The 142898-nt window shown below is 37.4% G+C and overlaps 10 protein-coding genes across 12 annotated transcripts; 6 read left to right on the top strand and 4 right to left on the bottom strand.

The window, feature by feature from the left end:
* Positions 1-47453: 47453 nt before the first annotated feature.
* atms (RNA polymerase II-associated factor 1-like protein antimeros) lies at positions 47454-56848 on the top strand. Its single transcript, XM_019042444.2, has 8 exons — positions 47454-47669; positions 49288-49380; positions 50366-50554; positions 51487-51622; positions 52726-52869; positions 53321-53424; positions 54042-54284; positions 55341-56848. Exons 1-8 carry the CDS (start codon positions 47605-47607, stop codon positions 56227-56229), a joined length of 1863 nt encoding a protein of 620 aa, XP_018897989.1. The 5' UTR covers positions 47454-47604; the 3' UTR covers positions 56230-56848.
* Positions 56849-57289: 441 nt separating this feature from the next.
* Positions 57290-68744, bottom strand: LOC109031110 (prenylcysteine oxidase 1). The gene is made up of 5 exons (XM_019042446.2): positions 68604-68744; positions 67641-67850; positions 61045-61225; positions 60269-60477; positions 57290-60061 (listed from the first exon to the last, which is right to left on the bottom strand). Exons 1-5 carry the CDS (start codon positions 68671-68673, stop codon positions 59280-59282), a joined length of 1452 nt encoding a protein of 483 aa, XP_018897991.1. The 5' UTR covers positions 68674-68744; the 3' UTR covers positions 57290-59279.
* A 129-nt stretch (positions 68745-68873) lies between these two features.
* On the top strand, positions 68874-72209 carry LOC109031111 (mitochondrial inner membrane protease subunit 2). Its single transcript, XM_072298073.1, has 3 exons — positions 68874-69705; positions 70920-71010; positions 72184-72209. Exon 1 carries the CDS (start codon positions 69014-69016, stop codon positions 69626-69628), a length of 615 nt encoding a protein of 204 aa, XP_072154174.1. The 5' UTR covers positions 68874-69013; the 3' UTR covers positions 69629-69705; positions 70920-71010; positions 72184-72209.
* Dtd (D-aminoacyl-tRNA deacylase) lies at positions 69629-72967 on the top strand. 2 transcript variants are annotated; one of them, XM_019042448.2, is made up of 4 exons: positions 69629-69925; positions 70920-71010; positions 72184-72419; positions 72690-72967. In XM_019042448.2, the coding sequence occupies exons 1-4, from the start codon at positions 69883-69885 to the stop codon at positions 72797-72799; spliced, it is 480 nt and encodes a 159-aa protein (XP_018897993.1). In that variant the 5' UTR covers positions 69629-69882; the 3' UTR covers positions 72800-72967. The 2 variants fall into 2 exon arrangements, with proteins under 2 accessions (XP_018897993.1, XP_018897994.1); XM_019042449.2 differs by lacking the exons at positions 72184-72419; positions 72690-72967 and having other exon boundaries at positions 70920-71014.
* A 3440-nt stretch (positions 72968-76407) lies between these two features.
* Positions 76408-81552, top strand: LOC109031171 (Corepressor of Pangolin). 2 transcript variants are annotated; one of them, XM_019042533.2, is made up of 3 exons: positions 76408-76743; positions 77887-78110; positions 79887-81552. In XM_019042533.2, the coding sequence occupies exons 1-3, from the start codon at positions 76605-76607 to the stop codon at positions 80334-80336; spliced, it is 813 nt and encodes a 270-aa protein (XP_018898078.1). In that variant the 5' UTR covers positions 76408-76604; the 3' UTR covers positions 80337-81552. The 2 variants fall into 2 exon arrangements, with proteins under 2 accessions (XP_018898078.1, XP_072154172.1); XM_072298071.1 differs by having other exon boundaries at positions 76607-76747.
* Positions 81553-83889: 2337 nt separating this feature from the next.
* On the top strand, positions 83890-90578 carry Tbp (TATA binding protein). The gene is made up of 6 exons (XM_019042487.2): positions 83890-84500; positions 85064-85170; positions 86251-86494; positions 87474-87577; positions 88565-88659; positions 90000-90578. The coding sequence occupies exons 1-6, from the start codon at positions 84258-84260 to the stop codon at positions 90071-90073; spliced, it is 867 nt and encodes a 288-aa protein (XP_018898032.1). The 5' UTR covers positions 83890-84257; the 3' UTR covers positions 90074-90578.
* A 2072-nt stretch (positions 90579-92650) lies between these two features.
* On the bottom strand, positions 92651-117304 carry LOC109031139 (cilia- and flagella-associated protein 44). The gene is made up of 29 exons (XM_019042486.2): positions 116702-117304; positions 116336-116498; positions 115740-115888; positions 115145-115308; positions 114175-114305; positions 113254-113404; positions 112465-112658; positions 111195-111437; positions 109770-109898; positions 109124-109321; positions 108250-108391; positions 107257-107446; positions 106504-106768; positions 105780-105946; positions 103393-103611; positions 102953-103060; positions 102748-102780; positions 102033-102213; positions 101372-101560; positions 100489-100686; positions 99294-99526; positions 98710-98953; positions 97455-97632; positions 96859-97033; positions 96311-96449; positions 95632-95828; positions 95125-95350; positions 94623-94757; positions 92651-93437 (listed from the first exon to the last, which is right to left on the bottom strand). Exons 1-29 carry the CDS (start codon positions 116842-116844, stop codon positions 92721-92723), a joined length of 5601 nt encoding a protein of 1866 aa, XP_018898031.2. The 5' UTR covers positions 116845-117304; the 3' UTR covers positions 92651-92720.
* Positions 117305-117450: 146 nt separating this feature from the next.
* Positions 117451-127287, bottom strand: LOC109031132 (uncharacterized). The gene is made up of 7 exons (XM_019042476.2): positions 127110-127287; positions 125860-125977; positions 124664-124870; positions 121681-124174; positions 121191-121344; positions 120336-120658; positions 117451-119260 (listed from the first exon to the last, which is right to left on the bottom strand). The coding sequence occupies exons 2-7, from the start codon at positions 125953-125955 to the stop codon at positions 118995-118997; spliced, it is 3540 nt and encodes a 1179-aa protein (XP_018898021.2). The 5' UTR covers positions 125956-125977; positions 127110-127287; the 3' UTR covers positions 117451-118994.
* A 2008-nt stretch (positions 127288-129295) lies between these two features.
* On the top strand, positions 129296-133991 carry Ubc7 (ubiquitin conjugating enzyme 7). Its single transcript, XM_019042477.2, has 5 exons — positions 129296-129472; positions 130243-130324; positions 130765-130883; positions 132150-132290; positions 132943-133991. The coding sequence occupies exons 1-5, from the start codon at positions 129430-129432 to the stop codon at positions 133059-133061; spliced, it is 504 nt and encodes a 167-aa protein (XP_018898022.1). The 5' UTR covers positions 129296-129429; the 3' UTR covers positions 133062-133991.
* Positions 133992-134589: 598 nt separating this feature from the next.
* Rpt6 (26S proteasome regulatory subunit Rpt6) lies at positions 134590-142520 on the bottom strand. The gene is made up of 8 exons (XM_019042519.2): positions 142362-142520; positions 141421-141568; positions 140496-140719; positions 139013-139205; positions 138284-138416; positions 137693-137846; positions 135775-135984; positions 134590-134935 (listed from the first exon to the last, which is right to left on the bottom strand). Exons 1-8 carry the CDS (start codon positions 142377-142379, stop codon positions 134795-134797), a joined length of 1221 nt encoding a protein of 406 aa, XP_018898064.1. The 5' UTR covers positions 142380-142520; the 3' UTR covers positions 134590-134794.
* Positions 142521-142898: the final 378 nt, after the last annotated feature.

The following is a 142898-nucleotide window of genomic DNA, read 5'->3' as shown; positions in this document are numbered from 1 at the left end:
TTTGCAGCCTCGCTAAACGACTTATCAACCAGAGATTTTTTAGGAAGCGGACCTCCAAAGAGCTTTCAAAATTAAAAGTATACAACAAGTGATAATGCCATGTATTCGCCATATCAAAGCCCAATACACATTTATACACCGGCTACGTAAATCTGCTAAGTTACAAAACATGAATCGACAGTTGTCGGATTGTACATCAATGACAAAATGTGTCTAGGCCCTCATTCTTGACTACAACTACTGCCCCCAGAGCCGCTCTCCGACGCCAATGCGTTGGAGCTTCCTGCTTGTTTTTTTCTGAATCCGATTCTTCTTTATAGCTACATTTAAAAAAATTGCAAAATTTGCCGCCCCCTAAATTTGCCGCCATGGGCCACCCCCTTAATCCGGCCCTGTCGAGGTAAAGCAACCGAAGTTTTCGAACGTGGACACTAAACTTCAATTCACGCAACCTAAGTCCAGAGTCTTCTTCACCGAAGTTTACGAGTCTTGGTATGATTAGCATGAGCTTCCGTCACCTGAGCCCTCCAAATTCGTTTCTCACGACCGAAAACAACGGTTTCTTTTATTAAAACTTCGGTGTTCCATTCGAGCCGATTTATATTTTTCTCCGTTACACATGTTGCAACTTGCAGTATTCGTAGGCGATTTGCATGCAGCTTACGCGATGTCTCGATTAATCGCAAATACGCTCATTGGCATGATGAATTTTTCATCGGTAATGGTCGTTAAGAGGACGGTCTCGGCTTGGAACGCCTTCACTTTTCGTGATACCTCATGCTTGTCACGCAGCTAGTTTAGTTGCCTTCCCGAGCCAAACCTAACCAAGATCACAGATTTTGCTACAAGCTCTCAGCCTGAGCAGCCAGGTGCTGTCATACATGAATCAGTTGTTTTCAAAAGGGAACAGGTCCATTCCGCGATGAGTCTTAGTTTGCATGTCCTTTTATGCAAGCCAAGGCTCATGCAAAAATGGACTTTTTCTCTTTTGAAAACAACTGATTCAAATTTACTTTTATGGAGGAAAAAAACATCCATTAAATTTCAAGGTAAGATAATCAGTGCTCTCTTCTGTCCTTCATTTTTTAATTTTATGTTTTTTTTTCTATTGAACACTAGAGGCCTACTTATTTCATAGCGACTGCTAATTGCCTGCGACATATACTTAAATTTACTTTCAATGGCCAATTAATTTGACCTGTGATGCTTTCATTTTCCTCATTTGTGAGATTTTTTTTCTTTGACATTCTTGAGAGGAAAATTAGGAAATCCATCGGCACTGTCAATTTGAGCCTGTCTATTTAGCTTTACTAAGTTATGCAAAAGACGGATTTTATACTTATCTTAATGATTTACTTTAAGTACTCTGTTCAGCAGTTTAGAGACACATTTGGATTGCATTTTGCAAGTATGAACCAAGAGCATTCCAACGTTGCTAAGATGGTGCAACTGTATTTACCTTGCAAATCTATACTATAAGCTCCAAGACCTCCTAATTTTGCGAAACTGGTAACGCTTAGTTCCAGCGTTCTACCGGGCCGATTTTCATGATTTTTGCGGCTATCGACGGGCAATTGTCTCTAGATAAGCCAACTCTTTTCGGATTTTCAAAATATGGTCCAGGTTTTTTTATATTACGTGGTAAAGTTGCGAATTCTCCCATTTAAACAATGTAAATTTATACTTTTTGTCATAGTTCGTTTGAGCGTTCTACCGGGCCGATTTCCATGGTTTTTGCGTAAATCGACAGGTAATAGGCCCTAGATGAGCCCGCTGTAATCAGATTTTGGAAAAAGGACCCAGGTTTTTTTAAAATCACGTTATAAAAGTGAGTGAGTTTACAGAATGCTCCGGTACTGCTACCGCTATGCGCGGGAGGATGCGCAGTGGTCGAGGAGGTTGCGCAGTAGCTGTGTAGCCTGCGCATCAGCTCTACACTTATCTACACAAGATTCGTTCTAACGATCTCACGTAGAGCGGTGGCCGAATCGTCTAAGTCGTCTGATGCGTCCACTTTGATCTCGGTGTGGGTTCGATCCCCGACTCATAGATGCTTAATTAATACCTGACTATCAATGTTCATTGTTTTACTGCAATATTTCATCAAGCAGTCATTCCAAAACGCGTCCTTTTAATTTTAAAGTAATTTTAAGTAAAGTTTAAAATTAAAGTATACCTCATATCGTAATTTTTTAGGGGAAAAATAAAACTAACACTGATAGGAGGGTAAAAATAGGGCCGCGAAGCGGCCCATCGATGGCGCGGAGCGCCTTCAGGGGGTTGGGCCGCGTAGCGGCCAGGGGGCGTAGCCCCCTAGTATAAACTAATCATCTTAAACAAGTTTTATCTTTACTCTATATAAACTATAAATCCAGATGAAAATTACCTTTGTAAAAGTTTTTTGCACGACTTCAGCAATTTTTCGGCAAAGAATGTAACGGCACAATCCTAGCAACACGGGAATGCTCTTGTTTCCTTTTAGCAAAATGCAATCCATTCGATGGTCGACTTTTGGTTTCATCAATGATACGTTTTTATTATTTGTTTCTGGCGTTTAACTACTATTACCATCGCAGTATGTCACCCTCCTCAGTCAGCTATTACCTATCAGAGTATCCAGTGCTGCCGTGCTAAGGAAAAACGCCGTATGAGCTTTCAGACGTTGCCAAGTTTCCTTCGATAAAAACCGAAATTACTGGTATTTTTCCTCCAAATTTCCAACCTCCTGATTTTCGAGTTGTCTATACTCTTTCTATACAGGTACTCCATATTTTCTCCGAATCGTTGAATCTAGAAACCAAGGATATTCTCGTACTCAGTTTTCCTGGTAGTATCATTTTAAAAATGAAATTTACACAATTTCAAACACCTGCAAATTCTCTATTTGCATGATTGGTTTTCTCCAAAAAATTTGAAGAGGATGCTGAAGATGGTCAATTTGCCAACAAGGTCAGGTTAGGTTTCCCAATGAACGCTCCCTCTCTTGTACCAAGTTGCAGCGCTCATATTGCGATCCGTTCGACCACCGAGTCGCCCGGGTCCGGCAAGCTCCAAGCTCCACTTTCACTGCAATCCTTTACATTCGTACGGCTTTACTCAGAATCCACCAGGAAACTAATAAACCAGCCTCAGATTTATTGAACGCCGCGAAAGTATTTATAGAAGTTTTAACGCTCGCGCATTCGTATAAATTATCCGGCCGGAGTGACAAAAAATGGGAATTCCTTTTACTTGCCTGCCCGGGGCCCGGCGGGATACTGGATGTGTCCAGTTCTCTGCCACCGGCTTGCATTGTGCAATAATTCTTCATATCATAATCTCGCCTCGCGCTTCAACAGCCGCGTTGCCGCACTCCCCTACACTGAAAAAAATTCTCGGCGTTTTTACCAAGGTCCGTTGGTACTTTTACTATCTCAATTTTTTTACCAATTATTGGTAATTTTACCAAGATAGACGGGTAAGCTTGCCTAAAAACCGGTATTTTTACTGTTTTTTTTTAGGTAAGAATACCACTTTTATTGGTGATCAATTCCCGGTAACTTTGTCATTTTATCTCGGTAATTATACCACAGTCGATCAAAAATATTGGCGTTTTTACCAAGGTCCAGTAAAATTACCGAGAAAGTTCAATAATTTTACCGAGATTCTCGGTAAAATTACCAATTCCATAAATGGTAATTTTACCAAGAAAAAACTGGGATCAAATAGAACCCTAAATTCTTGGTAATTTTACCATTTTCTTAGTAAATACACCGAGATTTTTTTTTCAGTGTATGTTTCGTCGCAAGGTCTCAACCAGAGCCAAGAGACCCTCCACTAGTATCTTGGCCATGGTGGAAGCTTTTACTTTCGGGACTTCAGCATTCTACTGTTGACTTACCTACACGGTTAATGTTCAACAACGTGTTGGGCAGTTTCGTTTTGCAAACAAGCCGAAAATGGCCGAAGTTTGGGAAACTTGTTTGGCTGATGACGTCTCCCGAAGCTCATCATCCACCTTGTAGGTGGTCAACAGCCGAAATTAGGGTGATGGCTGTTGCTCCCTTATAATTTTCCATAAGGAATTGTTGAATCCCCGAAAGTAAAAGCTTCCACCTGTCGCCAAGAGGCCAGTGGAGGGTCTCTCGTCTCTGGTCTCAACGTAAAATCGCCGTTTGCGCCTCCAAAACCTTGCCAGATGGCTTAGTGGAATCGATTGTTTTAAGAAGAAAAAAATCGTTGTCTGAAAGTATGGAGGTAACCGAGCTTTCATATTTTTCTCGATGTTTTTTTAACCATAAGCCCTGTTTCGAAAATTCCAAAAATTAGAAATGAGACCAATTACGGACTCTGATGACGTAGCTAGGTGGAGAAAAGGCGTTTGCTGATTGGCTGAACCAGCCTCAGACAACTCCTTGCTACGCCATTCGACCGTCGGCTTTTTATTAGCTTTTTCGTCTCCTAAAAGTGTTCTTTTGAACTTCCTGATGAACATTTTAGCTCCATCACGATATTTTACGTAAGTAAAATATACTCAAACCCAGCTTAATTTCCTTGTCAGCACTTCATTCCTTATGCTGAACAGGAATTTTCTCGAAAACTCGTTTATTCTTTTTCCGTGCAATTATGCTCGAAGTTAAAAGTCTTTTTCATTTACACTGTGATCAAGAGAGCTTTAAAGAAGCCTTGAACACACAGCATCAAAAGAAGAGCAATTTTCGCAAACCTTAAGTAAAATTCAGTAGTATAACTCTGGGAATGGACCTTTACGCGGAATGACAATGATTTGGCGCTACAAAAATTAAAAAATATTAAAGAAAATATGTCGATGGTTTATCTTGAGCTAGATTTGAATCTATATTAAGTTTGTCAAAATCATGATTTTTTTTTTTTGTATTTTGTATTTTGTAGCGGCGAATCGTATAATTTAGTTGCTTGTAAGAATCTATTTCTAGGATTATGATGCTGAACTTTACTAGAGGTTTGCAAAAATTGTTAATTTTATGATGCTAACAACAAGGATTCTTTAAAACTCCTTGATCATAATCTATACCAAATGAATCATTGAGATTGAACACACACCAACTCGGTGACTCGAAAATGCTCAATTTTCATTAAAGACAATCAATTTTAATAAAGATCATTGCAGCTAGGGCTCTGTTCAAACTCGGACCTTAAAAGTGTCCTTAAGTACTTGCCTTTCGACACCAAAAATATTTTTCTTAGACTTCTTTCTACACTTACTGTGCAGTTTTGTGTGGGTCTTGATTCTTTTAATTTTTCAAGTTGGTGTGTTTTCATTCTCACCAATTCAAATGTGATCTCAGGAAAGGCACGTCTGTAAGGAACGACTACGGCACCTGATGCGTATCTTATCGTTTCAATGAAAAATATCCATGATTATCCTATGAAACAGCATTCTTCCTTGAAGGGGAATTTAGCAACAATTTCGTGCTCCTGTGGCGTTCGGTCGAGGTAGGGTCTTGAGCTCTCGATGTCTCGGAGTAAATAGGTATCTTGGGCGAAGTGGCAACACTGCGCACAATTTCACGCGCGCGACCCGACCTTGACCCTCATGCACAACTCTTTCAAAAATGACACACTTATTCTTGGCGTCACCGATTGACCATTTTTCGGGTGCAACTCAAAATATAATCTCGCGGAGGAACTAGGCCAAAGCCCCTGGACTAACGATGCACTCGCTAACGGGGTCAATTTATCGCACAGTGGGAGGACCGGAAGTCAATGATACGTTTTTATTATTTGTTTCTGGCGTTTAACTACTATTACCATCGCAGTATGTCACCATCCTCAGTCAGCCATTATCAGAGTATCCAGTACTGCCGTGCTAAGGAAAAACGCCGTATGAGCCTTCAGATGTTGCCAAGTGGGTTGCATTTTGCAAAAAGGAACCACTAGCATTGCAATGTTGCTAAGATTGTGCAACTTCTTTTGTCTTGGAGGAAAAACCCGATTATCCATTAATAGTTTCTATTTTACTCGCTAAAAACTGTAAATTTAAGACAAAAATTACCATCTAAATTTCATAGTTTTTCACGATTTCCGCAATTTTATTGCAAAAGATGAAGTTGCACAATCTTAGCATCATTGCAATGCTAGTGGTTCCTTTTTGCAAAATGCAATCCAAGTTTCCTTCGATAAAAACCGAAATTACTGGTATTTTTCCCCCAAAATTTTCAGACAATTTTGTTCGCAATTGAATCTAAAATGTCTGAAAATTTCAAGCAAAATGTGCACGAATGCCATCAAAAATACATATTTTATGAGGGAAATTCGGCAACTCTTAAATGTTCATATGGTTTTCTTCCTTAGCACGGCAGAGCAATCAGTACCTACGCAGGAAGATCATTGAATTGTCTTTCTTTTGCGAGTTTTAGGTCTTCTTGAAAAGATTTGTTTCGAGTCTAGCATCGCTATAAATCGAGATGCCTCTTTCTGCAGTTTCATCGTTGAAATGGATCCTCTGGTGTCAGTTTATTCTTCAAGTCAGGGATCATTAATTGACCAGGATTCCGTTTCTGATTGATGGAAAAATATGACATCAGCGGGTTGATTTTTGAATCGTTATGGATAACCCTGATCGATAACTCCCTATCATAATAATGATATTTATCGATCAAGGTCATTCGATAACGATTCAACAATCGACCCGCAGAGAGTTTTGTCGTGTCAGTGCCACTAACTCATTAAATCGATCATTTTTCAAAAGGGTTCACCTATACAATTTTGACAAATTGAGTTTTTTACGGGAATCTACTTACTCTTGACGGATAAGCAAATCAGCAGAGCCTCACCATTTACGACTGTTTTTGCTGGTGTTCTGGTGTGAAATAGTTGCTTCAAGCGCCGTGGCACGCTGCGGTGCGGCAGGCGGGCAGCCAGCGCAAAACGCGCATTGGCGCCTACAAACTTGACAGGGATACTTCACGCGTTGCGCAATACGTGAAGTATCCCTGTTAGGTTTGTAGGCGCCAGTGCGTCGCTGATCCGCTTTGTGTTAGGCTCTAATGTTTAATCTGGCGGAGTCAGCGTTATTCAACTCATGGTTTTGAAATGTTTGCACATCCTGTATGGACTATTCTCGTTTTAATTGATGAAAAAAAATATGTATTAAAGGAAAATATAACGTGTGTTTTGTAAATATTAAGGTGGTTCCGTATCAAACTTAATGATTTCCAAAGCACACGAATTTCTACACAATTTCTTATAGCCTTTCATAATCGATGGGCAACAGCCAGGCGATAAAGTGTAAAGCCCGGCTATAGGAACTATAGCCCGGCTGCATAATTTTTTATCACTTCGTATAGCCCGACCGTATGATTTTCTCCGCATTCTATAGCCAGCTACCTATATGATTTTCTGTAGCCTTCTTTAGCCAGCTATAAGAATTCCTATGGTATTTTGAAACGCAGCTCTTATCGCCAATTTTTACCAGGGTACATTTGGCCGTATTTCTGCCGAACGGAACAACGCGAATTCAGGCATGAGCCCTGAGACCCATAAGAATACATTCATAACCGGGCTCACGTCGTAATGCTCATGGCTCCGTTTGACAGAAATACGCTCAATTAATGACATTTTTTTGATCCATAGCACCGGCTATTCCATGACGCACATACGTAAAGTACTACCAAAAAATGTTGAGCATCAACACATTTAAAAAAATAATAATTTCTATTCACTTCCTTAAGGAGGATTCGAATATAACTCAGGGTGGGCTGGTCGATACCGCTAAACTTCCCCTTATAAATCGACCAAGTCATCGCTTTTTGAAGAAACACTGGAAATTACGTCACCCTAACATTCTCGTATACCGAGCGTTTATTTAAATCAAAGGAGCAGCTCGCACGAATAAAAAATCGAGTGCATTTCATTCGAATGATAAATTTGTTTATTTGACACATTTCTGAAATGAACAGCTTACTCGAGAGATTTCCGCTGTAAAGCAATTAATTTCTCCTCCCCTTTCCTCCTTCGCTCGACCCTGCGAGCCCTATTCAAGTGAGCGAATACTGAGAATATGACGTCACTAATTGAAGCAACTTAACGTCAGCCGTTCGAATTATTAAAGATGCGGTTGTCACTGGAGGCGTCCTCATATGTCCGCTTGGAGCCGGTGCACAAAATAAATGAGAACCGTTCATTTTTTTTAGGTGACGGAAAAAACCACGCTCTACACATCACTGGCCGATATTAACGGTGTTGCCGTTATCATGATTTGTAATATTTTATGTGTTGACCACCGGTCGCCTTGAGCAAAGGGAATAGAATCGTCAAAGATCATTACAGATCTTTACGGAGCGTTGAGGCTTGTTACAGGGCCGAATTTTCCCATACTTGCCGCCCATGGGCCGCCTGTATTTTGCCGCCCCTTCTCATTCGTTTTGAAACATCAATAAAAACCATCTAATGCCAGCGGGGGAAGGGTGAATAAGACGCGTTTACTGGTGTTGAACACATTTTTTGGGAAAGCCCTGTCAACACTTCTAGCAAAAGTTCACGGAACTTGGCGCGAAAGTTAAGTTTCATAAACCTATCTCTGTGTGGGCAAGGCCTTCCATTCATAAGAAATGAACGGAAAAAAATGAAAGAACAAACATAAATGTGGATTAATGATTTTAACTTCCGCCGCCGCGCCTCGCAGACCTCACTGTGTTTGGCGCAATGCGTGAAGTATTCACGCAGTCTTGTGGGCGCTATGCGTTTCACGCTGACCGCACTGTGTTTGGCGCAATGCGTGAGGTATTCATGCATTCTTGTAGGCGCTATGCGTTTCACGCTGTCCGCAATGACCGCACTGTGTTTGATGCAATGCGTGAAGTATTCGTGCAGTCTTGTAGGCGCTAATATGTGTTACATGAAGACCGCCGCGCCGAGGGCTTCTCCTTTTCATCTGAAGTCCTCGTCATCATTTCTCTCTAAGTCGCGCCCGTTCCAGGCCAAATTGCGTGTTTGGTTTCTCTCTTAACTCAACTAATTGAAGGTGCTGTCTCTTGTATCACTGAAAGACAACAAAATTAAAAATTACTACACTCTCAGGAAATGGAGAGATTTTGTCGCCTTTTCTCGTTGGTAATTTTTTTTTTCTAAATCCGATTTTTTTTATACCTACATTGACAAAAATTGCAAAATTTGCCGCCCCGTATAGATTTGCCGCCATGGGCCGCGGCCCATGTGGCCCCCTTAATCCGGCCCTGTTGACCACCGGTCGTCTTGAGCAAAGAAAATAGAATCGTCAAAGATCATTACAGATCTTTACGGAGTATTAAGGCTTGTTAGGGAGCGTTCAGGATCGTTATACGTATCGATACAGAACGTTACGGATCGTTACAAATCACTGAAAATGTATTTAAGCTATTTTCACAACACCATGCATAGATGAACCCATGTGATGACGTCTTATTGGTGAAAAATTTTTGAGTCCGAACTTTTGGATCAACGGGGAAAATGGCCAAGTCCAGATATACCTCAAATAACGTCATCAACGGCTGTTATCTGTCGCTGAAATCTATTTCCGTAAAAAATTGCACTTGTGCGCCTTGTCATCTTGCCCCCCAGTTATAATTAATGTTGAAAAAAGTCGTTTCACATTTGGCTCTTATTGTGTGAGGTGTGTAATTGATGCTCTGATGATGATTACCTGGTTGAATAGCCCTCAGCATAACTTACAAATTTTCATAGCTTTGGTTCGTTTAATCAATTCACACATTGTTTGAATTGAATTCAACAGGACGGACAGACCATCGGAATATTTCAGAGCGTTTTTACGATTGAATGGTTGAGAAATCATCGGTCACTGAAACTTGACTTCATTTGACTGAAGTGAAAAATTTACAAGAACGTTAGCGGGCTGATTATTGAAATTGATAGACAAAGCTATAGACAATGAAGACATGAAGGATATGGTGGGATCCTATTTGTAGAAGAGGATGGTTGCAATGGACGAAGGAGGTAAGAAATAGACTAACTAACGGTAACCGACAAGAGACCCAACTGTTAGTCCATTTTCTCCCTTAGTCTGCACACTGGAAAAATAAACACATTGGATCTAGAGTCCAGACTCCAGACTCTTGAAAACATTGACAAGAAAAAATACTCTTGATTTAATCGGATTTTTGCTTGAATCAAAACGGAATCCGCTTAAATTAAGAGGCTTGGTTCTTGATTTAAGCTACATTCTGATTGAATCAAGAGTATTTTTTCTTGTCGATGTTTTTAAGAGTCTGGACTCTAGATCAAATGTTTTTTTTCCAGTCTAAGAAATACCTGCTGCAACCAACAGGATCGCTCCATACTCCCTATGCCATCTTTGTCTATCAATTTCAATAATCAGTCCGCTGGACTGAAGTGACTATATTCAACCGCATTGTTCCTCGCCTTTTTTCCTACGTTTGCACATTTTGATGTTTTTTTCATCTACTGCATTTCCTTATCCACAAGCTTGCTTGCATCCGTGATCGTAATATTTTCTATAGATGGATAAATAAATAAATAAATCCTGGTAAAAATACCCACGGTTGATACCCTACTTGGAGGCGGGGAATGGGTGCCCGGTCCCGAGCATCATTATCTGAGAGATAATTCTTTCCGTGTCAATAATAGTTGGCCCAGAATAGAACGATTTTAATACAGACAAATAAAGGGGGAAAGCGCATCCTTTCCCTATGGTTCTGCATAGAGGCGTCTGGCATCTCCTTTCTCGGAAATTAACCGTTCGCACTGCTGTTTTGATATGATAAAATTGACCAGTGGTCAGTGATGCGACGCAAATCGAGCAGTCCCTTATCAATGCGCAATTAAAAAGAGGATGAGGACATTTGACCTCTCTTTCACGCGCGAATCAAAGGCGTAAATTGCTGTTGCCGTTGCCTAATATTTTTCAAAGGAGGGAAAGGAAAGATTTATAGTCGGAAAAAGCGCATAGGAGGCTGCAGGTTCTTTCTCCTCTTAACGTAAGCTCTGGTGTACTGCCGTGCTAAGGAAGAACGCCGTATGAACATTCGAGAGTTGCCAAATTTCCTCCGATAAAACATGTATATTTGACTACATTCATGCACATTTTTCTTTGAAATTTTCATATGATTTAGATAAAATTGCGCACGAAATTGTCTGAAAATGTTGGAAAATAATATTCACAATTTTCCCAGTAAATTCGGTTTTTATTGGAAGAAACTTGGCAACGTCTGAAGGCTCATACTGCGTTCTTCCTTAGCACGGCAGTGTAGTTGGTTGGTTTTAACTAAGCGACAATTAAATCGGAGTTTTTACCTTGTTACCCGCAGAATTTATCAAGTAACTAGTCTTGTTGAAGTAGTCATGAAGTTGGTGAGAAGGACTGGACTTCGGCTCATAAAGCATTTTAAAGTTTTTTGGTTCATGGTAATCAAAATTTCCGGCTGTGGAAACCTAGCTTCGGTTTAATAGATCGAAGCTGTTAATAAAAATTCAATTCTTTGCTGAGAAAAACTTCGGTCACCTGAATCGGGGTGTCGCTCAGATTCGGGAGAATTTAAAGAAACGAAGCCCACTTAAGTCTCACCTGTCTTCGGCTGTGTTGCTCACGTATACTGCCGTGCTAAGGAAAACGCCGTATGAACCTTCAGACGTTGCCAAATTCCCTCCAATATAAACCGAATTTACTATGAAAATTGTGAAATTTTCCCCCAAAATGTTCAAACGATTTTTTACGCAAATTAATCTAAAATATCTCCAATTTCAAGGAAAAATATGCATAAATCTCGTCAAAAATACATGTTTTGTCGAAGGGGATGTGGCAACTCTCGAATGTTCATACGGCGCTTTTCCTTAGCACGGCAGTATGGCCCTTCTGCCCTTGAAGTACCACTACAAATAAGGCAAACGGAAACAAACACAATATGGGAATAAAAATATGGACAGGGAAAGGACACGCGTCGACGACGGCGCCGGGATACAACTATTCGTGCTTGATGGTTGTCCGAGTTGCATGTGCAAAATTGAAGGCGCGATGGCGCGAGGCGTGAACTCGGAATGCTCCGCTCTATGCTGCCAAAGTGTCGCTTGGATTCGGGAGAAAAGATAAAAGAAAACTGGGCCCAATTACATATCTGGGGTTTGCTTTTGATTCTACGTAAACTTCAATTTCCTGAATAGAAAACTTCGGAGTGCTGTGGAAGCAGGGATTTTTCTCTCCTGTGCCCATTGAAATATCACCGTGTCTATTGGGTCACTATACACCTTGTTTATTTTATTAATATTCTGAAAGTACTAGATGAGTAGATAATGAGGGTGATTTTTCCGCATTTTTATGGAGCCAAAATTGCGGAGAAAACTGCTTCTGAAAAATCCAATTATTGCAAGACATTTCAAACGCACCCAAATGGCGGGAAACTAACGGTGGTGATGTACTGCGGTAGTCAAATCGCAATCTTCTCTCATTTCCCACTGACGTGTGTTGAAATAAAACGTCTTTCTTTGTGAAATTATTGCTTGTTTTATATAAAGATAACATAAATGAGATTCGATTCTTTAATTCTAAAGATATAATTTCGACTTTAGTATTGTTCTCACATACGAGGAGTGGATAGACATTTGACGGATGTCGTAGAAACCTGTGCAGTGTGCTCGCTTCTGGTTAGTGCCACATGACATGATTCGGTTCGGCGCGAAACCGGGGCGTTTTGAATTTACGGAGAAATTGAGCGATTTGAACTGCGTATTTCTCGGTTATTGAGTTACTTTTTTGCGTTTTCAATGTGCGCACCGTGTGCTACGCGTCAAGTACCCTCAGATAAATGTATTCGCAAGTCAAAATTTGTCCATAGTTTATCACTAGTGACCAATGCCGCATAAAGTTGCGAATTTCGAGGCAAGTTTTGCAAGATGGCAGCACGAACTATTAACAAACAGAGAGGGAGAGGGATAGATCGGAGCGGAGAACATTCCCACAACACCTAAGCTCATCGGCACAGGTCGCATCAAGCAAATCCGTCCAGCGGGCGAGCCGAAGCCGAGTACGCAAACGCTTTGATTTAGTGAAGCTCTTAAAACAAAAAGGCACCGGGGAACTGTTCGGAGGAGGATTGATGGGGTAAAAGGCACAAGCGGGGAGGAGAGGGGGCGGGGAGGGGGGGAAGGGGGGTCGAAGAGATAAAGGATAGCACATGGCCTGAGATGCGGTTTCATTAAGCTAGTAGTTGCATTAAAACGTTGAATCCCGCAAAACTTGCGAATGTTTCGTCGAGTCGGAATGCGGATTATTCCGAGGAAAAATGCCGAACAAACATTCGAATGTTGCCAAATTCCCCGCAACAGAGCGTCTATTATCGGGTACATCCATGAATATTCTCACTTCACATTTTTGGACACTGTTGATCAAACTGCGAACAAAATCCTGTATATGATTGAAAGAAAAATTATTCCCGGTTTCTTGGAAAATTCGTTTTTTATTAGAGGAAATCCGGCAACGCCCGAAGACTCATACTGCGTTCTTCTCTAGGAAGGCAGCATGGGTATAAGTGAATAAAGAATAGAGTCGGTGATATAATGTGAGCTTGGTATTTGTCATTAATTTCTCTTAATGCGTTTGTAACTCGACCCATCCCAACAGTAGCGTGTCGCGACTTGCGATGCATCGATTGACGTGCCCTTTGAACGAGTGGAAAGGGATCGATTATCGCGGAGCGTACCTAAATAATCGATTCTTTACCATAAGCTCACACGGAGAAATATCGAAAGCCGATGATTCATGCTTCGCCTTTGCTTCCCAACGTCGCCAACACTGCCGCGCTGAGGAAGAACGCCGTAAGAACATTCGAGAGTTGCCAAACTTACTTCGACAAAATGTTTATTCTTGAGGAAAGTTATTGATATTTTTTCTTTAAATTTTCAAAAGCTTTAGGTGAAATTGTGAAAAAAATTATTAGAAAAATTAGGAGGAAATTGTTCATAAGTTTACCAGAAAATTAGCTTTTTATGAAAGGAAATTTGGCAACGCCTGAGGGTCCATACGGCGTTTTTCCTTAGCACGGCAGAACACCTGCCAACATTCAGCCTTCGCAAAGCTCAACAGTTCGTTATTTTTTTCTTCTATTCCCCCCTCTTCCAACCCTTCTTGCACGGTTCTTCGCTAAAAACAACGAGTCTGCGTTGGGGACTAAATCGACGCTAGGAGTTTCTTCGGCATGAGGGAGGTTTGGACGTATTTCTATCGAACAGAACTATGTGCATTGTGACGTGAGCCCTGTTATGCACATACCCTTATGAATCTCAGGGCTCATGTCTTTATGCACATAGTTCCGTTTGGCAGAAATACGTCCGTTTGTCCTTCCTCATCCTCTTTCTCATCGGAGTCTCGGGCTTCTGAAGAACTTATGGTACCCCGACGTTGCGGGTTCGTGAGGGAACCCGGACATTCCCGACGTCACCGATCACGGGGGGTTTTTCGAGGCGCAGGGGGCAGGGGTACGCGCGGTATGCGGGGCGGGATATAAATTACGAATCGAGGGTCAAAGTTTTCAATGAATTTCCAGCGAACATCTCTCACTTGTCGCGAGCTTCGGAGTTCGTGTCCCGGGTCCCCGGTGTTCGCTGTCCGGCGACCCATTGTCAGCCTCCGAACATACCAGGAAACTTGAACATCGAGCAAGCAAAGATCGCGGTATTTTACGGCGAATAAGCGGGATTCCGACCAATATTTTAAATTCACATCTAGGAAAACGCGGGTCGTTGCCCGTCGCCGGCCGAGGACACTGCTCGCATCTACTGGGACTCGAACAAACGACGCGTCAATGCAAAAGGAGTCCGCCTACACAGGGAGACTTCAGTGAGAACGGGTGCATCGAATCGCAGAAAAAAAAGAGCACGGGGTTGTTGGACTTTTCCAATTTATTGGGTGATAGGTCAAAATGTCCAAAAAAAAATGTCCAACAAGCAAGAATGTCCAGAGTTGAGAATGTCCCTATTTTACAAATGTCCAAGTATCTGAAATGTCCAATACTGGTTCTTTGGCCAAACACAAAAATGCCCAAAAGTCCATTTATTTTTGTTTCTAGATATTCTTCATTCTTGATCACTTTCCTCATTATTCTCGTCTTCGGGCTCGTTGGAAACTCGAATGTAATAGGCAATGCCCCTTAGGTACCGTGGAATGTCATCTTCATCTTTGAATTCTTGATAGCGTTGGATGCGCTGTAGGATTCTCTCCTGATTTCTTTTCGACTTCTTTGAAATTTTTTGTTTGATCCGCGTATGACCCAAGTCGGTTTATTTTTTTGGCTTTTCAATAGCCTTGGGTTCGCCATCACAAAAATCACAATAAAATCACCAACTTTTTTAGTTTTCACCAATTAGTTTAGTTTAGAATCATAAAAAAATCACAAATTGTAAAATTTTGCCCCTGTAATTGGTTTTACCGCATTTTTTAACAAACGAAAATTTTACAAAAGCCAAAAAGTTTCACAACTGAGGTTAGTTCAAGAAAAAAAGATTCTCAAATCTTCCCCGTCGTCTCCATGGATTCGAATTTATTTAGTATTCAAGCCGACAATGTCGCCACCTTCTAATTTTTTTGCAAAGGGAATGGACTTTTGGGCATTTTTGTCTTTGGCCAAAAAAACAGTATTGGACATTTAAGATACTTGGACATTTTTACAATATGGACATTCTCAACTCTGGACATTCTTGCTTGTTGGACATTTTTTTTTGGACATTTTGACCTATCACCATTTATTGTGGTAGTAATGGTAGTAGTAACCTAATAAATTAGATTACTGTTACACATGTTGCATTACCACCCCAACTTGAGTTGCGGTACTACCAACAGGGCCGAATTTACCTACTTGCCGCTCATGGGCCGCCTGTATTTTGCCGCCCCTTCTCATTCGTTTAAAACATCAATAAAACCATCAAGTGAACGTGCCGGAGGTAGCGGGGTGCATAAAACGCGTTTAGTCGTGTTAGACACATTTTTTGGGAAAGCCCTGTCAACACTACTAGCAAAAGGTCACGGAACTTTGCGCGAAAGTTAAGTCCCGTAAACCTCTCTCTTTGTGGACAAGGCCTTCCATTTATAAGCATTGAACGAAAAAATTAAGAAAGAACAAACATAAATGTGGTTTAATAATTTTAACTTCCGCCGCCGCTCCGCGCTGACCGCACTGTATTTGGCGCAATGCGGGAAGTATTCCTACAGTCTTGTAGGCGCTATGCGTTTCACGCCGACCGCTGCTAACCGCACTGTGTAACGCAATGCGTGAAGTATTCATGCAATCTTGTAGGCGTTAATATATGTTACATGCCGACCTCTGCGCCGAGGGCTTCTCCTTTTCATCTCAAGTCCTCGTCATCATTCCTCTCTGCGCTGAGCTCCAGGCCAAATTGCGTGTTTAGTCCCTCTCTTAACTCGACTAATTAAAGATGCTGTCTCTTGTATCACCAAAAAGCAACAAAATTAGAAATTACTAGACTCTCAGGAAAGAGAGATTTTGTCCCCTTTTCTCATTGATAATTTTTTTTTCTGAATCCCGTTTTTTATACCTACATTTAAAAAATAATTGCAAAATTTGCCGCCCCCTAAATTTACCGCCATGGGCCGCGGCCCATGTGGCCACCCCCTTAATCCGGCCCTGACTACCAACACTACGAATCGGCTGAAAATGTCCATATCATCCAACAAAGGGTAGTACCACAATTTTAGGAGATAACCCCTTTTCGTGATGTTAGGATTGAAGTGTAAAAGCTGGTATAGGACTAACTTTCTATCGAGGGTTACCATTATAGGAAGGCCCGGCGCCGATGAAAAATTATGACCCAGTCTCATGGGATGGGATAGTCCCCGAAATTTGCACACTGGAAAAAAAAACACATTGGATGTAGAGTCCAGACTCTTAAAAACATCGACAAGAAAAAAAATACTCTTGATTCAATCAGATGTAAGCTTAAATCAAGAACCCAGCCTTTACTTTTCGCGCAAAGTTCCGTGAAGTTTTGCTAGTGTTGACAGGGCTTTCACAAAAAATGTGCCCAACACGAGTAAACGCGTCTTATGCACCCCTCCTCCTCCGGCACGTTCACTTTATGGTTTGTATCGATGTTTCAAAACGAATGAGAAGGGGCGGCAAAATACAGGCTGCCCATGGCAAGTAGGTAAATCCGGCCCTGCTAACGAGGGCAAACAATTCTCGGGCTAAACGCGGACGTATAATTTTCCTTAATTTGAAGGGTAAGGGCAGAAGAATCCTATGTGTCTAAATAGTCTTGTATACTCGAACATTTTCTTATGCTCGCAATGGGATGCGGATAGTGAAAATCGGAAAACACGCACATCGGCATTTATTTTTGTAGGTAGATTACTTGTCGCATTCAATTGTTTCTAAAGAAAACTAATGAACATTATTTCTGGGAAATCTTCTTCGATTTTTCTTTGTCAGCCCTGTTCGGGTTATTGAACAGGATTTCTGGCCTTTTGAATGATTTTTGTTGAGTTTGATTGAAAACTTTCGGATTTTCAAGGATCGAACGGGAAACTCCCTCCAGTGTCCCAAAGAATAAGTTAAAAGAACAAATCGTGCCATGAATATATCACCGTTAAGTGCTGCGATTGGCCCAAGTTAGAGTCCCTTTATACTGAGAGTCAAGACAACACCCCTCATGGAGTCACAAACGGGAATAAAGATTACAGAAATTGAACGTTTTTCGTAATCCTTGATCGGCCCATTCTCAAATTCCTTTCTCCGTTCCTTCTCTCATTCCGTTTGTTCCTTGCCGAACCCGTAATTCCCTGGTCCATTCCAGATTATAATCTTTGCAATCGGTGAAAATGTAATCTTTATTCCCGTTTGTGATTGTGACACAGTGAAGGCCTAAAATACGGGAACCAATCAGAAATGGATTCACATTGTCTTGACTCTCAGTATAAAGGGACTCTAGCCCAAGCCATCGAATAAGCCAATCACATCACCTGACCTCAATATATTGATGGCACCGTGAGTGACACTAATTGATGGAAAACGAGGCAATTTTTCAATTTGAGGAACACCCTCAAAATTTCGATTTCCTCAACAGCGGTACCGGGTGTGAACATGAGAAATAAGTAAACTTCCCGGATGACCAGTAAATTGACTTGGACTCGCGTGGCGTGATTTGCGCGATACATCGATTGATCGGCCATTTAAACCTAATGGAAAAGGATCAATTAACAGGGTGTTTGCAACGAACACCTTAACAATCGATTCTTTACCATATTTTCAAATTTGGAAATATCGGTAATCGACCATTCACGCCTCGCCACTTCTCGGACTGGTTGTGAATAGTGACGACCTCACTGAATTTCCTATACCGGACGCTCTGACCTCCAACCTCCCGCCACAGCCTACCTTTGTCACAACATTTATCAACCTTACTGAATTTTGAATGAAAACGCACTAAAAATCGGAAGAGAGGAATGTGGAGGAAGGAGAGGGCGAAAAGGGAAGTGAGGTAGAGAAAGATGATGAAGGGGGAGGAAAATAACATGATGAAAAAGAGGAAGAAAGAGAAGAAGAGAAAGAAAAACAACGACAAGATATAGAGAAAGGCAAAGAAAAAGGAAGGGACTTGAGGAAAAAGACGAAAGGAAAGAATAAAAGGGAGGAGGGGAGGAAGTATGATAACAAGCAAGAGAAGAACAGGGAAATGAAAAAGAAGAAGAAGAGTGGGAGTTATAAGAGGACAACAAAAGGAATAAGAAGTGAAGGAGAAGAGAAGGCCTTATATGAAGAGAACAAAAGGAATAAGAGGTGAAGGAGAAGAGGAAGTCAGCAGTCTGAAGGAGTCAGTAGGAGAAGGGGAACAGCTGGAACGGCAATCAAAAACACACACAAAAATCGACAAGATAAAGAAGAAGAAGGGTATGGGAAAAGGATGCGAGAGGAGGAAGGAAAGTAGGAAGAAGGAAGAGCAGAGGAAGAAGAAAACAGAAGGATAGGAAATGTATATTTTTCTTCGTCACTCTCCTCTCCTTCGTCTTAGTATTTTTCTTCTCCCCTCTCGTATTTTCCCTTCTTCCTTCTCCTCATCTTCATCCTCGAACCCGACTCCGTGAGACAACGGATACAACGTCGATTAAAATTCCAATCGTGCAACAGGGCACAGCGAAGCGGACATTAAAGACGTCATGCCGCTGCGCGGCCACCACCACGACCGCGCCGCGCGCCACGAAGTCTGATGGAAACGGAATGGAAGACGCTGACTCAAAGACGATCGGGACTCGAGCATGGTTTGGCCCCCCATCCCTGATTCCCTGCTCAGTGCTCGCCAGACATGTTTCGAATAGTTCCTCACGTGAAACATGTAATTTCTGCTCCCGCTCATGTAAAGTGGAAAAATGCTACCGCCACCCAACCACCGCTCTCCTTTCCTCTCCGCCCCTCCTCCCTCGTGGCCCACCATTACCAGTGCCGCTCCGCCCACTGCCTTCCTCCCGACCAATCCGGCGCCGAGTTTTCTTCTTTTTCGTGTCTTTTCCTCGCCCTGGGAATCACACCGAGGGGGCCTCCGCGCCGGACGGCTGTCCAAACGCGGAATTCAATTTCCTCCCGTGGCTAACGAGACGCTGAAAGTAAAATAACCAGTTTTAGCTCGGGTCGGAAGGTCACTACGCCTATCGATGCATCGGATATTTTGAAGGCCCGCCAACTTATGAGCGTCAGCGCCGCTGTAAAATGGGGTCCGTGGTTATGTCCCAACTCGCGTGACCTGTGACAGCGCGCGCTGCCTCGAATAATTGCCAATTTTTTTAATGTTGGCGCTCTTTTCATTTTTTACCTCCAAAGAAGATAAAACTCTTTTCGAGGGGGAGGAGGGGTTAAGGGGCGCAGCGACCCTAAAAGTGGCCAAAATTAATGTTTCTAGAGACAAAAATTATTTTTGGACGGCACCATTAGATTCAGCGTTGAAAAAAATATACATAGATAATGCATCTCGCGGTTTTTCGCTATGGTTCATAGTTTTAAAAATAATAGGGACTGAATGGATCGTGGGTGGGCGCGCGGGGGAGTGGGGGTTGGCCCCCTGGGAAAGCGTTTTCGGAAAAAAAAGTTATACCATAGAAACGTCTTTTTTTTATCCAAAGAATCGACTCCTTCATCATTCGTACTTACTCCTGGGACACCCTGTGTACTCAGAGTTTTTCGGCATTGTAAGTGCCCTTCCTCTAATAGGCGGTCGCGATTAAAGACTATTTTTCGTAGCATGGATTGACTGTCATCAAAAATTTCCGAGCTCCTGATGAGTGAGCACAGTTTGTTTGTATTTCCACCACAAGATCGACCCAGCGTAAACTAATAGTCGTTCAATTGAGCCGCACTGAGACCTGCAGGCGTCGCGCGTCGTCAGACGTGAATCAGCGTCGGACGAAATGCGTGGTACAGAATTTGGATAGACTTCAGTGAAAATTCGTAGGCAACAGGACGTGTACGCATGCTATTTGATACAGAACCAATACACGTATTCAGCTTTTTGCGTGTTGACAAACAACCGGTCTCATTTGATTAATCGAAGGAGCGATGACGGTCTGGCGCCAGTAGTAACCGAAGACAAATTATACCGAAGTGATGATAGTTTTTGGAAAAAATTGAGATATTCATGCGCTTTCAAGTCAAACTAGTCTTAATGCACATCCTCTCTATTCTAATAAAATCATTTTTAAGACGCTCGATGGACGGGGTGGGGAAGGGGAGTAAGACGCTCGATGGGCAGGAGTGAGGAAGGGGAGTTCAAAGGTCATAGAGTTTTAATAGAGTTGGTCTTTACTTTCAGAGGCCTTCGTTTAGTCATGGACAGCTTATATGTGGCCCTCCAAAAAAGGGAATCAAAATTGTGAGTACGAAGAAAGTCATTGAGAATATTGTTTGGCGGAAAATTTTTCTCCGAAATATCGTTTTGTTTTTCAATTAAAATTATTTGCTCATGAGGCCGGCCACTTAAGGCCGGCTCTTTTCAAATACTTCATCATTGATTCGGTTTTTTTTCCATGAACTAACTCTGTTGGTGCTCCGATTTGATATTGCTGAGGCAATCAGGACTTCAGTTATGTATAAGACATATTTTCTGCAAGCTTTGAGTTCCGCCGCATCAGGCCCTGAATGTATCGTAAGTAGATTACATTCATGGCTAAACTTTTTTCTAACTGAAAAAATTTAAATATGTTGAGATGCGCTCTCGATTTTTTCCTGGAGTGACCATTAAACGACTTCGCCGCATTTGTCGTACGTACTGAGCTAATCAGACAAGCTAAAGGCTGCGACCCCCATTTTAGGATGACAGCGTTATGGTATATATTCAAAAAGTCAAAGCGTTATTTGGAAAATTGACACTGTCGTGATAAAAATCAGTAACAGTTTACTTCATCGGCACAATAGGCAACGCTTGAATTAAGTTACGGTGGAAGAGAAATAAGCAAACTGCCCTTAGTTAGTGCCAAATGAGACAAACTATCATTTCAACTCCGGGATGCAACTATTCGGGCTCTATGGATGTCCGGGTTGCGTACGCACGGAAGTGTAGGCGTTTTGACCGTCCAGGCACTCACTACTTCAGCCGCGGTGCGGCGCTAACGGCGGGCTTTACCGCGAAGATCCAAAAAGTCAGAGCACTTTTATTTCTCGTTCATACTACATATCGACGGTGAAACTACCAAACCACGTATCTCGTTTGCGGTGTTTAAAAATCTACGCTCACATTTTATTTTTTTGAAGTAGACCAAATCAATATTATTCCTTGAAATTGTCACGGAATTTTCTCCGCACAAAGAGGAAAAATCACAGAATTTTTCAAGACTGGATGTTAAGTAGTTTTTCGTTTAAAAAATGAAGTATGACAGGAAGTCTGCGACGTCGCAAACCGAGATACGTGGTTTGGTAGTTTCACCGTCGATATAGATATTTCCTAGGCACGAATGGTTGCATACAGGCGTAGAAATTAAGTATCTTTGGTGCGTCAGTTTTGATGTCGAGATGTGCTGTATAAATTTTTATTATTATAATATTATTTCACTTATACGCCTTAACTTACTTCCAGCTTTGCCTGTTGTGCCGATGAAGTGAACCATTAATAATATCCATCGCGACACTGTTAATTTTCCAATAAATGCATTATTTGGATTGCATTTTGCAAAAAGGAACCACTAACATTGCAATGTTGCTAAGATTGTGCAACTTATTTTGTCATGGAGGAAAAACCCGATTATCCATTCATAGTTTCTATTTTACTCGCTAAAAACTGTAAATTTAAGACAAAAATCACCATCTAAATTTCATAGTTTTTCAGGATTTCCGCAATTTTATTGCAAAAGATGAAGTTGCACAATCTTAGCATCATTGCAATGCTAGTGGTTCCTTTTTGCAAAATGCAATCCATTTGTTATCCACACACTTGACAGCCTTGTCCTTGCGAGCAACCATGCAGATTCCTCAGTACCACTTTTTTAGCGCGACGGCGATTGCGATACGAGGTGGATTGAAACGGAGGAAAAAATAGAACGAAATTCAAGCGACGGACGCTAAAAACTAGTTAAAGTGCGCTGGGAGCGAATTGCGAACGTAAACTCACAATCAGTCCAATTGGACTAGTGGCGTGGCCTGAATGATCGATTATTGATATTTCTCCATTTGAAGTTAGCGTAAAGAATCGATTCTGAAGGTGTTCGCTGCGAACACCCTGCCTATCGATACTTTTCCATAGGTTTAAATGACAGATCTATCGATATATCACAAAGCACACCACGCCACTGAATTGGACCCAGTCCGATCGCCGGAGCCGGACCTGGCCCTGGCGGGATTCTTTCAGTTGGTCTAAGGTACGGTTCCACTTGCAGCGCGCGACGCCAAGTTGCCCGCGCCAAGTCAACCACGCGACACAGTCAGGGATGCAAAGTGACTTTTGCCGAGAAACCCTGGTAAAAATTGGCAGTAGAATCTGTGTTCCAAAATACCATAGACCTACAGCCGGCTGTAAGATTTCCAATAGCCTCTATAGCCGGCAACACAATTTCTTATAGCCTTTTATAGCCGATGGCGATTAAGCAACAGCCTGGCGATAAAGTGTATGCTAAACGTTACTAATTACGGATTCAAGGACTCAGTGAGTTTTTGGACTACCGCTCTCTTTTTGGGCCGTAGTATCTTGCTTTATTTTGGGAGGAAAGCTCCGTACTTTTGAAGGATGCCTGCCATTCCTAATATGTTGGAGCGCCTTCAATTTCGTATGATACTGTGCAATACCTCTGGTGTGAAATAGTTGCTTCAAGCGTCATGGTACGCTGCGGCGCGGCGCGGCTGGCGGGCAGCCAGCGCGAAACGCGCATTGGCGCCTACAAACCTAACACGGATACTTCACGCATTGCGCTATGCGTGAGGTATCCCTGTTAGGTTTGTAGGCGCCAGTGCACCGCCACTCCGCTTTGTGTTAGGCTCTAGTATTTAATCTCGTGGATTCAGCGTTTTTCAACTCATGACTTTGAAATGTTTGCACACTCTGTATGGATTTTTAATTGATGAAAAAAAATATATAGTAAAGGAAAATATAATGTGCGTTCTGTAAATATCAAGGTGATTTCGTACAAACTGAAGGATTTACAAAGCACACGAATTTCTACACAATTTCTAATAGCCTTTTATAGCCGATGGCGAAAAAGCAACAGTCAGGCGATAAAGTGTAAAGCCCGGCGATAGGAACTATAGCCCGGCTGTATAATTTTTTATCGCTTCGTGTAGCCCGGCCGTATGATTTTTTCCTCTTTCTACAGCCAGCTATATGATTTTATATAAATGCATGAAATGAAAGGCTCGAAGAACAAGGCGCATAAGAGCAGTTTTCGCTATTTCGAGAAATATGTGCTTGAAGTTTCGAAATTTTACAGATCCTTAGGGCGGAAAGAAAGTTCAAACTGACTTTTCGATGCTTAAAAATTGAGATTTTGGAGCGAATCTTTCACAGAAAATGCACTAGGACTAGTTTTACTTGAGATCCAAATCATGAGCATCTCCATTTTTTCAAAAACTGCACTTATGCAGTCTTATGCTGCACTTATGCTGCACTTATGCTGCACTTATACCAAGCCCCTCAAATGTTGGATCTCTGAATAGCGGGCCGATTTTTGAAATTTTGTGCGTATAGCAGGCCGACAAAGACGACACAGGTTAAATGGCGCAGCGTGATCGGTCGGCTATGTCTTATCTCTACTTTGTCGTTCCTATTTCAGGTGGACGCATTCGCGGCAAGCTGAAGGCACCTCTTAAGTTTCCGACAGCGTGTCGTCCATTCCACCTTGCAAAGGCACGACGAAGCAAGGCCGACAAGACATGGCCGACCAATCACGCTCCGCCATTTATCCTATGTCACATATGCCCACCCGACAAACACAAAATTTCAATAATCGGCCCGCAGAGCCGTCTGATCTTAAGCACATGAGAGGGTACAGCCGTGGCGGTCGGGTATCATGGAAACACTAAAAAATGGCGGTGGCCCTAGGTGGTTAGGTGGGAGCTGGTGAGAGGAGGTTGTTACTAACCTTTGGCGTATATCACCTTTTCCACTTTTACAGAACTTGCCCTAGTGAGGGCTCAAAAAGAGGACTGTTGAAATTCCACGTTTATAGCGCTCCATAAACTTTGATTGACAAACGATGTTCTGAACCTGCTGACTGATATCGAGCAGAAAAAGTTTGCCTTCAATTTTACCGCATAGGCAATAAAAATACCGAGGAGCACGAAAAGTGGTCTAATCGAAAAGCCACAAATATCTTGGATCCCGCCCCATAAACTTCAATCGAGTCAATGAGGAATGTTGACAGATGTCATCAACTTGAGGGCTGCCCTCAATTTTGCCGTATCCACCTTGCTGACCGTAAAAAATCCCTCGTGTCCAGAAAGAACTTAATGCGTTCCTGTAAAACTCGGTCAAACTTGATGTTCCTATACTACTGTGCTAAGGAAGAACGCTGTATGAGCCTTCAGACGTTGTCAAATTGCCTCCGATAAAAACCGAATTTACTGGGAAAATTGTGAATATTTTCCCCCAAAATTTTCAAACGATTTTTTACGCAAATTAATCTAAAATATCAAACAATTTCAAGGAACAATATGCATAAATTTTGTCAAAAATACATGTTTTGTAGAAGGGGATTTGGCAACTCTCGAATGCTCATACGGCGTTCCTCCGGCAGTATTGTGCTAAAGGAAGAACGCCGTATGAACATTCGAGAGTTGCCAAATTTTCCTAGATTAAATGTTTATTTTTGCGGAACGTTATGAATATTTTTCCTTAAAATTTTCAGGAACTTTAGGTTGAATTGCGTGCGAAATTATTTGAAAAATTGGAAGGAAAACTTTCACAAGTTTTCCAGGAAATTCGATTTTTATCACCGGATATTTGGCGACGCCTGAAGGTTCATACGGCGTTTATCCTTAGCACGGCAGTACAGCAAGTGCAACCATCGAGTGGTGGAACAGTAACCTCTGCGATCAGAGAATCTGGCGACGTGGAGCCGCGGGCGAGCGTTACCCGTCTCTCTCGCTCCAATAAAGAAATCAATTAATCGAGATCACTCCGACAAATAAGTCAAGTATGATCAACAATCGCATTCCTAATGCAAATATTACACGTTTCCATTCGTATCGGGCATCGATACAGATGCCGAACCCGTTCTGGACGCGGCTCGGCGCTCGCTCGCTCGCCCTCATGTCGGTCGCGATACTCGGGCGTTCGGTCCCTCGGCGGAGGCAGAGGCAGACAGACTACAGTTACAGTCTTAATTTAACGTGGCTGTTAATTACGAATATTTATGAGACTTGTGTAATTACAGTTATTTCGCGACGAGCGACAATGTAGACGACGAAGGGGGAGTCCAGCAGCGCATGCTGATTCTTTATCGCCGTGACCCTGTCGGCCGTGGCGCGTCGGCAAGCTGTCTGCCTTATGAGCTACTTACTCCTATCGGCTCTTTCTCATCGCTCGGGTCCTCGCTCCTGGCTCCTCCAACAGGAAGCGCCCGCCGTCCTCCGTGAATTCTTAATTCGGCACAGGGTGTTCCCCAATTGTTTCGAGAGCGTAACCGCTTACAAATGTGCTCACTCTTACTCGCACTAGAGTACCTAAATAGGGAGAGGATGGACAACTCGGAGTATGTAGCTCTTAGGGCCCAAAAGGGTAGGTAACCTTTGAGAACGAAAAATTTCACTGTCGATTTTTAGACTCCAATATCAAACGAAAATGGACATGAAAATGCATTCTCCCGAAAAATGAGTAAGTTTATGCAAAAACCAAGTCAAATACGTGCTTTACCAACGACAGTTCCCAACAATTGTGCATGTAAATCACTCTGGATAATTTGAATTCATAGATTGCCTATCTTTTTGGGGTCTAAGAGCTCCATCACCTAGCCTCAAAATTTTCGACAAGTCCATACTCATCCCTATATAGGTACTCTAGGTTTCAGCAGTACGGTCATATCAGCTAGCTCCATTTGATCTAAACAGTTAGTGCTCAGCACTATATCGTTTTTCCCGTGGAGGATATGAGAGATAAGTGAACTCCGTGACATTAGTCGCGATGAGATTGGACAGGCAACTAAAGTAACATCGTGACAAAGCGTAGAGTATCACAAAAAATGAAGGCGCATTCAAGCCGAGCTCATACTTTTGAAGACCATAATCCTTAAAAATTGCATTATGCCGATGCGCATTATTGCGATTTATTGAAACAACATGTGAACCGCTTGCAAATTGCCGGCGATTGCTAATTGCCTGCGATATATACATAGAGTACACTAGAGTAGATTTGCACGTGAGAAACTAGTCAATATTACGAGGGATATTCGTTATGCATCGGGGGTGATTTGGCTGACTTCTAGAGGGAGCAGTTATGAAGTTGAACGGCGCAAAGACGGGGGACGGGGATGGAGGATGGTTTGGTCGTCGGTCGGTTTACGCGGTCCGGTGGCTGCCTCTAGATGAGTGCCCCGCTCCCGCATGCGGGCCCCGATCCCATACGGCCATGTGCTTATCGTCATCTGAGTTATTACAATAAAGCTGGCTAATTGATCTGGAGTGACCCTTGAGCCTAATTAATCTATCGTTCCGTCTCATTTCTCGCCTCTTCCCTACCTCGCGTCTCCCGCACCTACGTGCGCTCCCTCAAGTGTCCAACTCCTTCAGACTTGAACTCTTGCGCAGCAAAGAGAATTACAGTCGAGCCTCGATACCTTGAGCGAATTTTTTTAGAGACTCGATACTACTTTTCTGCCATGCTATGAAGCAGGGCCGGATTCACCTACTTGCCGCCCATGGGCCGCCTATATTTTGCCGCCCCCTTCTAATTCGCTTTGAAACTCGATAAAGACCATCAAATGAACGTGCCAGCGGGGAAGGGGTGCATAAGACGCATTTACTCATGTTGAACACATTTTTTGGGAAAGCCCTGTCAACACTGCTAGCAAAAGTTCACGTTTGCGCGAAAGTTAAGTTCCGTAAACCTATCTCTATGTGGACAAGGCCTTCCATTCATAAGAAATGAACGAAAAAATTATGAAAGAAGAAACATAAATGTGGATTAATGATTTTAACTTCCGCCGCGACGCCGCGCCGCGCAGACCGCACCGTGTTGGACGCAACGCGTGAAGTATTCACGCAGTTTTGTAGGCGCTATGCGTTTCACGCTGACCGCACTGTGTCTAGCGCAATGCGTAAAGTATTCATGCATTCTTGTAGGCGCTATCCGTTTCACGCTGACCGCAATGACCGCACCGTGTTTAATGCAATGCGTGAAGTATTCGTGCAGTCTTGTAGGCGCTTATATGTTACATGCTGATCGCCGCGCCGAGGGCTTCTCCTTTTCATCTCAAGTCCTCGTTATCATTTCTCTCTAAGTTGCACCGTTCTAGGCCAAATTGCGTGTTTGGTCTCTCTCTTAACTCGATTTATTGAAGGTGCTGTCTCTTGTATCACTAAGAGACGACAAAATTAGAAATTACTATACTCTCAGGAAATGAGAGATTTTGTCGCCTTTTCTCGTGTGTAATTTTGTTTTTATAAATCCAATTTTTTTATACCTACACTTTAAAAAATTGCAAATTTTTGCCGCCTCTTAGATTTGCCGCCATGGGCCGCGGCCCAAGTGGCCACCCCCTTAATCCGGCCCTGGCTTGAAGGTCCATACGGCGTTTTTCCTTAGCACGGCAGTTTTGTGCCCGAACCTCCGAGCCGTCATTTTATTCGAGTTCGGAACTTCCGATTCGGTGACTAACGAATCGCAACGTTGGTGCGAGATTGTGGTACCATCTCGCGAGTTGGTTCTGAAAAGGTTCGACCTATCGAAAACCAACGGATCTGATCGGTCAAATCTGGTAACAATGGTGTCCACTGGTGTGGGTGATTGATGAGACAAACCGGGACAGAATTTACCAAAGAGGTTCGGAACTTTAAATAAAATTCGCATCTTGAAAACCTCGACAGTTAAGAAGAAAACTCGCGCTCGCGCTCTCCCCCATAAAAGAGTCAAAACTGCAATAACTGGAGACTATATTTTATCTCAGGAACTCAAATTAGAACACCTTAACAGGGAAGCGACCACTGGGTCTCATGGAGACTTTGTTGATGGAAATGTGAAGGCTCTTTTTTCTGTGGACAATTACTTTCAACTGAATTTCATCTGAATTTTTGCTCGACTAATTGCTTATCATCAACCATCATTAGGTGAAAACCAGAGTTGAACTCCGAGTTTAACTTCTGTCCCACTCGATTTATATCACTTGATTGTTGGTGCGGGGTCTCTAAAATATACTGTCTCTCTGGGAATGACTAGAGTCCCTTCATACTAAAGACAATGCGAATCCATTTCTGATTGGTCCCCGCGTTTGAGGCCTTCACAGTGTCTCAAACAGGAATAAGGATTACATTTTTACCAATTGGAAAATATTATGTACTGGAATGGACCGGTGAGTTGGGGGTACGGCAAATAGCAATTGGAATGAGACAGAGAACGGAGACAGGAATTCGGGAATGAGTTGATCCAATTGAAAAAACTAGAGTCCCTATATTGAGAGAGTACGACCACTGGTGTTACCACCTCTGATTGGCTCAGCCATCTTAGGCTGAATGGAGCCCTTAGGCTTGGGACCTAAAAATGGCGGACGCCATAAATTAAGGTAATGCAAAATGACTTAAAATGTAGTTTTTTTACTTATCGTAACGAGAAATTTACCCAAATGCACTATTGCGACTTCTTTACATATTTTTAAGGCTAATCAATCGTGTGCAATTTTTGAGAAAAATTATCTTAGATGTAGTAAGGTTGGCAGCAAGTACGGTTGGTGAAAGCCGTCAAAAGTTGGCAATGACCCCCCTCCCACCCACAAAAACCAAAACAAAGCACCGCCATTTTTGGGCCCTAAACCTCTCCATGGGGCCCAGTGGCCATACTCTCTCAATATAGGTACTCCAGAAAAAACGTCCGATTTGTGTAAATTTTATTCCCGTTTGTGACATCCATAAGCCACGTTGTCTCAACTCTTTGGAATGCCATGGTTTAAAAGGATATTTCAATAAACCTTTCCACGGCCGATTGGGCCCTGACGACAATATTTTGAACGAAAGTGAGAATCCCCTTACCTCCAGGTCGGAGGCGAGTATAAAAATCGAGAAATTATTTAGGTGGGAGGGCCTGAGAGTACGGTGCAGTGGCGTGGCGTGCTTTGCGATATATCGATTGATACGCCAATCAAACCTATGAAAAAAATCGATTATCAGGGTGTTCGCAGCGTACACCTTAGTAATCGATTCTTTACCATAGCTTCAAATGGCGAGATATCGATTATCGATCATTTACGCCACGCCACTGGCACGGTGGCGGAGCGGGAGCGCCTTGTCTCATCCCGACTCCATCTCGATGAGCTCGAAATTCCGATCGGAGTGATACAAAACAACCGGAGTGCATTCCAGGATATTGTTCCAGGCCGCTCCATGATCCATCTCGGGGCCAATTAGTAAATGGCATTCCTGAAGGGCCTCACGTAAAGGAGGAGGAGGGGGGCAGCGGCCGAGGGTGTATTCTGTATTGAAACATCCTCCGCCACCCAAACTGCACGTTGACAACCGTGAAAGTACCGCTATTGTTTTCTAAAGTGCAAACACATGCTCCCCGAACCAGGTATGCTCAGCGCCACAAAAAACAAACGACCCGCGCCGGCCCCCTTGTTGCATGTTCTCGTTCACACGTAGAACATGCTCGTTCGATCACGATCGGGAAGCGGAGGGATGACGGGAAGGACGGGAACTCGTTAGCTCTGAAACCCATGGTCGACAGGGGAAGCCACGGCTCATTATTGACTGCCGTTTGCGTTATTATTAACAGCCGTCTCTGAAAAATGTGAGGAGGTAGCGATGACACTCGGTATGGCATCGGATCGGTAAAAAAGTGGGATCAGGGGCTGGAGCTCTGCGGGAACCACTAATGAATGACTCAGAGCAAACTTGAACGGAAGTGATTTCGTGGGATGGGTCACTGATGAGGTTAAATGAGTCAGCCCACGTTGAAGCCGTGTCCAAAAAGTCAACTTAATGAAAAACCTTTAAAGCTTAAAATTATATTTATTTCTATTTCGAAATATAGATTATTCAGCTTATTTCCATTTGTAATTGTACATGTAAAATTTAAAGCATTGATTTTTTTTAATGTAGAGGAACATTCATTTTTATCATAAATACACAAGATTTACGAAATATCTCTAAAACCGATGGAGACTCAATTGTAGATAACAAAAGTCAGATTTAACACGACTACAATATCATTTTGTAGGTATACATCTCCTTTTTCTTCAACATTTTATGGAAAAAAAAGAAAAAAGAAAAGGAAAAAAAACTAGTATGCAGTCACAGACTACGATTCAAATGATGCTGACAAGTAAAATTTCTTATAAGACAATGTTTACTTTTCCGATTTATTCATTCTATTTGTGCTTTACGTAAGCAGTATAGGAACCTTCATTACCAATGATATTCAAGGAGCAAGGTGCTTGCGAAAAAAATATTGCTCAAAAACATTGCTACTTCAGTAAAATTTATACTGCATGGTAAAGAATGAAATACTAAATCAACTCATAGATTGGAAGCAATATGGGAGGTGGATTATGAGAATGACTGACTCAGAACCTAGTTGGTTCAGAACGAATAGAACAATACATTTTAGAGGACCCTAAAAAACGTATCATAAATTCTACAATAAGTCTTTTGAATAATCGCGAAGTGATACTATTGGGTATAATCTAACTCGCGATAACATTCACCATAAGTATTGCCAATTCCAATATAATTCTGGTATATGCTAACAAAGAGTCAATTATTGGTTACCATACTGACTCATATTACTGTACCAAAATCGACCATTTTTCATGCTTATAGTTAGATAATACAATCAAATATAATTTGGTAGTTCTCGAAGTTTCGAGGTCAATGCTATTTTTCGTTCAATGATAATTAATGATCGGCTTGTTGAACATATAATTCACCTAATGATGAATGAGGAATGTCAAAGCGAGTAAACTGCAAGGTAACTTTTTGCAAACTGGGTTTGGTTTGCTAAATTAAGTGCACAAACCCTCGGCTGTCATTCATAACCAAGAACGTGAAACTTGCATCATAAGGATATATGATAGCAGTGTGGTGTCTCTAAAACATTTTGTCTCCGGTTTCGACATAAATAATGGTTCTAATATGAATCATTTTTGACACAATTCCTAAGAAGATAATCCTAGACAAATATTACTTTCCGTCATTTTAACCATCCTCGGTCTTCGATCTCAAGTCATTTTTAGAGGCCCATCAAACGTGCTCTCATTTGTTGAAAAGAAAATATTATAAGCGCAACATTGAAATATTTATTTTTCAAACTATGTAATTTTTCAGGTTTATACATGCTCTGAAAGCAAAATTATTTCCTTCGTGGCCTCTTCTCCCTCAGGACTTCTATCTAATTCTAAGAATATTTAACATCAATAGAAACCGGAGTCAACATTATCATATGCTCGATATTTAAAACGCCTTCATTTGAGAAACACAGCAAAAAGTTGTACAATATCCCATGCGAGATGGCATCAGATCCTGGAGACTTTAACGCAAGTACAACAAAATAGAGTAACGAACAATGACAATATGATGACGCTTTGCACGCAGTACGTAAATTTTAGTATGACCAAGCTACCTTTCCTTCAGAATTTCTTTTGAAACTTCTTCCATTCTTTTTCTTTTCTTTTTCTTTTGATTTTTCATAAACTTTTGCTGTTTATAAGGGGACTCCTTGCTGGAGTCAAGTTAGGACTTGCCACGTTTGTATCGTTTGCTCATTGAAATTTACGCTATTAAGAAGAAAGAAACTATCAAGAAGGGTTTTGGCACTAAAACCGACCCATTTTCTTTTCATCGATCTGTCCATCTGTTTTTCAATAATGGTTATGACAATGAAGTACCACAAAAAAATTGTTTTTATACGTATATATGTATTTAAATCATATCTAAAAATTGTTCATTTTTTTGCCACTAAATTTCATATTCTTCATTAATTTGTAACATACATTATTTAAATATATTAGAAAGTGTAATGTATGTGATCGTCCACGGGAAAAGATTTCTCAGTTCACATTGAAAAAATTCTATGCGCGGCATTTTGTCAAAGAGAGCCGAAAATCAAAAATACAACTTGGAACTCTCCTCCGCATCTCGGAAAACAAGTTGTACAAGATTTTGTAAACAGAAACTCATTATTTCTGATTCATTATAGAATCAACATAAGTGTCATTCGTTTCCCAGTGCAGGTAAGGTATTTTAACAAACAGCCAGATATAATAATTCCGTATTGGAAAATGCAGTTCAGTCCATTTTCGATATGCTTCAGATGCCCTTTAATCCGACGATATGGAACTTCCAAAAGTTAATTGAATTGTTGTCACAGTTAGGTATTTTGTTCCTTGAAGATGTTTCTCCTTCATTCAACAGGATGCTGATTGCTTTTATTTTTTATGTTTTTGGAAAACATTAAGGAGCACAAAGAAATTACAATTTGGTCTATGGTTCCTAAAAATTTGCAGCATTTTAACGTGTGTCATGGCTTAGTGCGTTGATCCGTATTGATTGGTGGGTTTCTTTCCTCTGCGCTGCAACAATCCCCTTGGCTCATCTGCGTCCTCATCCTCGTCTCCCCATTCAGGAAAATCTTGGGGAATGGCTCTCCGAACCAGTGGTCCCTATAATAATTTCAAGACGGATTGAGCATGGAATGCTGCATAATGCATAACCTCCACCCAGAGTTTAAATTATCCCTGATGCCCCCGTGTTACCGAAGAGAGCTGTAAGCCTAGTAGAGTCCGAACAGTTATTATTGTACGAATCCTTCGTTGAAATGTCAATAATCCTCAGAAGGGGGCTCTTGGGAATTGTTCGAGTGATTACAAAATCGACGAAATTAGATTCGAAAAATTAAATTAGGCATTTTGCATTTCAGGTGAAGCAGCAGTCGCACACTGAAAAAAATGTATGTACTCACGCTTCATAAATTATGGGTCGAGGCCACATACAGATTGTGAGAAATTTTATGCCGATCTATGAATAGAGGTAGAGTCCATTTCAGTTTGCACAAATATTGCATACGAAGAGTATGTACTCTGAGTCTATATCGTATGGACCCAGCGTCTATACCGTATGGACCCAATGTCTATATCGTATGAACGGTGAGTTCATGCACATGCTTTTGCATACACGACATGTTTGCAGCAAATCTATGCTCTAATTGCGGAAGCCAGACCGTATGTGTGAGCAGTTTATACCTTAGATTTCCAAGCAGTATGGACTCTCACTACATAACCATATTTTTCAGTGTGCGTGCTGTGCCCTGCATCCTTACCTGGGTACGTTACCTACGTTTATGATACATGACGAACAAATAAGGTGCAGAGATCAGCAAAAGAAGGAGCCATTTTACAAGAGATTACAGAAAATCCAGTCCTCTCGCGGAGAATGCGGACTTACCACTGTTTTGTGTGGAATGGCGTTGATTATACTTCATTATACTACTTTCTCAAAACTCTTGGTTTTTTTCAGATGAAACGATTTTGCTCTTAAGCTGAATCAATTTGTTCCCTTAAAGTAGATAAGTCGAATTTTGAAAGAATAACTGAATTTCAAAAATTTGGTTCTTCGTGCTCTCCTTGGTAACACGGCGGATTGGGTTTCTTGCGACCTTTTGCCAGAGCGAAAAAATGAGTTGTCTTTAATGGAAAATTGATCAGAAATCTCAATGAGCACATCAGAAGGTCTAACAATTTACTCGGTAATTTCACGATCTGCGTGAGGAATTTGCACTTTTTTGAGCTTTCAACTTAACGTAACTAAGCTTAACTTTAAACTTTGCCGAATTTTTGTTAAAAGAAACTAGGTATGTGACAATGAAGGAGATCAAAAGGAACTGTGTAGCACGCCAACCCACGCACATAGTCTCTTTTGATTTAATTTATTGCCCCAAATTTCTTTTTGGCATGGGTAAATATGTTCGATAAAAATACTGTGACCAAGACATAATTTGATACTTAGATAGGTTTTGAAACACGCTCAAATTTCCGTCAATTTCCGATCAAAGAGATACCAAAAATTGCGGTCGAGAGTTATCTAGATTGATGGGTAAAATTAATTAAAACAGCGTGTTGATTGAAAAATAAGCATGAAATAAGCACGGTTGTGCGGAAAGCAGATGGGATGAGACCCACAGTTCCATCGTCTACCATCATATTTATGCAGGCGGCAAAAAATTGATGGTGGATGGCAGGGCCGGATTTACCTACTTGCCGCCCATGGGCCGCTAGTATTTTGCCGCCCCCTTCTCATTCGTTTTGATGACAATGAAAACCATCAAATGAACGTGCCAGCGGGGGAGGGGTGCATAAGACGCGTTTACTGGTGTTGAACACATTTTTTGGGAGAGCCCTGTCAACACTACTAGCAAAAGTTCACGGAACTTTGCGCGAAAGTTAAGTTTTGTAAACCTATCTCTGTGTGGACAAGACCTTCCATTCATAAGAAATGAACGAAAAAATTATGAAAGAAGAAACATAAATGTGGAATAATGATTTTAACTTCCGCCGCCGCGTCTCGCAGACCGCACTGTGTTTTGATGCAATGCGTGAAGTATTCACGCAGTCTTGTAGGCGCTATGCGTCTCACGCTGATCGCACTGTGTTTGCCGCAATGCGTGAGGTATTCATGCATTCTTGTAGGCGCTATTCGTTTCACGCTGGACGCAATGACCGCACTGTGTGTTTGATGCAATGCGTGAAGTATTCGTGCAGTCTTGTAAGCGCTAATATGTGTTAAGCTACGGAACCTTAGGCGCGTCTGTCCGCGGCGTCCTGGACGCCGGCGGAAAATGCTGCTACCGAGTCGAGGGCGAGAAGACGCTCACATTTTGGAGCACGGCACCTTAGGAGCGGAATTCGTGGATTTTTTCCGCTCTGTCCGCTGTCAATTTCTCGAATTTTCGTTGATCGAACAGTATGCTTTGAGCCGCGAAAATGGCCGGACGCGTTCTCTTTTAGGAGGGTGTGGATTCGATCGACAAGAATCGACCGAAAAATAAAAACGTGAATCGATCGACACCGATTCGATGGACAAATTATTAAAAAACCGGTGTCGATTCGATCGACATGAATCGATCGGAAAAAAACGTGAATCGATCGTCGAGAAATGATTGACAATTAATTTAAAAAAACCAGTATCAAGTCAATCGACATGAATCGATCGAAAAACCAAAACGTGAACCGATCGACGTAATTCGATCGACTCCCAGCTTGGTCGATCGATTCACGGGTTTGTCGATCAACTCACAGGTTTTTCGATCGACACATAGGTTTGTCGATTGATTCACATGGTTTGTCGATAGACTCATAGGTTTGTCGATCGATTTACGGCGTTTGTCGATCGATTCATGGCTCTTGTCGATCGATTCACGGAATTGTCGATCGATTCACGGAATTGTCGATCGATTCACGGAATTGTCGATCGATTCACGGAATTATTGTCGATCGATTCACGGCTTTTGTCGATCGATTCACGGCTTTTGTCGATCAATTCACGGCTTTTGTGATCGATTCGTGGGTTTGTCGAACTAAACACATTCAAAAATGGGTTCAAGGTAAGTCGCGTCCAGGTCAAATTGCGTGTTTGGTTTCTCTCTTAAATCGACTAGGTAATTAAAGTTGCTGCCTCTTATATCACTGAAAGACGACAAAAGTAGAAATTACTACACTCTCAGAAAAATAGAGATTTTGTCGTCTTTTCTCGTTTATAATTTTTTTTTTCTAGATCCGATTTTTTTTTATACCTACATTTAAAAAAAGTTGCAAAATTTGCCGCCCCCTATAGATTTGCCGCCATGGGCCGCGGCCCATGTGGCCACCCCCTTAATCCGGCCCTGGTGGATGGTGCGCACCAGTCACCATTTGATCGGAAATGGATGGAAATTTGAGCGTGTGTCCCTGTCCAGGCCTTAACGGACTGACCCGGGATCCAAACCCTCAACTTGCATCCTGGTTTTGATAAAAACTTTTACTTCCGCGTTTAGACTCTCTCTTACATTCCCCGCGAATAGGTATTTTGAACAATCATCTTGGAACCTCATCCATATTCTGCGAGGATTTTCACAGTGATATAATGAATGCAAAGGAGATTGAATGTACCTTCTCTAGTTCTGAATCCAGCATTTGAATGTCCATAGCTGCGGCCATTACAAAGAGTGGTTTCACCATAATCATCTGAAATATTTTTTTCCAAAAGTATAATTAGTTTCATTGGTCGTTTTAATACCTCCAGTTTATAATCGATGACCTTATGCAGGAAAAGACGCAGAAAAGGCCTATAAGAGGGGGTCTTTTCGATAACTTCGAAGGAGGGCTCGGGGGGTGTCACCCATGTTTAGGAAAATTAACCTCCTCGGCCTAAAATTAAGAGCTGTAATCGATCACAAAGATAAGCAAATGAAACTAGTTGAATATTAAAAAATGATGGATTGAAATCAGTTTGTTTCTTTGTCTCCTTAAATAAATGTGTTTTATTGGAACAGTTGATTTACAGACTTTGCAAGCAATCACATTTCCTTCTAATTTAGTTACAAATATGCATAGATTTACATCACACTTTTGGAAGTCAGCGATGAATTTATATTCCTCTGTGATTGTTTGAGAGTGGCGATGAATTATTAATTGTGAGTAAACAAGTAAAAACTGTTTTTTTTTTGCCTCCCATAAAAAATTCTGCCAGTCAATCAACCAACCAACCAACCAACCAACCAACCAACCAATCAATCAACCAACCAATCAATCAATCAATCAATCAACCAACCGAGCAGCCAAAATCAGTCGAGGGTATCTTTAAGAAAAAGCAAATTTTGAAAATGCTCGCTCTTTAGTAGATTTGTCTCATTCATTTTACGTAATGATAAATGAGAGGCTTGAAGGACAAAGAGCATAAGTGCAGTTTCTGAAAAAATTGAGATATCAGTGATGTCAAGTAAAACTAGTCTCAGTGCATATTCTGTGAAAAATTCGCTCCTAAATTCCAATTTTTAAGCATCAAAAAGTCAGTTCGAACTTTGTCTCCACCATTAGGATCCATGTAATTTTGAACTTCAAACACGTATTTCTCGAAATAGCAAAAACTGCACTTATGCGCCCTGTCCTCCAAGCCCCTTAAATCCGATATTAAGGAAAGTCATTTGAGTTGCTCCTGCGTTCAAATTATGATAAATTCAGAATACAAAATGGAGGAGGGGGGTTAAAAAAGGCGTAAAAATAATGCATAAATGAAATGGAGTACTATACTTACGCAAAACACGCAGAACAGAATTAAATCGGTGCGGAACAGCATTGTGTTAATTTCCTCAGTGCATGAACACAGCAAATGATTGTTCTGAATGCGTCCAAGCTTAAAAATAACTTCATTTTATTATTTACCCAGGACAGACGTAAAAACAATCGTTTGCGCAAGTGTCGAGCGTCGTGAATTATGAGGGTTACCAAGTTGTTTTTTTTCTGACACTGAGTTGCTCATAAATTTCTAAAATAAATACCCCAGGTTGACGTACATTACTTTAGGCCGCAGCGATAATAAGTTTTTTTTTTTTTTTTTTTTTTGCGCTGGACACTTGTTACTCCTAAAAAATGTGTGGTGTATAAATAGCTATGTGGCAGCTCAATAGACACATGCATAGGAGCCGGTGCAGGATACGCGTTTTGGGAATTAGAGCAGATACACGAGGTGACTGCATTAAGTTTTTGGGTAATTTCCCGATTTTTTTCGAGTACAATAATTTGACGGGAAACGGAAGGCATCTCCTTGGTACAGCTTGATTATTGAGGTAAATTGGGACCGTTTAAAAATCGAGGTACGGTCCTTTGAAGGTTGACCATCGAAATGTGTTTGAAAGGACAAATTGACTCATTGTCAGGTTTACCAAGGTGCCAGAGTCGCCACCGTTGAAGGAAGAGGTGGGGAGAGAGAGGGAAGGCAAAGGCTTAATTGCACTGCAATGTTGAGAAGTTTTATCATCAGGAGGGTATCTTAATGCTGAAAATACTCACACTGGCTGGTCTAATCCATACCTAAAATGTTTAAATTTACCCTCCCCCCCTTCCTCCTCCTCTCACGCTGTGTTTGGGTTGCGTTTCCACCGAATTTTCGTCAAAAATCCCAAACATTGACGCAAAATTGGCAGTAAATTGAATCATCGTAGGAAGCTGTAATTTTTTGTGGGCGCTATCGTGCATCAACCTCATAGTTTCCAGGGGTAGCTATGTAGTCCAGCGCAAAACATGTCATTATTCCTAGCTGAATCAGTGGCGTCGCGTGCTTTGCGATATATCGATTGGACTGCTATTTAAACCTATGGAGAAGGATCGATTATCAGGGTGTTCTCAACGAACACGAGTAATAATCGATTCTTTTTCACAGCTTCAAACGGAGACATATCGACGGTGAAACTACCAAACCACGTATCTCGTTTGCGGTGTTTAAAAATCTACGCTCGCATTTTATCTTTTTGAAGTAGACCAAATCAATATCATTCCTTGAAATTTTCACAGAATTTTCTCCGCACGAAGAGGAAAAATCACAGAAATTTTCAAGACTGGACGTTAAGTAGTTTTTCATTTAAAAAATAAAGTATGACAGGAAGTCTGCGACGTCGCAAACCGAGATACGTGGTTTGGTAGTTTCACCGTCGATATATCGATAATCAATCATCCACGCCTCGCCTTTGGGCTAAATCAGAATTGCCCACCTGTACTTACGCCACCTAGATCGGAATTTCCTGAGATCTTCCGGGATTTGCTCTACCCTCGTGAATAGAATATTCTGTGCAAATTTCAAGCAAAAGTGATTCGTTTTCTTTTGATAAAATAAAATAGAAGCGGAGATTTTGAAACGCTTCAAACAAGATACGCGGTTTTGCAGTCTCACCATCGATACTGTGACAACGCTGCTGTGCTGAGGAAAAACGCCGTATGAACCTTCAAGCGTTTTCAAACTTCCTTTGGTAAAACACGAATTCCCTGATAAACATATGAATATTTTCATTCCGATTTTGCAGATGATTTCGTTCGCAATTTCGCCTAAAGTTCCTGAAAATTTCGAGGAAAAATATTCATAATTTGCCTCAAAAATAAACATCTTATCGAAGGAAATTTGGCAACTCTCGAATGTTCTTACGGCGTTCTTCCTTAGCACGGCAGACTGTGCCACGCTCCAGTCGTGCCACTTTTTTCTCTGTAACTGAACCAGTGGCGTGGCGTGCTTTGCGATATATATCGATTGTTATGCCATTTAAACCTATAGTAAAGAATCGATTATTAAGGTGTTCGCTGCGAACACCCTGTTTATCGATCCTTTTCCATAGGTTTAAATGGCTTAACAATCGATATATCGCAATTCACGCCACGCCACTGAACTGAACGAGTGCACACTGAAAGCCTCCACTTTTTGTATTCAACGCCTACCACAGCCGACCTCTCACGAGAGGAAAAATGACTTGGCTTATAAGAAAAATATTTTCATTCCAGTGTATTGTTTCCCGGCCTCCTAATCAGCGGCCGTAAGTTTGATTCCGTGACGTCTCCACGCTGGAATGAAAAACAAGAAAGTGTAAATATATTTACGAGATGAGTCGACCAAGTCTCGCTGGAGTCGCGACTGACATGGAATCATCAATGTGAAAGCGAAAGAGGAAGAGAACGACGAAAGAAAAAGCTGGAGTTGGGAAAAGGAAAAAACGAATTGTTACAAGTGAGCTGGTGTCATTCCAGTCAGGTAAATTGTGAACAGCGATTCCTTCCGAGGAAGACGGGTGTGGGTGGGAAGAGGAATTGCGAAATATATTTGACACGTTGCCAAATTAGATTCGAAAAGATTCTAATATGTATTCAACTGAGGTATGGACAAGAGCCGCAGACGAGACTGTACAAGTTTAATTTAAATGTGAATCAACGGTTAGCACTAGCTTCCTAGAGTGATTTGATACTTGAGCAATCAATAAATTATTGATGATCTCTGAATTTTAGGAATCTTTTCTTGTTCAAAAATCTCTGAAATTGATCCTTTGTTAAAATCGATCGGCGTGATATCAAGATGTAAAATCGTTGATTCTCTTGTATCAGTATGATATCAACATGATACCATATTGCTGGATTTCGTGTGCCGTCTACAACTTGTCCATAAACGTGATTTTTCCGATTTGTTACGCGCACTTGCCCCTTGAAACGCGGTCGTGAAACGCAGCGCAGTGCGCTGAAACGGTCGATCGACAAGTTTGGTTGGCTTTTATTCACAACCAGCATCAGTTAATACTTCAGACTGGGATACTTCGGCTTCGCAATGCAGATCGAGGATAATCATATCACCGTAAAATATCACACTCACTCGAAAGAAATACTAAAATATTATTTTAATGTTGCCTTATACACCATGTAAGTTCGCCTTCAATTTTTAGTGTAGGCAATGTGAGCTCCCACGTGGTCGAATAGTGGTATCACTGTAAATTCATGCTAATCGCCGATTTACAACACACAGACGCGAAGCAGTGACTTTAAAGCTTTATTAGCTTGCCTGAAATTCTAATTAATTCTAATTATAGAATATAGGAACCCTCACTCACATAATCAATTGGTTGTATCACCGCAAGGTGGACTGTAGGATTTCGTTTGTATGACCTCCAAAATTGGACAAGATTACTTAATGAATTAAATTCAAATATGATTGAGAAAATATATATTTGAAGCACTAAATCAAAAAATGTACTTATGCATTAAGAAATAAAGAAGTGTTGAAAGAAATATCGAGAAACATATAAGTAAAGAAAATGAATTCTGAGGCTAGTAGTTGATAATCAGAGTTTAGTTTTCGAGAAAAGAAGAAAATACACAAGTGCCAAATGAAAAAATTGAATGAAAATAAGTGCAAATAAATGATAACTAGTTTAAATTTAGTGTACGTTCCGTTACGTAACGCTGAGCTTGATACTCCCTCACCCGTTGTAACGCTCAGTCACACAATTATGAAGACCTACTGACCTATTCACCCCCTAGAGCAATAAAGTAATTTATGAACAGCCCCTTGTGATTATGACCGTTATAAATGAAAGTGTGTAAAAATTGAGATTTCAAAAAACCGAAATCATACATTGAAATGGGGTTTGGGGGAGCGCGGCTGCAGCTCTAAGGGGGGGGGGTGGATTTTGGAAAACATCAAAAACAAAAAAATCTTTGTTTGATCCCAAAAATCGATTACCTATGAACGTATTCGCGTTTAACTTTGGAAAACTCTGTGGGGAATAAAACTTCAAAACTCTTTTTCTCGGCTCGAACTTGATAAGACTTGCAGTGCGGCGAGGCGTGAATGATAGATTATCGATATTTCTCCATTTGAAGTTATGGTAAAGAATCGATTATTAAGGTGTTCGCTGCGAACACCCTGTCCATCGATCCTTTTCCATTGGTTTAAATGACAGATCAATCGATATATCGCAAGGCACGCCACGGCACTAAAGACTCGATGCGTTTCTGTTAAACCCAGTCCTATTTTAGAATCCACCTCACAGTCCCTTTTTTCTTTACTGCATTACATTTTTTTTCCTCTAATCAAGTGCCCCTTGACCCCATCACATTCATAGACAATATTACGTTCAATTTTCTTTGAGGTGCGTCGGTGGGCGATGGGCCCCTGTGCTTCCCGTCTACTTTGAAGGACCCACCCCCTTCTCTCCCACCAAGGACACCAATTTACTTATAGCACAGGACATGTGAAACTTTAGAACGACGATAGTAAAACGATCCTGATTACTTTTCTATTCTGCGTTAAAGTCTCTGAGGGAGGCTATCAACAAATACTTTCAATTTGAAACTTGGCAAACATGCATCCTCGCCGTGTGCCAGTTGAATTTTTTCTATCTTTTTTTCATTTCTAACTTTTTTTTCTTTAATGCCACTCATCCTGGCCCGAAGTGCAGTCTGAATTTATTCTTGGTTGATTGGCACTCGCCTCTCATCAGATGTTAAGCCGCCCCTCTCCCTACCTCGTCTTTTTTGCAGCAGCTTTCCTGAGTACCCAAGTCCGATGGCAGGCTGCAAGTAGATGTCTTTGAAGGTCGAACCAACGAGCTAAAATGAAGGTGAGGACGTGAAAACTTTGACCCTGGCCTGAAGAGCAGGTGAGCCGTGCCGATGACCAGGTGTATAGTGCGAACACTCAAAGCCCCAATCTTACATACAGCCTTTTTTCTTGGTTTTGTTTTTGCCCTTAGAATTTTCATTGAAACCTTAAACACAAGAATAAAGTCAATGGCCAAAATTATACAGAATATTAGTTTTTTATATTTTTTAATTTAGTATGCTTTTTACAACTTAAGATTCCAATAAAACGCAGAGCCAGTTCAGGGTTTTTAAAAATCCTGCGGGTTGACCTCTTTTGGTCGCCAAGGACCTTCACTCTTGGCCAGGCTCCATTTAAATCTTTGAATACTATACTTTTGGGGTCTCGTCGGCTCATTCCTTACTTTCTAAGGTCTGTACTGCCGTGCTAAGGAATAGAACGCCGTATATGGACATTCGAGAGTTGCCAAATTTCCCGTATTAAAACGTGCGTATTTTTTTACGACATTCATGCATATTTTTCATTGAAATTTTCAGACATTTTAGATTAAATTGCGTGCAAAATTGTCTGAAAATTTTGGAAAAAAATATTCACAATTTTCCTATTGAATTCAGAATTTATCGAGGGAAACTTGGCAACGTCTGAGGGCTCACACGGCGTTCTTCCTTAGCACGGCAGTATAGGACCCCGTTCATAAACTTGAAGGCTTAATGTACAAGCGGGTTAATTGCTCCTGCGAAAAATCGTTTCCCGCAATCCGCCATACACAACTACAGCTCCAGTGACCACATCAGATGTTCCGGGCACAAATTCTTCATAAAGAAAGCCCTTCCCCTCGATGGTATCGCGTCGCTCCTTCTTCGCCTGCGTTTCGCATATTATCCTCCGTTTCTCCTCATCGCAACTTGCATCAAGTTGCCATTAACCGGATGCTAGGACCGGACATCTCATCTGATAAAATCAGTCGCCATTCATACACCGCTTATAGGAGAGTGGGCAAGACTTATCTCAATGAGTCAACCCCTCGTCTAATTTGGGGCCGTCCTTAAATACGTAACGCTTTAGGCGGGAGGGGGGACTGACAAGTCCTCCCAAATATAATTGGTTTTGAGTTAGCTGCATTGAATGAGTTGTAGGAGATGTCCTTTATCTACCTTCAAAGTATTTTTGTCGAAAAAAATCGGAAAGTTACCCAAAAACGTAGTTAAAATATCACATATCTCAGCGCTAATTCGCAATGGGTCTGTTGCAGACAAGAGATGCAGCCAACTAAATACACTTTTCAGAGCTAAATTTGCTCGGAAATCACGCTAGGCACATCAAAAAAGTCTGAAATCCGCTCTATAGCCAGGGCCGGATTTAGGGGGTGGCCACACGGGCCGCGGCCCATGGCGGCAAATTTTGTAATTTTTTTAAATGTAGGTGTAAAGAAAAATCGGATTCAGTAAAAAAATTACAAACGAGAAAAGGTGACAAAATCTCTCATTTCCTGAGAGTATAGTAATTTCTAATTTTGTCGTCTTTCAGTGATACAAGAGACAGCACCTTTAATTAGTCGAATTAAAAGAGAAACCAAACACGCAATTTGGCCTGGAACGGCGCGACTTAGGGAGAAATGATGACGAGGACTTGAGATGAAAAGGAGAAGCCCTCGGCGCGGCAATCGGCATGTAACATATATTAGCGCCTACAAGACGGCATGAATACTTCACGCATTGCGTCAAAGACAATGCGGTCAGCAGCGGGCGGCGTCAAACGCATAGCACCTACAAGACTGCATGAATACTTCATGCATTGCGTCGAACACAGTTCGTGCAGCAGCGGTCGGTCGGCGTGCAAGGCCTAGCGCATACAAGACTGTGGGAACACTTCACGCATTGCGCCAAACACAGTGCGGTCAGCGTCGCAGCGGCGGAAGTTAAAATTATTAAACCACATTTATGTTTGTTCTTTCATACTTTTTCGTTCATTTCATATAAATGGAAGGCCTTGTCCACACAGAGATTCGTTTACGGAACTTAACTTTCGCGCCAAGTTCCGTGAACTTTTGCTAGTAGGTAGTGTTGACAGCAGGTTGACAGGGCTTTTCCAAAAAATGTGTCCAACACGAGTAAACGCGTCTTCTGCACCCCTCTCCATCCGGCACGTTCACTTGATGGTTTTTATTAATGTTTCAAAACTAATGAGAAGGGGGCGGCAAATTACAGGCGGCCCATGGGCGGCAAGTAAGTAAATCCGGCCCTGGCTATATCGTCACCTTCCAGGCAAAGTATCACAAGCGCCATGCGATGTTTAAAAATTTCCGCCGCCTTTATATTTTTTTACAAAGAAATTGTTCAACGAAGCTGTCCGAAAATTTCACTGAATTTTCTTTGTGCTGCCGATAAAATTTAGTGAAATTTCCAAACAGATTCAACCAACAATTTCTCAGTAAAGAAATAAAATGGCGGCGGAAATTTTTAAACGTCGCATGGCGCTTGTGATACTTTGCCTGGAAGGTGACGATATCGTGCAATCTGGGTAGGTTGTAACACGCTTTTTCAAGTTTCTCGCGTCTGCGGGTAGTTTTTCTGAGTAAGCGCCGACCAAGTTTGCACAAGTAGAGGAGTAAGAAAGAACTACCGAAAGTAAACAAACAATTAACTAAGTATGAACTCACTAATAAGTTCCAGTAATCAACTTTTATTCCCTGCGTCTTATATTATCTACATATCGACGGTGTAAGGCGGCAATCACATAACTCGTTTGCGGTGTCTGAAAATCTCCGCCTCTATGTTATTTTTTTAAAGGAGAACAAATTGACATCATTCCTTGTTTGTGGTTTATTTTACTGAAGCGTTAGAAAACAATTTTGCACTTAAGCTATGCATCCACGACTGCAAAAATTTCAAAGGAAATCGACAAGCCCAGCGTGCACGGAGGCTGTTTCCGCTTTAATCTTTCGTCACATTCTTACGGCGCAATGATACAACTATTTGAACTCTCCGGAATGCGTGAGGTATCACGCCGCATTTGAAGGCGTTTTCAAATCAGCCAAGTTCCGATACCCGGATTATCGTGTTGCATAGTTCATATTCTTTTGTTTTATTCCATACCATTTGTTTATTTTTAATCCTCGTATAAAAACCACCCATTTGCTAAATACAATTCTAGCTGGAGTGAACTTCAGCTATGCATTAACCACTGCAAAAATGTCAAAGGAAATCGACAAGGCCAGCGTGTATGAAGGCCATTTCAATTGTAATCTTCCGTCACGTTCTTACGGCGCAATGATACAACTATTCGAACTCTCCGGAATGCGTGAGGTGTCACGCCGTATTTGAAGGCGTTTTCAAAACGGCCAAGTTTCGATATCAGGTTTGTAGTTTCGCAAGAAATTGGAGCACAAAATCAATAGAACGACTGATTTTACGAGCTAATGCAACTCAATAAATTTGTGGTTTATTTCACTGAAGCGTTAGAAAACAGTTCGGTCAGAAATTTAAATCAATCTACGTTCCATTATAAACATGGTAAAACAGAAGCCAGGACCCAAAGCTTGCAGAAAATATGCCTTACGTCAATGATTGCTTCGGGATCATCGAATCGGATCACTGGTGGATTGAACTGATATGATAGAAACGAATCAATGATAAGATGGACGAAAGGAAACCAACCTTTGTAGACTCTCATAAAATCTCAGTCAAAGCGTTGAAAAAAATCTAGTAAATGTTTCTTCTCAGTTTTTTTTTTTTTTTTTTTTTTTTTTTTTTTTTTTTTTTTTTTTTTTTTTTTTTTTTTTTATTTATCAAAAGTGAAATGTTTAAGAATTTTTTTGGCGAAGAGTTTGGTTTGATACGGCAATTCGCGGGAAATTTTTGAAAAGAGCATAAAAAAAATGTTTCAACCTCTGCCAATCACTGAAAAATTGTCCGATTTACATTCGGTTTGGACAGGGTGGCTTTTTTTGCGTAGAATTGATTTCTAAAATAAAAAAGTAAGGGTACCATTTGAAAAGTTCAACTTACGGGTGGGGCACCCCCCGCCCCGCACCCCTCCCGCAGCTTGGGAAAATGTCAAATACGCCAAAAGGTGTCCCCCTCGATATAAACGAACACGTCTTTTACCGTTTTTCGAAATTCCGACGCGTTCGGCAGGTATTCAAGGTGGCTCCTTTTTCGTGAGACACCCTGTATACAATTCTAGCTGAAGTGCACTTAAGCTATGCATTCACGACTGCAAAAATGTCAAAGGAAATCGACAAGGCCAGCGTGTATGAAGGCCATTTCAATTGTAATCTTCCGTCACGTTCTTACGGCGCAATGATACAACTATTCGAACTCTCCGGAATGCGTGAGGTATCACGCCGCATTTGAAGGCGTTTTCAAATCAGCCAAGTTCCGATAGGATAATTATACCTAAGAAGGAGTTCGAGGAAATGCATTACGATTAATAAGTTCAAACTTACTTACTTATGTTGAAAACTAAGCTGTTAGAGAAGCGGGAGGTGAGAGTATAGAGAACGGTGAAAAAATTCAAAATCGAAAATCACCGTTTTAGGTGTGTCAAGGCCAAGGCCTTCGGAATGCATCCAAAAAAATTTTAAAAAATTTGTTCAAACATGAAATTTTCCAGCTCTGGCTAAGTATAGCCAATCTTACTCTTTTTGACCGGATCGGACGCGGAAGCGCAATGCCAAAAAGGATATTTGCTTTAATTTTGAATTTCCCGCCGTTCTGACGTAAACTAGGATCGTATGGAATCTGAATAACCTGAGGCAATCTGGCAACTCTTACGAATTTCTAACCTCCAAACTGTCCGCGTAGCCGAAAGCGTCGCGTTGTGCCTATTTATTTTTGTTTTATTGCTTTATTTCTTCCAGATTTGTGGCAGTTGAACTAAATCGGCCAATTCTGAAGTATTTTTCAACTAAAGTGTCATGGCACCGACCATAAAAAATGGTGCCACGCCTGAAAAAAGGCCAGTTAGACCTGCCGACAGAAGGTGAGCTCACTTTCATTCGTAGAGTATCCACCCACCTCTCTAATTTAGACTGTAAGGATATTGCAAGGACTTTTTTTAGGAATCAGGGATCTGAGGGAGACTAATTACCAGGTATCAAACGAGCAGTCCAAATTATACAGTCTGATAGTCTGCTTATGACAGAGACGACACAGTCTGCGGTGGGCCAATGTTGACAGTTCATCTAGCCTGTTAATGTCATTGACTGAACCAAGACCAATCCACACAGGTCAGTCATTGCGCAGCTTTTTTGAAATCCACTCCCCCGCCCGGCCTTAACTCGCAGCACTCAATGCTACGTCACAATGGGTGCTCCCATAAGAAATACATTGCAAGCACTCAACACTACGTCACTGCGCAGTAGAGTTCTTAAACTCGTCTTCGGGAACGACTGACCTGTGTGGATTGGTCTTGGACTGAACAGTCGGACTGCTCATGTGTTAGCAGCCATTTGCTGAATCTATACTATAGTACTACTATCAGCTGAAGTACCAAGTACAAGCTGGTGATAGTAGCAGCAGCTCCTGTAGAAAGTTTCATGGCTGGAGGACTAGGCTTAGCCACTGTGTCCATCTTATTGATTTCAGATTTTGGATTTGGATTGGATGTTGCTCTTTTTACTTGTTTAAGATGCAGTTTATTATACAAAAGATTGAAGAACTTTTCCCAAAACTAGTCTCTTTACTTTTTCTTGACCAAGGAGCAACCAATTAGAGGGCATTCAAAAAAGTGAGGCTAGAAACCCTATAACAATTTTTGAAACCTCTTGAAGAATGTTCCACACGCATTAGACTGTTTTCTTTAATGATTTCATGTCTATTGCAATTAAATGCCTAGAATGTTTTCAAGTATATAGTACTACATACTAACTAAGTAACAAGAACACTTAAACAAAACAAGAATTTAGAAAATCCTAGCCAACCAAGTTGAATCCTTTTTTAAAGCGAGACTAGAAGATCTGTCATCTTGATATAGGTAAGTAAGTATTTAGTTTCAGTGCCAAAATAATGATGGCAAATCCTCTTTGGCACTCTGAAAACGCATCAAATGTATGATTCGATCTTTACTAGCAGTGTCGATCCTAAATTAATGGCATACAAACAGGGGAGCAGTACTGGTCTGCAGTAAGTACATGACCTAGTGAATTTGAACACAGAATGAACAGTCGCACCGTATGAAAATATCTTTCAATTTTTTTATCTTGGGAGAAGACTTTGCACCACTGACTCATAATCCTATTTTGTATTCTTAAATCATTATGTACTCAAAGCATAATTTATTTTATTCTTTTTGTCTCTATTATTATACTAACTCTCCTCACTCATGTGATAGGCGCCAAATATATAATAAACACCATTTATTGAAAGTATTTTCTCCATGTCGGTATTTACTTTTTGCTTTAATCAGTGCCCTAGTTTCAGCTTAAAATAGGGAAATCTAAATCATGTGAATTTAAAAATTGTCAAAAATTTTAAGTATGTATCACTTCTTTTTGACCATAAATAATTGAAAATGAAGAAAATCATGCTAACTTTTCACATGTCACATCAATTTTTAAAATTCTTCACCGATTGAAATAATTATATTTTTATGCTTTCAGGTCGGACTTCATCTGTAGAGTAAGATATAACAACACTTTACCAGACATTCCATTTGACACGAAATTCATCCAATACCCTTTTAATCCAAATAGGTAAGACAGTAATCAGCTTATATACTTCAACAGAATGCAAGTATATCTTTATAAACTTTTGAATGTCATTATTGAAATGGTTAGTCTGTACATGATTATTTTCTATGGTGTAATAATATGGCTAATGGGGGAAAACAGGGTGGAAATACCCCACTCCCTTTCAAACAAATAGTTTCATCTGTTATTGAGAAGAGCACATCGACAGCATGAGTCTGCAATCTCATATATTTTTAGTGGTGTCTGAAAATCTACACCTCTATGTTATTTTTTTAAAGGAGAGCAAATTGACATCATTCCTTGAAATTTTTGCAGAATTTTCTTCGCCCAGAGAAGAAAAGTCGCAGCAGTTTTAAAGAATTGCTGTTGAGTAGTTTTCCTTTTAAAAACTGAAGTATGACAGGAAGTCCGCGACGTCGCAAACCGAGTTATGTGATAGCCGACTTACATTGTCGACATGATAAGTCCCTGTCTCTTATTAGTTGTTGTGATCCTGTAGAGGAAAGCAGTCTTATTTTGTAAAGAGAAGCTTCATTTTCCAGAGGCTCATGCACTGAAAAGCAACAACCTACTACAGAATTCAGAAAGTTTTGGTTAGAAGATGAAGTGAAAAAAAAATTTATTTTTTTCCAATTATTTGTCGCTGTTGAAAGTGTATCACATATAAGTTATCATCACAGGTTGAACCATTTGTTTTCACCTAACATTTTATCTGAAAAGTGGAAAACAACTGATGTTTTCGAAGTGTGCTAGCCTTACCTTTCCTCGTTCATCTGTTTTTTTTAAAAAAAAAAAAATTCATCAGTGCAGTCCCCATTCCTTTTGAATGATTGCTACTATTCAAAATGTTATCCTCGTAAATTATACTTATGCAGAATTTACTGTGATCAGAATATGGTAACTTTGCTCCGCAGCTTCACTTTCAAAAAAGCTAGATATGGCTGCAAATATCCCTCAAGTGCTAAGAACTCTCATATTTTTTTCACAGATTCATTGAGTACAAACAGACGTCCTTAGAAAAGAACTACAAATATGAAGTTTTAACAGAACATGATTTAGGAGTGAACATTGACCTTATCAACAAAGATGCATATGCAATAGATTATAATGCAGTGCTGGATCCAAAGGATGAGAAACTGTTGGAAGAAGACAACTTCACCCCTCAGGATTCCAAGAGGTAAAAACCTTGTGCTCAAATTAGAATTCTTAGATGGCTGAATGTATTTATTGTAGACATTTTTTAGACCACAGAAATGGCTAATACTTGTCAAGACAGATATTAAAAAAGGACTGCTTCCTGAGATAAATCTCTGCGCTAAAACGTAGAGCGAGCTGAAATTGATTTTCAGTGATGCAGGGACAAAATCTACCACATGTTGTGTTGTTGCACAGTCCAAGTTTTTGAGAAGTAATAATTATCATAATCTATACATTAATATCAAGAACTGATCGCATGAACACTGAGCAGTATGATGTCAAATTCGTAAATATTTGTTGAAAATGTTTTTAAGAAATTACACCTGCAGACATCTGTTCCAGTAATTTACTCCATATATTTTCGATGAATCTTTACAAATTTTACGTGGCACCGTTCAGTATTTGTGCCACTGGTTAAGGATGAATTCCTTGCATTAATTTATAGATTATGATAATAATTATTGCTTCTAACTGCCTAGCAGTGCTGTCTAGGGGCAGATTTCATCCCTTAATCACATAGAATCGTCTGAAGAAAATTTCTAAAAAATACTTTATTATGACCGTCCCATAATAACTTGAACTAAAGAGTTCATCAAAAGAAATCAGAAAAGTAATTGATATCCAGATTTGAAAGACATAACTGAGTGCACATTAGACAAAACAAAAAGAAAATAAGTGAAAAAAATGAAGGAAAACATTCAAACTATACACTCAAAGATTCTAAGAAAATACACCCCTTTTGTATAGCCTGCATGCATCTAAGCTTGTGGACACCAATTCCCATAAAAACTTGACAAATCTTCGGAATAAACTTAAATTTTAAAATGTCATGAAGTCAAGGCATAGGACTGGTAAGAAGGAGTTTTTTGCTTTTTTTCGTATTTAAAATGTTGTCTTGCCATATATTTTCAGGTCAAGACATCATGCAAGGAGCGTTTCTTGGTTACGTAGGACTGAGTACATCTCAACCGAGCAAACCAGATTCCAGCCCCAAACAATGGAAAAAGTCGAAGCAAAAGTTGGATTTAGTATTAAGAAAACGTTCAAGGTCAGTTTTCTTTCCCGCTAATGGCTTGATTCCCCCAAATATCCTCCTCTTTTTGAAAGGATAAACATTTTTGAAGGTCCATGAATTTTTGGAAGAAATGGCAGGGATCATCAAGATGATGGCTGACCAGAATGGCTCAGTGGCACTCATTTTTTTTCTGAAAGTACTGAGTGAACTGAGCTCCTAGGAATATTTTCAGGTTTTTTTTAACTTTAAAGACAAGAAAACCCTTTTTGAAAATGCCAAAAATGGGACCCTTATGAAACATTATTTTCGGTTGGCTCTAATAACACAGCCAGGCAGCAGAAACAGCATATGCTGATTGGCTGATCTCAGCTTCAGGCATAACCTTACTGCTTCAATTCAACTGATGGCTCTTCTTTGGTCGGATTTGGAATAGCTTGTTCCCCATTTAGAAAGTATTTTTTGGTTAGTTTTAGTTTTTTCACTAAATTTTGTGTCTGGCAAACTTTACCACAAGTGTGCTAAAATTGGTTGCCACTGCCCTGTTAATGAAATTCTGGTCATCCTTTCTGCGTACTCAACCAGTCTGTTCTGTTGTAGATGTGATGACGAACCCCCACCCCCTTCTTTACTCTTTCTAATTATGTCCTGCTATTGAAACATTCTTTTTCAAGGAAATAGCATTTTCTTTTTTTTATTTTCTTTTTTTTTGAAAGCACTTTCAAGATCCTTTGAACATGTCTAGTATTTTGATTGTTGGTCCCCCCGCCCTTTCAATACAAGCACGTAGTTTTCCTTACACCTAAGGTGCATAGCAATATTCCTTATAGTAATACGTATTTGAAAACAAAAATTTCCTGGGCTTGGGTTTAAATTCTTAGTTCAAACCACATTTGATTTACCATTTAAAATGGATTGAAAATCACAACTAAAGCACCAAAGATTCCCGTTAGTGATTATTTTTGCGCCAAGATATGATCATTGCTGGTCCAATCATTGAGGGGTGCCAAAGACTGGGACTTTTCAATTTTTGCAATTGTTGAATGGTAAACAAATCTAAAGTTTCAGTTAAATTTTCTGGTCTTAGGTTTTTCCTGAATTTGACCTAATAAGTCAGTTTTTTTTCTTCTTGATTTCAGGATGAAGTGCTGTACATGGATCGAGATAGTCAAATTAAGGCCATCGAAAAAACCTTTGAAGATGTGAAGAAACCTATTACACACCATCCTAGCAAGCCAAATGTTACACCTGTTTCAATCACTGAAGTCTTTCCAGATTTCAAGGTAAATGTTTCCTCCTCTTCTTTTTTAAAATCCTGCGATCATGACATAATCAGGCTTGTGAGAGAAACATTATTGCAGTGGCCTCTGAAATACTTAAAAATGCCTCCTAAAGGAAGTTGTTAATGGTATTTGAGGAAGATTGTATACTTTTTTATGCTTAGTTCTCTGCTAAGTTTTAGCTAAAAGAGTTATGAATCGGAAGGAAAATTTTATCTCTTCAATTACATTTTCGTGGTCTGGCAATAAGTTTCAAGTGCTGCAGGGGGCAAACCAAAGAACCTCTTGTAGTGTTCAAAATAATGATCAATACTTGGAATTCCTGCAGTTATCTTTAGATCTATCTACCAATTCTGGAAATTGTCTCATCAGTTAAACCTCTATCTTGTTCCATAAATTTAGGTAAGATATCATTGTACTTAGTTACTAATTGTCATTGTATCTTTCTTTTCAGATGTGGAAGTATCCATTCGCACAAGTTTTATTTGACTCTGACCCTGCTCGACCCGGTCGGTCATCTGCAGAACAAGAGGAAGAAATGTCGCAAGCCATGATTCGGTACGATTTGTAACCATTAGATATAAAATTCAGTACTACAAAAAAATTCCTCCAATTCGAGTCTCTAAAAATCTGATAAGATTGTATTTTTTTTCTGCTTGTTTTTTGTAGATAGAACAGTGAAAAATTCCAATTCAAGGAGAAATTCTGAATATCGGCTTATTTGAACAACTATTTTAAAATAGCATAATGAAGAGGCTTTATACCTGAATCGGAGAATCAATCGTATTTAATAACGTTGAAGGGGGTATTATTAGCTAGCAAGACGAAAATTCTGAGAATCTCGTCGGCCATATTTTGTTGAGTTGGTGAGCCATTCAATCGCTTGAGCGCTCCCCTATAGACAAACTCTGGTGGCAAAATGAAAATAAGAAGCGCCTGCCTATCGGCTGAGCGCTTAAAACTGCAATCGGGCTCTGCTTTTATAGTCTCTTTATTTTATTGATAATTTTCGCTGCATCCAGTGTTTATGTCAAATTTGGTAAGAGAAAGATGAATAATTAACTGAAACAATTAATTGAACTTATCATGCTAGCAGCAAAATTGTGTATTTTTTACATATGTCCAATTTCAATCAGATGATTTTACTCATATTATTTGATATCAATTTTTTTCAGGGGTGTGATGGATGAGGAAGGTAACCAGTTTGTCGCTTACTTTTTACCGACTGAGGAGACTCTAGAAAAGAGGAAGAGAGACTTCGCAAACAATGTTGACTATGTTGATGATGAAGAATATGAGTACAAAATTGCTCGGGATTACAACTGGAATGTCAAGAATAAAGCTTCAAAGGGCTATGAAGAGAATTACTTGTTCGTTATGCGAGAAGATGGTGTATTTTACGATGAATTAGAGACCAGGTCAGTGCTTTACCTCTCAGATCTCCTATTTCTATTCTTTTAATTGATTGAGCTCCATGTATAATGTGCTTGCACAATGAGCAATTTTATCTTTAAAATTAGATTTTGGCTGCAGGTGAAATTTGTTTGAAATTATTTGAGATAGCACAGATAATTAAGATGTATAATAATGATTTATTATGTGATAAAAAGAGGATCAATAATATCTACATATTCATTATATTTTTGTGTTAAAACAGTGCATAGCAGTCTAAAAAATTTAATTGTTTAACATATCCCTCGCTGTTTAGGCTTTGAGTATATGTTTCTGCTGAAGAAGGGGAAAAAAAGAAATAATCCACTTACCCATTTTATTTTCCTAAAAGGACTGCATATAACAGCATTCCATTTTGTGATACTATTAATGTTACAATTATAATAAATTATATAATGAGGTAAAATTCAAATCCTGTACAATAAACCATACTAGAAAAGGATGATATTAAAACAAAAATTTCAGTATGTGAAGATCATTTTCGCCCTCAAATTTCATATTCTTAAAAATGCTTCAAAATAGAGTGAGGCTTAAACTTTTCAAATTCATTGCTTAACCTCTAAAATTTTTCCAATCTCAATCAAATTTTACAGGATTTACACTTGAAGCATTTAAAAACGATTTAAGGGGAAATGGTCAAAAATGACCATGCAATGATCAAGAATATCGTGTACAGATTTTTTACTCTAGATCGGAGGAATAACTTAACAAAATTTCCTAAAATTATCAAATATTAAGAACACATAAAAAGAAAAATGGTAACTATCACCAGTTCGGCAACGTGTGTACTATGGAAAACAGCAAAATTGCTGTAACCCTGTTCAAATGCCAAGTGAATTTCTTTATTTTGAATTTTCTCCTTTTCTTTACATACTTTCTGAATAAAGTTCAGAAAGGTATGCCAAAAATCCTTGGGAAATGAGTTTAAATACAATGATATTTTCTGAATAATGACAAAAAAGCCTTTTAATAAATAAATTATTAAACATCCTCTGACTACAGTCTAATTTTGATTTTTTCAGAGTCCGACTCACTAAGAGACGTCAGCCAGGTCAAGCTCTCAGCTTTACAAGGTTAGTCCTCAAACATAGACCAACTGACGCAGCCGAGTTTAAGAATCACCGAATGCGAGAGAAACAATTGGAACCGCCCGGAGAAGAAGAGGAAGAAGAAGATGAAGAAGAAGAGGAAGAAGAGGAGGAAGAGAAGGAAGGAGAAAAGAATGAAGAAGGGGAAAAAGATAAAGACAAGGACGCGAGCAAAGATGATAAGAGTGATGAAGAGAAAGGATCAGATGATGATGATGCTAAATCAGTCACCTCTGCTAGGTCCAATAGGTCAGATAGATCTGGATCAAGATCCAGATCAAGATCGAAGTCCAGATCAAGATCGAAGTCCAGATCAAGATCGAAGTCTAGATCAAGATCGAAGTCTAGATCAAGATCTAAGTCCAGATCTAGGTCTAAGTCCAGATCCCGGTCTGTATCCAGATCTAAATCTAGATCGAGATCGAGGTCAAAAGGATCAGATGATGATGATGCAAAATCAGCCACTTCTGCCAGGTCTGGTAGGTCGGATAGATCTGGATCTGCAAGATCAAGATCAAAGTCCAGGTCCAGATCAAGGTCCAAGTCTAGGTCCAGATCAAGATCCAAGTCTAGGTCCAGATCAAGATCCAAGTCTAGGTCCAGGTCCAAGTCCAGGTCTAGATCCAGGTCCAAGTCCAGGTCTAGATCCAGGTCCAAGTCCAGATCTAGATCTAGGTCCAAGTCCAGATCTAGATCCAGGTCTAGATCTATTTCTAAGTCCAGATCTAGATCCAGGTCTAAGTCAGGATCCCGGTCTGTATCCAGATCTAAATCTAGATCGAGATCAAGATCGAACAGTGAATCAGAAAGCTCGGTAAAATAAGTTGTCAATCAATCTAGTTCTGGGATGGAAGAGAGATACATTTAATTTAGCAAATAGATCATGCAACGAAATTTTTCATAGACCATGAAACACGTTTGTTAGTTTGTTTCCCAAGAGAAGAATTAACGTGTTACATACCTAAATTCATTTGTCACATTTTAACCCTTTGCTCCCTTCCATGCAAGTGATGAAAAATTCTCAGAAATTAAATTTTCATTTTTGGATTTGCTAACAATTTCTGACCTTGTTAAACAGTATTGTCAATTATGTCAAGTCATTAATCACTTTTGGAAACTTGTAAGTTCATCAGAAAACTTTGGTTACAGTAGAATTGAGCTTGTAGTACTATGCAGAATGGCATGTGCTCTTTTCAATACCTCTTTCTGATGCAATCTTTTTCTATTGACTTCATGGATTTTTCTGACACATTTTAATCATAACTTCTTAAATACCAACCCATTTAAGCACCTTGGACAGTGCGTTGTTTAGTTTTTTCATGTATTTTACTTATACCAGATGGATTTGACCTCTTACTGGATTCCTTTTTTGTAAAATATGTACATTTTGCAGTGTAAAAAAACCTTACCCATCAATAAAAAGTATTTTGACTTTTGTTGGATCTGAGTGTCTGCTTGAAGTTCCCCACTCCAAAGATACCCTATGAAACATCTCTGTTTGTTTTACTTGCCATCTTTTAAATTTTTTTCAGACCAATTCATCTTTCATTGCTCAGTGTTTAGAATCGTACTTAAGTGCCCATTGATGCAAATATTTAGAACTTAAGAAAAAATTGCTGTGACTCCGAAACATTATGCCGAAAAAATGCTATTGGAAAACATTCAAATCAAGTTCAACTGAGAAGACCATTCCTGATATTTTATCACTTTTTTTATCATTTTGTTTTTTTCAAAACGAAAACAAACAACTGATCTGTTTAGAGATTTCACTATAGATTACTATCGCAGTCTCATGAAAAAAAAAATAAAAGAAAGAAAAAAAATTAAAAAAGAATAATGAAGGTACATACCTACTTTAAGAAGTTAAATAACAACACATCATGAAAATTTGTCAATTTTGCAATGGTTCTCGGTTTTATTTTTGTAAAATAAATCTGTTCATCTTTGGAGTAATTTTACAGTTAGATCGACAATTTTTCAAAAAATACAGTTCATGAAAGGTATGTTGTAGTAAAATAATTTTAAACGTTTCTTTCAGGTAGACCATTCTTATTTCAAGTGTAATATTTTATTCATCGCTAATTATTATTTTACCATTCATATCATTGCTATTTACAATTTTAATGTATGCACGAATCATTTAAAAAAAAAAAAATTATCACAATAATGAGCTAGCCTCGCCTGCTCAATTTAATACCATAGTAATGCTTACACACCAAGCCCTTCGGTCATACTTATTAATTTTCTGCTTGGCAATCAGGCGACTGAGGCCAGTTCACACGGTTCAACTTTTCTTCCTCTTATGTGAAATGAAAAGTTGAATCATGTGATACTGAAACGAGAACACAACGATCAGATGAAAAGTTGAACGGAAACTTAAATGTGACATCACCCTCAACTTTCCATCCAATCGGCAACGCCAATTTGATGAAAATTTTTGAAAGAAGAAATAAAGTCTTTCAATCGACATTAACCAACGCTGTATCTTCGTGAGCCTGGAGCTAATGGAGACACCCAAATTCTGTTAGACGATATCAGACAGCAACAGCAGTTTTATCAAATTTTAATGTGTTCAACTCTCTTTCAATTTTCTGTCAGATGCAAAGAGGAACGGTGTGAAATGGGCTCTGCTACCAAAGAAACCTAGGTACTAGTTCGTGTAAAAATGAAAAATCAGACAAAGAATAATAAGATACAGGATTAAAAAATCTACTTCTAATTGTCAAAAAATACAAACAAACTAAGCCCATAAAAATATTAGCATGATCAAACAAGCTTGAGGAACAAAACGCACATACTCAAGTAATCTAAAATAATATTTTAAAATCAGTCTTTTGATGAGAATCCTACAATGGTTGTTACAATTGCTTCAAGTGTTCCAATTAATATTTGTTAAAATCAAACATAATTGATAAGAGATGGCAGGTATTAAAACTATTGAAAGACAAAAAATTTTAGATAAGACCTGACATTCATTTTGACCTTAACTTTAATTTTGAGCATATACATTGCACAAATATAGTGATGCTTGTTTCACGATGAGAGTTTTCTCTTTGACGAATAAAAGTCTTGAGTATTACAAAGTAAAAAATTATTTGACTGATATTTACTTCTAATGTTTATTTGTTTCATTTTTCATTACATTTCATACTTTCATTCCTGGAAAAAATAACAGCTACCTCTGTTATGAATCTGAGTCGTTTATAGAATTTGGTTCAAACATGACCAATTCACCAGTGACTCAACTGTGCTACATTTCCTCCTTGAAAATTGCATGAAATCAAAAGTGAGAATTTTAAATACTTTCAGAGGTAACTTCGTTTTTAATGTATTTTCGGAAGAAAAAATACACCACTGTTTTTTTTTTTGGTTACCAAAAATAACATAGGATCACAGACTGTGCTTGACCAGACCAGTTACAGGTGGACATTATTTCTTCTCCCAACGCAGCTTTTTGCAAGTAAACATATTTTACAGCAATCAAGCAAAGAAGAAACTGTTTCTTCTTTTTACTGCCCTCCCCTTACCTCAATTTTTTCTTCCAAAATTTTCTGTCAAGTTTGTAACTTCAAGAATAAATTGAAATTGAAAAAAGGTAAGTGCTCAACAAAGAACAAATGGTCTGATTTTTCCTCGATACGTTAACAGTTATCATATTACAATGAGACTGTTGTCCTCTGTTCTTTCAATTCATTTTCTGAAATTACTGACATCAATGATAAGACATGCTTTTTACAGTTTCTCATCTAATCAAAATTTAGCTGAGAAGATGATTTTCATTAACACTGAAAATCCAACCTAATTTTGAGCAGAAATAAATATTGCGCCAGAGGTTTTTTTTTGTGTAACGCAACTACCCCAATAAAATTATCTTCATCGAAATTCATCCTTCAAACGACCGTTATTCAGATGTTCCACAGGCTTAGCCTTAGTCCAGGACGCATGAACCAATAACGCGATATTTTTTGCAGAAATTGCACTCATTTCCATAGCACTTGCAGCTGATTCTATAGCATTCAAATAATAAAACCTATCATACAGAACGAAATTGTCAGCTGCAAAAGCTTCATCATACTCAGGATAGGCCAACCAGTCTGAAACTTGAACCGACTTGATCTCTTTGAACAAAACCTTTAATTCCTGGTCAGTCAAAGGTTTTGGAGAAAAGACCTTGTAAACAGGCGGGCCGCAGCTCCCTGAGTTGTTTGTAGAAACTGGTTTGATTCTACTAAAAGATCGGAAAAATACAGACTTGTTAGTCAGTAAAATATCCACTGGAAGTTCATCCTCTTTCATTGATTCGAAAAAATTACTATTTACCTTCCCTTCAACAATAGTAGATACGGTTCTATGATAAGTCCCTCTCTGCGAACATTTTTTTGCACCATCCGGCAGATTTAAACACTGGAGTTTAGATAAGTCATGGGTTAAAGGTGCAGCTAAAACTACGAAGTCATAATCCTTTGTTGAACTCTCTTTGCCACTCCCGACATAATTAACGCCAAATCTGTGGACATCCTTCTCATAGATGACTTTTAGTACTTTGGAGTGAATGACATTAAGTTTGTGATGTGAGATGACCTTCTCTGCAACTCCTTTGTTGCCACCAGAAACAGAGAAGAGAGAACCTTGTACGGCAGCCATAGACACAGACCCTTGAAACATAAAGTTACACAAGAATTAAGAGCCAAATCGATAAAAATACTTGGATCATTTTGAAAAAATCAATCCTACCATGATGTGGCATTTTATCTGAAGGCACTACTTTTTTAAAAAAACATTCAAAATTTTGAAGTAAAGAGAAACTAAGGATGACCCTGAAATTTGCGACCGAAAAGTAATTTTTTTGCTGACAAACTTACCGACAAACTGATGAACATTAGTATCCTGACCGTAATTGCAGAGTAAGCTTGCCATTACCAGTTCGTCTATTATCTTTGGGGATATTCCATCTCTGACAAAGCCATTGAATGTAGTTTTTTTCATCATTGCTGGAAATGACGGGTCCATTGCATGCAGCATATCATGAACAGTTGTAAAAGTTTTGTGATTAGCCTGGAGCTCATAGATCCTGAAATGAATAAATTTAATTGTAAAGATTTCAAAAATACATTTTGAACTAGGTAACAGTTAATTTAGCTAATGAACTCCTCCTTACACTCCTATATATATTAATGATAGCAGGTAGTTAGTTTTTATTAGTGGATGAGTATTTTTAAATTGTTTACGATTGTAAACTACATACTTTGTTTAAGACTACGATGATCATCTGTTAATGGGAATGATCTCATTGGTGACCTCACACTTTTGAAGTAGCTTTGCATCTGCAACACAGAATTAGGCCAAACATATGAAACACAATGACAAGATCTGCTGCTAAGAACAGCATTCTTTTTTACTAAACCTCGAATAGAAATTAAAAATGGTCCTAAAGAGGTTTGTGAAACCATAAAAAATCAAATCCTCTATTTTGACACTCTTGGCCATCTGACATCTAACAAAAAGCTATGTTTTACAGCTGAAGGAAAAAGGACTACTGTAGGCCCTTAAATTGAAAGTCATTTACAGTTATCCTTAACAATTTTAAACATTAACAGCTCTTTGGAAATATGAAATTGAGAGAGAAACAACTTCTGACCTTGCAAATCGAGAAAGCATGGTGTCAATGTTATCCGTTATTTTTGATAGGCTGAATCCATAACGCCATGCCAATTTTATCATTGTCACCCAGGACCAATCGCTTTCCATGAACACAAATTTGCTACCGTCGTACAACCCAAAATTTTCTTGACTGGAGCAGTGTGAACGCTTTCTTAAACCTGCAAATCAGTTGGTTTACATCAATTATAAAAAAGTGCTTTCAAATAATTCTACATGACATGAAGAGGGAAACACATGTTTATCATGTAGGGAAAAAAGGAACAGTTCTCAACAAGTGTCCGTCCACCTCTGACTTGGAATTCAACAAAAGGATGCATGTTGAACAGCTATAATGTCATACAGTGATTTTTTTCATAACTGTTGTTTTACTCAGCTTGACAGGTCAAGACAGAATGTTAGTACACTACACATCGGGAGAAAAATCTATAGGGATCAGTATCCAAGTACCATGAATTTTTGGAAAAATCATAATTTTGCAGATCCATCCGGAACGCAGCCACTTTTATACATTTTCTCTACCTGACTTTGCCAGTTTTTCTAGTTTAGACAACCTGGAATTTACTATTTTATTCCGAACAATATTTTCAGTTTCCATTTACTCTTCCTCCTTTAAAATTATTTTGTAACTTATGAGGCAATTTTGAAGTGGTCAATGTCCTAAAACTCATGCATATTTTAAGTATGAGTTCTCGATGGATCTTTGAGATATTTAGATAAGGAGCTTCACTCTCTATCTAAATTGCGCTCATTATTTTTTTTTTTTTTTTTTTGATAAACTTATCGATTTGATCTGTGGGCTTGGAAGGAGCCTCAGCTCAGCGAGAACAGGACTCTGGTCGAGAGCCTCGGCTCGACCACATCTCTCTCTCTTGATTTCTGGACTCTTGGACTTACGATTTTTGTGGACTTTGGAAAACCCCGGACATCTCGGTGAATCGTCGAAAGACCTTTCTTACTCTTTTGATAGCTTGTCATATTAGACGTTTTCAAATCACAATTTTCAAAATTCGTAATTCTTCACTTTTTTCAAAATTAGTAACTTTTCAAAGTTTCTCAAGTAATAAATCTTGTAAAACGCCAATATCCTTGTATTTTCTCAATTTGAAAGAAATCCCGATCGTGATACCCGTAAAAAGCATGAATGTTTAAATTTTTAAATTTTTATTTCCAATCAGTTTTCTGATACTGCTCTCCCACACTGTTTCAGCATTTGTATTTGTCAAAATACTTTGTTTTTCACTTCAAGGGTGAATCACGTGGTATTTCGTCAAATACATCTTATTATCCGCTCCTTCAGTGATCGACTTGATTTTTATAAGAGTAAATATTAAATTTCATAGAATTACGTCTTATAGAATTTGAGTCCATCTTTGAAGGAAGGGTGACCTTTCCCTTATAGGGGTGGCCATCACAAGTGGTGCCGAAACCCTCTTTTTGAACCATTGATTTTTCTCTCTTAATTAAATAGTTTCGCATCATCACAAGTGGTGCCGAAACCTCGGACTTCAATTTGTTTTGTTGAAGAACCTTTAATTTTTCTATTTTTTTTTTCCAGCTTTTTGAATTTTATTTCAATGCTATTTTTGTTTAACATGCTTTAATTTTAACACGATCGAAGGGATTTAAAGGCGTTCTAATTTTGAAATATGACAATTAGAATTTCATTCTGAATTTTTGTTTCTTTGATTTTTAAATTGCGATTAATCTTTTATTTCATGCTTGTTAATTTGTCAGTGATTCAGTGCCCTCACAGGAATTTTTTTTTTTCTTTTTGTTGAGTGTTTAAACTTTTTTTAATTAAATTTTTAAACCACTACAGTTTGTGGGCATTGCTGTGTCTCTGGGCAGCCATTGCAACATCCACGAGGTGTAGTTTAACAACTTTTTTTTTGACTAAAATTATATGCGTCGATTTTTTTTATTGTTGTGTGCTCATGATTTCGTGTAAATTTAAGTTCTTTTCAAACTTCTACTTCTTCTCACAGTCGAAATCCAAGTGATTCTACAAATTTTCCTCCATATAACTTGCCAAATCTTACTCATTAAAAGCTTAAAGTAATTTTGATTCGCCTTTTCTCGGTACACAATTTGCAAATTCAACTTTTTTTATCCACAAATGCTCACGCCGGAAGCTACAAAAATAGTTTGCATTCGGAAAATTGTTTTAACTTCAGATTTTGAGTTTTAAGACCTTTTAGATTCTTTGTCTATAGACGAAATCATGGCCACAAACACTCTTCTTAAGAGAAACTGCCAATTATTGGGCTTAAAAATTTAGTAGTGAATCCTCATGTATTCTACCAAAATTTTTTTTTTTTTCAGTATTAAACTGTAAATGATTTATATAATTCGAAGTTCTATTATGAGCCAGCAATTCTTTGATGAATCAAAAACGATTCATTTAATTCCTTGCCTTTTGCAGGAAAATATAATTTACGGAAAAAACCTGTCCCATATTTTTATTAGTATTCTTAGAAATACAGTAATGGGTTTTCTTTGAAGGAAAATTTTCACCTGATCAAGTAACCGTATCAGAATGCTAAGTGCACGGCAGAAAATTTAAATTCCGTTCAGATCCCATAATTAGAGTGAGCGCTCCATCTTAATAATTCCTCTAGCATTTACACTAGTAATTCACTGAGTGACAATAGTGATAAATTGCTTAAATTTAAAGAGGCAAATGATTTATTTAATCAACTTTTCGAAGTTGAAAGCGAAAGTAATTCACTGAGTGACAATTTCGCAATAAATCTATAATTCATGCAGGGTTCAGGTAATTCACTGAGTGACAACTGTCCCATAATGCATAATAATCCCATGAGTTCAGGTAATTCACTGAGTGACAACTGCTCTAAGGATTATATTAAATTAAACTCCAGTAAAACTAGTAATTCACTGAGTGACAATAGTGTGGAGAATAATAAGATACCTTCAGGTAATTCACTGAGTGACAACTGTCGGTATTCTTTTCTTGTAAGTGGCGGTAAATCAAGTAATTCACTGAGTGACAATTGTACGCCACAAGGGACTTTTATTAAAGGTTTTAATTGTATTTCCATAAAGGCTTTTAATGCCATTGAATTGGATTCAGCTGCATGAGTACAGACTGATTTCCAGAAATTAGTAGACACCCTAAGTGGTGATATTTTTTGTAAGAATAAGGACCAATTTTTCAATGAAAATTTTACTTTCATGCCTTTAAATAAATGTATTTCATTAAATTCAAGATTCTCAGTGCCTGAAACTATTGTTGTAATGTTTCTAGGTCAAATTTCTTTGAAAATTCCGAAATTAGATTGAATATTGATGTGTTTTGAATCCTGGTATCCATAGTATTTCTTGCGCGCGAAATGTTATGCAATGCCGAGTCTGTTTTTGCCTCTAATAAAGCTGAATCAAAAAATTCTATCGGTCGTCTTCCCTATAATTTGCCAATTATCTATAAAATAATCTGCGTAGCATAGTGAATAATTTGAGGGACGCTTCAATGATATTTTCAGTGACTATGCATTTCCAATTTTCTTAGTTACAAAGGGAGACGCACATTGAAAAACCGTTAGCACAGTTAAACGCTAAAGATAAAAGAATAGTAGTAGATTTCAGAAAAGTTAATAAAGTAATTGTCCCAAATCGATTCCCCTTACCAAGGATCGATAATATTATTTCTGAATTATAAGGGAATACTTACTGTCATACTTTCGACTTTCTTAGCGAATATTTTATCAGCAAAATTTAAGCAAACGCTAGTGATGCTCATGTGCTTTTACGTGTCTATTCGGTTTCTTTTAAAAATTCACCCAGTGCTTTCAGCAAAGCTTTATAGAAAATATTTTCAGATTTACTGTATCATGGATTCATCATTTCAATCAATGACTTTATTCAAAAAATTATTTGAAATTTTTGTAATGAACGAATGAAATAACTTAATCTTCGTTTCAAGACTGAAAAATGTCACGTAATGTTCAAATACCTCAATTTTCTTGGTTATTTTATTAATAGAAAAGGCTTAGCTCCTTCACAGTACAATATAGATGCTATTTTAAAGCATGAAACTCCCAAATGTCAAAAAGACGTTCGTTCTTTTCTGGGTAGTGCTAATTTTTACCGGTCCTTTATTCATAAATTTTCTAATATTGCTGCGCCTCTGATAGAGCTTACGAATAAGAAATATGAGAAATATAACTTTTTTTTAGACAAAACCGATGAAGCTCTTGAAATTTTGAAAAAATTAGTCTTTTACTTTTCCTGTTTTACTAAATTTCTTTGATGAATTAGATATCTATCTTTTGGTAGATACATCAAAATCAGTTACAGGAAACTTTGAATTATGATTCATTTTTATTTAGTAAAATCCTCCCCCCCCCTCTTGGTCTGCAACATGTCTAGAATTACGAGGTATTTTAGAGTCGGTCGTAAATACATTCTCTTGTCTGATCATTTCAGTTTAGATTTCAAAAATGAGAACAATCGTTTAAATAAATTGACGAAAAGATTGGTTCTACATGATTTGATTATCAAATGTAAGACTTATGCAAGTAATAAGATGAAAATCTTTCGAAACTACGCTGTTTTCAATTTAAAATTGATCAGTAATCCTGATAAAGAGATTTTTAAACGGTCAAATGCTCTAAATAAAATTAACTTAATGATTTTAGGCTTAGAGCGAAGGAAATAACCTGAGATAAAGGAGTTACGTATTTTTCTAACGAATGATAACGCTATGGTCTCATAGGCAATAAAATACTTAGGCCTATAATCAAAAACGGTTAATAAAACGTTTATTGCTACCTTATGCTTCAACCAATACGTAATATTACATACTTGCCTTTTTTGTTCATGTTTCCATTAAAAAAGTCGGAAATTTTAAAGTCATGCTTCGTTCTACGTGGACTTATTCTCGAATAAGGATTGTGATAACACAATACGAAGAAGAACTCATTTTTTATTTTCCGCTTTTCAAACTCCGCTTTCATTCACTTTTTTTAAAAAAAATTTACTTATAATTTTTTAATGAACCTTTTGATTTTTTTTAAAAACAATTTTAGCTTCACGTGGACTTGTTTTTGTTTCTTTTTTTTTTTTTTTTTTAACAAGGGTCGTGAGAACACGACGCTAAAATTAGAACCTTTTCAAAATTTCTTTCTCAATTTCGTTTGACAAATGATTCGCCTTCCTTTTTTGAATCGGCAACTTTCGTTGCGTTCCATCGTTTTGTGATGACTCACACGGGTTTTGTTAAGTCAGTAACCCTGCTTCTGAGTTGATGCTTCATCCGAGGAAGATAAATCCGATCAGTTTTTCTGCTTCGGAGAGTATCTTCTTGGAATAAGGACTGTGGTGTTACGTTGATTTCTCTACCTGAGTCACATCTATCGTTTGGTTCCCCTCGCTTATTAGGCGTTGTAAAGTTTTGCAACTTTTACTGTAGGAATAAAGATGAGCATCTTTTTCAGAGAACAGCGCAAAATATTACTACAGTAAATTGCAACAACTTTAAGGTAAACGGATTATTTGTTAAACTAAGTGGATCTGTTCACTATTTTTGTGAAGAGGGATAGTAAAAGCATCCCCTGGAGCACAGACGCAAATGCATATCAACATGGCACCCGATTTCAAGGGCTAGCGCGAACGACTGCATTTGTGATCTTCCACGCAAAAATAATGTCAATGGTGAAACTTTTAAAGCCTCAGTAATTCGCAATTTAAAAATATAAATATCTATGACCTCGTCTTTTACACGCATGGTGTCAGATTTATTTTTAAATTGTTAAAATGCCTTGCAAACCCAGAGACCAATTTATTTTCTTTTTACCTGCCTTAGATACTCAGAAAATTTCTCATATTTCTCAATTTTTAAAGTAACTTTTTTTTTTACTCACTCTCTCTATGTAAATTGGTTTAGTTTTTTTTTTACACTTGGCACCCTGTTTTTTGGCTTTATTTTAAGATAATATTGTGTAAGACATGTGACCACTTACCTTATTATTTTGCATTAATGATGTTTGTCCTATGCGATCTTCACCACTTCCGAGCAAAATTCCATACCAAGTCGAAAGATTAATGGGTCATTTCTGGATTTTAGAACATTTTCCCAGAAATCACACTTCACAGTCACATTACACTATAGTCTGTGTCTAGCAGGTATTTCAGCACAAAATTTAACCAAGAAACTTTTTAAAATAACTTTACGAGCACGTCCTTTGTGAATAAGGCAAATTGAGCGACGAAAAGATTTGAGATAGTTATTATTTTTGGACTTTCTTTCAGAGTCATTTCATCTTGTGTGAAAATACCTTAGGTGCTTCAGTTTGATGCAACGTCCAGAGATTTTGAAAAAGTGTCCTAAAATCCAGAATTCATCAATTGATCATTCCACTATCAATTCTTTTAAAACGTGCTATGGGGTCGCCTTAATTTAAAGGTCCTATTCCTCCCCCTGCCTTTAAAAGATGACTCCAGCTGATTTTTCCCCCAAAAAAAAAAAAAACACCAACAGACTCTTCTTATTCTTCAGTCTACCTTTGCATGAAATTAGACATTGAAAACAGTGAATGAAATAGAGCGATATCTTACCTAAAGTAGATATGAGATCTTCCATATATTTATTACTCGTGTGAATCACTGAGCCTCCTGTCTCATATTCGAAGTCACCAACCTTGGCAGTTGCGAGACGGCCTCCAATTTTGTTTGCTTCATAAATATCAATGTCGATATTTTTCCTTCCAAATAAATCAATCAAGAAGTGAGCAGTGGATGTTCCTCCAATGCCACCTCCAATTATGGCTGGAAGAAAAAGATTATAAAATTTCAGAGCTGAATATGCGGTTGAATTTACTAAAAGAAAATCTAATACATTCATTCAAATGAAATAAGATTTCATTAATGATTAAAACATGATCGGAAAGTTAATATATGTTAAAATGTTCATAAGGGGCTATTCATAAAATATGTGACGCTTCGGGGGGAGGAGGGGCACATCCAGGCTGTGTTACTTTTGCAATGCTGGAATGAGTACATAGCATCAATTTCTTCAAAATCTGGGAATTAACATGAGTTGGTTATTTTTTATCCAAAATTCTCACAAAACACTAATTGCAAGGGAAAGGGGCCGAACAGAATGTTACAAAAAAAAATAGCTTTCTTATGAGGGGAGGAGAGAGGAGGGGTTATACCTGTGACATGACTAGCATTGATGGATTTCAAGGGGGAAGTATGGAAAAAAACATCCGGCTCTTAGCTTTGCATTCTTATATGAACAGCTCCTAACGACAATTAGAGTAGCAACCTGTTTGAATGTAAATTTCGAGCCCATCGGTTGAGTATTTTCAGGAGAGTCTTCGCATGACACTTGATGGGAAGTCAAAAATTCCGATGGGGACAATGTCCCTCAAGTCATGAAAAATTTGAGAATTATCATTCCTCAAAAGTATAAAAATCCTGTGAGCTGTACCTAAATGATGCATGAATATTGACAGAACAATCAACATCATAGTGCCTGGATACCCTAGAGGGTAAGTATGAATAATTATGACTTACCAACTTTGGGTATTTGTTTACCAGATGCTATCGTGATGAAGCACATTATAATGCAACAAAGTTCATACATTATTATTGAAAACAAGAAAATCCTCGGTCAAGTACTGGGATGCATTGGTTGAGGACACCAGTGACAGTGAACGTCAGATATGTAACTAAACGAATAATGAAAAATGAAAGAGCAGAGCGAATTCAAATTATTGCCATTAGCAACTAAATAATCGCAAAGAGAATTGAAAAACAATAAAATATGTTCGAGCAACAGTCACATTGAATGTTACTTGCCGCTCTTATCAGTAAATTACCTTTATCACTGAAATCACTGATCAGGTTGTTTACTCTTTTCATTTCGACAGATACCGATAGAGAGCAGCACATGACTTCCATGTGCGATGCTCTTGTTGTAGGTTATGGTTGTCTGTTTTGCTTTTGGTTACTGCTATTCTGTTATCGTTATCAGGTCTCCGTTTTTATACTTTTCGTTTCTGTGCACTGTTAATTGTGTTTTTTATATTGCTTCGACATTTACATTACTTATGAAAATATCCAGGACCGTGAAAACACTTTTATTGGGAATTCCAATTGGTGTAACACTTTTAGATTCAGTTGGTTATATCGCCAGGGTCGATGGAATATCGATGCAGCCTGCGTTAAACCCTGATTTAGTCACTGATTATGTTTTTCTGAGCTCTTGGGCTGTCAGATTCAACAATATTTCGAGAGGAGAAGTAGTGACAGTCATATCACCGAGAAATCCAAAACAGAAAATCATCAAAAGGATTGTTGGACTTGAAGGTGATCTTATCAAAACAAGAGGATTCAAAAAACCTGTGGTCCGAGTGCCAGATGGGCATTGTTGGGTCGAAGGAGATCACGTGGGCCATTCAGTAGATTCAAATACCTTTGGACCTGTGTCTCTTGGTTTGGTTACTGCTAAAGCAACACATATTGTGTGGCCGCCAAGACGCTGGCAATCTGTGGAGTGTAAAATCCCAGAAGATAGATATCCACTTGAATTTCATTGAGAAGAAAGGCTCCCGGTGAACTTGTGATCTTTTCTGTAATTTCTCCGTCTTTCTCTTATTTTCAATTTTCAAAAGAGGTAATTCTACGTTCCTGCTCAATGAAACTGAATAAATCTAATCTCTAATCTAATCTAAACTGGTCTACTGTGCCTGTTTCATCTTCAACTCTTCTCAAGATCTCTGCCACAAACTGTGCTAACGCATTCTCAACCATCCAAGTGGAAGGTGCTGCCAGAGGAAACAGTGTTTCTGCAATGAGAGCTGTTGTACAGCGAGTGAAAGGAGCAAGTGTCAAAGGTAGGGATCTTTTTAAATCCTGTCTTGCACCAGGATGAAGAATTACTTCGCACCAATGCGTAAATCACTTACTGTATCATACGCATGGTTTTTCATTAGACGAATCCTGCTTCCTCCTCTCTGAACTTAAGAATTATTTCGGTTGAGAACAATTCTCTAGGCTCTTGTGCAGGGGCTGTTGTCCTCTTTTTGGCAATAGAGCCAAAATCTGCCAAAATTTTAGACTAGATCAGTGCGGTGTAGGTATTTGTACCAAAAACTTTTTGATTGTACCAAAAACTTGAGATAAATTACCTCAAGAAGGACCAAGAATAAAATATTCAACTAATTACTTACTTTATAGTAATTTTTTTCTTTTCCATGTAAATGTTGAGAGAAATACTTTACAGGAGCAACCTTAGCCCAGATATACTCAAAATAGAGCTCTGCAAATGCTCAGGTAAAAAAAAAACAAATTACCACAAACTGTTACTTCAAATGAGTTCAATGATGGATTGAAGTTTGCAGTTCTAAAGATGTAATTTTGAAAAGAAGCTGTGTAAAAGTGTAACTAAGTATCCGTGTTTAGGACATTAAATTGTCAGGTTGCAATTCAACTTTACGTCCTCTATTCGCCACAAAAATGAATGAAACAACTCGCAACTTATTCTTAAGAGTCTGAAGGAAAGTTTTCTATCGAAAGCTTGTCTTTGGACCATACTAGACTTACATCGCTCTACTTACTGACAGTATTCTCTCCATGGACTAACGTCCCTTATATTGTGGAAAATTCACATTTTGAGAACTATTCCTCATACGTACTACAATTCTGTTCCCTTTCACTATTACATTGACTTATTTCCTCATATTACAATCTATATTTTTACTTTCTCACTGCCCTCCTGGGTAGAGGAGTTATTGTTATCGTCCAAGAAAAAAAAAAGTTGAAAATTCATAGTTTCTAGTTTATCTTGTAAGTTGTTATTAAAAAAAACTTGTAAAATTCTGTTTTTAGTGGATGGTGAGCTTATCAGTTCTGTAGGCCCAGGCCTTTGCGTGCTAGTCGGAATCCATAAATCGGACACTAAGAAAGATATCGATTGGCTGTAAGTAAGCCATTTTTATGTTTTCTCACTTCCATTTTTTGCAGTCCAAAAGTCTCTCTGAAAAATTAAGTGAATCAAGTAATTCGTCAATTTGTCAAAATAGAATTTGTCAATGGAGCTCTCGCATGACTCGGGGATTCGCGATCGAAGTACTTTTTCAGTTTGTAAAATTTTTTAAGGAGCACACGGTGCCAGTGGTTTTCTCTATAACCAGCTCCCAAGCTCGAAAAAGCTCTCTAAGTTGTGGCTGTAATGGAGGGGATCGCCTTCATTACGGTGAGGGTCCACCTCTATATCCAGACAAACTATCATGACATATACAGGGTGATCCAAAAGTCCTGGACCACTTGTGCAATCCGCAAGGTTCTTGACCCTTTTAAGGGTGGTCCCTTTAAAACTTTTGTTCCTTTAAAGAGTTTCATCATTTCCTTTGACCTGGGAGCACTCACAAAATTTCAAGTCTCTATTTCACTTTGTTCAAAAATTACAGAGGTGATACCTGGTGCTAGTGTGGGACTTTTGGATCACCCTGTATATGGAGTAAATACATATGTAAGGTTGTCACTTTGTTCTGGGGACTCCAAAGCTGAAACTAAGGCAACCCTGCCAATGTATTTGCTCCCCATCTGTCCAAAAAAAGGTTGACTGGATAAGTGAACTTTCAGAGTAGCATGGGGATCCCCTCCACGACAACCTCAACTTTTAGAGCTTTTTCTGATCTTGAGAGTCCTTATCAAAAGAAGGAAAATTTATTGATATTGCATAAAAATTTGCGCGTGTGTTTACTTTCTTTTTTTGTTCATTTCAAAAATATTTTCCAAGAATTTTGATAAATGTCTTTGGTATTATTCTCCTAAAAAATTTAAGTAGGAGGGAAAATTTTGAAACCCTGCTATCAAGATCGTGTACAAGACAAAGACCTTAGTTATTTGGGGCAAAATTTTCAGGCGAAAATTTTTTACTAAGCTGAGTCTGAAAATCGGATCTTTAAATTTTGACCAAAAATGTTTCTTTAGTGTCCTCCAAAGAAGTTGCATTTCTACTTTGATGTTTATCGCTTTCTGCCTCATGTTCCGTAATGAAATGAAAATACATTCCAATTTTGATTTTACTATTTGTAATGCATTCAAATGTTTATCGTAATATTCATAATGCATTCCAATTTTAATCTAGGGTGAATAAACTGCTGACTCTGAAATTGTTCGGAGATGAAGGTGGAAAGAGATGGTCGAAAAACGTGGTTGACTCTGGCCATGAAATACTGTGTGTGAGTCAATTCACCTTGTATTATTCTCTCAAAGGAACAAAATTAGACTTTCATAATGCTATGCCTGCCACTCAATCCCAGCCTTTTTACGAAGATTTTCTATCTTCATTAAGGACAGCATATTTACCAGATCGAATCAAAGGTGAGTGTACCTATTTGTGAATCATAAGTGATTTTTGAAAGTAGGTACAAACTTTTCAGTCACATTTAAAAGCAAAGTTCCTGCATGAACCTCACATCAGTAAGCAAGGTATACCATATTGTAGATGAAAGAAAAATGTAATTTTTCCGAATTCATTCATTTATTGTAAAAAGGATTTTGTAATTGAATGATTGATCTCTTTATTCTTTAACAAATAATAGAATAATGTCATAAGCAAATCAAATTTTTTCTTTTCCTCTTTTTTTTTAGATGGCAAGTTCGGTGCAATGATGGATGTTAGCCTAATTAATGATGGTCCCGTCACGATACAATTGGATTCTCCAACTCAGCCAACAGCTACCTCTGGGGATATCAGTTAAAATGAAAAGTCCCTATTCTATGAATACTGGTAGTATAGGTAAAAATTATGTGATAACTAATTTAAAGGAAGACTTCCCAATTTTTGAAGACAAGCTGTAAGTGTATGCTTCAATATTTTGGTTATCCCTCTTATTTTTTGTTAATTAAAATCTTTGTCGTGAAGCAAAGTTTGGTTTTGATTTTGAATAATTGGACCTCATCTTGTGAAAGATCCAATGTGAAATCTGTGAAAACTTTATTGGGTATTGTAATGAAGAAAGAAAACTGTGGGTGCGTTGAATAAAGCTCAACAGAATAAATTAGTAGCAAGCGCCACAAGAAAAAGTTTTATCTGTTAGTAGCACAGATCAACACAAAATAATTGCATCAGCTCAACATTTTTTCTGTGATACAAATTGATTGAGTTTTGTCTTTTAAAAAATATGACACACAATGTCATTCATTATGGATATTCCTTTTCTTCTTCTTGGACTGTATGTCCATTAGAGAAATGCATCAACAAGATTGATGGTATTATTCATCATGTTTTTCAAAACGTTACAGAAAATTTATGAGGTTCAGAAGCAAAAATTCTTTATTCTATAAAATGTTCAGTTTTTAGGAAAATCTTGAAATTTTCAGGACTTTTTGAAGTTAAAATTGGAAGTAAAGTATTCATAATTTTACCAGGAAATTCGTGTTTTATCAAAGGAAATCTGGCAAAGCATGAAGGTTCATATGACGTTCGTCCTTTATAGGGCACTTTTTTCCAAGCAGAGCTTCCTTGGTTAGGGGCAGGGGGCACTAGTCTGCAGACGGACAGCCCCTCCCCCCCTTATGGTGCCCCTCAGCTTTGCCCGTGCCTCCTAGTCAAAGCGACAGGTACTCAGATTGGCAATCAAAATCCAACCAAAGGTCGATGTATACCTAAAGAGAGGTGATAGGACCGGGTCTAAGGGTGCATTAAGTTTCATTCTGCATTCCCAGGGTGTCTACCGTCTCCGAAAGTCCCCTATGTCCCCGATTATACCCGATTTTGGAAGGGTGTCCCCGATATCCCCGAAAGTCCACAAAAAATGATAAATCGTCCTAAACACCGGCATTTTCAAATTTTCCCGCCAACCGCGGCGGCGCGGTATACCCAGGAATAGAAATATTAAAGTGTTGCTCGGTTTTTTGTATGTTTTCATCGGTTCAACATGACTTGTAAAATTAGTCGTACAAAATACGCCTTTTAACGCTCTAACTATCCAGGGTGTCTAGCATCAGAGAAAAACCGGAAAATATCAAGAATTTTGGCCGATCAGGAAAAAATCAGGAAAATCGGAAAAATCGGACGTTTTATCAGGAACTTTTCTTGCGCGAATCTCCTTAGCGGAGAAAGTCTTACTACCTTTTGCCTACCGTGCCAGGAGTCGAGAAAAATCAGGTAAATATCAGGAATTTTTCTTAAAATATCAGGAATTTTTCATAAAATATCAGGAAAAATCAGGAAAATATCAGGACTTTTCAAAATTAAAAAATACTAGACACCCTGCCATCTCCCTTTCTCTCACTATTTCGGGGGGAAAGTCCATTATTTTCCTAACAAAACACCCCTCAAAGTCTCCGAAAGTCCCCAATCGTGGTTTTTTATAACTGGTAGACACCCTGATCCCAAATGACCCTCCGATCCGGAGGAAGCTCGTCGTCGCGAAGCTGGCGAGGTGGCCGGCGGGTGGCGAAGCCGAGACCAAGGAACCCGGAGGAGGGCGGATGCGCGGTCTCGAGGATGGGCGGGAGGGGCGGGGAGGAGCGCGACTGGATAGGGTGGATAGGAGCGGGGCGAACACCATCACCCGTCACCGTCGCGGCCACCGCCATCCTTGCCAAATCCACCCTCAAATACGAGAGTTTCCGTCGTCGCCGCGGGCATTGGAACGCAGGGCCGGATTTACCTACTTGCCGCCCATGGGCCACCTGTATTTTGCCGCCTCCTTCTCATTCGTTTTGAAACATCAATAAAAACCATCAAGTGAACGTGCCAGCGTACATAAGACGCGCTTACTCGTGTTGTAAACATTTTTTGGGAAAGCCCTGTCAACACTACTAGCAAAAATTCACTGAACTTTGCGCGAACGTTAAGTTTCGTAAACCTATCTCTCCGTGGACAAGGCCTTCCATTCATAAGAAATGAACGAAAAAATTATGAAAGAACAAACGTAAGTGTGGTTTAATGGTTTTAACTGCCGCCGCCGCGCCGCGCTGACCGCACCGTGTTTGGAGCAATGCGTGAAGTATTCACGCAGTCTTGTAGGCGCTATGCGTTTCACGCTGATCGCACTGTGTTTGGCGCAATGCGTGAAGTATTCATGCATTCTTGTAGGCGCTATCCGTTTCACACTGACCGCAGTGACCGCACTGTGTTTGATGCAATGCGTGAAGTATTCGTGCAGTCGTGTAGGAATGTAGGCGCTCATATGTGATACTTGCCGACCACCGCGCCGAGGGCTTCTTCTTTTCATCTCAAATCCTCATCATCATTCCTTTCTCAGTCGCGCCGTTCCTGGCCAAATCGCGTGTTTGGTCTCTCTCTTAACTCGATTAATGAAAGGTGCTGTCTCTTGTATCACCGAAAGACGACGAAATTAGAAATTACTATACTCGCAGGAAATGAGAGATTTTGTTTGTAATTTTTTTCTAAATCCGATTTTTTTTTTATACCTACATTTAAAAAAAATGCAAAATTTGCCGCCTCCTAGATTTGCCGCCATGGGCCGCGGCCCATGTGGCCACCCCCTTCATCCGGCCCTGTTGGAACGCCGGTTCACGCGCCAAAGTCAGGGAATCCACGCCGGAGACCTGGAAAAGTCGAGGAACCCACAAGGAAAGTCCGCGAGCAGCCTTTGAATGGAAATCCTGTCCGAGGGTCTAATTGTCAGAGAAAGTCAGAGGAATGCAACAAAAAGTAAGAAAAAATAGTTGTGGAATCGGAAAATTCAGGAAGTGTGAAAACCCTGCGTGAAAATGGGAGTCACCGGTACGTTATTGAGTGGTCCCCTGAAATTTGCGCTTCACTTTATTTTTTTTTTTTATGTTAGGGCGGCGGGGGATTGTAAAAATTGGACGTATTTCTGTCAAACGGAACTAAGCGCCAATTTGAGTTTTTGAGGAATTTAGAATCCCGGATAGCGCGTTCTGTCAAACGGAACTAAGCGCCATGGTAAAGCATTGCGAGTATAGGAACGAATGAGCCCGGCGCCTGGTTCCGCCGCCAATCCAAGCCCCCCTACCTTCCTACCCCGATGGCGCTTACGTCCGTTTGACAGAAATACGTCCAAATGTTGATCTCGAAATGGGGATAGAGCTAATAAATTCCTTTATTCCAAGTGCGTGAAAATTTTAATCTTCATGTATCGCGTCATCGTTGATCCGAGTATGAAACTCCTTCACTTATCGGAGTATGCAATACCACTCCGTCGTGTAGGAATAGTTGCGGATCGCTCGATACTGTGACCAAATGAAGGAGCCGGGATTTCGGTCATGGTTGGCAACAGGGTCCCAGCGAGCTGCAGCTGCGGCGCGGGCGGGCAGCGGCGGACGCGGTGTTGCCGCTGTTCGTTCTAATTACGTTGTGTCCCCGGGGAAATTGGAGGGATTTTCGACGTGAAAGGCAGCGTGGGACGGGCGGCGGCGACGCGACGCTGCGGGTCGGAGCGCCGCCGTCGCGCGTCGCGCCGGTTGAAATTCAAAATAGTCGTTGATTCACTGTCGAGGCGGGCGTGCGTCGCGTCGCTCCCAGCTGCTGCGTTCTTTGTTTCTTTGTTTACCTTCCCGCGGTCCAGCATGGAGTTCTCCGTCAACGCGCTCATAGCCGAGGTGCAGAAAAGGCCTCACCTCTGGAATGTGCACCACAAGCTGTACCACGATCGCCAGAGGACCGACGATGGATGGGCCGATGTCGGACGGAGCCTCAACCTTCCCAGTGCGTAAGATTTCATCGTCTACTCTTGGTCAGAGGGACTAGTTTCAGAAAAAAGGCAGGAAATTTCAGCCTGATTCTCGGCTGGAAAGTCAGTGACAATTTGCAGAGCTTAGGTCGAGATAAAAGAGAATCAGGCGAAAAATCAGCATTACCATGCGATGACTGCAGAGATTAAAGCCCAATGCTTTTTTAATTTTTTTCCTCTTTTTTTCATTTTTTTTGGTTATCACTAAACATGTTTAAAACATTTCAGGGTTTTTTTACCTGTTGAATTAGGGTTTTTTTACCTGTTGGATTTCAAAAAAAAAAAAAAAAAAAAAAAAAAAAAAAAAAAAAAAAAAAAACCCGGAAAGATAAAGTGCGGTCAATCTGCGAATAGAGAAGGGGGGAAAGATTTTGAAAATAGTATTAAAAAAATCCTAGCTCCCTGTGAAAATGTTTTTCTTTAATTAATAACTTAAGTAACAAAATTATAGTCTAATTTTAACATAAAATGATGGATATTTTTCACATTCTTCTCTTTTTTTTGAAGTCTTTTCTGTTTCTCACCTAATGAGTTCCTCCTGTGGAACCTTCACGTTCGTAAAACCTTTCCTTCTCTTTCTTCTTCTCTACTTTTTTTTTTGGTCTCAAAATCAGAGATAATATCCTCTTGATGGTTTTACTTTTTTGCTGCTAAACTGCTCGGTACACTTCTCCAAAATATTATGAAAGGTATAAAAAAAATTAAGAAGGAGCTGAAAGAAGTTCAGTATATATGTACAAATACATTTTTCAGGGTTTCTTCTACCATCTTTTGAATTTTGAATTGAAGATGTACCCCTTGTTCTTTCTTTTCAAATTTTTGGGCACTTAGATACTTTTTTCTTACCTCCTGGAAAAAATCACTAGTTTTTGCCAGATATATATTCATACTGTAATATTCTTACGATAGTGCACAGTGCCCCTCGAATTTTGAAGCAATTAATGTACTAAAATTAATATTGTTAGTACCCATCATAAAAGTAAAAAAAAAAAAATACAATCTTTTTTTTTACTTTGAATTCATAACATTACCTAGTGACTATAAGATAACGTATCTTGAAAGTAAAAAAGTTGAAAGAAGTTCAAATTTTTTTCATTTTCTTTATTTTCTGTTTGCAGAGGAAGTAGTCAAATCCAAATGGAAAAATACGCGGGACCACTTCAACAAAGAGTTCAAGAAGATCCTGTCCTCGAATGCTCAAACGATGGAAGATGCTGGCATTGCATATCGTGGCAAGTGGCCTTACTTTCGGGAGATGCTATTTCTCAAAGACAAAGAAAGACTTGCCGAGCTTGAAGATGATAGTAATGAAACCCATGATGATTTCTACCGATCACCACAGGTAATTATACCAGCATATTTATTTAAGGTGAAACTTCTTGAACTGAAAATTTCAAAAACTGTCAGTGGTCTTAGCAATAGCAAGAAATTTTTAAAACAAAAGTGGACGTATTTCTATCAAACAGAACTATGTGCAGAGGGAAAGCTTGTGTGCTCGTTCATGCTCGGGCCATAAGAATGAATGGGAAATATAAAGCGCCAGTGACGAATCCGCCGCTCCAGGAGCCGGGCTTCTGCTTTAACCCATGAGCCCTGTCCACAAGGCTCTAGATACATGCCCACAGCTCATGGAGTTTGCATATAGTTCTGTTTGACAGAACGTGAAATCCCGCCTCTCCAATTCAGCAAATGGAACTGTGAGCGGACTAAGTGGGCAACTGGAGCAGCGGATTTGTTACTGGCGCTTTATATTTCCCATTCATTCTTTTGGCCCGAGCACGAACGAGCACACCCCATCTTTCCCTCTGCGCGTAGTTCTGTTTGATAGAAATACGTCCAAATAAAACCCCCCTAAAAGAATAAATTGAACCTTCTTTTAAAAAGAATTTGTATGTAAGAATGTGGCCTTTTATGCTGTAAGATGACAATGATCAATAAGGTCTCAACAGGCCTGGAAAGGAGCACTATAACTGCACATCTTGGGTGTAGAAGGAGTCAGAACATAGCCCTTATATACTTATATCAGATTTTGTAACACCTTGAAAAATGTTTATCTCTTAAGTCATCAAAAAATTCATTGTTTAAGTCTGTGAAAATATGTTTAATAGGCTTTAACTTTTCCAGTAATGACGCCTTGGAAAGTTCTTGAAAATCCTTCACTTCTGTTTCAAAAAGCTGTCATTCACTCTATGTACAAGCTGTAACTCAAAAGAATCTGTTTGCATTCATGAGCTTGAAAATCATAGAGAATGAATGAAAAGTGCTTTTTGAGTAACTTATACTTAAAAGCTTTACTAGGGAATCCTTCTTTCTGGTTACCTAAGAGCATCAAGCGACTCTTTTCAGAACATCAAAGAGTTCATTAATTCAAGTCAAACCAGTTTCATGCTTTGTTTTTCAAGTATAAATTGAATGAGAGAACTTATTATTTTGCCTCCTAATTTAAATTTCAAGTTCATTAGTCTTACAAGCTGCTTTGTAAAGAGTATTTTGATGTCATTTTTTAACCTTATAGGCACTTTTTTTTTTGTAATTGCAAAAATGTTCCCTACTCTCCTATCATCAGGGTGTCTACAAGCCCGGAATTTCTGGAAAGTCGGGAAATAGTACTGATTTTTTAAGGGCGGTCCGGAAGTACTGAAAAAGTGCAGAAATTATGTAATAAGGTCCGGAAGTACTGAAAAAGTGCAGAAATTCTGTAATAAGGTCCGGAAGTACTGAAAAAGTGCAGAAATTCCGCAAAAAGGTCGGGAATTTGTTTTAATTTTTTGTCATTTTTGTCGCACTTTCAAATTTTTGAAATTTTTCTAATTCTGTCAAATGGAGGTACTAAAAATTTTTCTGTTGGAGGAGGTACTGAATTTTTTGAGAATGTACTGAAAAAGTACTGTAAAAGTACTTATTTTTGACCAGCCTGTTTTATTAGACACCCTGATCATCCATAATACACTTCGATTAAACTTGTTCTGTTCAAAGGCATGTCCCAAAATGTTTGTCTTAAAAGCCTGTAGCTACCACTGAACAGTACCAAGTTTCAGCGAAGCTCACTGTATGTTCACCTCTTTTATCTTTTTTGGAGCAAAAATTAATTTGAATATTCATCATGGTTTTTCTGCAGGAAGATGAAAGGACGCGGCAACCTCCTCCACCACAGTTGTACCATGCAGACACTTCAGTCCCTGACCTCAACTTTGATACATTCGTGCCAACTCTGGACAGCGCCCCACCTCAGCTGTCTCGGAAACGCCGCAAAAACGCGGAGGAAGAGGACCTCTATGAAAGGTTTTTAGCCATAGAGCAAGAAAAGTTAGAATTTCTAAGGACTGCTAAAGAGATGATGGACCTTGATGATGATATGCATTTTGTCAAGTCCTTGGTGCCATTTTTGAAACAGTTGTCACCGCTAGCTAAGCTGAGTGTCCGCTCTAAAATTCACCGGGTCATCGCAGAAGAACTCAGGGGTCAGCGTGGATTTGATCGTTTTGACCGATTTGCAGAATCCACATTGCCTCATCCAACCTCACTCGTGGCAGCCGTCTACGATCGCCCTCAAAGTTCCACTCCGTGATTCTCGTAGTGTGCCAGTAGCGAGAGGCTGCTGGTCACAAGATTTCTTCTTGAGTTAAAACGACTCCTATTCCATTGCAAGGAACTGGGTTTTTGTTTCGACCACATCTTGTTATTTTTATGTATATATAAATATTTCACAAAATCCGATTTTCTTGGGCACATTATTTGTTTGCCTGCAGTACTGATAACGGATTTTATTTGTTACTGTGTAAGCTAATCCTGTTATCTCATTAAGAAATAGATATTAAGAGCTCCCTTTTATCTCTTTCCCAAAATTATAATTAGGTTTTCTCGTATCATGTTAGTTTAAAGCAAACTATAATCCAAGTAGAATTTTCTAAAAATCACAGATCCATCATATGTCAATAGGATGCATGTATTTTACCATTTAAATTCAAATGCTATCCTCCGTTTTTATCCAATAGAAATTGTTTGGTGTTTATCGATTCTACCCATCCAGATTTCTTCAGTAGTGGCAGCCATGAGCACAATGGTACTCTAATTTGTATAATTCTTTCGTTTTTCACTCTAATTCAGCTTTTGTCTTTGCCCACTGAATTTTGTTTCATCTCAGTTCCCTTTTCTCAACCTTGTGGAGAAGAGCACAAAGAGGCAAATACAAAGAGAAAAATCACAAAGTTCAAGAAATAACACTCAATAGTTTTAGCTTTCCCTTCAAGAATAAAAATCAAGAAATGCAGCTTAAAAGATATGGAGATCAGAATTCTTTAACTTTTACCGTTTGACGTTTCATCTTAGCATGTAAATTTCCTTGAAAAAGTTCAATATTTTTGTATCAGTTGGTACTCGGATTGTATTGAAACTTGTTGCATCTGATCGAGTATGAAAATTTTTGATCAGAAAGGATTTTTTAAATGCTGATGATAATTTACTGACTCAGTAAAGAAACAATAGAGACTTCAAAAATTAGCCACTAATTTTGATTTATAATTGAAATTTATACAAGAATATCTATTTAAATTTAATAATTTATTATCTGGAGACTTCAGCATCCACTCTGTTTTATGCTAGATGTGCCTTGTATCTCTTAAATTTAAATTAAGTCTTTTTTTTTTTTTAAGTGTAGCCAAGATCTGTGATAAAGCTTGTGTTATTTTGATTTAAAGGATAGATTGCTTGTCTAAATATCTTTTTAATACCTTAGTATTTCTTAAATTAAGTGTATATATTTTGGAGAGAAAACGCAGCACTCTGATGTTAATAAATATTCAAAACTTCTTAAATCTCTTCACATTTATTATCTTATTTAACTTTAAAAGCACATACATGTAATTGTCTATGGGAAGAAGGATTGTGGTGCCATGGAAGAAGGTGTAAAGAACTGTGTGTCAAATATAATGAAATTTAGCTGGTGCAAATCCTTTGGTTTTCTGGGCAGGGCCCTTTAATTGCTTCTGTGGACTAAAATCTGTGTTCCAATAGACAGTCATGAATTTCATGCATCAATAATTATAACCCTTCCAACTTAGGAACTAACTGAGGATGTATGAATGATCAGAAATCGTATATTTAGGCAAGGGAGAGTTAGAAATGGCATTTTTGACCCCTCAGTTTATTTTTGATCTGATTGTGAATCAGAACCCGAGTTGATGCGGTGGATCAAAAAACACTAAAATTCTTCTCCAGTATGTTGCAGGTTTCTAGTAGCTTTTAACATTATATCATAGGGAAACAGATGAACATTATACCTCTCGGAATTTTTACTGATTTTTCATCATCATGCATAGAGTACTGAAGTTTCAAATGTCGTCACCTTCCAGGCAAAGTATCACAAGCGCCATGCGACGTTTAAAAATTTCCGCCGCCATTTTATTTTTTTACAGAGAAATTGTTCAACGAAGCTGTCCGAAAATTTCTCTGAATTTTCTTTGTGCTGCCGATAAAATTTAGTGAAATTTCCAAACAGATTCAACCAACAATTTCTCAGTAAAGAAATAAAATGGCGGCGGAAATTTTTAAACGTCGCATGGCGCTTGTAATATTTGCCTGGAAGGTGACGATGTGATGAAGCCAGGTGTAACATGGGTTAAGGGCAAAAATTTAAATTATCCAGTACAGCAGGAAAACAGATTTTGGGTCAAAATTGTCAATTTTCAGTTTTTAGCGCTGAACTCATTTGAATACTTACAAGAATTTTGGAATAAAATTTCGAGCCATAATTTTCAACAATCGGGATGTACGTCATTAATGTTCTAAATGAATCATATCGAAATTAATTGTCAACAGAGCCAGCAAACTTGAACCATGTTTTACCCATTTTAATAAATCCCTGATTTATTACTCTCAAACTTTGACATTTTTGCAAAGGGTTAATTTATTAAATTGTTGGGTGTTCGAAGTTAAATTTGATGGAATGTCAATAGGTACCTCGATTACATGATTTGAAAATCTTTGATCTTGTTTTATTTTCTGCAGGAAAAACTTATCAAAATGTTGCTTTGCAATTTATTTCTATGAATTTTCTAAAATGAATGTAGAAAATTCAACTTTATCCTTTAAATAATGAATACATATGAGGGTAGACTTAAAGCTCATCGCAACATATATTTCAACTTTAGCCATCAGTGTTCTTTGCTCCGATTGATAAGTACAGAATTATTTATTCCTAAGCTGTAATATAGTTATTTCATTCACATTATTTTTTTTTTTTTTTTTTTAATTTTAAAATTTTTCCTTGTCAATATGAATTTACACACTCTAATGTGTAGTGTGAAGTTGAAATGATGCCTCCAATTGGGGCAATTTTCTTGTGCAACATCGTTCAAAAAGTTTAAATGCAAGCATATTGCAGAGCAAAAAATTGTCCCTTTTTTAACGCTGTCCTCTCAGTAAAGTGCAATTTGAATAGTTCAGAAGAATCAGAAAGTTATGGCATGGATGCATATGTTACGGAGAGGAGAATGAGCAAAAAAACGCCTGCATTTCATTAGATATACAATTTGTTTTACATATCACATCGACAAGAAAACTTTCTTCACTATTTCTATCGCTGTGTTGCCAAATTGAAGACTGTTGAATGACTATACCGAGTAATTATTTTGAAAGCTCCAAGACTTAATTGTTTCCACCCGCAAAAAATTATTAAAGAAAATTTCCACTGATTTACAATTCAATCGTGAAACTTTCGAAACTTCCATAAGGCCGACATCGCCGACATCTAGCCGACATGGCTTTTAATGCGAATGAATTTTCAATTTGGTAACAGTGTACTAGAAGTGCAAAAAGACGGTTTATTACATTGACGTATAATACAATCTAGACCGCGCATTGGGCCCGACTTTAGGCGGGGAAGGTAAGACAGCTAGGGGGGTAAAGACGCGCCTTCAGCCTAGTTGATACCGCTGGATATACGAGCTAAGTGTACCCGTATCAGGCAACGGCACTGGCAAGACTGGCATTTCCACGAATTCCACCATTGTCTCGCACGCCTGGTCCTCGCTCGTTACACTTGCTGGGCGCTGCCTATCGTCTCGCTTGAATTTCGTAATGCGCGGTCTAGATTGTATTATACGTCAATGGTTTATTACGAACGTCAACAACAACAATTATTTTGAGGTTATGGATTCCATGATATCTCTAGCTTTGGCACCCCTTTCGTTTTTAATTTTTCAATTAACTATATCTAATACGAAATCTTGAATTTTTCCCACCCTTACATTTTTAAAATATTTCCACTTTTAATAGCGGTGTCTCGTGTCAGGTGTCACAACGTCCTCAAGTTCTCTTTTCAGTGAAAAACACTCGTCTGTGTCGCCGCGTCGTGTGTTTTCAGTGAAATCGCCACGAATTTGAACACAGTAAATATGTGAACACTTAGACTCGTACCTTCACGGTTTGTTTTATCCCTTTTAAACTTTTTTTCCACTCCAACAAGCTCTAAATACACATTAATTCCAACATGGATCAAATGTTACCGAGTCCCGGGTTCAGCATACCCAGTATCGGTACTCCACTCCATCAGCCCGAAGAAGATCAGCAAATCCTTCCTCATGCACAACAGCAGCAGCAGCATCAGCAACCAATTCAAATGCCATCCCTCGTACCACTGTCCAACCAGTCTATAATGCAGCCGAATAAAACACCTACGTTCATGCCTTCGGGATTCACAACACCTCAAAGCTTAATGCAGCCTCAAACACCTGTACGTACATTTTTTTATCAGTTTTTACGATATCATGGATTCAAAATTACCGCTGTTAGTTTTTTCGGAGCAGTATTCAAATTGCTAGAGAATCGCAACAACGAATAATTCCAGAATGATGGCTATTCTATGGCTGTACTTATCAGGAACAGAACGGGCTGCCTTGTCAGTCCCTTGATCTATAATATTTCCATGTTCTCTTTATCAGGGAGTAAATTCTATTCCATAGACTTTTTCAGATTCTAAATTCATTGTTTCTGGAATTTTTTTTGCTCAATCGATCCAATTGAGAGCAGAACCTGCATTCAACTAAACCCTGATTACTATCAAACAGTTATCGTTATTGATTATGTGTTTGAGTGTTTTACTGATCTCGATAAAGTCTCTCAAATTTTTCTTCTGAAAGATAAGATGAACTCTTAATTTCTATCTCTGGTAAAATAACAGGTAAAGAAATTCATCTTCGATATCTACTTATCTCAGATCAGATGAAGTCATCTGCAGTATCTTGTATTTGTACTATCAGTAACTTACTATTCACCTTAACTTGTCTATGTTTCTAGCACCAGATGGTAAACAGTAATCAAAGTATGGGCCCTGCAACACCTGCGCAACCCATGACACCCATGACTCCCGCATCTGCTGACCCTGGCACATTACCCCAACTTCAGTAAGTTGCTTCAGCCCTTTCTTACCCCTTTTCTACCCCTGAATTTATAAGCCCTAATCTATGAGCGTAAACCACCAAACATGATTCTGTGACTTGTGCAAGTAACCCATTTTAAGTTTTCAATGACTTTAATAAGAGCAATGACTAATTTTTTTTTTTTTTTTTTTAATTTTTTTTATCACTTCAAATTCTTAGCCCACAAGGGCTAATCCCGCGCTTTAGTCCCGTCCCCCCTCCGTCCCTACAACCAGTCCCAGGCCACCATTGTTTGAGACCATCAAACTTGGGTTGCCTGGCCGGGAATTGAACCCGGGACCTCCCGATCATAGAGCTAGCGCTACAACCACTACACCATAAGAGGCCGACAAATAATGATATAATAATTAATTAATAATTGAATATAAAAGTCATGTTTTTTTTAAAAACTGAAACTCTGATGATTGTTAGAATCTTACGTTAGATCCTAAGCCTAAGCAGCACAATGAGAAAAAAATTTGGAAATGAAGTTGCAATTTAATGCAATCAAATTGCAATATTTTTACATAATCTGGTCACTAATGCTGATTTTAAACAATCAGTCAGATGAGTTCCATCCATTACAAAGATATGCTGTTTGCAAGACTATAACATATTGCAACTGATTTTAATTTCATCGTAAGCTTAACTGAAATATAAAGAGCCTCTTCAAGTAGAAGATAGGCAATACACACAACTTAACGATGCGGTAAAAATCATTTTACCATGTAACTGCAATTTATTACAATGCATTTTACATGAGAATTTCAGTAAAACTATTCAGTTCTTTCCTCTGTTTTATTAGCGCTGGACCAGATAGACCTTCTCCATTGCAAGGGAACTGTCTCTTTCTGTTGCGCATGACAATCAACATCTCATTGACATACCTATATGGTACAGGAGCGAGGAGCTGATGTTCATGCCAAAGTAACGTGTAAAAAGCTCCAACTATTTCAAGAATAGCAGTCATGTCAACATGGAAATAGGCATAATTTATTACAAACTCTCCTCCCTCTGGCTTAGAAATGGTGTCTTTAATTGTTTTTTTTTTCTCCTCATTCACAGGAATATTGTATCAACTGTAAACTTAGGCTGTAAATTAGACCTGAAACGTATAGCTTTACATGCACGTAATGCTGAGTTCAATCCGAAACGTTTCGCTGCTGTTATCATGAGAATAAGAGAGCCACGGACGACTGCTTTAATTTTCAGTTCGGGGAAAATGGTCTGCACTGGAGCAAAAAGTGAGGAAGATTCAAGACTTGCTGCAAGGAAATATGCTCGTATCATCCAAAAATTAGGATTCCAAGTAAGTCATGATTCAGATAGGTGTCAATTTTTTATTCTTATTCTAGAGTAATAAAAAACTAATCAAGGAATTTACAAAACAACAGGTACCAAGTAGATAGCTGTCTTCTCTGTGGTGTGAAACTAAAAGGCATACTGGGTTTTTCAGTTTTTTCGGCAAAAGAGTACCAATTCAGGCAAACTTGCATTCATACTTTATATTTTTTGAATGCTAATAATTCATACCATTGCAGTTTCATCCTGAGCATTTTGAAGAACAAATGTAACCAAACATTCTCGTGATGGACCAGGCATTTAGTGTTTAAAAGAAATCAAAATATAGTATGAAGTTAGAGCATTTTTGCTTTTTGTTGCATAGCTATGCCAAAAATGTATCAGGCTTAAAATTTTGAACGAAAAGCTGGCAAACTGACCTAAAAAATCCATTGGGCTCTCATTTACTGAGCTTCCCAATAAATGGTAGATCCAAAGTTTGGGTTGAGAGGCAGAATACCATTTTTAATGCCAGAAAAATCTTGAGTAAGTGAAATTGTGTCTGCAATATCGCTATTTTAAGTGCTAGAATTATTCTATGAGGCAATAAAATTTCATATTCACTCAGTAAAGGGAAGTCTAACTGAATCACTAAATACAAAAAGGGCACATGTCCAGAAAACCAAATTGTTCAGGGGACACAAAAAACTGTTTATTTTGTGGTAGATATTTTTTAAACATAACGACTTTCCAAAAATATCTACCACGAAATAAACAGTTTTTTGTGTCTCCTGAACAATTTGGTTTTCTGGACATGTGCCCTTTTAGTGTATTTTCCGAAGAAAATACACTATTTTTGTATTTTATGATTCATCTGACATTGCAAATCTTTTCTATAGTTATACTGTAGCTAGCAGAAGTTAACTTAACATTTAAATGTTCATACACATTCTGCAAACTTTGATAATCTTAGTTTTTAATCTGTTTTTTTTTCTTCTTTTTTCTAGGCAAAATTTTTAGATTTTAAAATCCAGAATATGGTTGGTAGCTGTGATGTTAAATTCCCCATAAGGCTGGAAGGTTTAGTTTTAACGCATGGGCAGTTTAGTAGGTGAGTTTGACTAGCTATGTGATACTTGATCTCCACTGCATTTTTCAGAATTGCTTTAGTTTATTTTTGCGCCTCTCTCAAGATAGCCTAAGGAGTTACCCTAAGTAATCTTTTGATTGTAGTTTAATTGAAGAAAGTCTGAGATGTTGACGTACTTCTCCATTGACACTTCGCATGCCCAGTGCACTTGCATTTTTTACATGACTGCCCTTAGTGCTGCAGATTTTAGACAAATTTTCAAATTGCTGTTTAAGAAAATGTCTAATTCACCTATTTACTTTGTCTTGGTCCTATTCAAAATGTAAGTATAGTGTGAGGGAATCATAGTTTTATAAAAAAGAAATAATTCATAATTTTTTTTTCAACCAACTCCTAGGTAAAAATATGACATTTCTCACTTCTTTAAAACTGGAACGTAGGATCTCATGAGATAATTTCAGCTTCAAAATACAATTTCACAGATAAAAATTAAAATTCTCATACAGAAATATGCTACCTAATGTGTCTCTATCCGTTAGCTCTTCAATCATGGATGAGGTACTACCAATTAAACCAACCGAATCTGACCCAACAAAAGTGGACAAGCTGCTTCAATAACGTTTCTTTCATGCAATATGATATCCGCCATGTAATTTGATAATTAAAGCGCCAACTTAATGTTCCTAGTTATTCCCTGCAAAGATACTTGTGCTGCGTGTCAACTCTTATGATGGGGGGGGGGGGATATTTTTAAATAACAAACTCAATATCATCGATGGTGATAAATAAGCAAGCAGAGCCTCAATAAATTAGTACCACATAAATGATAAGTAGTTCTTTTGCTCAACAACAGAATGTGTCAACAAATGTGAACAATCGAAAGAAAATATAATCAGTATGGTGTCAATAAGTCTAAATTATCTGCAAAGTAATAAATTGGTCTCTTTATTTCTTTTTTAGTTAATGCATGTATGAATTAAAACTAATGTGTTTTCAATTTACTTCCAGCTACGAACCAGAGTTGTTTCCTGGCTTAATTTATAGGATGGTTAAACCTAGAATTGTCCTTCTGATCTTTGTCTCGGGCAAGGTTGTGCTGACAGGTAAGATTTTTTCCCCTCTAAAACTGCAATCGTGCACAAGGAAGAAGTGCATTTTAAATGAATACTTTACAATGCAAAGTCGTGCATGAAAGTGCTCTTGCTGGTAATCCTTTTCTTGGCTGAAATGGGTCTGTTGTACGCAAGAGATCCAGCCAACTGTGTAAGCTTTTTAAGAGTAAATTCACTTGACAATCATGTTGGGCACATCAAAAAAGTCTGAACTCTAATTCTTAGTGCATAATCTGCGTAGTTTGTAACACTCTTTTTCAAATTTATCGCGTATGCGAGCAGTTTTTTTTTGGTGGTCAGCAGTCATGTTTGACTGGAGAGAAACCTCACCTAATTAAACACACAATCTCGCAAACTGTTATAAATTCTTTTCGTGTTAGATTTTGATTGGTTCAAAGCTTTTGTTTTTGCAGAATATAGAAAGACAAAGGAAGCAAAAGATCGGAATCATACGATAGGAAAAGTTAATGAAATCGTTTGTTTACTCAGGTCAGTTTTTCTTGCTTCTCTGCCTGTGACTACCTGGTTGGCGGTGACTGAAAAAAACTACCAGGAGATGCAGGAAATTTTAGAAAGCTTGTTACAAACTAGAGTTAGCAGATTGTGCGCTGAGAAATGGATTACAGACTTTTTTGATGTGTCCAACATGATTTTTGTGTGATTTAACCTGTAAGTAGTATATTTAATTGATGTACCACTTGCGTGCAACAAAGCCATTGTACCTATGGAAAGATACTAGAGTGCAATGTACATTCGGAAAGTTATAAATCCCAAAGAAAAATGCAAATAATTTGAATTTTTTCTAAGTACATAATTTATCCAACAAAATTTATGAATTTAACGCACTAACTTAATTAGATGAGTGCCACTGGTCATTGCTCTGCAGGGCAACAAATGCGATGATGAGCGTCACTCATTGACGACTTCAAAAACTTTTTATTGCATTATTTTTCTGTCTTTCCAATAGATTGAATAATATGCTCGTTCTTGAAATCAAAGCAATGCCAATTCAACATTATTTTTTCTTTCCTATTATAATTTTGTTTTCATGTATACATTGAAACTTCACCCAACCTCATTTTTTTTTGTGATTTTGATAGTCACAAATAGATGATTTAGAAGTTTTAGGTAGCAGTTCGCTTGTTGTTTTCTGACAGGATGTGGTGTGCATGCTCAATATCTCAATTTTCAGTATCATTCGATGTGCCTGAAGACTATCCACAAATATCCAAAATTTCTAATTTTAGCCAAATTAAATCGAAAAGCTCGGCGCAGATGACAAAAAAAAACTCATGTTAAAGGGTTGATAGCATCTTTTCTTTTGTTCACAGGTGCCAAAGTTAGACAAGAAATCTATGAGGCTTTTGATAACATTTATCCAATACTGAAAAGTTTCAAAAAATAAACCAGCAAGATTAGTGCTCAAGTAATCCAATGATCTCCTGTCTGTCGACTCTTGCTTGAGGCGGAGGCAAAATATCTTCCAAGAGCCAGGATTTATCAGAAGCTTTAAAGGTAAACTGTTGGAAGTCAGATGCTTTATCTAAGTTAAAGAATCGGAAAACGCACCTGGTGCTTCTGCACTTTTCATTTTTTTAGAGAATGTCATTTTTATCGGTAATTTATTGGTTCTTCAACAAATTATCCACCATGCCAGTCCTTTTGACAAGCTCATATTTGATGAATGATAGCTGATCAAATGACACTCACTTGATTTATTTTCTTCATTAGTAAAGCTATGCAAAAAGCACTATCCCCTGAAATTTTAGCTCTATTAGTGCCATAACATGTCCGTCAGTAGCAATAGTACTGGTTCTCTATTCTGTCACAATCAGACTGTATTTTCATTTGAATCGCGTCCTGCAAAAACCACCAATGTCCATTTCTCAGCTCTTGAGTTTTTTTTTGGGGTTGAAATGTTGAAAATAGTTTTTTTAAGTCAATTAAACCCATAGAGGCGGTGTAAAGACTCAATTTAAGGTTACCTTAATTCCAAAGCAAGTCCTTACACCACTTTCACAATTGCATTGGCTTTTGAGAAAGATTCTGAACACAAAAAACTGAAAGATGGAAAAGTGGACTTTAATGGTTTCGGCACAACACAATTTTACCGTGACACATTTTTTTTTCAAAATTCTGTGGCCTGGGAGAATAAAATACACACCAAAATAATTTGACAGCAAATGTAATAACTCATTATTTTTTTGTTTTTAATAGTTTTAATTTTTTCTCTCTCACAGTTTTATAATTTTTTTTTTTTTTTTTTTTTTTTTTTTTTTTTTTTTTTAGCATTAACTGTTAGAAAGAGTACTTTTTAAATGAGTATGTCAGTATTCTAAATGAACTGAATATTAGGTCACTTTTTCGGGGTGCTCACTTGCTATTGAAGTTAACGTATCCGATAGAATCAGCAAATGAAAATTACGAGCATCTTTCCGCTTATTTTCAAAATATCAGTCCAAGGCATAATCATTCATTTCACTTTTGCAATGCAAAAAATTCAGAGGTGGCTTTTGAATTCCATGCAGCCTTTGCACAGTTAGCATCATTCTTAGACCCGACTTAACTAGAAAATTACAAAAAAGTCTTTTATTTGGTTTTAATCTGAAATCTTAAGTAGCTATCCTTGACTGCTTCTTAACATGCCATTTTTATTTACAAGCAGTATTTACCTGATGAGGTCTCACCGGTAATATTTTAGACTATGCATCTGTTGATGATTCTTCAGATGACATTTACTTTTCAAGCAAATCTTGATTCGTAACCATTTGTTACCCTGTTACTGAACTCCAGTAATCCAAACGCAATCTTCTCATTCCATCTCATTAACAATATGATTTGATACCAAAGGCAAAGGTTCCATGATGGATCACAGAAAATGATAAAAACACTTGAAGTCACTGGCGCATAAAATTGTAGGCGCAAATGACTTTAAGTGTTTTTATGATCTGTTTCTTGTGCGGTTCTCCGAAATTTTATTGGGTCAAGATAAGTGTGGTGTGCTACTATTCCATGCCTTTTATCGCTCTGCCCGTTTACGTAAGACCAAAAAAATGAAATTTTAATTCCCAACGATTTTTGCAAACCAGTGTTCGTATATCAGTACTGATAGAAGCTTAGTTATGGAACAAAATTTCTTTCTGTTGAAGTCGCATTTGTTAAGTCTTATCCATAGGAATCATTTGTGCTATCAAAGGAGTAGAGGGAAGATTATTATTAGGGGTACTTATCTATTCTCTCTAGTGATTAGTGTGATTGAAATGATTACTGATCAGTTTCTCCATTTTATATTTTATTTAAAAGAGTTAATGTAACTGAAATACAATAATTTGATGAAGTCTAGTTTGCAAATGGGGATGCTGCTTATATTTATTTGCTTTTTGCTTTTGGTGTTCAAAATTTAACCCCAGAGTTCTCACTATCTTTTAGATCAACCTACTGTTGATTTTCCTCTTTGTTTAAGTATCTTACAAAACGAATAGCCTCAATTGAAAGTTCTGAGAAAATACAATACCCTTCATATATGAATGTGGTATTTGGAATAAATATATGGCTTAAGTATTTGGTCTTCATCTCCCAAGAGGAAAATGTAGGTGCATGCTTTGCTCTGTTTCAATAAGAAATTGAAGCGGAGCAATTCTTCTTGGACTAGAAAGGAAGTAGGAATAGTTCTCCTCAACGCAAATATCCTCCAAAGCTCTGGCTTTATTTCAACTGGTACCTTATATTTTTTGTTTTGTGAATAGTCATTATTTAGATTATTATCTAAAAGATTGTAAAATTGTACAGTAATTGTATCATATTAAGAAAGGCGTTAAAAAAATAATATAAAACTTTTAAAAAGAATTTAATTTGACTCATTGAATTCATCATCTTTTCACAAGTTATTTCTGTCTCTTGATTCTTTTTTTCTTTTTGGAGAAGGGATCGGTATTTGGTTATTACCAGCTTTTTTAACCTAGAAGTCATCAATGAAAGTCATTTGATGAAGGAGCGTTAAGAGCTCAATAAGCAGCTCATCTAACTGAGCACTTTTGGCAACAACTTTCCACTCAACTTGTTGAATCAAGGCTTGGAGGAGCTGAGTTTCTCCTCATGCGTTCCAAGACGCTTTTAAGTGTGGACTCCACAATTGCTGCAGATGTTCTGTCCAGCTCTTCTTCGTATTTCAGCTCCTCTGATCCCAGAGGCACTTTTTTGACAACGGCAATTTTTGACCTATACAGCGATTGAAGGGTCTCTTTGACGAGCTTCTCCATTGATGCTCTAGAAGGCGTCTGAGGGGCAATCTCCACCTGAATCATCTCCAGAATTGTTTCTAGTGTTTCTTTCGACAGCAAAACGAAGTCCTCTTTTACACTGCTACTTTCAATCGCACTGGCCAAATCATCAATAAGCTGCTTGATGACCAGGTCCTTGAAAGAGGAGGGCGAGTCCAAAAGTGCGATTATCGCTTCGATTTTGTCAAGGAGCCACTCCTGAAGATTGTCCTCCATATTTGTCGGCAGTAAGACTTTTTTGGATTGTTTCTTCAGTGTTCTATCAATGCAGGGAAGAGAGCTAGGGATCGCCTTGGACAGACCATCATCCGAATCTTCGATTTTAGGCGGAGGGGGACTCACTATTGGAGGAAGTGGTCGACCCTTGAAACTCAAGCTCCTGATCTCGTTCTGGAGGATTTCTTGCTTTAGATTTAAATGGTTTCTTATTTTCATCAGTTTATTGATGTCATCTCGCCACTCGTTTCCAATTTTCACACTCTTGGTGTTCTAGAAAAAATGAATGAGGAAAACGTTTTGGTCATACTGTTATGAAATAAAACAAATGCATCAACACAACATCAACATACACAACAACATTTTACATCAACACATCAAAATTTTTGATGGAAATTTTACATTTGTATTCTAATAAGTGACACCTCTTAAGCTGCTATTACACAAGCAATCCCGACTGTACAATCTGACATTGACAGTGTGCGTGTGCGCATGCATACACTTGGACTGTTCATGTGATAGCTGCTTGGAAAAAATCCACTTTTGCTCATTCTGCTCACTTCGCACACCCCTCAGTTTGGAGTTTCCTTTCCAGTTCAGATGACAATTTTGGGCCGACTTAACAATTTTGGTAACTTTCAGTCATCTTAACTTAGTCGTTTTATTACTATGATTGCTTCTTTAATTTTGATTATCATTACGGCTCTTAATGAAACTTTGAGAGACTTAATTCTGTCTTGATTTTTAAAGAAATCTGAAATGTAATTAGATTGTTTTAGTTAAATTTGTCAAATTAGCTCTGACTAATTTTTTCTGAATATTAGTTAGTTTTGACCAATTTGATAAAGGTCTTGCAGAGTTTAATTTTTCCACTATATATGATGAACTCTAAAGCGTTTTTCGCATCATGAAACTAACGAATTCGTGAACAGAGTGTAATTGTAAGTTTAATAAGAGGTCCTGTAGCAAAACTCATCTCATCACATTCTCTTCCAATCTTTGAATTGCACAAAAATATAGATGGATCGTATTTGCTAGAGGACATCCAATTGTCTAAGTGAATAATCTCTCAGCTGTTCAGAATGAGCAAGATCTATTATATTTGGAATGGTATTAGAGTTGAGGCGCTAGGTGAAAGATGGGTACTTCTCAGTTACGGTGTTTCAAGATCTCCGTCACTAATTTATGTCTTAAAGAAGTATCTAATAAGTGATTTTCTCAGAATTTTGTCCATAAAACATTAATGAACTGTGAAAAATATATCAAGTAAAAATTCCAAATAAACTTGTGCACTCACTTGCCTTATAATGAATGAAATATTAGCAGATACCCGTGTGAGTACCCCTCTTGCACCCACTGCACGAAGTTCAAACCATCTTTCCAGTCGTTGCTCCTCTTAATAGATCAAATTTACGGGAATGATCAGTTGCACAAAGAGCTTCGTGAGGAATATCTTACCTTCAAGTATTCTTGTTTCTCAATCGTATGTTTCAGTTTCCCATATTCCTCCTCTAGAGTAGTAAGTAGTTCCGCTTTCTCCGTGTTTTTCTTGGTCAAAGCCGTCAACAACTCCTCCTTCCTTCTTAGATTATCCTAGTCATACAAAGAAGGTTAAGAATTTAAAAGTACTTTCCCATGCCCATGATGAGAGGCTTTTCTTACAATTGGTTAAAAGCTACTCTTTAAAAGTGTTTCTCGGCATATTGTATCAATGAAAAACTTAAATTCATCATCGCTTGCACAATTTAAAAAGTTTAGATAATTCTAATTCAAACTTACTGTGGCCACCTCGTCAACCCCAAGATTATGGTGAAAAATATCATGTAGTTATCTATGATTGTTCTGAGCGAACAACCAATTACTTGAATTTAGAGAGCATTCTCTCATAATCTAAAGTGAGAGGGCTTGGAATGTCATGAAATCTGGCCACTAAAACTTCAAGAGAATGTTTGCGTCTTACCAATTTCAGTTCTTTTTCTTTCCACATCTCCTCTTCCACCTCTGGTAGAGTGGATCTAATTTCACCCAAAAGCCTTCGCAGAACTATCTCTTCTAAAGAGTCCACGTCTACTGCCTGTCCAAACTTGGTTATGATCGTCTCGGAAATTTTTGCGGTTAGTTCAGCAATTTCTTCCTTCATTTTCTTGCAATCTAGGTTCAGTCTGTGCAGATGTGTTTGCTTTCTCCTGAAATATTTTTGCTTTTAAGTTGAAAAATTAAGAGGTACATTTTCGTAATTAGACAACCTCTATCATATCTTCAAGTGTATAGAAGCAATAACCAGAGGAAGTTTCATTATATAAATACAAAGATAGTAATACAGACCCTCAAATTCAATACCAGACCAATACCAATCCATTTATTTTTTACAAATTATTCTGACGGACTTGTTACCGACTCCATACAGCTGCAAAAATTTTAGGAAGATGCAAGGAAAAGAAAAAAAGTGCTGGACGCTTAGGCTCACCTTCCCTCCACATTGATGTTTTCAGTCTCGTCTTTCAGTTCGTTCAATCTTGAATGCAACCTTTCCCACTCGGTCCGTGGAAACAATACAGTGTTCGCAAGATCCTCCAACTCAGCTGAAGATCGAAAGTGACACAGTTGATCTAAATTTAGAACCACTACTGTTTCAACTTGATTTAACTCTTTTTGCTTCTCTCGCTAAGAATGGGGAAAAAAGAAGAAAAACAAATATTCAAAGGCAAATTTAATAATTTTACGAAGTCAGGATAAATATCCATGAAGCAGAAGCTTAGATGTCATTAAAAAACTTCAGATTTTCAGAAAAAGGGGATGGATTTTCAAACGAAAAGTTCTGCCAAAAAAAAGTCTAGACAGAAATAAACTCTGGGATTGAATCCTCTTGTTCCTCTTCAAAATGTTCCTTGCTATTCTGACTAAATTAGGTACTAGTAGATCATTACTTGAGGATATTATTTTTTATTTATAACTCTGTGAAGTCTGCGATTTTTCTAAATTTTTATTGATTGCTGGAAGGACTTGCAAACTCATTAAACTTGGGTTTTTAGGAATTGACATTTCTCTTCACTGTTTATCTTCGCAGTGTACTGCAATCAATGCAGATATTTCCTTAGGTGATTAAAATGCCTCTGCATCTCATACAAATTGCGCAAGGAACTTACCCGAACATCTTTCAATTTATTTTCATTAAGCTGTAATTCATTTTCAATAAGGCGCACTTTGTTCTCAAGGCTTTCTAATTTTATCTTCATTGAATCAATTTCTTCTTTTTTCTTCTTCATGGAATGTTTAATTTCACGTCTGAAATTCACAGAGCACATCATTTTTGTTGTTTCACAATTCCTCGTACAACACAAGATTAGTAAATAGTCTGTACAGTAGCAATGAGTCACACTCACCTATTATTTAGTATTCTTTATTATTTCTATTATTTAGTATTCTTTAACTTCACCCTGCTCTCCTCCAATGAGTTACTCTCTCGTATGGGAAAATCCATACATAAAAATCCATGGCTGATACCTCAGAAAAATTGCATTTCTTATGAATGACAGTGAAAATCGAACTTATGATTTATACTTTTTGATGTAGCTTACCTACTTATTTGACCTTTATTCATCAATCAAGCTGATTCACAGGGTAAATTTGCATTGCCATTTTGTCATATTTTTATTAAATTCTAGCTGCTGTTGACAATAAATTGAGTAATTACCGTTTTAAATGAGAGGAATGGGCTAGTTGGTACAGTTCCAACTCGCAGCTTGCAGGACAGTTTTTACCCGTGCTGTAGCAGCTGAGGCTTCTACTCGATGAAGCTGGGAAATCAAATTCTAACTCAGATTCTGAACTCCCAGATGAAGATGAAAGTAGACTATCCCTTAGAATTCCTGAAACATATTATTCCTATTAGGTTACTATTGTAAGGAAACTTACAGAAAATCTAAGGAAAGCAAGCACTAACATAGAGCCTTTTTGCAGCAAATTTTTAAATTTAATCAGCTGCCCTCCCTCCAAAAGTTTTTCAAAATAAAATTGAGATCACTAAAAAAGTTTTTTCAATCTAATCTATTTAAACTGTCTTTTTCAAGCAAAACTCCCGAAGTCGGTAGCGAGGTAATGCTCGGAAAAGGAATCTGTCTTCAATTTTTCACTCAAAATGATAGTGGTTTCATCTGTTACTTGGGTCTTTAAAATGATCAAATTACGATTGGACTGTATAAATTTTTGAACAGTCAAATTTTACGAGACATGTATAATACAAGACAAAATTTGAATTTGACAGCATTACTCATTGCATAAAGAGCACACCTCCTTCGCTAGATGCTTTTCTGGAGGCATGTTTTTTGGAGAAAATTCTCTTAAGATACTTGGCGTGTTTGGAGTCTTCAATGGTTTCATAGAAAGTTTTCGTCATTCTCAGACCATCATCTTGCATTGACTTGAGTTCTTGGAGTTTATCCTCAATCCGCAGACAAAGTTCTTCTATCTGTGAATCAACATGCGAGTCATTATTTTATTATTTTTATTTTATTCACTTTTGAAACAAAGATGGTGAACAAAGAACTGGATAAACAAAGTAAAATAATGAATGGGTAATGAATTCAGGAATAAAATGATTGAGGCGAAATACAGGGATCACAATGAACAGAACATTTATAAAACAAGCAAATAAGCTCTTTAAAAGTGCTTTAAGGCTAGAGAGAAAAAAGGAGTGTTTACCGATGTGAACAAAATTTTTGTGAATAGTTTTTGCAAAAATTATTGTCGGAAGAACAGGACTAGAGAAGCAAGGTGCGCTTGACAAAGGTAAATTAGGTAAATTTCAAAGGCTTCAACTGGAATTAGCCTGACGACATCAGACGTTGCCAAATTTTCTCGATGTTTCACTTTTTGACCCTAAAACTGAGCCACTGTGAAACTTGAAATTTTGTGAGTGAATTTTTTCATAATCTGGGGTAAATGGGTCAGTTGTGCTGATCCCATAATCATGTTTTGATGCTTGATTCTTGTAGATGAGCTAAAAATAATAAGATCCATCCAAACAGCAACTTTCTGTGTTCAATATTAACGGAGCTATCGCCCTTTGAAAAGTCGAGGTTTTGACGTCATCCACCGCGGTAGTGACACCCTTGGTTTCTTCCATCTTGCTTTCATCAGTCAGTGTGACGCACTTTTGCACTGGTTGTTCAATGTGAAACTCGGATGAAAGCAAGATGAAAGACACTAAGGGTGTCATTACCACGGAGGATGATGTTAAAAACCCGACTTTTCAAAGGGCAATATCTCGGCTAATATTAAATGTAGAAAATTGCTGTTTAGACAGATCTTATTATTTTTAGCTAATCCATAAGACTCAAGCATCAAAACTTGATTCTGTGACCGGCGCAACTGGCTCATTTGCAGGAGGCTTAGAAGTGTTAAGTGGTTTAATTTTCTGTTGAAAAAATAAACACAAAAGAAAATTAGGTGACGTGAAATACAGTTCGGCTGATTCCACTTATCCGCCCATTTAATCCTTTCATAGCTTTTGTTTGCAACAAATCGTATCATACTGAGTTCTTACAAGATCTTGTTCCTTGCTTTTTTCTTCTAACTTGCGCACGACATCTGCAAGACCTTCATTTTCTCGGTTTTCGTATTTCTTGATGATGATTAATTCTTGATTCAAGGTGAGTAGGTAAAGCTCCTTGAAAATGATGTCCACGGAGAGCTTTACTCTTTCTTCAGCTAGGCTCTCTAACTTTCCATCAAATTTTGAGATAACCTGCTCTGATTTCTTCATAAGAGTTGCCTGCTTCTTTAGGAGCCTAATTGAAAAAAAGCAAGTAAGATCGGATTATCTTTTATTCAGTGATTGAAGTTCCCACGTGTAACTTATCACCTAATTGGCATCAACAGGATACGTTGTCATATTTTTTTTTTTTTTTTTTTTTTTTTATTTTTATTTTTTTTTAAATTATTAGCGTTTTTGAAAAACGCATTATTTAATCTTCACATTTCTGAGTAGTAATTATGGAGCTCGATTGGTACATACTTTCTAACTAATTTATGAAAGAAAGTACATTGAGCCTCATCACACTAATACTGATCATATACTGGTTTTACGGCTAAATACGAAGTCGATTATGTAAGTCTTGCAATATGTACCTGACCAAAGTTTCATTTTTGGGGTCCAAATTTGGATAGAATTCATCATTCATTACATCTGCATAATTTTTTGGCAATTTAGATGAGATATGATCTTGCCACACAAGCGGAGTCTTATCCTTGCTAGCAGGCCCTTGACCGGTAATTGACTCTTCAGCTACAAACTCTTCATCAGACGAAGAGGACACAACATAGGACTCAGGGTCCGGGGAAAAAAGTTCCTGGGGATCCTCCTAAAAAAATAATAAAATATATAAAAGCCCTAGTCATAGCGGATGACTGGCTGTTCAACAATATTTTATTTGATGGATGGTTTAACAAATGGAACTTGGAATCCGAAATTGATATAAATGTTGAAAGAAAAGACCAATTAGACAATGTTGACCTCATCTAACAAAAACTAAGCAGTATCTATTCTAAGACAGAAAAGACCAATTAGACGATGTTGACCTCATCTAACAAAAACTAAGCAGCATCTATTCTAAGAAAGAAAAGACCAATTAGACAATGTGTCAACAAACGCTCATATTTTTTGGCAATTGAACAAAAGACCATTAGACAAGGTACGGAATTAAATCATTCTGATATAAGTATCTTTTCCTTTCAAAATTTCACATAGAGCACAATTTTTGCCACGAAAATTACTGAAAGTAACACTTAACTAAGATATTAACGTTTTTAAATAGCACCAGTTACAGAGCATTTGGATTTTCCTTTCACATTAAAAATCAGAGTTTACATTAAACAAATTGCGCTCTACAACAGTTTTAACAGTCTCCTTCATCGAACAGTGTTCCCTTTTCATCCTGTGATGTTCAGAGTGTTAGCAACGTGAAACAGCTGAGCCGCAGCCCCAAAATTGAGGTTGCCATGATTTTATTTTGCAGAGACTTTTTATACTGGTAATGTTTGGTGTGCGATTTAACTTAAGTAGATTATGGGTTCTTCATTAGCAGAAAGTTTGATTGTATGCATTGGAAAACATAAATATCTTGATAGAGAGTTACATTAATCATTTTTTTTGCATAAATCGTGTCTTACATGAGATTTCGATGAGAATACATTCCGATTACATTTTGCACTAAGGAGCATCCTGTAAAAAGGTCCATTTCTCGATCTGCAGATGGCCTGTTCTAAAGAGTAAAATATATCAATTTTCTACCTCAAGGACTTAAAAGTTTTTTCCACCTCTCACCTGAAAATCTCTGTCTGGGTATTCCAGAGAAACATTGATTTCTGGCACAGGCGATAGAATCTTCTCATACTCAGGAGGTAGCTCTTCATTCAGTTTTGTCAATTTTTTATGATACTTCCATAATGCTGTGATGCACTGCAATTTTTCTCTTCTAAGAGCTAAAACACTTGTGTTGAAATCATTTTTCAATCTAAAAATCTGATGACAAATGATAAACCGTGTAAACATTGACAAGTTTTTTTTTTACTTTTGAGAATAAAGAACTTTCGAATAAAATTAGAGCAGCTTTAAAGATCTTAAAACTTACACTCGCCTTGCAGAGCGGTGATTTTGTGAGTGAAGAGAACCCAATGTATGAAGTTTCAATTTACTTTAGAAAATATCAATGTTACAAGGAAAATAAATATCCTGAAAAAAGCTATTTTCTATTAGTTTAAAATGCAGTGAAGTCAATGAGCACATTAAAATGCTCACAAAATGACTTGCAGGCATTAAGAAAAAAGCAGGTTACGGTAGGAAAGTCTTAATTTGTTCTTTTTTACCAATTTTGTGACCAAAATTACACAAGATAAGATGACTTAGAAACAACGACGGTGTTCCAAAATATTGCAAGAAGATTTTGCGATGGCAATTTTGTGAAAAAGTTTTGCGACCAACATCATGATCAGGTTCATCATCAGGAACTAGATTAGGTCGTACAACGTTTTCAAACAAACCGATTCATTTGTAAATTAATCTTAACCATGCTATTTACGTCGCAGTTTATTAGCTGCTAAGGGATGCATTTTCTAATGTTGCTTCTAATTTCTCATTAATATATTATCTTCCAAGGCAAAATTCTTAGAGAAAAAACACGAGTGCCATTAAATTCTCAAAGGCTCACCTCCAATTTGCATTCAAGCACCATTAAAAACTGCTGCAGTACTGTCTTGCAAAATTGCCTTGGAACTTCGTAATCTTTGGCAGTTTTGAGTTTGTAGTCTCCAATTTTTTTTCCAGCTTCTTCCAACAAGGCAACGTCCTTCGGATCAAGTGAGCTTCCATCTGGTTTGTCTCGTAACAGCTTGTGCCACTAAAATTATATAAAATCGTTCAACCACTCAGAAACTTTGGAGAAAATACAACTGGCAACTCACAATGAGTTGTTGTAGTTAACAAATACTGTTTCGCTACATAGAGTAATTGATAAAAAAAAATGGTAACTATGTTTGAAAGATCATATACTCTGAGTTACATCAAGATATTTTATCGTTGAAATTGTAGAGATTTTTAAAAATGAAGGTCGAGAGAAAAAAACTTTTCTGCCAATGGTCCTACCCTTTGCCTCATGAAAATTCCTGTCTTTTATGTAATTCTATGGTCAAACAATTTTCATGTTTCGAGTTATCTCCTAAAATTATAAAATACTTGATGAACGGAGGGGGTGATTCTAAGCACATTTTAAAGTAAGAGTTTCATTTAAACTTTCGCAGTAGTGCATGGAACAAGAGTGGCCACTAAAATGTTAACAGAAAATAATATCAATTTAGAATTTTTGAACTTACCTTTTTTTCACGTGATTCTCTTTCGGATTTTTTGCGTTGATACCGATCCAGTAGTCTTCGTGTTTTCAAAGGTAACTTGACTAACAATTGCTCCACATCTTTCAAAAATGATTCAACAGCTACCAATTTTGGTTGCAAATCTACATCCATCTGCTCAAATTTGAATGACGCCTGCTTTCGCCTATATTTTTGGATAAAAAAAAAGATAGTACGTATAAAGTACGATACAATACTTAAAGTGTATGGACAAAGCAGGACCTGTAGCGAAATGAAGAAAACTTTATTAATAAAAAGATTCAGCCTCATAATTGCGATTTTCGTCCATGGAATTTTAAATTTTGATCTGCTATGAAGCTTTATAATTTACAAAATAAAGCGGAGTATCACTGACTTCATTAGTTTATACGATCATATGATTTCATTTGCACAAAAATTGATGACAAAAAATTAGAAAGGAAGATAAGATGGATCATTTTCGAGACACTAGTTTCAATTCTCGTTCGTTGAAATTCATTTCTGGTTTTTTCTCAACGAATGTTGCTCTTCCAAGATGGACATTCAAACAAAGTAATTTCGAGATAAAATGGAGCAAAATAGAACACAATTCTGAGTGAATGAAGTCTAGCAATGGCTAGAAAAAAACTGAGTCTCTTCACTACTATTGAAGCTCTTTCCTTACCGATATTTTCATAAAAATATTATTTTCTATACTTACATAATCATCTGGTCCATTCTGAAATCTCTCTCCCTGCAAAAATTGAAAAATTTAATCAATGATAGAAAGTTTATCAATTAATAAAAATAGTGATTTCTGTGAAATGGATAGTGCATTTATTTCTGGATCACAAAGGATAACATAAAAAACGAAGATGCTCCACTGTATTTTATTCATTTCAAGGGATAAGTGAAAAATTTCTTACATTTGAACGTGAATTTCTTCACCTCGCTGTATTTTCACTTCTTGATAAAGTTTCTCAAAATCAGAGCCTAATTTTCTCAGAGAAAAAGTCATTATTGTTTGGTCAAGTCTGAAAAAAAACAAGAATAAATACAATACTGTAAGTTCCTGGAGTTTATATAAAAACTTTTTTCAGATAAATGACTTTTACATTTTCTCTCCAACAAAAATGTTAAATGAATGTGAACCAACCTCTTTGCCTTAAACTTCAAAACTGGATTAGGTATCTGCTGACCTTACGTCATTTAGCTCTTGAAAAATTTAAATGAATAAATGAAGAGGCGAGTGAAGTCTTCTACAGGTTCTAAATTTTGGCTCGGTTAGAGCTCATTTGAATCTAGTCTCAGTAATTTTAGTAGTCCCTAACGCAATTAAAACGGCAGAGTTCTTAAATTTCCTGACCTCAATGCTGAAATGGTGATGAGGAAGTGCTGAACTGGATCTATGAAATAATCTCGAACTTTTTTAAGACCAAGCTGGCTCCTCTCAATATCATACGCCATTTTCTCATTCAGTAAATTCATTTCATTTTGAATTTTCAACTGGATATAGTTTGTGATCCTTTCATCTAACTCAAGAACAGAACGTGGAAGTTGGTGAGAATCAGATAGTTTGGAATTCCTAAAACAAATTTGGAAATGGGTCTTAGTTAAGCCATGATTGAAAATGGGCTAGGTCCTGGTAAAAATCAGTTCTCCTCATGAAAAAAAAAAATCAGCCATCACAAATTTGAGGAATTTTTAGATGATGTGGTTTGACTGATCACCCAACCCAAGTAGCAGTGATCGCGATAAATTGCGATTTAATTGGAGAATGTATCGCGATTTTATCGACGTCGCGATTTATTGCAATATTTTCGGGAGAAAAATCGCGATAAATTGCAACAAAATCGCGATATTATCGAACGCGATTTTATAGAGATAAAATTGCAATAAATTGCAATTTTTCATTAACGCATGAATGACGCATATGAAAGATGTTTCTATTCCGCCGCCGCCGTTTTTACCGAGATCCGTTGATAACTTAACCATCTCATTTTTTTTTTATCAATTATTAGTATAATGTTACAAAGACAGACTGGTAAGCTTACCTGAAAACCGGTATTTTTACTGATTTTTTCAGGTAAGAATGCCACTTTTATTGGTAATCAATCCCCGGTAACTTTACCATTTTATCTCGGTAATTCTACCACAGTCGATAAAAACTATTGGCGTTTTTCCCAAGGTCCATCGGTAACTTTACCATTTTATCTCGGTAATTCTACCACAGTCGATAAAAACTATTGGCGTTTTTCCCAAGGTCCATCGGTAACTTTGCCATCTCACTATTATTGGTAATTTTACAGAGACAGAATGATGAGATTACCAATAGAACCTTATTTTACCAACCGTATTTTAAGGTATGAAATAAAATACAGAGGAGGGAAAATTAAAAAAAAAAAAAAAAAAAAAAAAAAAAAAAAAAAAAAAAAAAAAAAAAAATCCAATGAAAAATCGGTGTCAGTCAACGCAAAGACATAAGTTGTGAGGTTGCGAAGCGCCGATCCATGTATAAGAGGCTTCAATTCGCACACGCAAGTCATATAGCGGTCATAGCATAGTGACAATGTGCTGGCCTTCCACCGTAGCGATTGGGGTTCGAATCCCCGCGGAGGCTTCGGGGATTTTACGCTCGTCTCCGTCAAAGGAACTGACGGCTGAACCTAACGGCAATCGGCTGACAACTTTAACCCCTTTTTTTTGACGATTTTATCAATCGCTAGGATCATCAACATCTGAGCGATCATCCTCGATCTTATCGCGATAAAATCGCCATTTTTTCGGGCCGATAAAATCGCAATAAAATCGCGAAAAGATCGAGGATAATCGCTCAAATGTTGATGATCCTAGCGATTTTATCGCCGATAAAATCGAGGATAATCGCGACTTTATCGGCGATAAAATCGCGATTTTTCCGTTGAAAAATGCTACTTGGGAAGTAGCATTTTTCGACAGAAAAATCGCGATAAAATCGCTAGGATCATCAACATCTGAGAGAGTATCCTCGATCTTGTTGCAATATAATCGCGATTTTATCGCCTGGCAATTTATCGTGATATTACCGAAACAAAAATCGCGATTAATCGCGATTTTATCGACGAAAATTGATCGCGATTTTATCGAACAAAAAATTGCGATGCATAGCAATTTAATCGCCATAAATCGCAATTTTTCATTTGATAATATTGCGATAAATTGCCATCGATATAATCGCGATAATCAACTGATAAAATCGCTATTTACCGCGATCACTGCTACTTGGGCAGTAGACTAGAATTTTTTGGCTATATCGTGTGACCAAATAGATTTGACTTGATAGTCTCTCAAAAAATCATCTAAAGGCCATTTGTGAATGAGGAAATCACATTTTCAAACTAGGAGTCCGCCGCCAGTTTGACGTGGTATCGGCTTCTCCCATAAGAAATGCAGTGCATTTAAGTTCCTGTCGCAATGCGCAATAGGGTCTCAAAACTCATTCACAGGTATGATTGACCTGTGTGGATAGGTCTTGCTCAAAATTAAGAAGGAATAATGTTGCTTTTTTGCTAAAAAGCTCACTGAAAAATTGGACTTCTCCTTTAATCGCATCCGTTTATCCAAGAGAATCCTGCTTAAACAGAATTTCCAATACTTTCAAGCTCAAGGTTTTCAACCTTCTTAAAAATACATGTATGAGTAGCGCAGACTGCGTGAGCTGAACGCTGCTGGAGTAAAAAAATCTGGACTCTTTAACTTGGAAGTAAAGATTACCGTTTAAGAAGGTCTTCATACTGCAATTTCAGATTGGCAAGAGTCTTACGAGTATCTGCTTTTCTCTTGTTGATTGCTTCTAGTATTTTATCTTGTTTTAAATTCTGCTTTCTCTCCTCTAAGCTGTATATTAAATCTTCATACTCATCTATTGCGGTGAATAGAGGCTAAAGGCAAGTCAGAAAAAATGCAACTATTATAGAGTCTGACCGTCCACAGGAAAAGAGACCTAAGTCCATGGAGCTAAATTTTCAGGTGAGCAAGTTGGGTTGGAATATCAGATTTTGAGACTTTAACAAATATATAAAATACAAAATAAGTCGTTAGCAGTTAAGCTCATATTTATGCAAATAAATGGCTTGAAGCTGCATTATAGTCGTCCATCAATCTCACTTTTTCTTAAAATTTCAGGCATAAGAAGGTAATTTTTTTCATTATCCAGACCTTACGCTTATATAGATGAGTTAAGTTGGCAAAACTTGTGGCTTGATGCTGAATGTTCGTAAGAGAATACTTGGAAAAATTGATCCATATAATGTCATGTTTGAATAATCAAAGTTTTTTCACAGTTCAAATTGAGGCTCTTTGTACTGAATAACAAAATTGTTTCTCGGAAACCGTGGGCAAAATAAAGGGTGGGGATTCAAACAGACACTTGTTCTGCATTTGACAAACAAATGATGTCATTTGTATACTTAAAGTATTCAACAAAAGAAACTCCTACCTCAATGTAAGTGGAGGGAAGAGGCTTGTATTCTGTGAAATATTCACTGCAACAATTCAATGTGTAAGCAAATATGTTGCCATCGCTTCCACAACTGAAGAGAAATCGCTGGTCATGACTCAAACAAAGCTTTGGAATCAGTCCATTGAAGTTGTCATGCATTGAAAGTTCCCAGAATTTTGAGAAATCGCTCTGGTCAACATCTGTTTCCGTCACTCGAATTTTCCCATTGTTGAAGGCAAAAAATAACAATTCTTCTGAGTTCCTAGAATATAAATTGGGCAACTGAGAACATTGGTTTGTCAAACTTAGCTTTGAGAGAATTTACTCCGCTTTTTCAAGGTTAAACAGGAAGCATGAAGAAAATTAAGCATTACAAAATATAGCGAAAAAAACATTACCTACAGGAGATTCTGCGATGCATCATTGACGTTCTCGTTAAACACATGTTACTCACTGTGAACTGCTTGGAATGTATGTGTCTTTCTTCGAAAATCTCACAATCAATAAGTTCTTTTGCTTGCCACTATTCAGTTAATGTAAAGCAAATTTTATTTATAGATAAGGTCTATTAAAAACAATTTAACGAGAGCCTGACATTCTAAGCTTCTTGTTTAAAATCTGCTTCTTGTGATCATTAAATATTGTTTGTGCTAGAAAGATTCCTGATCAAAGCACAGATTTCTAATTTTTGAGTTCCAAATTTCACACTGTTGAGAAAATAAAAACAGTAAGAATAAAATGAAAGCATACAAAAGTTGAAAACAGGACAGACTGGCAGCTTTTGTGTCAGGAATCAGAATGGTATTAAAGGATTCGGTGGTGTCTCTCTTGAATTCAAAAATGCAACAAGGGTCGCTCTTTTCCAGACAGAACCAGATGGTTCCTGATCTCTTGTAAGAAGCATTTACGACCTTGAATTTTTCGTCTTTCCTGTTTGTTTCTAGAAATGAAGAAGTTTAAAATGAAAAGTGATGAAATTTGATTTAAAGAGGTGGAAAATTTAGGTCAGAGCTGTTAAATGCAATCTCTGGTTTAGTTTCAATATGGGTGCTTTCACTTTCAGCTCCCTCTAGGTGTTGACAAACTTTAAATGACTAATTCTGTTAGTCTGAACCGCTTTTTACAAGGAAATTTAAGGAAAAATGATTAAAATATACATTCCTATGCAATCTTTTTAAATTCCTCGGGAAATTGCATAAAACACTTTGAAAATTAGAACAAAAATTTTCGACTAAGATATTAAACAATAGGTGCATTGCATCTATCAAATGCTGAATTATAGACTAAATGTCACTCAACAAATTACAATGAAGAATGTAAACTATAGATACCTACGTTTACTTTGCTTGAAAATAAACTCAGAAACTTTCAAATTTGTGCATTATTCCTTGCATTAAATCACAAGAGGAAAATTCGGTTCCATTCTACAAACTTCTGAGGAGGAATAATTACTTCTATTTTAGTTTGCAGTGCGTTAAATAACTCAGTTTTTGATGAGGCTTCAAGGTCTCAGGAATACTTGAAGGTAAAAATGAAAAACGGCCGTGCTAAGTTAGTGTGTACATTAACATGCAATATACGAGGAAACCTTTGCAGGATTTTTTATGTTCTTATTTTTTTGTTTCAATAGTCAATATAAAGCAATCACTATGCACATCAACAAGAGCAAATTGAGGGACAATTAATATTTGGAATATAAGTTCGTTTTAAAAAAATAAGTCTCACATAAAACAGGAAGATTACCTGCTATTGGAAAATTAGTGGTGAGGTCTTCAATATGACATTCCAGTTTATAAGATTCTTGAGTATCACACTCTTGGGTTTTCTTGGGGAGTTCAACCTCTAGTAGCCTCTGTCTCTCGCAACCGACCAAAATTACATTATCCTGTAAATTTGAATAAAAAGAACATTAAATTCGATTTTAAAAAATTTACAACAAATTCATATTTGTTTACAATTTACATTTGGATGCGATCAAATGCTTTTGAGCCGTTGGCACTGTCATATTCTGAATTTTATTACCAGACTTAAGTAAAGGCTTTTTATATTATTTCTGTGAAAACATATGAAAAATTACTGTCGTACTGAGATGCACAAAAATTCTTCGCAGAAAAGACAGATTTGTTGAACTAACATCCTGGATGTAAAAATATGCAAGACAACTCTTAAAATGTTGAGATGAACCCAACGCTCCAGCTATTAATTGAATGTTTCGAGGATGTTACACTGGCAGCCGTTCATGTCAACATATCAGAGATATCAAACAATGTTTAAAATTCTGCAAGTTAATTAGATAAATTTCTTTTTTCCGCGTTATTCATGTTACTTTGATTTTTCTGCTCCACCACTATATTTCAAACAAATCAATGGAAAAATGGATAATTTTACCAAAAAATCAACAAATGAGATTCTAGTGCCATCATTTGGAGGAGCATCTTACATAGCACAAAAACTGCAAAAAATTCTGGAATTCTGTCTGACTGAAGTCTGTAGTTGTAAAAAATAGTTTTGAGTTACTACTGACTTACCTAACTCTTTATATACTGTATAATATACTCTTTAGCTTTTCTCAACATTCTCTACAAATTATGCAACTTAGGTGAACTTATTCACTTACTTGCATAGGATTTACACTCAGGGAGGTCACAGGCTCAGGAATTGCTACAAAACCAACAGGTTGTAGAGTCACATCGACGTGTTTATCTCTTAAAACTTCAAAAATGAATATTGTTGAATCTCGACTGCCACTCACCAGCAGAGTTCCACTTGAATTAAGAGCAATTTTGGAAACAGTGCTTAGGTGTGGTTTACTCATCTGAGACAGTAAGATTTATTGATTAATTCATCATGGTGAATTAGAATTATTTTAAGGAAGTAGGAGAAATGACCTGAATCAGTTGAATATGTATAATATCTACTGCATGAGTTAACTGTAGAAACTCTTTATGTAAATATTACTAATGCTTCAATTTATGCTCCATCCATTTCACCAGGTCCACTTAACTAAATACTCAAGATAGAATAGCAAGATTATGATTATGAAAATCATCTAACTCAAATCCTGAAAGGCACTCCAATCCCTCGGAGAGCTTCTACGGCGGCAATAAAAACATGAATCATATTTGAAAATTTAAAAACAGCAAACTCTTCTTACCTGCCGATAATAAAAAAATCATGGAAACCGACCTGATGGACCTCTTAGAATATCATGACAAAACTTGAAAATTTGGGGAGTTAGAGAGCTGACATCAGGAATGATGTACCTGTATTACTGTTATCCAGTCAAAATTGTCGTCCTCCTCACAGATTATTTGCTTTTGAATGTTGGCAATCAACACTTTCAAAGAGCCGTCACCAAATCCTGCCACAATGATGGATCCGCTCTTGGCCACCTAAGACAGGAAAAAATTGTAGAGAGTCATTATAGAAATTACAATTGAAAAGTTTCGAATTTTTAAATCGTTCGTCGAAAAAAGTTTCGATTTCTTCGAAACGTCCGACATAAATTTGTCCTTGTTTTCGAGATATTTTCAATAAAAAATTAAATCCCTGTTATATACAGGCTCCAAAAAGTGGGCTACAAGCGGATCAACCAATCATAGACGACTTGTAAAAGTAGGGGGTGCCACTCGGCCCGCAATTCAAATTTCTGCTCTTGTTTTTTCTTTGGCTATTTGAATTATGAAGCCGCTAACACACGTACACTCCGAATGTACATTCTGGCCTACTCCGCATGCGCGGGCATCGCGAATGTACACTCATCATTCTCTTGGAAAAGAATGTACAGTTTAACGAGAAGAAGAAGATACCCGCGACGATCTTTTACTCATTCCTGTAACTTATAGTTGTTCAAGAGAACAAAATGAGGAACATTCTCAATGCCCGCGCATGCGCAATAGGCCAGAATGTACATTCGGAGTATACGTGTGTTAGCGGCTTGACACTTCAATTTGCAAAAGAGCCCCGAAATACAGAAATCAGTGCCTACATTTTTCCCGGTGTGATAACTACACAGAAATGATCACATTAAAAAATATGAGTGAATAATGATAAAACAGCGTTTATTTCATTTTACGTGTTACCTTCAAGGCGTTCTTTTTGATGCTTTTGCTGATAAGTATCATCAAATGGAATTTAGTAACCCTATAAACCAATCAACACACACGTGTTTACAATGTTTGGGAAACTTGTATGTTTTTGAAACTGCTTATGGACAATAGCTAAAATTAGTCATTAGCAGGATCCTGAACCATGTATTTTTTAAAGACTCTGTGACCAAGTAACAGCCAGCAAATACTTAGATTGGACCAAGATGAACAGAATGGCGCATTTTCGAAAAGTCACAATTTTAAAAAAAAATGAGCCGAGAGTAGTTTTGAATTCAATTAATTTTACATTTTCTCCTGTCAAAAATTCAAAGTAAAAAAAAAATATTTTGAGCATAAAAATAGTCGTTAAACTCTCAACTTTAAGTCTTAAGAAGGAATAAAACTTCAAACCTATTTTACCTAGTTCAAATTTGAAGCGTTCCTATTAGACTCGGTCCAACCGCCTCTTCTACTTGCATTCAATGAGTCAAAGATAGAAAGCACTTCCGATTTGGTCAACATTCGAATTAAGTTACTGAACACCAGAAGTGTATCAATTGCTGATTTAACTGCTAGGGTTGATTTTAACATGAAACTTACGTGTAGAGGTAGCCAATTGAGACAGTAACCTGGTGTAGGAAAATGCTTGATGATAATTACTTTCTTAGCTTGGACATCATAAATGTAAAGTCGACCATCTTCTCCCAAACTCGCAAGATAATAACCATGAGGAGATGCTGCAATATCGGACACTGATTTTGCATGACACCAGTAGAGTTTTTTTGGATCTTTGACATTTCTAGAAATAGAAATATCAACATCCCAAATACCTCCATTTAAATCCTAAAACAAATTTTAACACATTTTTGGTAATTCCACAGCTTTTTAGTGATACCTGGACTGATATGCATTTGTCATGTTACTTGGAATGTGCAGTTATTGACGACCAATAAAAGCAAAATTTAAAATTATAGAGGCTTAGTTCAAAGAAATTTTTTTTCAATGCTCAGTAAGGCATTTTGTGAGACTACGATCTATCTTGTTGAAGTATGTGTTAACTACCTAAATCAGCTTTGCTGCAGTAGCCTTGAATTGTGCTGAAATAATAGAATAACTAACAACATTGTGAAGTCATAACTTACTCTGTTAAATATGTTGAGAGTTTAGCACAAACAATTCTTAAAAAAAAAACAACTACTTTTCTGGATTTAATAACATAATGAGCATTTAAAATCTTGTAATGTTGCCTTTTATTGAAAGACTGAGAGTCAAAGGGGCTCAGTTGCACTGTAATTTTGCAAAGTTTTATTGGACAAATTAGTTTTCATTCGTTGACGAATGCATGTTTGGAATTGAAGTTTTCAGGGGGTGTTTTTCAAACCACCAAGAGAATCCATAAAGATTTTAAAAGGAAATGTTGCAATGCTTCTTGAGCAATTTGTTAACTGTCACTAAGACATTTTTGATGCAGCAATGAAACTGAGCCCTTCAGACTCTCACAATTGACGTATTAAAATAAATCGTGGCGAGGGGCAAACATCTCTATTTTTGATGAATGAATGCTTTTCATTCGTTGACCATTGGACTGAGGCTTCAACAATGTAGGAAGGAATTCATCAAGTTCTGGACATGCTCGGCAATTTTATAAACTTATAGCGTAAACATGGTTCCTTTCATTAGAAGACTTTCAACTTATTTAAATTTCTTTGAACTTGAAATTTTTGAGTCTGCCTAAGTTACTCCTGAGTGTCACCATTTTACTGCGTCTGAATAACGGTACCTTGATTACAGATAGCTAGACTGAAATTCCAAGATTTTTAAATGAGGTTAGAGCAGGAATTTGTTTGAAGCCACAAAATCCGATATTTACCTGACCGAACCAGTTTTGAATTTTTCGGTTTTCCTTTCCGCTCCTCTTGGCCATTGAGTAGAAATGCGCAACAGAGAATTTGTCTTTGATTTGAATCTCATAAATAGGCTTCATCTCCATAAATTTTTCATCCTCTGCTGGATAAAATGACTCAACAGCAGTGAAGTTCCAAACCTTTATAAAATCGCCAATACCTGTAATAGTAATTTAAGGGTCAGCCAGAAAGAAATTACAAAGGAAAAAATGAGCTCATAAAACTGCCGTGCTAAGGAAGAACGCCGTATGAACATTCGAGAGTTGCCAAATTTCCTCCGATAAAATGTTTATTTTTGAGAAAAGTTATCAATATTTATCTTTGAAGTTTTTAGTCTATTTAGGTCAAATTACGAACGAAATTCCCAGAAAAATCGAAAGAAAAATGTTTTTAAATATTCCCGAAAATTCGTGATTTATCAAAGGAAATTTGGCAACGCCTAAAGGCTCACACGGCGTTTTTCCTTGGCACGGCAGAATGAAGGAAATATCTGGTGGTCCGCAATTATTCATACTCTACAACTTGAAAGCTCAACAAGAGATGAAGTTGCAAATTATGATTCTGATAATACTGAAAACTGCATGTTGCTGACAGGATATCCTTTAGTCGTATAAAAAAATTTGGGATGAGGAGAAATTAAAGCTACTTTGCTCATTACTTTCCAAAGACAGAGTCCAATGTGTTAACATACGCAATTTAAAAGGTCGGATAAAAGTTCAAAGAAAACAAAGTTGCACCAAAAAAGAAAAACTTACTGATAGATGTCAGCTCTCTTGACTCATGATAGTATCTGAACTGAACAATTGGACCAGAGTGACATGGTTTCCTCCCTTTCCTTGTGATTTCCAGTTTGATGACATCATCTTCCCATAAAAGCATATTACCCCAGCTACAACCTGTTAGTGTCTTTTCAAAACATTAGAAATTCAGATTCTGAGAGGGGCTTCTGCCAGATTTTATTGACAGATCATACAATTTTTACCTTACAATTTTGGTAGTACTAACTTGTGCGATGTGCATGAAGAGTAAATTTTACTTTGCTTAGTAAATAAATCAATGATGGTGATCCAAAAAGTAAGTATAAAGTCAATCCCTGATCATGGATTCAAGGTAAAGGCTACCTATGATTTGGAAAACCTTTATTGAGACTCTTAGCAGTCTTAGCGCATAACTCAAGAATAAATTTTGGACTTAAAGGTGGAAACAGGTTAAACTCAAGGGTATGTTCATTTAAGTACGCGAGACTGAACAACATTCAATGTTTAATATGCCCAACCTAAAATTGTGATAAAATAACCATTAACATCAACTAAGAAAGTAGGTGAGAAAAAGTTACCCATCTGGAACATAGCTAACATTCGTTGAAAACAATCTGTCAACATCTGTGATGACTTTTCCACTCCGAATATATCATAATTTCACAATAAATACATGTGCCTTCGGAATTGTAGATTAATAATTAATTTTAAAATTTGAAGGTTTATAACTGTACTGAATAATCAAAGTATAATCCATTTTTCAAATATTTTGGCAGATGCCTAATGTTTACCTACATAGAGCCTTTTGAAAATAGACAAAGAGACCAGACCTCCTCTCGAAATTCTCTGTAACTGCAACGAAAAAATTTTGTATACTCTCCTAAAAATCTAATGTTTGAAAACATAAAATTGACTTACATAATTGTTGGGCATTGGATAGACTCCGATAATATCAGAGGTCTCTGTTTTTCCGAATCTGCCAAGCTTCCCAATGATCTTTAGACCGCTGAAGGTACGCAACATTTTCCAAAATTTGACGTGTCCCGCTCCTTGCAATTAATCAAAACTTCGTTTTCACGTTTAAAAAAATAAGATTTGACATTTAAAAAAGAAGAGAAATGTGATACCAAAAACAATCAGTCTCCTCAGATGTGTGCATTTTTCAAATAATTTTTTTTCTCGGTCGAGATTATTTTTCAAAAGTTTCAAGCGGATCTATAGGTGCAGTTGTTTCGAAAAAGGAGGAAAAATGCAAGTGAAAATTTGGTAATACACTGTTCTTTCTATGAAGTGCCTTCTTCCATTAAAGTCGCTGTAAGCACACTCCTCAAAACTGTAAATAAATGCTTGAGTCGCAGATGGAGAGGGCTCAGTTCTGAGAGAACAAGTAGAGAAGGCCTTATCATCAACATCATTGCTAACTAGCTTATTGATCATATCCTTTCCCATGTACAAATTGGCTATAGGATCTGTGTTTTAAAATACCATAGACCTATGGCTGGCTATGAGATTTATTACAGCCTTTCATAGCCAATGGCAATAAGGAAGTAGCCAACAGCTATAAGAGCTATAGACAAGCGATAAACTATGTAGCCCGGCAATAGGAACTATAACCCGGCTATATAATTTTTTATCGCTTCGTATAGTCCAGCTGTATGATTTTCTACAGTTTCCTATTGCTTTATATAGCCAACTATAAGAATTTTTACAGTATTTTGTAACACAGCTCTGATAGCCAATTTTTACCCGAGTTTGGTCTTCTCAAAATATTTTCCATCCGAGTTCAAAAATTGGCATGACATCATACTCCTTTTTTTTTGTAAGACATCATTAAAAACGCCTAAAAGCATCCTTACTAATTGGAATAGTATTTAAAAAGGTAACTTACCGCTAGTGACAAGTTCGCCGGGAACGTAATGAGAAAATTTCACATTGAATACAGGATCATCATGCGATTTAACTGATAGAATGATACTGCTATTTTTCCAGTCCCAAATGGTCAGCAGGTAATCAGGAGATCCACCTTGAGAGGCTAGCAATGTTCCATCTGGACTGGATAAAAGAAGAAGAAAAAATGTGTGTCAAAGCAAAGAAATTACACGAAAAATTTATCGAACAAAATTCTTTTATTATAAAAATCAAAGCTAAAAATGCAATTCGACGGCCTGAAGTCCGCAATCACACATCTCGTTTGTGGTGTCTGAAAATCACTGCCTTTAGGTATGTTATTTTTTTAAAGGAGAACAAATTGACATCATTCCTTGAAGTTTATGCAGAATTTTCTTCGCACAGAGAAGAAAAATCATGGCAGTTTTAAAGAATTGCTGTTGAGTAGTTTTCCGTTATAAAAATTAAGTATGACAGGAAGTCTGCGACGTCGCAAACCGAGTTATGTGATTGCTGACTTAAGCCGTCGAGTTGAGAAAATCGCTGATTCACTCGTACTTCAAAATCCTCATTTTAAAACAATTTAAGTAACTCACTTGAAATCAAGACAAGTATACTCTCTGAGTGCTCCTCCTTTCAAAACAGAGATAACATCCCAATGAGGCCATCGATAAATTATAATTAAAGGAGAAACTCCCTTCTCTGCGACAGCAATGTGATCCGAGTATTTTTCATTCTTGTTGCTCTGAAACGTGAAAGGAGAAATAGTTGGTAAGGCAACTCAGAATGTAAATTGAATAAAATAAGCACTTTATTTACAGTTAGGTGCTTGCTGAAATAATGGAGACTTGGCATACAAATTTTTTACTGCTTCATCTGAAAGTGCCGAGAGAGCTCATTTCCCAATATTTTTTATAATTTTTTTCTGATATGGGAAATAGTATAAAAGTAGATTTAAAAGTGAGAAAATACACTGCGTCGTGACATCATCGGGCGGCATTTCCCATCTTAACATACATATTTTAGCAGATTAAATCATTTTGTCATATCTTCTCCAATAATTGTTCAATTCATGAACCAAGGGTATCCTGATATTCAGCTCACTTAGTAGTTTCCACATAAATACGAAATTCATCAAATTTCAGGCACCAGCGAATTCTCTATTGTATAGATGGAACAAATATTACATTACCGAAATGTGTCCCAGACCACCTCCTCCTGCTGAGCGTCGGAACTTCATCTCTCTTGTCTGGACATTGAAAATATGGATCAGATTGCCAGAAATGAATAGAAGTGTGTTCTCATCGGCTACCTCTAGATTGAAATGCAAGCGGCAGTCATATCCAAATGAGTGGCTGTAAAATATGCTAAGGAAAATAAGTTTATGGTCAAACTGAGAAAGCCAAAAGCGAGGTCATGAAATGAGAAAATCGTATTATTTAATAATTTACATTCGGTAATTCTTAAATTCCATGTGAATCAGAGAGAAACATAGAGAAATTTGAATGGAGAGTAGGTTCAAAGGAAGAGAGAAATTGATATTGTTTTGAAAGGATACTGAAGTTCGATAATATTCTCCGGTAATTGACAATTATTACTTAGAAAAGGTTTTGATAACAAATCAGATGAGTCATACACCTCTCGATTTTCGGTCCTTGAATTTCTTCTGGACTCATTCTTGCCATTCAGTGTTAAAGGCATTGAGTAAAGTTAAAGTTCAATTTTTTGGAGTCTCTTGTACTCATTACTTGATTTGCATTCAAAATTAACGATAGGTTTATGTCCTAAATTATTATAGGCGGCTATTTTGTTCTTTCACCTATATATAGGAGGACTAGTGAGGTACTGATGTATTCAGACTGTTGCTGTTATCTCGTTTGATGAACAATTCAAGTTCAAATAACTCAAGGAGTGCTATGACGAGGCAATGAATGGTTGCTAGGATACATGTTGATGTTAGATAGGGTGAAATACTCAAGTCTTGTTGCTACTCTTACATCTGCCTGTGCTGTCTACCAATTCTGCTCATCTGAGATTGATTTAAATTGGAATTTTAATATGAAGTATTACATCATTAAATTTTAAATTCTATCACAGTTTTGTAGATAATAGAATGGCCAATTATTGATGATGATTTTCATTCAGCTAGCCTCAAATTCCCTCCTTGTCCACAAAAAAGACAACAAATTGTTACAGGATTTCTCCTGAAATTGATGTCTTCAGTTTTTATGGATCACATTTAAATTTTATAATTCAGAAAATCTCATTGTAATTCACACAGTCGGGACCAAATAAAAACTCTTGTGATTTTGACAATTTTTTTTCTATTTAATAGCAAAAACCTTGGTAATTTTAAAAAGTACAAAATTACGGTTTGGAAAAAGCTTTTTTCGAATACAGCTTTCCAAACAAAGAACAAATTTTTGAGATCATCATGCTTTCCAAACAAAAACAGATGTAAAAAACTTAAAAGCTAAATGGTATTCATTGAGACCTGAGGAAAGTTGAGCTGAGCACGACCGGGCTACATTGGATCAAAGATTCCATAAGTATAATAAGATCATATCTATAAAAACTAAGAGCACAATTTTCATGAATAACGATTATTATACCTAATCAATTAGTGAGTGCTTCATTTCATTTCAAGCAGAAACTTTGAAATACTTAATTTAAGGTATTCACAGAGTACAAGCAATTCTCAATATCTATTACAATAGCAAGCAATAGGTAGTTTATGTCGAAAGATTTTTGCAGGATTCATGCTTCTTCAAACACTGAGAATAATGCAGATCAAATAATTAAAACTCAATAGAGAAAAAATTAATAATAAAAAGAAGAATTTAAAAATTTTGCCACATTTCGATGGTGAAACTGAAGGAATCAGTATCTCAATTTGTCACATTGCAGGCTTTCTATCTTACTTTATTTTTTTATTAAAATATACTTAGTGTCATTTCTTGAAAACTTCCCTCTGTTTTTCTTCTATGTATTAAAGATATTCTGTAAAAATTTCGGGCAATAGTGTTGGTTAGTACTCGGATAAAATAAACTGGAGCGGAGATTTTAAAACTCCGCAAACAATATAAACGCTCCTGCAGTTACACCTTCTTCAATTTTTAACTCTAAAAATATATCTGTCTAAAATCACAAATATGGTCATCAAAAACCAACTGTAAAGTACTGTATAAAAAAAGCTTAGGTACTGTACTTCAAAAACTATGATGCTTTGAATACATCGATTTGTAAAAATAGGTATTTTAAAAGCAATAAACTAGTTTAAAAATCACCATCACTGCAGAGAAATCTCTCCTTAAAACCGTTGAAAATGTTTTTTGAAAAATATTATTACAAAAATATTTTATTTCAGTATTGTAATAGTATCTTATGTATATAAGTAAGGTCCGTCCTAAAGTATGTTTTGAATCATTGTTGTTCTTTTCATCTGTATAATTCTTAGAGACTAAAATTCAGGTACATTCAGATCAGCAAACCAGCCAAAGCCAGAGATTAAGATTAAAGGTTTTAACTATTTTCAGACGCCGAGTGTTCTGATAAAAATTTACTCAAAACAGCTCCTAACTCAATTTTTGTGCCTCATGCTCTTGCAATCACTGAATTTTAAGCATTTTCAAGAGAGTCTATCTAATAATAAGAGTGGTTGAAACGAGATTTTCACACCGAATAGTTTGAATTTAAGAAAGCACCTTTTTCTTGTAGGCTTAGTTTAAAAAACCGTATGACATGGACGCTTGCATGGTGTTTAAAAATTGACAATACAAACGAATTTCAACTTACAGTTGTTACACGATAATGAGTGGCTTATTTTAAATAGACCGATACACATGGAATCACTAGACAGTTTTCAACTGCTCCGTTTCAGCTCTGTTCAGACTGACTATTTGCTCAAACATGTCCTGCTTCAGAATTTTATTGCAAGGGTGAGCATCAGGGAACGAGGAGACAAACACAGATATTTTCTCACTTATCTTGGTCGCCTCTTTAAAGCTCTTGACGAGAGTCAGGTAATCGATATACTGAATGAAAAGCTTGATTTCACTAAGTTGCATCCATTCTTCTTTCCTATTCCGACAGATTTTGGATAACATGTTTTGAGCACCTGAAAAATAATACTTGATTAGGGTAGGCAAAGAAAAAGGCATTTCAATAGTAGATAACTGCTTAGTACATAACAGGGAGAGAATACTCACTTTGAGTACGGCAATTTCCAAATGGACTACGTTTTGGAACTATTTCTGACTCATTTCGATGACGACATATGTTCAACTAGCTTCCTAATGTAGGTAGATGCTTCCATGAATGATGGTTAATTATTGCAAAATATGGTCCAAACGAGTTAAAGAAATTGACACTTAAACTTTGAAAAACGGTGGTCACCTAGTTCAGACCAGTTAAATATTAAAAGTTCATGTGTACTAGCTGGACATGACAAAAAATTTCATCTAATAATTTGACACACAAAAATTTGGAACTCAATTGAATTTTTGATCATTTCATCTGAAATCAGCCTAATTTGCTCTTGTAAGAAATTTTGACTTAGAAATAACAAGCTCAAATAACTTTTTCATTGATGTTAAACTAGTTGTAGTTGAAAATGAAGAGTTAAAAGAAAATTCCCATCCTTCGTTATCTGATATTATGACTTAATTGAAATTTAAAATTTAGTATTTATAAAAATAGGGATGTGAAGTAACTGGGTATTCTTCACCCTGTAAAAAACTAACTTCAGAATAAACTAATATATTTTTTTTGTTAAATCGATACATAGAAAATCTCTTCCAACCCTTGATCATTACTGGAGACCAACATTGGAGCAATAAAAAGTAAAAAACTCACTGGATGGTGCCATTCACAATTTTTATTAGTAAAATTAACAGCAATTACTTCCATTTTAATCTTATCAAGGATGTGCATTGAGTAACAAATGCAAATGTTATTCGACTTATAAACCAGAAGACCAGAGTAGAAGAAACCAAGGTCCACGCTAAAGTGTGAATGACATTACCCGTTGAATTTTTCAAAGGTAGATACCAAAGTTAATACCAGCAGTAGAAACTACACACCAGGACAGATCTCATCATATTTTGCTAATCTATAAGGGTAGATAATCGAAGTACAATTATGTGACAAAAGCAACTGATTCGTTCTGCTTCCTTCCAAAAATGTGTACTTACATTTCAAGAAATCCATGCAGTAGTTCCGAAACTCAGGATTTAAGTTGGTAAAGGCAGCTTGCAGACGTATAGTTTCTAAGATGACATGCTGGCACAGTGACGAGGCACACACAAAGCACTGGCAATTTTCATGTTTCAGAAAATCAGGCTGCTCTACTTTGATTAACTTGGTGCGCCGAGATCCCGTCTTTACAGGAACTAAGTTGGAAACACGCATGGGCAGCAGCAGGATTTCTTCCAAAGTTTGAATCTTCAATCTTGCATCGTTTTTGTTGCAGCACATTATATCCACCCATGTTAGCTGGACTAGAACCTGGGCTAACCTGTGACCAATAAAGTAATCCACTTATTACGATAGCTATGAAATGTTTTTGAATTGTAGCATTGATCCGAAAGTTTGAAACATTTTCAAATTGAATTTCTTAGAATTCCTCTAAAACTAACAGAATATACAAGAGGAAGAACTACAGCATTCAAATCAGAGGCATCGAAAACGAAAACTGTAGGCTAGAAGAATACCAATTTATCAACCTTTATTGTTAACATAAGATTTAGGTATCAAATTTATGTTAATGTGACGTGTACGATAACTGCCTGTGTCTATGTACAAAAAGTTGCAAATAAAAATAAAAAAATAAAACAATTGATTCTCGGGGTTACAGAGTACTTACTTTTCTAAACATTCACTAGGACTGTTAATTTTTGAATTTATCATGCAATTTAAAAACAGGCTTAATTTGCTGCTTTCTTAGAACTGCAAATATTATAGATAAAGCAATTGCACATGCTAATTTAACTTTACATTTTTTCACACATTAAAAGATCTGAAAGGGAAAATTGTTATTAATTCCTTACCTTAGTGGTAAAGCGAGTTTTTGAGCAAGTCTCAGTTGTGCTTTCAAACAAGAGCGCGTCTCCCGGGGGAGCATGAGATCCAAAAAGTTGTCACCGATATTTAGAGTGGCCTCAAACAGCAAAGAGTTCAACTTACAGCTTTCTGTGAAATTACCTGAAATAGAAAGAAGAGCGGTGAAACAATTTTACAGAGGAGAAAAACTATGGTCGCTTAGTTCGTTAGATGTTTGGGAATTGGTCAAGTTACTTGAGGGATACATTTTCATCCAAAGCAACGTTCCACAGACTGAGTGAATGCCTCGCTTGTTGAGGCAAACTGAAATGTGAACAATAGTAGAGTATAGAGTAATAGTAGAGTATAGAGTAATAGTAGAGTATAGAGTAATAGTAGAGTATAGAGTAATAGTAGAGTATAGAGTAATAGTAGAGTATAGAGTATTTTCAACAAATACTCAGGAAAAGTAATCATAATACATTCACCAATACTTACTCCAATCTTTCTTTTTCACATGAGCTGCCAGACATATGTAAGCTTCTACGGCGCAGTTGATAGGTGAAATATCTGGGTTGAAAAAACACTTGCTAAGAAGGATATAATATTCAGCGTAGAGTAGTTTGTGAGCTTTCTTGAGCTCTTTAGTGTCAACACGTTGGAACAAATCATTGACTGTATCATACTCTTGCTTCAAGAAATTATTCCTGATGCAGGCTAGGAAGTATTGATATTTCAGGGCAGTTTCGTTCTCATCAAGGGCTTGCACCAGCGTTTCCGTGTGAGCCAACCACTTAGCACTAACAGTTGACCTTAAGCCAAGAATATTTGCCATACTTATGATTGTGCCCTCGTTTTGCTTTAAGATGCTGCAAACTTTGAATCCTAGCTCCCAGGTGGTGTATTCCGAAATTTCATAACCATAAATCTTATAGATATGAGCAGCATCAACTAAGCTGTCAAAATATAAACAACTGTCGAATGAAATACTTTCTAAAACTTTAGTGCTTGCTGCAGTGCTGAGGTACTTCACGCCTTCATCAAGCAAATCGAAAAGCTGCTGGTGGCTATCTATTTTCATAAAAGACAATGATGGGGTTACGGCGCAGGAATCGTTTGGATTCACTTCTGTGCCTGGTTCATCACTTTTTGGTTGCTCTACCACCATGCATTGACTGTTGAGTTCTCCTTCATTTTGACTGCGAATCTTCAGAATTAAGCAACAGGACCTGGCTACAATTAAACAGCCGAGAAGAATGTTGATTTTCAATTTTTCTTTAGTTTCTGATTTCTTCTTGAGCCCACATAACTGAGTCTCTATTTCTTTCACTTTGTCCAAGATGGGTGCTAGTTTCTTTATGGAGGATACATCATGAGCAAGAGCACGGACCAAAAGGCAAAGAATGATGGCTTCCTGATGAGGTGATAATTTGAGTTTCCGACATGCTTCAAAAACAGCAAAGAAAGGTTCACAATACGGTAAATTATGTTTACAGTAAGCTTTCATTTCCTCTATTAATAATGAACCTGCACATTCAGGAGATAAGTCGGGTGCATTCCAAAGCTTTTTGATACTACTTGCATTGAAAGTCAAAACATGCCAAACAGACGCTTCAAGTTTCTTTTCCTTGGACCGAAAAACATCCAATTTAAAATTAGTCCATAGTCTAAACAGTGTTTTTCTCTGACTTGGTAAAATGAGAGCCCATGCAGATATTATGCTTAAAGGAGTTGCATACTGTCCTAAATTATAACAGCAACAATTTATAAGGCTCAGTGCTTTGACAAATAATTTTCCAGTGAAGTTTTCCTCCAAAAATATTGATGGTAGCTTAACAAAATTTTGCAACATTGAAACAGTTAAGGTATATGCACTTTGGTACTGGGCTGATCGGGCAAACCCGCTGATACCATTTAAAAAGTACGGTAAAGCATACTGGAAAAGCTTTGACAATCTAGGACAATTCGCTTCAGATAGCTTAAGAATAAAATCTTGAGTTTCTGCAAGTAGAGTTTCAAGATCTTTGTAGATACTTGTCCAGAATTTTATAGACGTTTCATTTTTGTCTGGATTCTGATTGTAAAAAATCATCAACCAGTTGAGAGGAAGGCATTTACTTTGCAGGATTGTTGATTCATCGCAGTTCATAGCACACTTTTCAGAGCATATCTCCATGCGATTGCCATCCAGAAACATGTGACTTTTCAAGACGAGCTTAATCAGTGGCGAGAAGAGGGCTCCTGGAAGTTTAGGTTCCCTCTTAGTCCATGATGATCCCAATTTCAACAAGATTCCATTCATGAAATAAGACGAATCATAGGATAATTTAGATTCATTGCTCCACTTATTCATCATGGTTTGACAGTCTTTCAGCAACTTTGCATCTAAACTTAGATCAAGCATGGATCGGTTCACAAACTGTACGATTTTTTCACAAAACTGAATGTAGCTCACTTGCTCTGCACCACAAACGAATACTTTTTTTAGCTTATCTAGCACACTCAGTACCGATTCTCTAAGCTTGGACCCATTTTCAATTGACATATAATTAATAACGATTCGCCGATAAACCTGTAAAATGCGACTCAGGACAAGTTCGTCTAATTTTATCTTTTCAGCAGAGATATTTTCAGATAAAGTCAAAAGACTTTGTAGACAAGCAAGGAGAAAAGCAGATGTTTTTTCCTTCTCTAAGTTGTGGAATTTTATGGCTAAATTGACCAAAATAACCAGCATATCTGCGAGAGGTTTTCTGTTCAGACTGAGGCAAAGAGTTAATACGTGCGACCACAGATTCAGAGCTGAAGCCTTATTTTTGAGGCTGACCAGTGTGTCAAGATCTTGCGTGATATTTATGTTCATCAAATGCTTAGAAAAACTATGAAGAAAAGCCATCACTGTATTTTCTTCACTACTAGACCAGCCATTTGCTTTTGTTTTCCATACTTTGATAACATTTCCACTGATTAACATAGCTTCCTCCAATAAGTTCTGGAAAAGAAAATAAAAAAGTATGAGGGTTTACAATGAATGAACATAAATGTTAATATTTTTTTTACTGCATTCTACATTTGCTAACATATTTCACTTCCTGTCGATTACATAAATCACAGAAGGAGTGCATGATACAAGGTCTAATCTACCCTCAAGAAAGAGGTATTGCCATGAGTGCATAAAAAGGCTACAAACCTCATCAATAATCCAATATTACTATTGGTTGCTTTAGTATACTTTAAGAGAAAAAAATGTAGCAAATTTGAGGGAAAAATTTTCTGCACTGAACTGAAAATAGTTAAACACAAGTCTCACGGAAGTCTTTTTCTTAAAAGTTAAGACATGCTTTTAAATTTTCAGGAATCCTCTGCAATTTTCAGTCATTGTATTATATGTCAGGTTCAAGAAATTTGAAAGCCTCTCTTCAGGATCTCACAAAAATAAGGGGGAAAAATTTTCAGCATTCCTTGCACATTGCAAACTTACCTCCACTAAAAGATATTTGGTGATGTGATAAAGAGCATTTATTAACTTCTGTTGATCCGTTGTATCAAGAACTATAGCGTCACAACAAGCTTTTGTCACAGTGAACAAAGCATCTGGGGACGAGCACTTCTCATTGAAGGCTAGTTTGCTACAAGTAAGAAGGCACTTGCAAGCAAATGCTTGATTTTCCTTCTTTTTCACAAAATTCTGGAAACAATTAAGTTTTTAGGTCAAAAAAATTGCATCACATCAGAAAATTTAGCACTGTACGTTTTTTCCATAGGTTTGGAAAAAAGCAATGAAACAGGTGCAGATATTGTGGATTTTGGTGGAGGAAAAACATGTGTGGACAGGACTCACATGAACTCACTTTTTTGAGGATTAGGGTTTCATAATTTTTCTTAACTTTTAAGTTGAAAGTCATGAGGTAGAGAGACTTCAAAATTTCAGAGACTTTCTCTATGATATAGCTTATGAAAAGAATATCAATGGTGGTCCCAGTTCAGAAATGATATTGAATCACACTGACTCAATTGATGTGGAGGCACTTGTCAGAATAAGATCAGGATTTGCAGGAAAAAAGGCACTAGTAGAAACAGGACAAGGCTTGATGCTGGAATAAGGTCTAGATTAAAATGGTGCCTTCTCAAAAAATGTAAGCAATGATTTGTTGAAAATTTTGCCGTGCAATTATTCATTTGACAGGTAAGCAAGAAAATATAAAGAAAAGAGGCTCTTTGAATAAATACGTTTTGCACTAGTTGAGAAAACAATAGTAACAGCTCTTATCTTGGAAATAAATTTAGGATAAAAACATCATGAGCAGCATGTAATTAAATTCCAGCAATAGGAGGGATTACGTTCTCTAAGTTCTGTTTGTTCATTAGTGTTGTTACAAACTCTCTGTTCCATTTGATTACAATAAAAAAGTATTGACTATTTTTGATTCTTGAATTACTTATTCTCTAAAATATATAAGCAAAAATAAAAATTTGTTTCAATTTCAAAAAAATATGTAAGTGAGAGCAGAGTTTCTGAAACTCTGTCATTGAAATCCAGGGCTCCCTTGGAGTCACCACAGAAAAATATCTTCGTTTTTACATAGACGCTTGCATACTGTTTTTTAGCATATGAAATGATTATGAAAGGTTTTTGTTTTTCAAAGTATATTAATGAAATTGACTTAGGTTACGGACCTGTATATCTTTGGCGATGGATTCAAAATCGTCTTTGGAAACCTTCACCAACCAATCTTGCTGAAGAGCATTCATTTTCCCTGATATGGGTGGCATTATATGTTATGTTCTTTTGACCCTGGAAAAAACCAAAGAAAATTAAAGTAGGAAACCAATACATGCAGATATTTACAATGAAACACCCGAACCACGTATCCCATTTGCTGTGTTTAAAAATCTTCCTCCCTATCTTTTTTTTTTTTTTTTTTTTTTTTTTTTAGGGAGCAAATCTGTTATAAATAAGAGTTGAACATGGGAGTTCGAATTAAAGTTGGAGAAAAACTGTTCGGCACCAGTTGTTCTTTGTCTAAGTACGAGGAAAAGAAATAAACATACAAAATTTTGAGATGAAGAAGAACCTAGATTTTGGGGCAGCGCACGCTTATATAGACTTGCTGACGTCACAGGCGGTGAGACAACAATCCTATGCGCGATTGGCTGGCTATAATCTATGTAGCTATCAGCTGCAAGTTTAGTAATTAAAATTTAGTGTTAGTTAAAGAGATTGAAGTAAGATATTTAAAAGTTGAAGGGAATTGCTCTGAATCCAGGATGAACTAATGGGCTTTATGAATACTGGAGAAGAGGAAAAGTTAAGAATTGTAGACAAAATCAAAATAATTTCTTGAAGTTTTTTCAGAATTTTTCTCACATAGAGAAATTCTTAGAAGTTTTTAAGCATTGATGTTGAGTTCTTTTCCATTTAAAAAATGAAATTCGGCAGAAAGTCAGCAACGTTGCAATGTACATAGTTTAAAAGTTTCAGTGTCCATAAGTTATTTGTCAAAGAGTAATGGTGCCTCGTAAAACGGCATGAGCAGCGATCTACAGAAGCGAAGACAGGGTTATAGTTATTTCTGATGCTCTGAGAGGATTACTTTCAAATCCTTCCAAAGCAGTTGACCAGTCTGACGAGTGAGGCAAAGGTTTTGCCATCTTGATTCTTACATTTATGTTGATATATCAATATAGACAGCAGATCTTCTGCCGCACTCAGAACTGGTTGAGCGCTCAACTAATTCCAACACGGTTTCATGTGATTTGTGATGGATGCTGCTGCAAAATTTTCAAGAATTTGGTGCATTATAAATACTACAATAAAATTCTCTTCATAAAACTTTCAGGCTCAAAATTTTCATGGGAATCCTCTGTGAAAAGTAACCGACACTGAGCATTCAGTCTATGACCATGAGGATAGAAGACTATCTTACCAGAAATTTTGATGATGAAAGCCACCACTGAACCCAGATTGATATGAGACGTGACAATGAAAGTTGAAAAGTAAACTAATAAATGATTTCCTCGAAACTTAGAAAGCAGCAAAAATTACAGCCATGCTAGGCCGTTGTTTTGATTTGAATTTTGATTTGACGGATCGCGGGAAATGTTTGTTGTTATGCTGTTTCACTTTTCCTCGAGTTAGTATAAATCGCATACACGGTAATTTATATACTGGGTGTCCGATGGGTAAATTGCATACTAGCATCAAATTGTTGGTTGGTGGGTACCGAACATCAAACTGTACTCTTGTTATGATTTGTTAGCAATCTACCAACAATTTAAACTAACCTCATTTCGGAAGAGGCAAAAGGGCAATATAGATAGCAGAATTTGACATTTATTATTTGAAATGTCGATATTCTTGAGAATATCTGAAACACATCTCACCCTCGGACCCTCAAGGAAGAAGAGATGGTGATCATTAATTAGGGATTAGTAGCCAATAAGGTGACTAGGATGGCCCGAGAGTTGTTGATTATTTTGACGTTCGGTACCAAGCGACTTTTTTTAATGTTCACAAAAGATAATTAGAATAAACCCAACGATATGACGAGGCCGCTGAAGTTATCTTTCTATCACGTATTTTGTTGCCTTTCTCCATGCCCTTGACCAGTTGAAGTCAGCAGAAAGCGGCTTTTCAGGATAGGTACTAAAGTGTACAAATAAGGCCCAATGATGAAAAGGAAAAATTTTAGGAGGCAGAGACCGAAGTTTTGCTGAGCTGTGGGTCTCACCAACAACTCAGGTCTCTGGTAATTTGGACAGCGATAGCAGAAAATGTAAAACCTCAAATATGAGGCTATTTTCCTCTACTTCCATTGTCAGCTGCGACATAAGTTACTAGAGTTATTAACGACATAAGATGTTACGACAATTTCACTTACCTCTGCTCAAAGATAGAGTGATGATGTTAGTTACCAAGGATTTGGAGCAATTGCCACTAATTAGTGGCTTGTTTTAGAGGCTGCCAATAAGGTTTCTTGAAACCAAGCAAACCTGCGGTTTGACTTGCTGTTATCATTTATCCAAATGCTGGGTTATCAAGAAACTTTCAGTGGCTAAGCTTCCTTGTCGGAGACTCCTTATACTCCCGTTATCTCTTGATTTCTCAACTGGAGTTAGTGGGGTCTTCAATTTAAAGTGTGAACAAACTAGCGTCGAGCCAAATCAAGCTGCCAGGACTACACACGTATTGAAAGGAATGAGACGTAACAAGATGATTCATGCAGGATGAACAAATTGGCCTGACTAAATTATGATAAGTAAACTGTTGAGATCAAACATCAGACCTTTTGGAAGATTTTAAATGAAAAAATGAGTAAGCTGTTCAAGTGACTCGGAAAAAACAGATACGAATGAAGTCAAGGACAGGGACGCAAGACACTTCGGTGCAGGAGCTCCACATGGATGAACTTCGACGGATATCTGGAGACACAAATTCTAAAAGAGCTGACCCACTGACAAGACACTACTGAAATTGTAGGACTGTATCTTTAACTTATTTAAAATTATTAAAAATTGGCCTCCGTCCTAATCAGGACAGACGAACGGTCACTGCCACACAGATTGACACAAAATATTGGGGACTCCTAAACGGGCTGCACACAGTTCTTCACTAGAATTTTTTAAATTTTATATGGACTCAACAATGTCAGAATGAACTAAGTTCTTCTCAAAGACGCTTAAAATTTAAGCCAACAGACTGTTTACGTTACCCCAAAAAGCTGGACAGTCTGTGGATAGTATCGATAATTGGCAATCCACCTTATCTAGATGTGAAATATATGTCTTTGGAAATATTAGTGCAGAAATAATTAATAATCCAAATGAGAATTATTGGTGGTATTAGGTAAAAAAAATTCCTTACATTATTTGTGAGAAAGAAGGGCTATGAAATTATGAATGATCAGAAATCAGAGTGAATTTCGCGATCGCCCAACAGTTTGACAAACTGGCAAATTATATGAATTATCCTCTCACCATCCATCTGTATATGATTTATCTGATTTCGACGGGAGTATACGATTTATCTTGTATACAATTTATCTGCCCCCCTTTTCCTCGGCTAGGTAGCGCTAGCAACAGGTTTGTTTATTATTTAATCAGCTGATCTATCCATGATAACTGATTACAGTTATGATGATTTCATCATCACAATCCGTGAATTTCCATTGGAATTTCCTGGTTTTATCAAATTTTTAAATTTTTAATAATCTGCTCTTTTAGAATTATTTTATCTCACCACTAAAGATGTCAGGTTCAGCTTTAAGAAGATTAATGGCCGAATACAAGCGTGAGTTTTGTGCCCTGGCTGTAAATTCAGATTTCAGCGGGGTCTCAAAGTCTCCGAGAAATCTCATTCTCAGACTACAATTTGTATTATATTAACTTATTCGTCATTTTTCCATTCTTACCTGTACCCATTCAAACTATCCCAGAATTATTGCATTCTCTGATTCCAAGTCACAACAGGGGAACTCGAGCAATTAGGTGCGAGGAGTAGTATTTGATACTCGAAATTTTTGGAGTAGTAAAAATAATTGAAGTCTTCTTTTAAAGCTTCTGAATTCAACAAGATGACTTTTCTTTTAATTTTTGAACAGTATTTGTGTCATTGCTCTCATTGTTAGATTTTAGGAGACTTTTGTCAAAGAAACGTACAACCGCTTTTCAATCTGATTAGCGACTCGAATCATTGCACACCAAAGTAAAGACTGACAACTGATCTACTACTATTAGGAAAACCCAACTAACCCGCGGGAAAATAAAACTATCAGGGCTGTACATTGGCAGTGAATGTGATTTACACAAGAGCTACATTTGGATTTCAAAACTCATTGTTAAGATCTTGTAAGAATCGTAATATAAACACAGGCAGAATTAATACTTACGAATTTGCACAATCAGACCCATTGAACTTGGAGCAATTGGTGAGTAATCTAAAAATTTGGAGAATGCATTCAAGTGCTTTGGGAAAATGCAATGTCATTTTCTCATTGAGTATACTTGTGAGGTTACTTTAATGATTAAACAGCTTTAATTAGTTTTCCCTTTATTTTGCAGAGCTGACGTTAAATCCACCAGAAGGTATCATTGCTGGTCCCATTAACGAAGAAAACTTTTTTGAGTGGGAAGCTCTTATCACGTGAGTCAATCTACTTGTAGAAATTTAACTGAAAGTAGGACTTTAAGTAAGAATCGCAGTTTTTTTTCAGTCAGAAAACGGACCACATAGGTACTAAAAGCTACCAAAAAAACGCTTCAAAAAACATTTTTTCAGATTAATTGTTTTTCTTCTTGCAATCTAGTTTTTATTCATTGAAAAATTGTTTGTCCGTCCACTTACTTTTTTTACCTAAAAAATTCAGAAATTTCACCAGCTCTTTTAGTAACTTGGGCAGCCAAAATTTAACCCTACATTCTTGAGTACCTATAAACCTCATAAGTCCGTAATAGAAAGAAAACTTTCTTTTATTCAATTTTTCCCCCCATTTTCCTTTTTCACAGAATACTCATTTTCACAAAATTTAATGACTGTACTCATTATTATGATCCACAAGAACAACATTTACGTTTTTATTTTAGGGGCCCAGATGGTACCTGTTTTGAAGGTGGAGTTTTTCCAGCAAAATTAGTGTTCCCATCTGACTATCCTCTGAGCCCTCCAAAAATGCAATTTACATGTGAAATGTTTCATCCAAATAGTAAGTTGACACCAACATTATTTCTGCTATCAGTTCAAGCATTCTCCTCTCACAGCTAATTTGCTTTAAGTAAAATCAAATTATTTTATAGTATTTTTGCACAATCAAAACATAACGACGGTGTAAGTCGGCAATCACATAACTTGTTTGCAGTGTCTGAAAATCTCCACCTCTATATTAATTTTTTAAAGGTGAACAAATTGACATTATTCCTTGAAGTTTATGCAGAATTTTCTTCACACAGAAAAGTAAAATCACGCCAGTTTTAAAGAATTGCTGTTGAGTAGTTTTCCGTTTAAAAAATAAAGTATGACAGGAAGTCTGCGACGTCGCAAACAGAGTTATGTGATTGCCGACTTACACCGTCGATAATTGGCAAAAGCTTTAACGCACAATTAATTGATTGATGGCTTAAAGTGGGATTCATTTTGACCATTTTCTGGAAATTGGAATATCATTGTATCCTGAACGCTCTGTTGTAGTTTCTCAGCAAAAATGAAGTTGTTACGACTCAAAATGGCAAAGAGTGTGCTCATGAGAGACGCATTGATCTTTTTCACCAAAAAAGAAGTTGTTGAGCCTGTAAATGTTGGATGAAGTGTGCACAGGAAATATATTGATCTCCTATAAATCATAGTAAGCAATGATCTGTCTCTCATGCACATTTTTCTACACATTTAAAATTTTAACAACTTAGTTTTTTTTTTAATTTGATTTTCGATTTTTAGAAATAGATAATTAAAATTATTCCTAATTCTAGCTATGTATTGACATAGTCATATATCGACGGTGTAAGTCGGCAATCACATATCTCGTTTGCAGTGTCTGAAAATCTCCGCCTCTATGTTATTTTTTTAAAGGAGCACAAATTGACATCATTCCTTGAAGTTTTTGTAGAATTTTTCTAGCACAAAGAAAAATTACAGCAGTTTTAGAGAATTGCCGTTGAGTAGTTTTCCGTTTAAAAAATAAAGTATGACAGGAAGTCTGTGATGTCACAAACCGAGATATGTGATTGCTGACTTACACCGTCGATATATTAGCCGTGAATAGCAATCAGACTCACTGCACCGATTTAATGTTGAATCGTGAAAGAGTCACTGCTTATTACCACAGTTTATAAATTCGCCAGCATGTAAATGCACACTGATGTAGGTGGCACAAGAGCATGCAGTAGGTAGCTTGAAGAGGAGAGATAAATGTTTAAAATTTTCATTTCAGTTAATTTGCTCTTTCTAAGACCTGGAATCTGTGATTTGTTTCTAGTTTACACAGATGGAAAAGTTTGCATATCAATTCTGCATGCTGCTGGAGATGACCCGATGGGTTACGAATCGAGTGCTGAAAGGTGGAGTCCGGTGCAGAGTGTCGAAAAAATATTATTGTCCGTTGTTAGTATGTTAGCAGGTTAGTGCTCCTTTTTTCCTCATTCAATCTTGAGAAATCGATTTGCTATCAATTATTTATCTTGCAAAATACCCACAAATGTATTGCTACGAGGATCCCACCCTAGAATTTAGTTAAATCTAAGCATAATATGCTGTGATCAAAAACTTGTTTGTGATACGGTTTTATAGGTAAACTGTACAAGAATTCAACTTGACCTAAAATTTGTGGAGGTTTCGCTCTAATGTGGGCTTTTAAAATTAAATGTCTATTAGACCCCTGCATTTTTGTTCAGAACTGAAATCTGACAGACCCACTAAGATTTAAAGTTAAATTTCCATAGTATGCAGAATACTTTTATGAAAAATCTAAGACTCTCAAAATACTAGGCATTTCACTTTACCACTGAAAATCTTCTAATTTCTAGCACAAAAAGCAGAGGTTAAGTGCTTATATAGGTTCAAAGGGAAAAGAACTTTAAAAAGATTGAAGGAAGTTTACAAGAGGACATAACTTTTTGAAACCTTCGAAGGACCTCCAAAGTTCTAACAACATCAATCTTTTTAAGATTACTAATAGGTAGAAGATACCAATACAAAAAATTTTGCTTTCCTTAAAATTAAATTATCAACACAATTTTATCTCCATAATTTATTTCTCATATTTGTTACAGAACCGAATGATGAGAGTGGTGCAAATGTAGATGCAGCAAAAATGTGGCGTGAAAATAGAGAAGAATTTAATAAAATAGCCCAACGAATAGTTAGGAAAACTCTAGGCATTCCTACGTAAATTCTTTTCATTTTATCTAAGTATCAGAACAGTCTACTTGATGGTAGGTATCCATTTTTTATTTCCAAAAAACTTCTCTGGAACAATAAAAATGAGCTTTCAATATATACCTCCACATTGTCCTCTCAGTTAGTGCTGAAGTTTCTTGTAAAAAGCTTCTGTTCAACAACTTCAACGATATATTTCTCCAGATCTCATCTATCTCAGCTGTTTTTAAGGACATAAACCTAACATGCATGTGGAAGCTATCCCATTTTCACCATTACATGAAAGCTAAAAAATGTTGGACATTACGTTGGTTTACTGACCTTACTAACTTTTTGTGAATGAAGAAAAAGTCCAATGCATAGGATGTTAAAGGCTCTTGGTAAATGTTTGGTCCAAAAATAATTTAAGTTTAAATAAAAAGTGATAAATCCAATTATTTTCTTGAATCTTTGAATTCAGTAATGCACTCCAGATCATTTTTCACATTTTGGTAGTAAAAATATTGAAGTTGCTGTTCCCTATGTATGGGTGGTAAATTTTTCCCTTTGCAGGCCCTTAGGTAGAATTGCTTCAAAATTAACAGTGTTCAACAGAAAATCACTACACCCATCACCTAATACAAAATAAGCTTTTAATATACACATTCAATTTTCTGCACCTGTCTCGAGTTCATCCATAGATTATTTTGAGACAACGTCCAATCAATCTGAAATTATCCCCACGTAAACTATAGAATCAGTTTTTTTTTTTTTTTTTTTGAGCGGGGTGGGTAATAGAGTTCGACTCGCTGTCAAAACGAATCCTGCAACTTACAGAGTTCACTTGCATCAGTAAGTCAGAGAATTTTCTTTGCTCTTAACTTAGGTTAATTTATCAGTGCTGTGTTTTGTAATTATGTATGTGTATATTATTCTGATTAATAAAAAAAAAGTTCCACAGAAATTGTTTTAATTGATTTCCTAGTTGAACCATGCAAGTTCAAACAGCAGCAGCAACCCCCCCCCCCCCCCCCCCCAGTATGTTACATCCTACGATCTGAGAAACAATGCAACTATCTAAACAAAATCAATGAAATCACATGCTGTTACTCAAGGATGAACCTGTCATGGTCTCATAGACTGATCTAGCCGCTATGTCACAGTTTTATATTGCAGTTTCGATTTCTCAAATGTAGGCAGACACATAACTTTTTTATAAACCCATCATGGTGGTGAAATGCATCCAGGGGTTTCTTGCAATCAAAATATCTCTTGTTTAACGAGTCATTATTTGGTATATGACTTGTAAATGGCGAAAATTTCAATGAAATAACAAGATTAACTCCCACAAAATTTGGATATCAGGTTATGTTTGCTTGTTTTGGCTGTAACCACTACAAATCAATTTTGCAGTAAATCCCAACTATTACAAATCAAAAATGGCAACAATGATGTAGCCATCAAATCAGGCTATTGGCTTGTATGAACATGACTCCAGCCAAATTATTATACCCACCAAAAGAGCAGAAAAAAATGAGATTATAAAATAAAAGTAATGCCAATTTCTTTAATCCATAGAAATTTATTTACATTAAAAAATAAAATTAGAAAAAACACAAGTTACATTTTAACATAGCTTATTATCCTAAATTTAGTAATTGGAAAAAGACAAAAAACAATTATTAGTTCACTATGCAGTAATTCATTCGATATCTTTCCTGCCTGAGTACAGTTTTGAGAGGCAGTGTAGTGAACAGGCTCCGCAATTTACTTCCACAGTTTCTTGATAGACATGTTCTTCTCAGAGTCTTTCTGCATGACCTTTGCAACTGCCATTTCAAAATCTTCTTGCGTAACATGAATACGTCTTTCTCTTAGGGCGTACATTCCAGCTTCCGTACAAACACCCTGGTAAGCAAAGACAAATAAGCATTAAAAAGAGAGGCTCAAAAAAATCTAGTGCTACAAATCTTAATAAAACAGGACAAAAACGTTCATTACCAAATTCCAAAGGATCATTTTCGTCGTGGAACCATAATTCTAAAAATTCAGTCTGAAAATAGGTTGAATCTGTAGTATTGCCTTACCCATCAGGTTGCTTCAGGTTATTAAAGCAATTAAGTTATGATCATATCAATGGCTAAGGAACAATACGGCCTACCTGCAAACTGACGATTTTGCAGGACAACTTGCATTAGCCACTCCTCTCTCTGACAAAAACCATTTGGGGACAAAACCACTATACTAAACGGTCGTTGTTTTTGAGAAGTTAGGCTTATCGTAATCTAAAACCTCAAGTAAAAGACTAGACCGTAACAGATTGCAACATGAATACTAAGTGATGAGACACCAAATTTGAGAGTTCATAAAAAAAAATTAGAGAAATGGACTTTTCTTCATCGCTCCCAAGAGAGAGATTTCTTCTTGACACCTCTCTTAGACTCAAAATAAAATAAGCTCTGTTCTTTCACATAATTTTTGAACTATATTGGCAATATATGTTCAAAGTATCAAGTATAAGCATCATGGCAGCTCAGTATTCATACTTCTAAATAATAATGGTTTTTTTCTTTTATCAACTCTAAGTATACCTCTGATTATTATCTTTCCTCAAAGACATCATCCATGTAACGGCGCTAAGTGGTGACAATGAAAACGCTCTGATACTTAAAAGATGCTGAAAGATCTGTTGTGGTAATTATTATTAATCAGTGAATGGAATAGACGGTGCAAGAAATTACACATACCTTAACTTCAGCACCAGAGGCTCCAGGCATCAACACAGCAATTTTTCTTAATTGTATACCACGAGTAAGGTTCATCTTCCGTGAGTGAATACGTAGAATATCCAAACGGGCTTCCTCATTTGGTGGCGGGAATTCGATCTTGCGGTCGATACGCCCAGGGCGTAGTAGAGCTGGATCTAGGATATCAATACGGTTTGTTGCCATGATGACCTGAAAATTATTGAAAAACAACACTCTATTAAATGCAATCAAACATATAAAATAGGGTTTACATCCTGTTGGAACAGGACAGTAGATTATTGCTGGATCCACACTATTCTGCAGGGAAAACAAGGCTAAAAATTCTAAAAATTTACATTAGATTCAAGATTTGAACTCTGATGAATATCGGTGAAAGATTGAAGAGATAGAGTGTTTAGTTCAGGCAGATGCTTGGCATATTAAACTGGGGTCACACCGGGAGATCAATATCAACTTGGGTCTTCTTAGACCTCATCAGCGGACGGTTGTGTCTTAAAGCATTCCTACCTCCAACTGCATAATCAAAAAGTTTTTTCCGGGTTTTCCTGATTTCGTCTGAAGAGTTTTTCAGCAGCGACAGCATATAGCGCGAGGATTACATTCAAGTGTTGTGCCTCGCATCATGTTCATGGCGAAGTTCTGATACTGTTTTGGATTTCGCAAGATACTAAGCTGGACTCACTAAAGAGTTAGGTCTCTACTAATGAGGTTTAAAACAGTGGCGAGGCCTGAACCATTGATTATCGATATTTCCCATTTAAAGCTATGGGAAAGAATAAATTATTTAGGAGTCCATTGGCAACATCCTGTTTATCGATTCTTTTCTATAGGTTTAAATGGCAGGTCAATTGATACATCGTAAAGATCACTACACCTAAGTCTATAAAGGTTTCTAGGTTTGACCCCAACTTAACATTCCAATGCATCTGTCTGAGCTGAATGTTTACCCTCCTTAATCTTGTGCTGATACTCATTAGAGTTCTAATTTTTAAACCGAAGTTTTGGAATTTTTTGCCTTCTATTCTCGGCAGAATACGGTGGACCCAGCACTATTCTACCATCCTGTTTCTTACAGTTTGGATCACTTTTTAGTTGTTTTTTTCCTGTCATCCTGTTGGACTTACATCAGTGCAGATATTAATAAACCAGCATCTGCAATTTAGGTCAAAGAATATGTACCGGTAAAATGATATTTAACATTAAAAAAGTTGCCATGCCATCTTCATTTTGAAATAGAGAGCTCAACTGTAGTTCTTCAGTGCGTAAGTCAAGGGGGAAAAAATCTGTTTCTGACATGAGATTCTTAAGCATTGGCTTTGATCTGAGTTTTAAATTCCAAGGGGTAAGTTGCACAGAAAATTTTGAATACAGTGATGCAAAGAAGTTCAACTTTGAATTGACAGGCCATTAAATTATTTTTTAAAAAAATCAGGTTGTGAAAATCATCTTGTAGATCATCTGTGTTTAAATCAACAACTTTTTGGAAAGCTTTTATCATTAAGAAAGCTCTTGAACTTCAGAGCCGGGCTTTAACAGAACACAGATTGTTAGCAAGGAGGACAGGTAGCAAGTGGACAGTTGTAAATTTGAGTTGTAGACACTCAAGACCTTTAAACTCATATACATACCGTGGAGACTCCTTGACAAAAAGGTGAATACTTAGCTGGGAAAAAATTCATCCATTCAACAGAATTGTTTGCAATGAAGCTGTTAATTTGTGGAAAAATCAATGGTGAAACTGCAAACATGCGTAGCTCTGTTGCTACATACCAAATGTATTCTGTTGCTCAGTCTCTGTAGCCATAATGTATTGTCTAAATGATCCGATTGTTGTTAATTATAAAGATTATGCTCTCTTAGGCTTTAATTACGATAGATATAAAAAAGCTGTTAATACCTTAATATTTTTAGTAGCTTCAAAACCATCAAGCTGATTCAACAATTCCAACATAGTACGCTGCACTTCTGAGTCACCACCACTTCCTGATTCTATCCTGGATGACCCAATAGAATCGATTTCGTCCATGAAGATAATACTTGGTGCATGCTCTCTGAAATTGTCAAAAAAATATTCATATATTGATACAATGTAAACTTAGACATATTTTCATATATTCGACTTTCAATTTCAATTTTATTTCTCAGGCAGATTATACTTAGAAAACACTTCATGCTAAATCCTAAGAAGTTGCATAAAAACAATCTTTAGACAACTGCAAAATTTTCTGTCACAGACTAGTGTTTCACAGTTCACACCTATCTACCATGCAATTATTAGGTGTAAAGCATACATCCAATTCTTCTGATAAATCCATTATTGGAATGTTTTTGCTCATCAGATGATTTCAGATCACCGAGGCAATGTCTGAACATTTTGTCAAATAAACAACATACCTACCAGGATTCAAATGTTAGCTTGCAGGTTCATTAAGTGACAAGAGAATAAATTTTATCAAACAAATTTAACATAATTTATCCATTAGCTCACCTGGCCATGACGAAGAGCTCTCTAACCATTCTGGATCCTTCTCCGATGAACTTTTGTACTAATTCAGAACCTGACACTCGGATAAAAGTACACTCTGTATGATGAGCGACAGCCCTTGCTAGAAGGGTTTTACCTGTAAAAATTTGGAAACCAAGAAAAAAATTGATAATGATTTCTTTGCATTGACTCTTAAAATCAACAATTGACACCTATCTCTGTTTGTGTTATCATATCCTTCATGTTTTTAAAAGCAAAATATACATAAAAGTCCACTCCTTGGTGCATGCATCTACATTTAATGGATTTCAAGAAAAAAAGAGGAAAACCTCAAAGACACGGTAGAGGCTGTTCTTTCAATTCGTAACACTAAATTTCGAATTTTCTTAGCCTGACATAGGTCCCTATCCTTTAACATGTAAAAACAAAATGGCATAACAGTATGCTCGACCCCCCTCTCTCAAAGTGTTATGGATTTTATGAACAGCCACAAAAGAAGAATGTTTTGAGGCTACTAAAAACCCTCCAGGATGGTAGAATTTGATTCTGCTATGATTGCAATTGAAATGAAAAAGAATGCAGGTTATACGGGCGATGAAATCATGAATGCACACAATATTTCCAGCAATTCATGGACCATTCTTGGGAGCCTTATTCCTCTTTAAGAAAATAACAATCTAAGCTAGCTGGACTGTACATGGGAGAAATCTAAAATAAAAGTTCAAATCTGACCTGTTCCAGGAGGTCCATAGAGGAGAACACCTTTCGGCTGAGCGATACCAAGGGCATCAAACAATTCAGGGTGTTTCACAGGCAGTTCAATGACTTCTTTAATTTCCCTAATTTGTCGTTCCAAACCACCAACCATTTCATACGTCGAGTCAGGAACTTTTTCTACCATCATGAGAGAAACAAGAGGATCAACCTGAAAATAGATACAGACATAGAACGGAGCAATTCATAAGAGGAGTAAGAGGAACGATAAGCCGGAAGAGCAAATTAATTCTTTATCTAATTACAAGCCTCTAAAAAAGAGTAAGAAATTTCATGATGCAGAACCTAAAAATACATAGGTTAACAATCCATGAGTTTAAATTTGGATGCATAAATATTTGCATACTGTTGAAATACATATTTGAAAATAAAAAAATGGAAAATCATATTTCTGAGAATCGCTGATCAGAGATACCGAGGGTCAATACCCAGTCAGCCTTGGGCTTTCGCAGAGCTACAATAAAGAACTATGGACTGCTCAAGTCCTGAACTTCATCTGTTCTCTTGGCAATTCCCTTTTACTTCCACTGGAAGATACCTTTGCAGATATATTCAACTTATGACGACTGGTATTGGCATAGATGAAAAAATGTAGATAATTTTAAATCGTGCCAAAACTTGTCTCTAAACACAGAAGGGTGAATTAAAGCTTGCTAATGAAAGAAAGAAGACTTCAATCAAACCTAAGAGCTTAAAAAAGAGAAAAGATAGCAGGCAAAGAGACCCAGCTTTGAATTCAGGGGTGCAGATTTTTTTCGGCCAATACCACCACCATGATTCATATTCAAGCTAAATTGATTTTTGCAATACCCTTACATAAGAGTTTTCTCAAAAATAAGGAGGTTGGTAAAAACATCTGGCTTAAAAGATTAAACAACAATAATTGATTTGGTAGTCAGAGTAAATTAGGTACTGACTAAAGTGTAAAATCTGTCCACTAAATACAGCTTCTTCTTTTGAAAAGAGAAATTACATTCCAGAGGTATAATTATAAAAAAAAATGCTTAATGATCATTTGCAATGTTCTCAATGTTCTCACTTTGCACCTTCGGGTCAGCACCAAATTTTACAACCTACACTGGCCACCACTGATCCACAGATCATTGGATCCTGTAATTCTAAGGTTGGTGTTTGAATCATTAACAGGGTGTCTACTAAAACAGGCCAGGCCAAAAATCAGTACGTTTACAGTACTTTTTCAGTACATTTCCGAGAAATTTAGTACTTTTTCAGTACCTCCCTTTGAAGAAATTCGACAAATTTCAAAAATTTGAATTTCTCTCTCAAATTGCAACAAAAATGAAAAATTCCGGACCTTCTAACGGAATTTCCGCACTTTTTCAGTGCTTCCGAACCGCCCTTAAAAAATCAGTGCTATTTCCGGCCTTTCCGACACCCTGATTAAAAGAAGAAAAATATTAGTGACTTCAATGAAACTCACCTTGTTAGGAAGAATTTTGTGAAGCGTGTAGCTCTCATTCCTCAGAGCAACTCGAGAGTTGGGTGTGACATCGTTGATATCAATATTCTTATCAATATCGACGACGAATTTTCCCTCAGGATGTACTTTGACAAGAACTTTCTTCTTGTCCATAGGTTTCACGACTTCTCCTACATAGGAGCCTTGTTCTTGTAGTAACTGTAACTCTTCCCGGAGAAGACGAACTGAAATTAGAATGAAAGTTCATTTAGAAGTTTTATTATTTCAACTAGGTTCAAAGGTAGGACTTGCTACGGATAAGTTGACACTTGTTAACTTGCTAATGACATGCACAATATACTCTGTATCTCATGGGTGCAATGGATGTGACAATATGGGTGTCCTATAGATTATCAGAGAGCTATCGAAACAGTTCTGCAATGAAGCAGAGAAAATAAGAATTTTCTGCACGACAGCCATGGAAGTTGAAGCTGGAGAAAACGAGCTATTGTGATGTATGTTCATTTCATAGGCCCAGCAACCTATCAGACACACTCATTGACCAGGGATGCTTTTACTTGCAGCTCATACAGACTGGACGCGCAAGAGCAACCTAATCGAAGTATATCACTATTTTATAACAAGCCGTACCACTAGCTTATGCACAAAAATTGATTGAATGTTTTTAAGTAAAGGGGCTCTCAGTCAATCCTAGATAAGTATTGGATGACAGCAGAGCAGACACTTGAAAGAAGAAAGTAAACAACTTTCTACTTGTCTGCGTCCAATTTCTAAAGAATGTTACATTTTAGTCAGCAATGTTAAAAGTTTTGATTTGGCCAATAAGTTTTTCTTTTTGATGAAATTCAAATTTGAAAAAATTCTGATATGAGAACTTCACTCATAGTTGGAAATTTTACTTGAAGATAAATACTCTACTACTTACCTTTGGCATTCAACTCATTACGCTGAGCCTGTAACCGACGCAGATTTTGACTCTTTTCAGCTACTATCAGCTCCAGCTCTTCGATTTTGGTGACAAAATAGAACTTCAATCCATCTCCTTTGACTTTCTTAGGTTCGTCAACCTCCATCTGAAAAATGAGAAAAGGCTCAATTGATATGCATATTACAAAAAGCTCTTTCAGCAACTTAAGGGGAAGGAAAAGAGGCTAAAGAGTCTGATTGAGGGGGAAAATAAATATTTAATCAGGGTAATTCTCACACATGATTATAGACTAAGCTCATTAGTGGAACAAAGAAATGTTTGATCAAGGCCAACAGAAAAAAGCGATGGAACACACAAAGTTGCAGGGCTAAGTAAAAGTTGGGAAATGATATAGTGGTTTCAACAAGCACATGGTTGCAAGTTTCTACTCTGTTTACAGAATAACGAGAGCGCGGTCTGGATAGTCAAACTTTTTTTCATGGTTTGTCAAATTAAGTAGGTACACCAATATATTAAGCTAATTCTTTCGGAGTTAGATCTGGCATACCAAGCTAGTTGAGCAATATTTAGAACAATTTTCGAGCATCTGGACGATGTCCAAGAGATCTTTTCCACAGTTCTTATCTGATTTAGGAAAATATGAAGGATGAAGAGTGAGTATGATAAGAAGGCGCATTAGTCCACAGTTCTAGACAGCTGGCCGAACCTGGTTCTAAATCGACAGGGGGGAAGATAAAGCAACCCGACACACAGAAAGTGCGGAAACTTTAACTAAAAAGAATGAAAATGATAAAGGTAAAAACAAAAATCAGGAAACCTTTTGTGTAGAGTAAACACTGAATATAAGAAAGTGAGGTTATGGAGAACGGAATTAGATCACTTTAACTCGGCCGCAGAGAAATCAAATTGAGAGAGCAAAGTAATTACAGTAAGCATACCTCGAAGGCGTCCGGCATTTTCGCTAATTTCGTGGATAAAGTAAAAAATTATTGATAAAATTCCAGATTTATAAACTGTTGTGTCATGGCCTGTCTGCAAGAAAACAGCTAGAATGACGACAGAGAGACTGTGGAGTGAGGAGACTGACCGAGATAACAAAAGACTCACTCACTGTGCACTTCTGTTGCATCGGCGCCTACTGGGTAGGCAATCTGCATTGCTTTGAAGTGTAAGTGAGGAGCATGTGAGGAGATTCACCTTATCTTATCTTCTACAATTACCTGTTTAATTAGCTGTCATTAGTCATAACAAATTCAAGTGCTACAAGATGGAAAAATTGGGACTGGAGGCATTGAAAAGGAACTTATTGTTTAAAGTGAGGGTATACCAAAATAATAACTGGGGTGATGGAAGACTGCTGAGGGTAGAAGACAGGGAGGGCTTAAGATCAGTGACGTGACGTTCTTTGAGATATATCGATTGGTATACCATTTAAACCTATGGAAAAGGATCGATAAACAGGGTGTGCGCAGCGG

Source organism: Bemisia tabaci, chromosome 3, assembly GCF_918797505.1.
Source record: "Bemisia tabaci chromosome 3, PGI_BMITA_v3".
Lineage (NCBI taxonomy): Eukaryota > Metazoa > Arthropoda > Insecta > Hemiptera > Aleyrodidae > Bemisia > Bemisia tabaci.
The sequence above is the reverse complement of the archived record's forward strand: the minus strand, read 5'-3'. Positions and strand labels throughout refer to the sequence as shown.

Excerpts from the sequence above, each read along its gene's own strand:
- atms (XM_019042444.2), top strand. The coding sequence starts at position 47,605 with ATGGCACCGACCATAAAAAATGGTGCCACGCCTGAAAAAAGGCCAGTT. Across the intron at positions 49,381-50,365 it reads TACCCTTTTAATCCAAATAG|ATTCATTGAGTACAAACAGA; the intron begins GTAAGACAGTAA and ends TTTTTTTCACAG. Across the intron at positions 54,285-55,340 it reads TACGATGAATTAGAGACCAG|AGTCCGACTCACTAAGAGAC; the intron begins GTCAGTGCTTTA and ends TGATTTTTTCAG.
- LOC109031110 (XM_019042446.2), bottom strand. The coding sequence starts at position 68,673 with ATGTATGAACTTTGTTGCATTATAATGTGCTTCATCACGATAGCATCT. Across the intron at positions 61,226-67,640 it reads AGATCTCATATCTACTTTAG|GTTTAAGAAAGCGTTCACAC; the intron begins GTAAGATATCGC and ends ACTGATTTGCAG. Across the intron at positions 60,062-60,268 it reads TAATGTTCATCAGTTTGTCG|GGTCTGTGTCTATGGCTGCC; the intron begins GTAAGTTTGTCA and ends TTATGTTTCAAG.
- LOC109031111 (XM_072298073.1), top strand. The coding sequence starts at position 69,014 with ATGGTTGTCTGTTTTGCTTTTGGTTACTGCTATTCTGTTATCGTTATC.
- Dtd (XM_019042448.2), top strand. The coding sequence starts at position 69,883 with ATGAGAGCTGTTGTACAGCGAGTGAAAGGAGCAAGTGTCAAAG. Across the intron at positions 71,011-72,183 it reads AAGAAAGATATCGATTGGCT|GGTGAATAAACTGCTGACTC; the intron begins GTAAGTAAGCCA and ends ATTTTAATCTAG. Across the intron at positions 72,420-72,689 it reads TTTACCAGATCGAATCAAAG|ATGGCAAGTTCGGTGCAATG; the intron begins GTGAGTGTACCT and ends CTTTTTTTTTAG.
- LOC109031171 (XM_019042533.2), top strand. The coding sequence starts at position 76,605 with ATGGAGTTCTCCGTCAACGCGCTCATAGCCGAGGTGCAGAAAAGGCCT. Across the intron at positions 76,744-77,886 it reads ACGGAGCCTCAACCTTCCCA|AGGAAGTAGTCAAATCCAAA; the intron begins GTGCGTAAGATT and ends TTCTGTTTGCAG. Across the intron at positions 78,111-79,886 it reads ATTTCTACCGATCACCACAG|GAAGATGAAAGGACGCGGCA; the intron begins GTAATTATACCA and ends GTTTTTCTGCAG.
- Tbp (XM_019042487.2), top strand. The coding sequence starts at position 84,258 with ATGGATCAAATGTTACCGAGTCCCGGGTTCAGCATACCCAGTATCGGT. Across the intron at positions 84,501-85,063 it reads TAATGCAGCCTCAAACACCT|CACCAGATGGTAAACAGTAA; the intron begins GTACGTACATTT and ends CTATGTTTCTAG. Across the intron at positions 85,171-86,250 it reads GGCACATTACCCCAACTTCA|GAATATTGTATCAACTGTAA; the intron begins GTAAGTTGCTTC and ends CCTCATTCACAG.
- LOC109031139 (XM_019042486.2), bottom strand. The coding sequence starts at position 116,844 with ATGCCTTTAACACTGAATGGCAAGAATGAGTCCAGAAGAAATTCAAGG. Across the intron at positions 107,447-108,249 it reads CACTAATTTTCCAATAGCAG|AAACAAACAGGAAAGACGAA; the intron begins GTAATCTTCCTG and ends CTTCATTTCTAG. Across the intron at positions 95,351-95,631 it reads AACATCAATGTGGAGGGAAG|GAGAAAGCAAACACATCTGC; the intron begins GTGAGCCTAAGC and ends AAAATATTTCAG.
- LOC109031132 (XM_019042476.2), bottom strand. The coding sequence starts at position 125,955 with ATGCCACCCATATCAGGGAAAATGAATGCTCTTCAGCAAGATTGGTTG. Across the intron at positions 124,871-125,859 it reads CCATCGCCAAAGATATACAG|AATTTTGTGAAAAAGAAGGA; the intron begins GTCCGTAACCTA and ends AATTGTTTCCAG. Across the intron at positions 119,261-120,335 it reads CTGCATGGATTTCTTGAAAT|GTGCTCAAAACATGTTATCC; the intron begins GTAAGTACACAT and ends ATTATTTTTCAG.
- Ubc7 (XM_019042477.2), top strand. The coding sequence starts at position 129,430 with ATGTCAGGTTCAGCTTTAAGAAGATTAATGGCCGAATACAAGC. Across the intron at positions 130,325-130,764 it reads GAGTGGGAAGCTCTTATCAC|GGGCCCAGATGGTACCTGTT; the intron begins GTGAGTCAATCT and ends TTTTTATTTTAG. Across the intron at positions 130,884-132,149 it reads TGAAATGTTTCATCCAAATA|TTTACACAGATGGAAAAGTT; the intron begins GTAAGTTGACAC and ends ATTTGTTTCTAG.
- Rpt6 (XM_019042519.2), bottom strand. Across the intron at positions 140,720-141,420 it reads TAATGAGTTGAATGCCAAAG|TTCGTCTTCTCCGGGAAGAG; the intron begins GTAAGTAGTAGA and ends TTCTAATTTCAG. Across the intron at positions 139,206-140,495 it reads ACAAAATTCTTCCTAACAAG|GTTGATCCTCTTGTTTCTCT; the intron begins GTGAGTTTCATT and ends ATCTATTTTCAG.